Genomic DNA, 102,516 nt, shown 5'->3' with positions numbered 1-102,516 from the left:
TACCCCCATTCACTTCTCTCCTCCAAGGCTGGAGATGCAGGTTTGCTTGTTTTACTCATTCACTATTGTTGTTGCTTTTGAGTCTCATGGTGACTCCACGTGTGCACAGCAGAACTGCTTCATAGGGTTTTCAAGGCTGTGACCTCTCGAAAGCATCTTGCCAGGACTGTCTTCCAGGGCACCTCTGGGTGGGTTTGAACCACTAACCTTAAGGCTTAACCTTTTGTGCCATCCAGGGACTCCACCCATTCACAACGCCTCTCTAAACACAAATACATCATAACCTTTCCAAGCTAAGTCTCACTGCGTATCACCTCAAGGAAACAGGCAGGGAAACCCTCTGGACTCAGTAAGTCTTATTTGCTAAGTTCTCACCTTCTATGTCCTGGCCTATAATCTGTGATTCCCCAGAAGTCTCTGGGACTCTGCATGCTCTGTAAGCTCTGTGCTTAACTTGTATTTCTGAGCATGGAACTCACCCCTCCCGCTCTCCCTCAGAGTGGATGAATTCCTAGATGAGGGCCTCCCTCTTAGCCCTTAGGCCTGCGCTTCCAATCAGGGCTGAAGGATGGGGTCAGCTAGTATCCCTCTGGTGCCATTGTTCTGAAATAAAAAAATGTACCTTTCTGAGGGCCCTTAGACTGGAGGACCCTTCTTGCTAAGTGTTCCCTACTCCACAGAGAGATGATTCTCTCCAGGCTTTTCCTCACACACCGCACACAGAGCAAAGAGTCAGGCCACCTGATTTAGGAGATAATATTGGAACCATTATTCTCTGTCTTGGAATGTGACCCACCTGGAGCTGGATTCACAAGGACACATCAACTGGGCTCTGAGGTATAAAGACAATAGCTAGGACAATTTTGGAAAACATCTTTTAGGGAATCTTTCACATAAACAAATCATAAAACACAGCACTAGTGACCCTCATGCTTCCAACTTTTATCGTTTTTTACTAGCCTTTAATGAATAGTAAGATTTGTTGGACCAGTGAAGACCCTCCTGACTGTCTTTACTGAACCTGTACCAATGATTGTTAAGAATGACAATTCAAAATGTAGAATCAGAGATTTAGCAGTTTCTAGCCAATCTGTGAAAAGGTGAAGCTTTCAATGGTTTTGCCCATTAGCATGCTTGTCCATTTTCCCATTCTTGCCATTCTGTAACCCTTGGACTTGGGCAGACACGGCTCTGGCAGCATACTTAGCCATTTTCCCACTTTTGTCTATTCCCTAATATTCCTTGGACTCAGACAGATATATCTGTGGCAGCATGCTTGTCCGTTTTCCCATTCTTGCCTATTCTGTAATATTCTTTGGATTTGGGCAGACATTAGCTCTGGAAGCATGCTTGTCCATTTCAACTTTTGCCTATTTGAACAAACGCCGAATAAAGCTTTTGTTTTGCTTTGCTAAACTTTGTGATGTTTTCACCCTACAACATGCCCAGTTTCCAGTCCTTACTCAGCCACTTGCTTGCTACCTGGGTGATCTGGCCGCACATCACTGAACCTGCTTAAGCTTCATTTTCATCACCCATACGGTTGTGGAGAGGTTTCGAAGAGATAGTCCACTTAGCACAATTCCTGGTACACAACTAGAATTAACGCCAAGAATCTTGTCAATGTTGGGTTGTGACAATCCAGGACCTAATGAGTTAATGCTGGGCACAGTAGGGGGCCTCCTGGACTTTGCTCCCTCACTGCAGCTGGTTATACAGTGTGCTAGATGCAAAATCACACAGAGAGATGTGTACTAATGGGCCATCAAACAAGGGAGGGTGAGATGGGAATCAGGAGTAGAAGCAAGGAGGGGTGGGAGGGAGCAGGATGGAAGGGTGTCTTTTGTCTGCAACCTGGTGGGGCAAACAGGATCTTACTGGTGTATGGCACCTGAGAAAGGTAGGGAAAATTACTGCAGTAGTTTCCTGTGGCCACCATAACCAAATATCACAAACCAGATGGCTTAAAAACAACAGAAATTTGTGTTGGAGGCCAGAAGTTAGAAATCAAGATGTCAGCAGGGCTCCACTCCCTCTGAAGGCTCTAGGGGAGAAATTTTCCTTGCCCCTTCCAGCTTCTGGTGGCTCCTGGCATTCCTTGGCCTGTGACAGAATAACTCCAGGCTGCGCCTCAGGCTTCACGTGGCCTTCTGCCCTCTGTGGCTCTCTGGGTCTCAAATTTCCCTCTGTTGTTTTCTTATATGGACACCTGCCATTGGATTAGGGCCCCCCCTAAATCTAGGATAATCTCATATTGAGATCCTTAACTACATCTGCAAAGACCCTTTTCCAAATAAGGTGACATTCACAGGTACCAAAGGTTAAGACTTGGACATGTCTTTTTGGGAGCCACTATTCAATCCATTTTGGTGGCACAGTGGTTAAGTGATACAACTGAACAAATGGTTGGCAGTTCAAATCCATCAGATGCTCCTTGGAAATCCTAAGGGCAGTTCGACTCTGTCCTCTAGGATCGCAATGGATTGGAATCAACTCCAGGGCACACAGCAACAATGAAGTAGGTAGCGAGTCCCCAGGTGGCACAAATGGTTAAGTGCTTGACTACTAGCCATAAAGGTTGGCAGTTTGAACCCACTCAGAAGAAAGGCCTGGCAACCTGCTTCCAAAGGTCACAGCCTTCAAAACACTATGGAATGCACCTCTACTCTGACACACGCTGGGTAGCTGTGAGCTGGAATTGACCAGACGGCAACCGGTTTGGTTTTGGTTTTGGTTTTGGAGGTAGGAAGAGAGAGATGAAGTGTGGGGAGGGGGGGGAATCAGAGAACAAGGGGAGACAAGAGCAAGAACAGGCGAGCCACAAAGAGGTATCAGAGGGCGTTCCAGGCAATTCTGAGCAACTCCGAGCAAGATGAGAGACAGGAAGGTCTTGCCAGAAGCACAGACATGTTTAAAAAGCTTTCCAAACTTCAGAGAGAACTTGAAACTCTATTCACATCTTCACTGATTTACACATCCTTTAAATATGTGGATAATTATTATGAACTATTCCATGCACTCTCTTCAATTAACATTAATAAAACACTCCCAGGAACCAACATAGTCCACGTTCTTGGATTTTGAAAATATTTTTATGACATTTCTTCCTGTTGCCGTTGAGTCATTTACTTATTCTTGAATTGGTTCCAGGATCTTTTCTTCTGAGTAATGTTTTAGTAGTGTCGTGGAAACGTGCACCAGCACCAGGTACACTGCGCCTGTGGCCTGCTCATCATGGGCACCAGAATTTTGGTGGGCACCAAGATAGTCAGCAATGGGCTGATTCTCCAGTGTGTGGTCCTGCAAAACCAGCAGCTTCTCCAGCACCAAAATCTTTCAGTGTCAGCGACACACAGTGGCCAACAGCCTTCTTCCGCACCTCCCTCAGGTGGTTTTGTAGCAGAATGCCTTCAGTGAGACACCTCTCTGTGAACAGCTTTCCTCAGCATCCTAGGGGATGAATTTCTGGTCACTTCCAGAGGTGAGATTTCCAGCAAGTTCTGCCAGTGTGACACCATAGAGATTTCTCTGCCAATCAGTGCCTCTTCCACAAAGTCTAGATGTCAGCCCTGGGGTGGTGGGGTCTTCCTTAAGTGCCCTGTCTCTAAGCCCTAGGGGTAATGGCTGCTTCTTATCTGCATCTTTACGTTCTTTAGAGTTCTTTTTACTTCTTACCAGCAAATCCCTTGTGTTCTACTCCCCTATTATAGCTAATAATTCTTTAGATTAAACTTCCCTTGTTCAAATTATCCTAAATTCCCTTGGCAACACAAATGTTTGCACTGGAGTCTCTGGGGGGCACAAACGGTTAAGTGCTTGACTACTAGCTGAAAGCTTGGCAGTTCAAACCCATCCAGAGGTACCCCAGAAGAAAGGCCTGGCTTTCAAAGGTCACCGCCTTGAGAACCCTGTGGATCAGTTCTACTCTGCACACATGGGGTCACCATGAATTGGAATCAACTAGACAACAACTAACAATAACAACAACAGTGACCTAAAGGTTGGCGGTTTGAAGCCACCCAGCAGCACCATGGAAGAAAGCCCTGGCAATCTGCTTCCATAAAGGTCACAGCCAAGAAAACTCTGTGGAGCAGTTCTACTCCAGAACACAGGGGGTCGCTGTGAGTTGGAATCAACTCAATGACAGTGGGTTTGGTTTTTTTGGTTCAAATGATCATGTAGTTTCTCCCTCTCCTGTTGGGGCCCTAAACGGCACAGAAGGTGAGTGAGAGAGACCAGGCCCTGATGGCATTGGCTGAACCCAGGTTCAGCTGGGCCAAAGGCTTTTGCTCTTTTGTCTGGACTTTCAGTTCTATAAGCCAATACTTTTTTCTTTATTTGAATTGGGTTTCTGCCACTGGCAAAGAGAAGAGTCCCAATTACACAAGCCTCAAGAGGGGGATGAACAAGTACGGAATCAGGGAATGCTTACCCAGGAAAAGAGTCACCTTCTTAGGAAGCAGCATGAAAACTATGCACACATGCATCATGTGAAAGAAGACTTTGAATTTTATGTTCAGTTTGAATTATATGACCATGATATAATTTGTCATCTGATGGCCAATAGGTGGAAGTTACGCAGAAACAAAATCTCAGCTCATCATGACAGCATGAGAAAGAGTTTCCAAGAAATTCAGTGTTCAAATATGGCACGAGCTGCCTTGTCCTGTGAGCTCCTTGTCCCCAGTGGTGTTGTGGGTCAAGGGGTGATGGGCACTGTCAGGGATGCTGTGGAATTGATGATCGTATTGTGCGGGAATTGCAATTAAATGACCTTTCAAGTCCCTCCCAAATCTAAGATTCTGTGAGGTTTGTGGAAATTCCTTAGCCCAAATCCTACTAGAAGTTCTCAGTTAAGAGAAAACCAGACAAGGGCTACAGTGTGCATTATGTGAATCACTTGGGAACTTTGGGTACTGCCAGATGTTATCATCAGACGCAAAGAAAATGGACTAAGTCACCAGATAGCAGTGTGTTTAAATAAAGGCTTCCTTGTCCTGCTAAGAACACAATGCTTTGCATGAAAAGCAGGAAAGCAATTACTGTAAATAAAATCATTCTGAAAATAAGTATATTAAACAAACACTTGGTTTTAATTTGGCTCAAAGCGTACTTACCTGAGTTGGAATTAGATTGCATAAATGAAAAGTGCTTTGAGATCCGGTGTAACCCAAGGTAAGGAGCACTAAGCTGGGAAGCAGCCAACGCTGCTGATTCTATTCCTGCTTCTTCTAGTGACCTTGGGGGCAGGGAGAAGGGAAAGAAAAATAATTTGATTTTGCTGAGCTTTGCTTTGTCCAACTACAAGGCTATACAAAGCAACAGTCACACCTACATCAAAAAGTATGTGAAAGTTAACCAGGAAATGCCTCCAAAAATAGAAAACAATGTATTAGTTTATTGACTTAAGAGATATTTTGAGTCAGAACTTTTTAATACAGAGCTTTCTGCATATAAATGATACAGAAATTTCATTATTTAGCTAATATTTCCCAATACTCTCTGAATTAATATAACTTCTAAAGATGTTCCATCACAAATGAACTAGTTCTAGAATACAGGATAAATTGGTTTAACATATATCAAACAAACATAGAAAAGTAAAACAAAACCTACAGAAAAACCAGCAACTCAATGTATTCAAAGGCCTAATATATTCAGGAAGTCAGATCAACTTTGCGTCTGACATTATCTAGAGAAGTACTCTAGACCCAACGTTTCTGCAAATCAGGTCATTTCCTTTACGCCATCAATTTTTTTTTTAAAGGAAAAAAAAAAAAAAAAAACTCAGCCACAGCTCCGTCACAGGTTTTGTGAAGCAGAACTTGCTTTCAAGTTTAATTACTTATTTTGACCTTCTATTTACTATTGTTCTGTTTATTCTTTACACGCAGATCACATCCTGAGGAGGAAATCATTATAAAATCTAAGTCTTACGGATATTCATTTAGGAATGCTTTGTGATTCCCTATTTATTCCTTACACAGAGTGAGCTAACAGGAATTGATAGGAGGCAAGAAGGGTAGGGCGAGCCCCTGGACTGAGTCTTTTGCAAGCTGGCGTCCCTAATTGGTTAAAATCAATTTCTAGATCAGATAGACCCGTCCATATTCAACTCATTCCAAAGCCTCAGGTAGGATTTGGGGATCGTTATCTGCAGCCCAGACCAACACAAAAGAGCTAAACATGTTCCTCCTCAGAGGAAAAGGGCTTGGGAAAGCACATTTGCAGATGTTTTCCTAAAGCCTGACACAATGAAAAGGGCACGGGAGACAGCATTTAGAAGCCAAACTGCTATTAATGGAAAATTAATTATTTTATAGGCATTTGCAGATGCCCTATTATAGGAAATGCTTTAGAGATGAGGCAATAGAAGTGGGGTTATTAGGGGTGAGGAGAACTGAACTCCGGGGATGGGTGTGTGCCTCCAGCAAGGCTCAATGAGAAGGCTTGGGCTCCGTAACCCAGAGTGAAGAGATGGGAAAGGTGGAACATTCCAGGGGCTCAAGATGGTCTCCAGAGGCCATCACTACAGGAGCTTTCCTCTCTATTTAGGGCACGAAATAACTAGGAACCATATACAATCAATCTCTTGCATAAACCATAGCAGTTTGGGTCAGACAGTGGAAGTGAACAAGTACAAAAAATGTAAAGGCAGGCACAGATGGCAGCGGCCATTTTTGTTGGCTAGTTGGAAGCCCAGGAGAACTGGTGGTGGCTGGTAGCGGCCCATAACAAACTATATACAGAGAGCCAGTTTTCAGGGAAAACGGATCTCTTCAGATCAGCTTGGTATCCTCACAACCCTGGCAAATATGAAGAGAGGCCTCGACTGTACAAAATACTTTGGAGAATGGAAACTGCTGAAGTCTACCATTCCTGGGGATAAAAGATATCAGCACTGGCTTGCTTTAATATGTTTTTGGAACATAATTGATTAAACATAGATGTATTTCCTAAGATCTAAAAGTTTACCATGATGCATGGTCCTGGGAAAGCGCTTATTGGGAAATGAGGACCTAGCATGAAAAAGTTGTTCAGGACTCAGGGATTCTGCCCCTGCTTCACCATAGCTCTCAGTTTGGCTTTTCCCTTCCAGAGGGGCTCTCCAGTCCCAGGGAAGAGCGTGACCAGATCCCAGGAACCAACCCAGTCCAGTGCCTGCTACACAATGACTCCTGATGGGACAGAACTCACGTTAATACCTTAACAGAGGAACTGAGGGTTTGTGGGGAAAGTAGTAGAGCCAAAAAACCAGTCCTCTGCCTTGCTGCCCAGAGTCTCCAAATGAAAGAGATTTTTCTATTTCCCTGTTTTTACATCACAAGTGAAATGTCTTACTCTTGGGGTTTTGTTTTGTTTTTAGGTTAAAAGTAACTACCATCTAGATTTTTTTGTGTCTAGTTCAAATTCTGGCCAAACAAGGAATGGTAGCAGTGAGGCCTGTGTAAGATATTTACATATGAAAGATAGTTATTCATACAGGCTCATTCGTGTTTTATAATCCAATGTTTTTTCTGGGTAAACAATCGTAATAGGAACAAATATAGAACATTGGCACACATGTTTATCATGTTAAGATGGTTTCAGAAAGCTGACTCAGTTATTGATTATAGGTGGTTTCTTTATTTTATATTCTAATAATTGTAGCTTTTCTACCAAAAGAGAAAAAATAGAAGCCATGTGAAAGAATTTATCTTAGTTTGTCGAACAGGTTTCAACACCTGTTAATTTTATCAAGTCCCTTAGAATATTTTACAAAATATTCCTACTCACAAAACTTAATGCAGAAGTATGCATATGTACAATTTTCCTTATTGTGGTAGGTATATATACAACAAAACATTTTGCTAGTTCAACGTTTTTAACACGTACTATTTATTATTTATTGTTGTTGTTGTGTCCTGTCGAGTCAATTCCTATTCATAGCGACCCTATAGGAAAGGGTAGAACTGTCCCATAGGGTTTCCAAGGAACAGCTGGTAGATTTGAACTGCTGACCTGTTGGTTAGCAGCCTGAGCTCTTAACCACTTCACCACCAGGGCTCCTGTACAGTTTAGTGACATACAATTTTAAAAGAAAGAGAGAGAGAAAAAAAAAGAAACATCTGCTTAGGAGAATATATTGCAAAATGATGCTAGCAAGACTAATTACATGGGGGTAATATATTAATTGAAAAGAACAGGATACAAAACTCTACATATAATATAATGTCAGTTTTAGATACAAATTATGTGTTTGTATAAAAAAGACTAGAAGTAAATGCAACAAAATACCAGAAGCTGTTACTTCAGACTGGTGGGATTACAGACAGTTTATTTATTTTCTTTACACTGTTTTTGTATTCTCCAAATTTTCTAGAATAAACATTTTTAATCAAAAAATAATTCTAAACACCTCTCTTAAAATTCCAGTTTTCATTAATTCCTCAAATCATCTGTCTACTTTTCATTTTCCTCAAGATTTTTCACATACAGCTACTAAGGCTTTCTTCCTCCCGGAACACAGTAGCTATCTCTCTAGTTTCTCAATAAGATTTCACAGAATTAGGAAACCATATACCCCAATTAGGAAACCCTGATGGCATAATAGTTAAGGGCTACGGCTACTAACCTAAAGTTTGGTAGTTGGAATCCACCAGGCACTCCTTGGAAACTCTAAGGGGCACTTGTACTGTGTCCTATTGGGTCGCTGTGAGTCGGAGTCCACTCAACAGCAATGGCTTTGGTTTTGGTTTTTACACCCCAATGATGCCAAGACAGTGCAGTTTCACTCTCACACTTGTAAAATCAATACTTAATTCAGAAATTGTGGTCACTGTCTGTACCTATAAGGTTTTTCAGTTTCTCCACAGCCCATTGTCAAACTATGTTTTCTCTGCATTTCCTCCTATCTCTGCCTTAGATGGTATAAGAAGCTGCGGTAACAGGGAATGTAAGTGGTTTCACCCCTTTCACCATAGTTTCGGTCAGTTCTTCGTCCAACTGCCCAGTGTTCTATACACCTCTACCCAATTCTGAACATTCAAGATATAGCAGTAGACATGATTTTTTTTTTTAAACCTGTTAAGAAAATTCACCTTGGGGGAGCAGAAGAGACTCCAGATCAGAATACCACCACTAAGACACAAGTCACTCTCTAATGAAACCCCTTGCAAACAAGGAGCTATAGGAAACAGGGAATCTCTACCCAGCAAGCCCCTTTTAATGTTGCATTGCTCAGAACTAACCAGAAATCTAACCAGAACTTCAAGCACCTGTACATCACTCTCTACTCCAACTCAGCACTTGGCTTTAGAAAATCAAATGGACCTTGGTAATGGGTAATAGGCCAATAGATCCCTAACTAGCAACAGATAAATTACCATTTAAGAGGAATTCCCAACCTACTTTGGAGTCATTACTCCCTAGGCTCCCCAGTGCCCTCACACTCAGAAGTTATATCTTTCAGGAACACATCACTTCTAAATGTTTAATTTCAAAGGAAGGGTCAATAATATAGGCAGAAGATGGATTACTAATAACTCAAATCCAAACCTGTTGTCATTGAGTCTATTCCGACTCATGGCAACCCCATGAGTACACAGTAGAACTGTGCTCCATGGAGTTTTCTTGTCTGTGATCTTTATGAAAGCAGATCACCAGGCATTTCTTCCATGGTGCTGCTGGGTTTGAACTGCCAACCTTCAGGTTAGTAGTTGAGCACAAACTGTTTGCACCACCCAGGGACTTTGTCAAATAAATTAAAAAAAAAAAAAACAACCCAAACCTGTTGGAATCAGGTCAATTCTGACTCATAGCAACCCTGTAGGACAGGGTAGAACAGCCCCACAGGGTTTCCAAAGAGAGGCTGGTGAATTCGAACTGCCAACTTTTTGGTGAGCAGCCAAATGCTTAACCACTACTCCACCAGAACTCCTGTAAAATAAATAACAAATGAATAGCTGCTATTTATTGATCTTATACTGCACATCAGGTACTACACTAAGGGCTTCTGTGTATTAGCTCATTTAATCCTCACAATAGTAGCCTGTGAGCTGGGTGCCACTAACACCTTACTGATGGAGAAACTGCCTCAGAGAGGTCAACTCAGTTGGCAAAATTACACAGAAAATGACAGGGCTTATTTGCAGACGTGGTTTTGTATGTAGAAAACCCCAAATAATCTTCCAAAAAGAGTTGCCAGAGCACATAAGCGAGTTTAGCAAGGTCACAGGATACAAGCGTAATGTACAAAAATCAACTGTATTTCTATATATTAGCAATCTGATAAACTAGAGTGTCATCAAAAAGAGGAAGACTCCTGATGAGATGAATTGACACAGTGGCTGCAACAATGAGCTGAAATATAACAATTGTGAGGATGGCACAAGGCCAGACGGTGTTTCCTTGTACATAGGGTCACTGAGTCGGAACCAACTCGACAGCACCTAACAACGCCAATGAACAATTGGAAATTGCACTGTAAAACACTGTCATTTAAAATAGCACCAAAACCATGAAATTCTTAGGTGTATATCTAACAAAATATGCGCAAGATCTGTGTATCAAAGACTATAAAACATTGGTGAAAGAAATCAAAGACCTAAATAAATGACGATATATAGTACGTTCATGGATTGAAGTCTAAATATTGTTAAGATATCAATTCTATAGATTCAACACAATTCAAATCAAAACTCCAGCAGGAGTTTTTGTAGAAACAAACAAGTTAATTCTAATATTTATATGGAAAGGCAAACGGGCTAGAATAGCCAAGATAATTTTGAAAAAGAGGAATAAAGTTTGGAGTACTTGCTGTACCTGAGTTCAAGACTTCCTGTCAAGCTATATTAACCAAGACAGTGGTGAGTGGATAAACACAGACTAATGATACAGAATAGAGTCCAGAAATAGACCCACATAAAAAAATGGACAAATGATTTTCAACAAAGGTGGAAAGGCAATTCTATAGAAAGGATATGCTTTTCAACAAATAGTGCTGGGAAAATTGGACATCCATATGCAAAAAAAAAAAAAACCTTGACTCATAATTTACACCATATAAAAATTTTAATCAAAGTGTGTCATAAATTTAAAATCTAAATTTATAAAACTTCTAGAAGAAAACAGGAGAAAAATCTTTCTAACCTTGGGTTAAGCAAATATCTGTTCAACATGACGTAAAAGGCACAATCCATAGAAGAATAAATTCACAAACTGAAATTACAGTCTACTCATCAAAAGATACTGTTAAGAGAATTAAAAGACAAGCCACATTCTGAAAGAAAATATTTGGAAAGCACAGATCTGATAAAGGACTTATATCCTAAATGTTAAAGAACTCTCAAATTATAACAAAACAACCTAATTTTTTTAAATGAGCAAAATATTTGAACAATCACTTTTCTAAAAAAAAAAAGATAGATGATGGCAAATAAATGAAAAAGATGCTCAAGATTACTGTAATTAGCACTAGTCAGGAGGGAAATGCAAATTAAAGTAGCTATTAAAACGAACAAGCAACAACAACAACAAAAAAATTCCCTTGCTATAGAGTCAGTTCCGACCCATGGCAACCCCATGTGTTACAGAGTAGAATTGCTCTATAGCATTTTCTTGGCTGTAATTTTTACGGAAGCAGATTGCCAGGCCTTTCTTCCATGGTGCTGCTGGGTGAGTTGGAACCCCCAGCCTTTAGTAATCAAACACAAACCATTTGCACCACCCAGAGGGACTATGCAAATACTATTAGATACTACTCTATACCTATAGGAGCCCTGGTGGCACAGTGGTTAAGCACTCGGCTGCTAACCAAAAGGTCAGCAGTTCGAATCCACCAGCTGCTCCTTTGAAACCCTGTGGGGCCGCTCTACTCCATTCTATAATGTCGCTATGAGTTAGAATTGGCTAGCTGGTAATGGGTTTACAGGTTTACAAACCGAAAAGAATGGTGTCTTAGTTACCTAGTGCTGCTATAACAGAAATACCAAAAGTGGTCGGCTTTAACAAACAGAAATTTATTTCCTCACAGTTTAGAAGGCTAGAAGTCCAAATTCAGGGCACTCACTCTAGGCGAAGGCTCTCTCTCTCTCTCTCTCTTTCTCTCTCTCCCTCTGTAGGCTTTAGGGGAAGATCCTTGTCTCTTTTCATCTTCTGTTCCTAGGTTCCTTAGTGATCTTCACATAAAGTTGAAGATTGGTTTTTCCATTTCTCTGAAGAGAGCTGTTGGAATTTTGATTGGGATTGTTGAATCTATGATCACTTTGGGTAGTACTGACATCTTAAAAATATTAAGTCTTCCAGTCCATAAACATGGAACGTCTTTCCATTTATTTAAGTTTTCTTTAATCTCTTTCAGCATTGTTTTATAATTTCCATTGTATAAGTTCTTCACTTCCTGGTTAAATTTATTCCTAGATACTTTATTCTCTTGGATGCTATTGTAAATGGAACTGTTTCCCTAATTTCCCTTTCAGATTTCTCATGGCTGGTGTATAGAAACTCAATCGATTGCTCTTGACCTTGTACCCTGTAACTTTGCTAAATTCTTCTATTAGCTCTAGAAGTTTCTGTATATTTTTTTAATTTTATTAAAAAAAACTGTTGCTGTCAAGTCGATTCCAACTCATAGCAACTCTATAGGATAGAGTAGGACTGCCCCACAGGGTTTCCAAGGAGCGGATAATGGATTTGAACTGCCAAACTTGGTTAGCAGCCAAACTCTTACAAAAATCAGTCTTAGAAAAAATACAACCAGAATGTTCTTTAGAAGGGAGGATGGTGAGGCTTCATCTGGCTTACTTTGGACCTGCCATCAAGAAAAACCAACTGCTAGAGATGGACATCATGTTTGGTAAGGTAGAGGGCCAAGCAAAAAGAGGGAAACCCTGAAGGAGATGGACTGACCCAACAGCCACAGCAATGGACTCAGACATACCAACAATCATGGAGATGGTGCAAGACTCAGCAACGCTTTGCTCTGTTATACATGGGGTTTCCACAAGGCCAGGCCGACTTGACCACGACTGGTTAACTAACTAGCCAACTAACTAACTAAACTGCGAAATGAAGCTGACCCATTACCCGGCTTTTATGACCTTCCTTTCCACTCTTAGCACAGAGCCTCCGGGTCTGCACATGTCTTCAGTGTTACATATCACAACCTCCAGTCTTTCTGGCACGTTCGATTCAGGGCTGGCCTACAGGGAGAGGCACACGCACGATTACAACACAGCCCACTGTTTCACAAGGGACCCCAGCCGATTGTGGAACCTCAGGCTCCACCCACCCCACCGGGCTCTGTTTCCCAGGCATAGAGCAGGGCGATGCTCACAAACGCTCCTTGGCAGCACCAGGTAGCGAACCCTGCAGATGCCTCATTGGGCCTTATGCTTTGGTCAGCCACTCACCACCGCCAGTAGGTCGTCCACTACCAGCTGCCTGCGCTGTGGCACCACCGCAGCTGCCACCACGGCCGGAGCCCTGCCGTCTGCAGTGTCCTCTGCAGGCCTCACTGCTGCGACGACAGCAGAATCCGGGCGCCCATTTGTGTTGATATCATTCGCAGCTGTTGTTACCGCTTCTCCCACCTCTGCCGCAGCCACGCCTTAGAGCCTGGGCGGGACTGTGGAGAACAGGTATGCCCACTGATTGCGGATCCTAACGTGAGGTTGCCCCTTGCCCACTCTAAGTTCTTGCCACATTCGTCCAGAGAACTGAAAGGATCAAAGTAGTTGACTTCCCTCCTGGCTCTGCAAGAGTCAAGTGTTCTTCCATTGCCGGTTGCCTGCTCCCTTCCTCCCCTATCTCACTTCTTCCCACTCCCAAACACACCGACCCCACACCCTGTTTCCCACACTTTGTAAACCCACCAGTTTATGTCTACGGAGCAGTTCCTCTCTGCCAATTTTCTGTTATTTTCAGCGAAATTATGTTTCTCAAACACTCCTTTGAAATTCCCTTCTAGGATCACTCTACGAGGATCCCTGGTGGCGAAGTGGTTAAAGCGATTGGCTTCTAACCGAAAGCTTGGCGATTCCAGCCACCCACGGGAGAAAGATGTGGCAGTTGGCGTCCGTAAAGATTCACAGCCTTGGAACCCTACGAGGTGGTTCTACGCTGTCCTATAGGGTCACTATGAGTCGGAATTGACTTAACAGCAGCGGGCTTGGGGTTTTTTTTGGTATCAGTCCACAGGGGCAGTGAAGTTCAGTGACACACTTCCCATCTTCTATGTGGGAGATGCAGGTTTGATTCCAGGCCAATGCGCCTCATACACAACCACCACCTCCTGTTGCTATGATGCTGAACAGGTTTCAGGGGAGCTTCTAGACTAAGACAGACTAGAAAGAAAGACCTGGTGATCCCCTTCCAAAAATCAGCCAATGAAAACCCTATGGATCGCAATAGTCCAATCCTATTGGGCATGGGGTTGCCATGAGTTGGGGCAGACTTGACTTGTATATAGAAGAATAAAAGGAGGGAGGGGAATCTTGTCTTCAAATAATCTTTCTTTCTGCATTTCATAAATAGGATTTTCCCCTCCACAACTTGTATCTGCAGCCATCTTACACCTTACAGCTTCAGCGCACTATAGCAGATGGAAGCAGTAATTCTCCTCAGAAGTTACTGGTATGCCTCTGCCAGCCGCTCACTCCCTCAAACCTAGAGAAACCCTTCCTAAGGTGAACTAGGATGTCCACAATTGGTGATGGCACTCCTCTTCCAAGTGGGCCAAAATTCCTATCCTGGGGTGGGGTAAGGTTAGTAGTTTGCTGTGTGGTGATCATTTGTACTTGCTCAGTTCAGTGTGGGGTCAGTTGGGTGTAGATAAGCTTCTCTATCTTCTGTTCTTTCTGTGAACACTCAGACAAACTGAAAAATATTATTCTTAATTGCATCACAGTAACAGGGTTGATATTTTGTGTTTCAATATTGGACCCCACTTACCACATTATAGTGGGGTTTTACTGTACTTTCCTACTAGTTGAGTAACCCTCTGATGCCCTGAGGTTCCCTTCCAAGCCCCCCACCCCCCGCCCAGCCTTGCCCCTCCCCGTAAAACACCTTCCCTCACCTCTTGTGGCCTTGTTAAATATTTCTGATCATGCCTGGTTCTACCCAAGTAACCAGTTGTGGAGAGAGCCCTCCAGCCGCCTCTGTGCACAGGAAGTGGCTATTTCTGTATCACATACAAGTTTTCTTCTTCAGAGAATTCTGCATTTCTATGCCACTTAAGTAATGTGGACTGGCCTGCTACTTAAGTGTTATAATGTTAATAGTTATAAGATTGTGTTTACTTAATTCTTTAATTCATGCCCTGGACTCCCCTTCTCCTTCTGTTTTTGACTTCTCATATTCTGCCATTATTTACCATTATCTCAGAGTCCCTGAGTGGTGCAAACAGTTAACACACTTGGCTGCTAACCAAAAGATTAGAGGTTTGAGTCCACTCGCAGGCATTTCAGAAGAAAGGCCTGGTGACCTACTTCTGAAAACTCGGCCACTGAAAACCCTGTGGAGCACAGTTTTACTCTAACACGCATAGGATCGCCATGAGTTGGAATCAACTTGACGGCAACTGGTTACCCTTATCTCAAGCGCTATATCACAATATTATTTCCTTTCTTGGAGACTCAAGCTTCCTTCAATGAACCACTTGCTCTTACCCTACATCACCTTTCTCCTATCAATTCTCTATTAATTAAGTCCCGGAAACTCTGGTGGAGTAGTGGCTAAGAGCTGTGGCTGCTAACCAAAAGGTTGGCAGTTCAAATCCACCAGGCATTCCTTGGAAACCAAATGAGGCTGTTCTACTCTGTCCCATAGAGTCACTATAAGTCTGAATCAACTCGATGGCAATGGGTTTGGCTTTTTTCTTTGTTTGTTTGTTTTTAATTAAGTCCCATTTCCTTTGTCGATATATGTATTGGAGACACATGTATATTCGTCCCCCCTCCCTCTTTTCCTCCTTAAAAATAAAAAAAAAAAAAAAACCCATTGCCATTGGATCAATTCCAACTCATAGCAACCCTATAGGACAGAGTAGAGCTGCCCCATACTTGAAACATGTTGTTTCCTCTCAAAGAGCTATCTCCTCCCTGTTTGCTGCCGCACCTTTTGTTCTTCGCTTGACAATGCAAGGGTCGTCTGTTCCTTTCTTGAAACATCCCTCCACAAGCTGGAGGAATTTATATTCACCTTGAAGCTCTTTCTCAAAGCCTTCCCATTCTCTTACTGACCCCTTGCCCCCGCCAAAAAAAACCTTCCTTGCATTTATCTGAGCAGATGAAAATAACTTAGTTGCTTCTCTTCCCCTTTCTTTTTTATGCCCTTAAAACAATCCCGATTCTGTCTACCTCTTTTATTATGTCATGCTCTTGCACAGTTTGTCTAGCTGTATGTTAACTGTAAACATTAGACTTCATTACCTTCCCACATTTACACCTTCCTCATTTACATCTGGACCCACGTTCCCACCTTCCCCTTGCACTGAGTTCTAAATCACATCTGTGTGTCTTCCGCTGTCTCTAAATGAAATTATCTGGCATGTGGTTAACCCTAAATTCCCCTATGACATAATCCTGATTCCACACTAATCATTTCCAGGCCAAAGACCAAAGAGGTCAGCATCTTCTCCTAGGGCTATTTAATACCTCATGGAGCCTTTAAAAGCAAATAACAAAGTCTCGTACATCCATCCTTACATTGCAGAAGTGGGATCCAAAATAAATCTAATTTCTCTGTTGATCTGCAATTTCATGAGAGCATTTGCTCCTGGGAGTCTGCATTATAGAAAACATATGTCGAGTTCACTGAGTTTGTGCCAACTGAATTCATAGCCGTAGTGCCCACTGGATGCCTCTCACTGGATAGCTCTTCTAATCCCTGGGACAGCCCACTGGACAGGGTGGGGAGAGGGAGGGTGAAGAGCAGATGTATCCATGTAGCTTGGGTTCTAGAGTCAACCTTCATGAGTTTGCATTCTAGCCCCACCACCAGGTGCAGGACCTTATCTGTGCCTCAGTTTCCTCATAGCAAAACTGAGGTGATAGTAACATTCTTTTGAGATTGTTGGAAGGATTAATGACGTAATTTATGTAATGTCCTGAAAGCAGTTCTTAACACAGAGTAAGTGTTCAGAAAACATTAGCCAGTGTTATTATTGCCATGCATCTTCTCTTTGAAGGCTCCAACCATTGTTCTTCCCTCAGTTTCCAATGTTTGTTTGGAACCTGGGTGGCGTGAGCAGTTTGCCACTAGCTGCTAACCTAAAGGTTGGTGGTTCAAACCCACCCAGTGGCTCCACGGAAGACAGGCCTGACAATCCGCTTCCGTAAAGATTGTTGTTGTTGTTGTTAGGTGCCGTCGAGTCGGTTCTGACTCATAGAGACCCTATGCACAACAGAACTAAACACTGCCCGGTCCTAAGCCATCCTTACAATCGTTGTCATGATTGAGCTCATTGTTGCAGCCACTGTGTCAATCCACCTCATTGAGGGTCTTCCTCTTTTCCGCTGATGCTGTACTCTGCCAAGCATGATGGCAGGGACTGATCCCTCCTGACAACACGTCCAAAGTATGTAAGACGCAGTCTCGCCATCCTTGCCTCTAAGGAGCATTCTGGCGTACTTTTTCTAAGACAGATTTTTTCATTCTTTTGGCAGTCTATGGTATATTCAATATTCTTCACCAACACCACAATTCAAAGGCATCAATTCTTCTTTGGTTTTCCTTATTCATTGTCCAGCTTTCACATCATATGATGAGATTGAAAATACCATGGCTTGGGTCAGGCTCACCTTAGTCTTCAGGGTGACATCTTTGCTCTTCAACACTTTGAAGAGGTCCTTTGCAGCAGATTTACCCAATGCAATGCATCTTTTGATTTCTTGACTGCTGCTTCCATGGCTGTTGATTGTGGAGCCAAGTAAAACGAAATCCTTGACAACTTCAATCTTTTCTCTGTTTATCATGATGTTGCTCATTGGTCCAGTTGTGAGGACTTTTCTTTATGTTGAGGTGCAATCCATACTGAAGGCTATGGTCTTTGATCTTCATTAGTAAGGGTTAAAGTCCTTTTCACTTTCAGGAAGGAAGATTGTGTCATCTGCATAAAGCAGGTTGTTAATGAGTCTTCCTCCAATCCTGATGCCCCGTTCTTCATATAGTCCAGCTTCTCATATTATTTGCTCAGCATACAGATTGAATAGGTATGGTGAAAGAATACAACTCTGACACACACCTTCCCTGACTTTAAACCAATTAGTATCCCCTTGTTCTGTCCGAACAACTGCCTCTTGATCTATGTAAAGGTTCCTCATGAGCACAATTAAGTGTTCTGGAATTGCCATTCTTTGCAATGTTATCAATAATTTGTTATGATCCACACAGTCAAATGCCTTTGCATAGTCAATAAAACACAGGTAAACATCCTTCTGGTATTCTCTGCTTTCAGCCAGGATCCATCTGACGTCAGCAATGATATCCCTGGTTCCACGTCCTCTTCTGAAACCAGCCTGAATTTCTGGTAGTTCCTTGTCGATATACTGCTGCAGCCGTTTTTGAATGATCTTCAGCAAAATTTTGCTTGCGTGTGATATTAATGATATTGTTCTATAATTTCCACATTCAATTGGATCACTTTTCTTGGGAATAGGCATAAATGTGGATCTCTTCCAGTCAGTTGGCCAGGAAGCTGTCTTCCATATTTCTCAGCATAGATGAGTGAGCACCTCTAGCGCTGCATCTGTTTGTTGAAACATCTCAATTGATATTCCATCAATTCCTGGAGCCTCGTTTTTCGACAATGCCTTCAGAGCAGCTTGGACTTCTTCCTTCGGTACCATCAGTTCCTGATCATATGCCACCTCTTGAAATGGTTGAACATAGACTAATTCTAAAGATTACAGTGAAGAAAATCCAATTAGACAGAGTCAAGAGAGGGGAAAAAAGCAAGCTCTGCAGTCTGAGTTTACGCTTGGTTATAGAGAATTCTTTCCCTCTTGCACAAGGCATCTATGTGTAATTTGTACAATATGCCTCAGAAAATAAATGAGGAGAAAGTCAGATGGTTTGACAGATGTGGGGACTTAGGGTAGGGTTTATGGGAAGATTGTGACTTTTGCACGGCCAGAAAAGGAAGGCCATCAGGGTTCGGCGGGACATCCTAATGGGGAAAGGGTCACGTCATGATCCCCAGCCACTATCTGTGCCTGGTGGCCTCATTCTCTTCACAAAGCAGTAGTCTAAGAGGTGACTAACCCTTGAGCCCTGGGGCAGAATGCAGGCAAGTAGGGAATACAGGAAGATCAGTCCACCAAGGCTGTGTCCCAGGGTTGGCTGCTCCTTAAACCCTCCCACTCTCTCTTCCAAATCCATATCCACTGTTAGTTAAGGTAAGTGTTTTTGTGTGTGTGTATATCTGGAAAAGCTCACATGGCCTTTTGAATTTCTGTTTATCGTGGTGGTCCCTAGGTGGCGCAAATGTTTAAGCACTCGACTATGAGCCTAAAGGCCTAGAGGCTGGTAGTTTAAACGACAGGCCTGGCAGTCTGCTTCTGAAATGCCACAGCCTTGAAAGCCCTACAGACCTGTTCTACTGTGCACACATGGGGTCACCATGAGTTAGAATCAACTCAATGGCATCAACAACTGTTTATTATAATAAAAACTTCTAAAATCTAGTTCCCTTTAAGTTTTTAAGTTTAGCTTACAAATAATTTTATAAGTGGAGCATATTTTAGCAATTACTTTTAAAAGGCCTCTGATAGATACTTAGCCCGATTTACAAATAATTCAGTTGCTGATAATGGGTCAACTCATGATGCAACTGCTCCCCAATTTAGAAGGCTGTGAGAGCTTGGGAGTTGGGGGCAGTGGGCGTGGAAATTTGGGGGAGTCAGGGGGAGTGCAGGCTTAGCACACTCTTCAGGAGGGTGGAGAATGCTGGGAGAGGGCACCCAAGTCAGGGTCTAGAAGAAACTGCCCGACCTTGTAGGAAGCCAGGCAGAGAAGCTCTGTTTCTCAGCCATCATGAATCACCACCTTAAATGCCTGGGGCAGATCACTGACCAGACATTCCAGGACGGGCCTGAAACCACCTGTGAGTTTTATAAACAATCCAAGTGAACAAAATGAATGGGAAATAAAAGACGTCCCATAGGGTCACTATGAGTCAGAATCAACTTGGCGGCAATGGGTTTTTTTTTTTTTTTTGGTTGTTTTTAGTTAACAAACCAAGAAACGATAGTAGATGAGAGAATTAACATTATTGAGCATACCTTGCCCATTTAATTCTCCCTAAGGAGCCCTGGTTGCGCAGTGGTTAAAGCACTGCGCTGCTAAGCGAAAGGTTGGAGGTTCTAACCAACTGCTCGGCAGAACACATGGCAGTCTGCTTCTATAAAGATGAAACCAAAATCGAACCTGTTGCCATTAAGTGGATTCTAGCTCATAGTGACCCTGTAGGACAGAGTAGAATTGCCCCACAGGGTTTCCACAGCTGTAAATTTTTACCAAAGCAGACTGTCACATCTTTCTCACCTGAGGCATCTAGTAGGTTCGAACTCCCAAATACTTAACCACTGCACCTTCCATAAAGATTACAGCCTTGGAAACCCTATGGGGCAGTTCCTCTCTGTCCTATAGGATCGCTATGAGTCAGAATCCACTTGATGGCACACAACAGTGACACAGTGATGTTAGTATTATTCTCCCCCATTTTATACATGTGGAAACTGTTGCTCAAGGCTGAAGTAGTAGAAACTATTCATTTTGTAAATACCTTACTTGCACGTCTTGTTAAAAACTACTATAAACACCTTGCAAAAGTGTTGGGACTATCTAATTCAAGCTAGGTCATATTATGGCTTTTTCACCTTTATCGTCTCTCAGTCGCTCATCCACTCTGACTTTTTTCAAAACTACCGTATCAGGTTCATCTGTGTCCTTATGGGGCAAAAACAGGCGAGTCCAATTTTGAGAATTTCCTACAAGGAAAATGGCAGGAAGGAGGTGGTCCTGCTAGTGCTGTTATCGCAGCTGCAAACGAAGAAAGAGAGATATTACCCACTTTGAGGTGGAGGCTTCCAGTGGCTCAGCTCGTGTGCCTGGAACTCACCTGTAGCAATGCTGGTGGAATTCCATCTAATGCAGGCCTACACCAAAACCACACCTGCAGCCATTGAGTTGATTCCGATTCATAGCGTCATAGCGACCCTATAGGACAGAGTAGAACTGCCCCATAGGGTTTCCAAGGAGCGGCTGGTGGATTCTAACCTCTGACCTTTTGGTTAGCAGCCAAGTTTTCAATCACTGCACCACCAGGGCTTCAATGTAGGCCTGTTGTTGTTATTAGGTGCTGTCAAGTTGGCTCCGACTCACAGCAACCCTACGTACAACAGAACGAAACACTGCTAGGTCCTGCGCCACTCTCACGGTTGTTGTTATGCTTGAGCCCATTGTTGCAGCCACGGTGTCAATCCACCTCCTTGAGGGTCTTTCTCTTGTTAGCTGATCCTTCATTTTACCAAGCATGATGTCCGTCTCCAGCAATTGGTCCCTCCTGATAACATGTCCAAAGTATGTGAGATGAAGTCACGTCATCTTTGCTTCTTAGGGGCATTCTGGCGGTACTTCTTCCAAGACAGATTTGTTCGTTCTTTTGGCAGTCCATGGTATTTTCAATATTCATCTCCAACACCAGAACTCAAAGGGGTTGACTCTTCTTCAGACTTCCTTATGCAGGCCTAACTGGGAACTAAAGAAACATACAGGCAAGCAAGCTCTCTAGGCCCATGAACAACATCATTTATTCATTTTTGTCTCTAGCTTCGAACCCACCAGCCACTCCATGGGAGAAAGGTGTGGCAGTCTGCTTCTGTAAAAATTTACAGCCTTGGAAACCCTATGGGGCAGTTCTACTCTATCCTATAGGGTCACTATGAGTTGGAATTGACTTGATAAAGACTTGATGGCAGTGGGTTAATCTAGGCAAACAAAATAATAAATACTCATTTGGGGGTCTCAAAGAAATAGTTTTCTTTTCTAAGCATTTTGAAGCTTATTGGGAAGTTTATTGGGCCCTGGTTCCCTAACAGCCTGACTTTTCTTGGACAGTCCCAATTTCATTTAATTTTTTCTCAATACAGATAATTTTTAGGTATAACTAAATGTGATTTATTTTGGTACAATTTTGTACAACTCCAAATTAATGAATGAATGAACTCACAAATCTGAAATTTGTGTCCATTTGCCAAGCCTTGTGTCCTTGATTTAGAAAATTTGGTGTGTTGTTCTATTCTAGAGCACAATAGATTAGTAGGAATCTCTGGACCTTTCTTCTTTACCTCTATCATTTGAGCTCTTACATTTGTCTGTTAACCCAATTGAATGGGATTCTGGTGACCTTAGGTTCTGCTTATCGACTATCCAGGCTTAGGGTGTTGTTGACCTACCAACAATCAGTGAAGGGTATGTTTACTTAACAATTGTGAAATACTGTTTTCCATGTTAGACTCTGTTGAAATTGGAGATCTCTTTTCTAAACCCTGGTGGCGTAGTGGCTAAGTGCTACAGCTGCTAACCAAAGGGCCGGCAGTTCGAATCCGCCAGGAGCTCCTTGGAAGCTGTATGGGACAGTTCTACTCTGTCCTATAGGGTCACTATTACTTGGAATTGACTCCACGGCAGTGGGCTTTTTTTTTTTTAAGATTCATTATTCCAACTTTCTTTGAATAAAACTCATTTGAGATTGTAAAGGAAGGAATTTGGGCTTGCAAAGCCTAAATCAAGATCCCCCTGAGGCCTTTGATGTAATGGCTCGCTCAGCAACATTGACTGGGAGGTGGCAGCTGGAAGGACACTAAGGACAGAAAACTAGTGAGCAGATGCACACAGGAGAAAATCCATGCCTGAGATTAGCAATAATGGTGAGATCAGAGGAAGACTTGAGTCTGAGAAATGCTGAAAGAAGAATCCATTGAACTCGGTGTCTAAGTAGATGTACAGAGAGAGGAGGAAGGGGAAGTCAAAGATGGTGAAATGGTCTAGTCTGAGATGGAAGCAGAGGAAAGGCTCTGCCATTAGTAGAAATGTGAAGTTAGCAGTTAGAGCATAGAACTGTACAATTTTAGATACAGTGAGATTGAAGGAGATGGGAAACATCCATTAGTCCTTTGGAAACATTAGAGCTATTTTTAGTTAACATGAAGGAAGTACAGATGTAGAAGCTCTAGCCAAAGGTCAAACACATTCCCAGCTACAGATCAAAGACCAACCCAGTTAGAGGTCAGTGGGCACAAGAGGAGCCATACAAGTCACTCACATTTTTGTGATTCTCCCAGGTTATCTTAATATACTTGTCTGTGGCTCTGAAAATGTTGAGACTAGTCAACCAAAACATCTCTATTTTTTCTTTCTCCCTTTTTTAAAAAATTTTTGTTATGCAGAAATTTAAAAATATACAAAAGCAGAAAGAATAACATAACGAACAACCATGTTCCCATCATCGAGCTTCAACTATTGCCAAATCATGGCCAATCTTGCTTTATCCCAACCTTCACCCATTTCTCCTTACCTTATTATTTTGAAGCAAATCCCAAACAACACATCTTTCACCATAAATATTTAGAATGAATCTCTAAAGAAAAGGATGCATTTTTTTTTAAACATAAGCCTAAAACCATTGTTGTTGTTGTTGTTGTTAGCTCCCCTGGAGTCAGCCCCTGACTCATGAGACCTCACGCACAATGGAACAAAATGATGCCTGGTCCTTTGCCATCCCCATGGCTGGTTGGGAACAGATCAGTTGTGCTCCATAGGATTTTCATTGGCAGAGTTTTGGAAATAGATTGTCAGGCCTTTCTTCCTAGTCTGTCTTAGTCTTGAAGCTCTGCTGAAATCTGTTCAGCATCACAGCAACACACAAGCCACAAAACCATTGTTGTTGTTAGATGCCACTGAGTTGATTTTTGGCTTGTAGTGACCCCATATGACAGAGTAGAAAACGACAGGTTTTCTAGGCTGTAGTCGTTATGAAAGCAGATCACCAGTTCTTTCTCCCATGAATTGGGTGGGTTCAAACCACCAACCTTTTGGATAGCAGCTAAATGCTTAACCACTTCGCCAGGGATCCTTTTAGGTAATGTTGCGTTCTGCTTTGAAGCAGTCCTGGCATGAAAGTGGATGATGGCAGCTCCAAAGGGAAGAACCCTGTTGCTGTTGAGTTGATTCCAACTCAGGGCAGCCCTATAGTACAGAGTAGAACTGCCACATAGGGTTTCCTAGGCTGTAAGAGAACAGGCTGCTACATCTTTCCCCCACACAGTGGCTGGCAGGTTCCAACTGCTGACCTTTCAGTTAGCAGCTGAGCCCTTAACCCCTGTACCACCAAGGCTCCTATAAAACCATTAGAACATCTAAAAAAAATAACAATAATTTCCTATATTATCAAATATAGTATTCAGATTTTTATTTTTTAATAGTTTATTTGAAATGAAGAACACCAAAAACACAAGGTAAATATGAGCCCGAGAGACAGAAAGGGCCACATAAACCAGAGACATCAGCCTGAGACCAGAAGAACTAGATGGCGCCCAGCTACAACTGATAACTGCCCTGACAGGGAACACGACAGAGAATCCCTGATGGAGCAGGAGTACAATGGGATGCAGACCACAAGTTCTCGTAAAAAGACCCGACTTAATGGTCTGACTGAGGCTAGAGGAATCCCGGAGGTCATGGTCCCCAGATCTTCTGTTAGCCCAAGACTGGAACCATTCCCGAAGCCAACTCTTCAAACAGGGACTGGACTGGCCTGTAAGACAGAAAATGATACCTGTAAGAAGTAAGCTTCTTGGCTCAAGTAGACACATGAGACTATGTGGGCAGCTCCTGTCTGGAAGGAAGATGTGAAGGCAGAGGGGGACAGGAGCTGGTTGAATGGGACACGGGGAATACAGGGTGGAGAGGAGGACTGTATTGTCTTATTAGGGTGAGAGCGGCTAGAGTACATAGCAAGGTGTATATAAGTTTTTGTATGAAAGACTGACTTGATTTGTAAACTTTCACTTAAAGCACAATTAAAAAAAAAAAAAAGAAGTTAATTTGAATCAGGATTCAAATTAGGACCATAGATTGTGATTGACTGATTGGCTTTAAAACTTTTTTAATCTACAGGATTTACCCTTTCCCTCCTTCTTTCCCTCTATCCCTCCCATTAAATTTTTTTTTTAATTACAGTAATATATAAGAGGAGAGAGAAGTCAAATATATATATATATTTAACTTATATATGATATATATAAAAAACAGAAAACATTGGCCATTTGGACACTTGCTGTTTGAGTTGCATCCCATAGAGTTTCCCACACTCTGAATTTTTTAGTTGCTTTTTTTTACTTCCATAGTGTGCTTTAACATGTTCGTCTGTCCTCTGTGTATCCTATAAATTGGAAGCCCTTATCAGATCCCGATCCATTTTTATTTAAATATTAAATAATAAAGATTCTCAGTGGTCTCAGAAGAGACCACTGGCAATGGACTAGATCTGCAGGAAAGAGTATGTGAAGTGAGAAGGATCTGAGAACGGATCCCTGGTGAACCAGCGACATTTAAGGGGCAGGCAGAGAAAGACACCTGGGAAGGAGCGCAGGAGGCGCAGGCAGCGGCGAGGCTGAGCGAGATTCCGCGCGCTGCTCACCGGGCGAGCACACAGGACCCAGGCGTTTCCAGGAGAGAGAGCGGGCCTCCTGCACCCCTCTCAGGGGCGCTCGAGGCCAGGGGGAGGTGGCGCTGTTTCCGCGGCCTCATTTGCTGCAGAAAGCCACCTGGTGGCACCATCTTTCTTCTCCAGGGGCTTCTGCCAGCCCTGGGAAGAGAAAACAGGTGGAAACCCACCATCGACCTCCTGAAGGGCCAAAAGCCTGCACCAGGCCGTCGAGGACGGCCCCTCGCAGCGCTTCCAGGCGGAGAACCCAACATCCACAGCTCCTGGCATCGATCGGTCATCCCTCCGCCCAACGATAAGCAGTTCCGCCTGGCTCAAGAAAGCTTTGTCCTCACCAGGCTCCGCTGACGCCCTGCATTCTAAGGAAAGTCAGCCTTGTCTCCCCGTCTTTCTGCTGTGTCCAGAAGAGCATCGCCCTCCCCCAGGAGTTGAAAGTGGCTCGACCTTGTGTGCACCTCGATCTGGCGAGGCTAGGCTGTGTCCTCCTGGCCCTCAGCACGTCTATACCTAGCTACCATCCCCAAAGTTGCCCTTGCAATGATGCCCTTGCCCACTCGCCTGCTGTGGCTGGCCGGTCCCTGCAGAGTGCTCATGCTTCTCCAGCTGGTCCAACCTGGGCTTTCAGGTGCTGGAGATCTTCCTGGTTGGACTGCTTTTCTTCACCTTTCTGGACCCTTCTTTTCTCCAAAGCACCCACTATCCTTGCTGCCATGTACCACTTTCTTGCTGCCTGTGAAAGTATGTGTAGTCGCCCTTGTGCTGGGATGGCAATGACATACATAACTTTTGGACTCTCAGCCAGCCCTGCCCTGAAAAAAGCAGCGGGTTGCACCACCACGTGGACACACTTGGTCTCTCAGGTGGGTGGATGGGGCCACCTTGGCCCTCTGTCCCCGTCTGGCTGCTTTGCCCAGCCTTGCTGCAGAAGAGCAACACATCCTTCTCTGCCTTGGAGAGCTCTTGAAAGGTGTCCCTTCAGTAGGAAATATTAGTCAGGGCTTCTTAGCCCTAATAGGAAACTTGTGAGCTGAAAGGCACAACGAATTCTACTCCCCTTCTCTAACTGCCAAAAAATACCAAAACCAAACCTGCTGCCATAGAGTGGACTCCGACTCATAGCAACCCTATAGGAGAGAGTCGAACTTCCCCATAGGGTTTCTAAAGCTGTAAAATCTTTATGGAAGCCTACTGCCAGAAAGCTTGCCCCATCTTCCACAGAGCAGCTGGTGGGTTAGAACCGCTGACCTTTCAGTTAGCAGCCAACTGCTTTAGCCACTGCACCAGGAGGGCTCCTTGTCTAACTGCCAAGGCACCCATAAATCTCAGCATCACTGACTGTTTGGGTTTGGCATCTAGTTCTCTGTTAGAAGGAATACAAGTTTAGTACCAACAGATGCACCAATAGCACTTGATGACACCAAACCAAAAAACCAAACATGGTGCCGTTCAATCAGTCAGGGTGTTGGTATATAGGATGCCTTACCCTCAATCTTGAAAAGTAAGGTTTTTAGGGTATGAAACAAAGGGTAGTTAGGTTCAGGTGGGGAACAGAGGTGGGGGTTCTGGTATGGGGAGCAGCCCTGGGCAGGTCTAAGGGGGCTACAAAGTGGGGCACTCCGACATGAAGGCCCCAGGTCTCAGTAGGTGGCCAAGAGATGGGAAAGCAAGAGATACGGAAGGAAAGGAAACTAACATTTTATTAAGCACTGAGACAGGTGTTGTGCTGGTACTGAGATAAACGCAAAGATTAACTTCTGGGGTGGGGAGTTAAAAATCATTGAGGTAGAAAACCAGCACCTTTTGTTAGTCCCCTCCCCCTAAGATGAAATCAGTCTGTGTAGAGTGAAGGAAGGCTTGAAGGAAGTAGATGCAAGGGATAACAGTCCCCCCTTACCTCCCCCTACCCCCAGGCTGGCACCAAACCCTCTGCCAACACAGCCATCTCCCCACCCAAAACCTCCTAATAGGACCTCAGTCTCAAGGCATAGGTACTGATGTAGCAGTTCTGAGATGCCCTGGTGGCGCAGTGGTTAAAGTGCCTGGCTACTAACGGAAAGGTCCGATGTCCTAACCTACCAGCTGCTCAGTGGGAGAAAGATCTGGCAGTCTGCTTCCGTGAGGATTTACAGCCTTGGAAACCCTATGGAGCAGTTCTACTCCGTCCTATAGGGTTGTGATGGCAGTGGGTTTTTTGGTTTATGTTTCAAAACCACAAACCGGAGAGAAGGGGAAGTAAGGAGAGATGGCTTTTCTGGTTTTCATTGCAGTTGAATTGCACTGTAAAGTCCCACAGAAGTGAATTATGACACCAGAAATTCTCTGCCCAGTTTTGGTTGCTGATACATTTTAATCCTTATAAGTGTCATTACGGTTTTAGTGTTTATTAATTATCTGCCATCTGGTCTATTTAAGTATAGCTTCTGAATTAATGGATTTTTATGCGTTTTGTACACATACATATACATATACATATACATATACATATACATATACATATACATATACATATACATATACATATACATATACATATACATATACATATACATATACATATACATATACATATACATATACATATACATACATACATGTATATAGATATGGAGCCCTGGTGGCACAGTGGTTAAGAGTTTGGATGCTAACCAAAAGATTGACAGTTCAAATCCACCATCTGCTCCTTGGAAACCCTATGGGGCAGATCTACTCTGTCCTACATGATCGTTATGAGTCAGAATTGACTCAATGGCAATGGGTTTTTTGTATACATATATATGAGTATGTATATGTGTATGTGTGTGTATTCCAAAGCAGAGAGAAAACCAGAGCTAGCTTTTTTTATTTTTTCCTAGAAGCTCATTCTATGAACTACGAAAAGGGTAAAAATGTTTTTTCCTCTCTTAAAGTCATTTATCTAACCTGAAATCATTAAAGCATTCAAGATGTAAAAGTCCAAGATTCAAACTTCAACGTCAGTAAGATTCCAGCAGATAAAATCTAGTGACCTGATGTTCTCTGAAAGTGACAGAAGTATTAAATAAATAGAATGACATAGCAAACACATACATAGCAATTATAAAGTACCAGGCATGTTCTAGGCACTTTACAAGTATTAACTTCCATAATAAACAGGTAAACATCCTTCTGATACTCTCTGCTTTCAGCCAGGATCCATCTGACATCAGCAATGATACCCCTGGTTCCACGTCCTCTTCTGAAACCGGCCTGAATTTCTGGCAGTTCCCTGTAGATATACTGCTGTAGCCGTTTTTGAATGATCTTCAGCAAAATTTTGCTTGCGTGTGATATTAATGATATTGTTCCATAATTTCCACATTCGGTTGGATCACCTTTCTTGGGAATAGGCATAAATGTGGATCTCTTCCAGTCAGTTGGCCAGGAAGCTGTCTTCCATATTTCTTGGCATAGACGAGTGAGCACCTCCAGTGATGCATCTGTTTATTGAAACATCTCAATTGATATTCCATCAATTCCTGGAGCCTTGTTTTTTGCCAATACCTTCAGAGCAGCTTGTACTTCTTCCTTCGGTACCATTAGTTCCTGATCATATGCCACCTCTTGAAATGGTTGAACATTGACTAATTCTTTTCAGTATAATGACCCTGTGTATTCCTTCCATCTTCTTTTGATGCTTCCTGCGTCGTTTAATATTTTCCGCATAGAATCCTTCACTATTGCAACTCAAGGCTTGAATTTTTTCTTCAGTTCTTTCAGCTTGAGAAATGCTGAGCGTGTTCTTCCCTTTTGGTTTTCCATCTCCAGCTCTTTGCACATGTCATTACTTTGTCTTCTCAAGATGCCCTTTGAAATCTTCTATTCAGTTTTATTGACTATGCAAAGGCATTCAACTGTGTGGATCATAACAAATTATGGATAACATTGTGAAGAACGGGAATTCCAGAACACTTAATTGTGCTCATGAAGAACCTTTACATAGATCAAGAGTCAGCTGTTCGGACAGAACAAGGGGATACTGATGGGTTTAAAGTCAGGAAAGGTGTGCATCAGGGTTGTATTCTTTCACCATACCTATTCAATCTGTATGCTGAGCAAATAATATGAGAAGCTGGACTATATGAAGAACAACGGGGCATCAGGATTGGAGGAAGACTCATTAACAATCTGCTTTATGCAGATGACACAACCTTGCTTGCTGAAAGTGAAGAGGACTTGAAGCACTTACTAATGAAGATCAAAGACCACAGCCTTCAGTGTGGATTGCACCTCAACATAAAGAAAAGTCCTCACAACTGGACCAATGAGCAACATCATGATAAACAGAGAAAAGATTGAAGTTGTCAAGGATTTCGTTTTACTTGGCTCCACAATCAACAGCCATGGAAGCAGCAGTCAAGAAAACAAAAGATGCATTGCATTGGGTAAATCTGCTGCAAAGGACCTCTTCAAAGTGTTGAAGAGCAAAGATGTCACCTTGAAGACTAAGGTGAGCCTGACCCAAGCCATGGTATTTTCAATCACATCATATGCACGTGAAAGCTGGACAATGAATAAGGAAGACCGAAGAAGAATTGATGCCTTGGAATTGTGGTGTTGGTGAAGAATATTGAATATACCATGGATTGCCAAAAGAACAAACAAATCTTTCTTAGAAGTATAGCCAGAATGCTCTTTAAAGGCAAGGATGGCGAGACCGTGTCTTACATACTTTGGACGTTTTGTCAGGAGGGATCACGGCCTGGAGGACATCATGCTTGGCAGAGTACAGGGTCAGCGGAAAAGAGGAAGACCCTCAATGAGGTGGACTGACACAGTGGCTGCAACAATGAGCTCAAGCATAGCAACGATTGTAAGGATGGCTCAGGACCGGGCAGTGTTTCGTTCTGTTCTGCATAGGGTTGCTATGAGTTGGAACCGACTCCACGGCACCTAACAACAAAAACTTCCATAATCTTCACGACAATTCTAGGAAGTAGGTACTCTATTTTATGGATGAGAAAACTAAGGCACAGTGTGGTTAAATAACTTCCTAAGGGCCACAAAAGTGGAAGATATAACCCCAGAGCCATGTCCTTGACTTACATGCTTTGCTTCTCAGGAAAAAAAAAAAAAAGGAGGCCCTCCCCTTAGGACACAGAGTTCTCTCAGGGTGTCTACCTTGAGTTGAGTCCTTGTCTGAGTACAAAGTTCATGAGTCAGGGAGCTCATGGGGACATGAGGAATGAAGGTGTAAAGAGAGACATTAAGTAATTTGCCCCAGACTGTGCAGCTGGTATGTGGCTGGACATATTTCAAATTCATTATGTAATGTCAAGAACATTTTAAATTGCATCGAGGTATTTGTAAATAAAGTTCTTAGAAAAAATACATATTTTATATACTTTAATTCAACAGAAGTTTTAAATTATCAACTATGTGAAACCACTTCTTTAAAGCAAACCATCATACAAATGAATATAAGAGGGCAGTGGTAGTTTTAGGTAGATAACACATGTCTTCCCCTCAGTAATTTCAGAATCTAGTAAGAGAGCTGAGATTATACACACACAGTTTATAAGTTAATTTTGTTGGAAGCTAAATGGCCTCATAACTAACAGATTTTTTGTTGTTGTTTGTGTCTGCCTCTAGAATATAAACTCCATGAGAATAGCCACCTTGTTCACTGCCGTGGAGCAGTGTGTGGTAGACAGCAGGTGGTCAGTAAGTGAAAACTGAATGCATGTTTGAATGAGTGAGTGTATTCACCAGGCTTGCTGAGGCTGTGAGCTTCGGTGAGCTCTCTGAGAAGAAAATTGTGGACAATGAAGAGAAAGGAGGAATCTTGAGGAATTCCACCCATTGGAGGTTGGGAGGAGAAAGAGGAGACAGAGGGCAATCAGGGGTGGAAGGCAAATCAAGGAAGTGGAGGATCAGGAAAGTCAAGAGTACAGAGAAGTTCTGGACAACATCAGGAAATACCACAGAAACATTTTAAAGGATAAGAATTGGGAAAACACCACTGAATTTGGTCTTTTGGAACAACAACAAAAAAACAGCTAAAGAAGAGAAATTGGAGTGGAACCCCATTTGCACAGGAATTAAGGAGTAATTGGGACACAAGGCAAGAAGTTTGGCAGTGAATGGAAGGAAAAGAGGTGACAGCATCGGGCATTTGCTTGCAGAAAGCAAGGACAGTGTTAGTTCAGTTTAAAAAATGTTATGCTGTCGCATTGTCACTGTCTCAAATATAAGACTCCTCATCCTTTGTCCTAAGAGACTAAAACAAACAAACAACAAACTCATTGCCGTCGAGTCAATTCCTACTCATAGCAACCCTATAGGATGGAGTAGAACTACTGCCTTGTAGGATTTCCAAGGCTGTAAATCAAATCTTTACGGAAGCAGACTGCCACATCTTTCTCTTGAGGAGCGGCTAGTGGGTTTGAACTGCCGACCTTTAGGTTAGCAACTGAGTGCTTAATCACTGTACCACCAGGGCTCCTTAAAAGACCAAAATGGGCCTTGAATTTTGCTAGTGCCCCGGTGATGCTTCTGAGAGCTTGGGTTTTGGAGTCAGATTGCCCAAGTTTAAATCCAGTTCTTCCAATTTCCAGCTGTGTGACTTAGAGAAAATTACTTAATTCCCTAAGTTTTCTCATCTGTAAGGTGGAATTTAGCTATTCACTAAATATTATTAAGCTCCTACCATGTGCCAGACACTGTTCTGGCATGAGGATGTGGCATACTAGTGGTAAATAGATCCCTATACTATTCCAAAAACATGAATTATACATAACATTTTTAATATTTTATTTTTTGACTTACATGAAGATGTACTTTTCCCTATTTCTCCTGTTAAGTACAACTAAAACCTTGAATGACATATACAACACAAACATAAGAAGACTGAAAGGCAGGGAGAACAAGGCAGAACCACGAGGCGCCTAGGGTCCCAAGGAACAACCTGATGATGAGTTCCCTAGGGTTTTCTTTTCCCTCATATATCCCAGACTTCGTGCTGAAGAAGCTGCCTCTTGATCTACATACAGGTTCCTCATGAGCACAATTAAGTGTTCTGGAATTCCCATTCTTCACAGTGTTATCCATAATTTGTTATGATCCACGGAGTCAAATGCCTTTGCATTGTCAATAAAACACAGGTAAACATCTTTCTGGTATTCTCTGCTTTCAGCCAGGAACTATCTGACATCAGCAATGATATCTCTGGTTCCACGTCCTCCTTTGAATCCAGCTTGAATTTCTGGCAGTTCTTTGTTGATGTACTTCTGCAGCCGCTTTTGAATGATATTCAGCAAAATTTTACTTGTGTGTGATATTAACGATATTGTTTGATAATTTCCACATTTGGTTGGATCACCTTTCTTTGGAAGGGGTACAAATATGGATCTCTTCCAGTCAGTGGGCCAGATAGCTGTCTTTGAAATTTCTTGACATAGACAAGTGAGAACTTCCAGCACTGCATCCATTTGTTGCTACATCTCAGTTGGTATTCATTCTGTCAACTTCTGAAGCCTTATTTTTTGCTGATGCCTTCAGTGCAACTTGGACTTCATCCTTCAGTACTTTCGGTTCCTGATCATATGCTACCTCCTGAAATGGTTGAACGTTGACCAATTCTTTTCAGTATAGGGACTCTGTGTATTCCTTCCATCTTCTTTTGATGCTTCCTGTGTCCTTTAGTATTTCCCCCATAGAATCCTTCTGTATTGCAACTCGAGGCTTGAATTTTTTCTTCAGTTCTTTCAGCTTGAGAAATGCCGAGTGTGTTCTTCCCCTTAGGTTTTCTACGTCCAGGTCTTTGCACATGTCATTATAATACTTTGCTTTGTTTTCTCGAGCTGCCCTTTGAAATCTTATGTTCAGCCCTTTTACTTCATCATTCCTTTTGCTTTAGCTACTTGATATTCAAGAACAAGTTTCAGAGTCTCTTATGACATTCATTTTCTTTTTTTCTTTCTTTCCTGTGTTTTTAATGATCTCTTACGTCCTTCATGTATGATGTATGTCCTTGATGTCATTCCACAATTCGTCTGGTCTTCAGTCATTAGTGTTCGACGTGTCAAATCCATTCTTGAGATGGTCTCTAAATTCAGGAGGGATATGCTCAAGGTCGCACTTTGGCTCTCGTGGACTTGTTCTAATTTTCTTCAGTTTCAACTTGAACTTACATATGAGCAGTTGATGGCCTGTTCCTCAGTCAGCCCCTGGCCTTGTTCTGACTGATGATATTGAGCTTTTCCATCATCTCTTTACAAAGATGTAGTCGATTTGATTGCCATGTATTCCATCTGGCGAGGTTCAAGTGTATAGTTGCCATTTATGTTGATGAAAGAAGGCATTTGCAGTGTAGAAGCCATTGGTCTTGTAAAATCCTATCACGCAATCTCCAGCATCGTTCCTATCACCAAGGCCATATTTTGCAACTACCAATTCTTCTTTTTGGTTTCCAACTTTTGCATTCCAATCACCAGTAATTATCAATGCATCCTGATTGCATGTTCGATCAATTTCAGACTGCAGAAGTTGGTAAAAATCTTCAATTTCTTCATCTTTGGCCTTAGTGGTTGATGCATAAATTTGAATAATAGTTGTATTAACTGCTCTTCCTTGTAGGTGTATGGACATTATCCTATCACTGACAGCGTTGTACTTCAAAATAGATCTTGAAATGTTCTTTTTGACAGTAAATGTGACACCATTCCTCTTCAAGTTGTCATTCCCAGCATAGTAGACCATATGATTGCCCGATTCAGAATGAACAATACCAGTCCATTTCAGCTCACTAATGCCTAGGATATTGATATTTATGCATTCCATTTCATTTTTGACGATTTACAGTTTTTCTATATTCATACTTCGTACATTCTATGTTCCAATTATTAGTGGATATTTACGGCTGTTTCTTCTCATTTTGAGTTGTGCCACATCAGCAAATGAAGGTCCCAAAAGCTTGACTCCATCCATGTTATTAAGATCTACTCTACTCTAAGGAGGTAGCTCTTCCCCAGTCATCTTTTGAGTGCCTTGCAACCTGATGGGATCATCTTCTGGCACTTTATCAGACAATGTTCCGCTGCTATTCATAAGATTTTCACTGGCTAATTTTTTTCAGAAGTAGACCACCGGGCCCTTCTTCCTAGTCTGTCTTAGTCTGGAAGCTCTGCTGAAACTTGTCCGTCATGGGACACCCTGCTGGTGTTTGAATACCGGTGGCACAGCTTCCAGCGTCACAGCAACATGCAAGCCCCCACAGTATGACAAACTGACAGACACATGGGGGACAGAAGGGGGTATGTATATTTTACTCCTTCAAGTTCTCAGCTCCTCAATTGGTCAGACTTCCGTGGTTATGAGTGACAGAAATTCAACTCAAACTTGCTTAAGGGGGCGGGGCAGGGGTGGCCTTACTTGGAGGGCCCATAAAACCAAACTGTTGCCAAGACAAGGGGTGCCAGTGGAAATCAGAACAAAATGGAACCAGGATTCAGCACTCCTTCAGACTTTCTCATCCTCTTTCGTGTCCTTAGCTCTACACCTTCTAAATATGAATTTATTTTTCAGATCTTCATGTGGCTGGAAACATGGCCACGAGCAGCTCTTAAGACTCACCTTTCTTGCCATCTATGTCTCCTTCCCCAGCTCCAGGTTAGATGATTCCAGGAATAAAAGAGATGCTGGGCTCATGAGACAACAGATGGTAGATAATCACTACGGTCATGCTCCTCCATCCACCCTACATACCCCTTCAAAACTTCATCCACCTGGTGAACATCTACTTTGCTTTCGAGGTTCCATTTAAGCATCTCGTCCTCTAAGAATTGCTTCCAATATTCTCTCCCCAAATGTTGAATTGAATGCTGTCCTTTGGATCCCGACAGACCCTCTCTGTGCTTCTATCATGGATCTGATGATGCTTAATTATTTTGCTTCTTTGTTTACAGCTCTCTCGTTCTACTATTGCATCATAGATATCTTTGCATCTTCAGTCCCTTACACAGCAGCCGGTGAGAGCTCAATAAACATTTGCTGCTCAATTACTGCTAATGAATCAATTATTTTTATTTTTTTAAACAAAACTCATTGGATATTTCCTTACGGGTATAGGCAATGAGGATTTGGAACCCCCAATATGCAGAAGAAATTGCTGGTGTTTATCAATACTGGGTCACTAGGAATCAGAATCAATTTGATGGCACCTAACAACAACATCAAGGAAGAATCAAGAAGCCTGCTCCTAGGGTAGGGGCCACACTTAACACTTAACTGCATTCTCTACTCCCCAGTGTGGCTTCCTTGGTTCGAAGAAAATAAAACCACAAACAGAAAATGTCACTTCAACCCTAATAGTGACTTAGATCACTATTAAATATCTAATGAGCTTTATCCTAGAAATGAGATTGGGGGTGGGGAAGAGAGGTCCAAACTGGGGAATTTGCATGAAGGCTTAAAAATTTAAAAATAAATCTGTGAAACATTTCATAACATGGAGGAACCTGGAAGGCATTATGCTCAGTGAAATTAGTCAGTTGCAAAAGGACAAATATTGTATAAGACCACTATTCTAAGAACTTGAGAAACAGTTTAAACTAGAAGACAACATTCTTTTGTGGTCACGAGATGGGGGAGGGAGGGAGGCTGGGAGGGGGCATTCACTAATTAGATAGTAGATAAGAACTACTTTGGGTGAAGGGAAAGACAGCACACAATACAGGAGAGGTCAGCACAGTTGGACTAAACCAAAAGCAAAGAAGTTTCCTGAATAAACTGAATGCTTCGAAGACCAGTGTAGCAGGGGCAGGGGTCTGGGGACCATGGTTTCAGGAGACATCTAAGTCAACTGGCATAATAAAATCTATTAAGAAAACATTCTGCATCCCACTTTGAAGAGTGGCGTCTGGGGTCTTAAATGCTAGCAAGCAGCCATCTAAGATGCGTCAATTGGTCTCAACCCACCTGGATCAAAGGAGAATGAAGAACACGAAGGACACAAGGCAATCACGAGCCCAAGAGACAGAAAGGGCCACATGAACCAGAGTCTACATCATCCTAAGACCAGAAGAACTAGATGGTGCCTGTATACAACGGATGACTGCCCTGACAGGGAACGCAACAGAGAACCCCTGAGGGAGCAGGAGAGCAGTGGAATGCGGACCTCAAATTCTCATAAGACCAGACTTAATGGTCTGACTGAGACTAGAAGGACCTTGGTGGTCATGGCCCTCAGACCTTCTGTTGGCCCAGGACAGGAACCATTCCCAAACCATTCAGACATGGATTGGACTGGACAATGGGTTGGAGAGGGATGCTGGTGAGGAATGAGCTTCTTGGATCAGGTGGACACTTGAGATTATGTTGGCATCTCCTGCCTGGAGGGGAGATGAGAGGGTGGAGGGGGTTAGAAGCTGATGAAATGGACACAAAAAGAGAGAGTGAGTGGAGATTGAGGTTCATCTCATTAGGGGGAGAGTAATTGGGAGTATGTAGCAAGGTGTATATGGGTTTTTGTGTGGGAGACTGACTTGATTTGTAAACTTTCAATTAAAGCACAACTAAAATTATTTCTAAAAAATTTAAAAATTAAGAACAGGGAGGAAAAAAGATGAAGGAAGAAGATCGAATGACTTTTTTTTCTTTAATGGTATGAGAAATTTTACCAATGACAAGAAAATGCCCTTTGCCCCTGTTCACAAGGTTTCCAAGCCCTAGGCACTCTGGACAACTGCAGAACCAACTCAGGCCTCTCGATGGCCTGTAGACTGCTCTGTAGGTAGCACAGGAGAGTGGCCTTTTAGCAAAAACCATCAGCCCACACAGCCACTCCTACCCAATTTTCTTTTCCCTCCCCCACCCTCCTGTCTTTTCCAGGAATGTTCCATGAGCCTCAGGAGGGACCAGTACAACTGCACTGGGAAGTAGTTGCAAGAGTGATTCTTCCTCCAGTAGGAGCAAAATCTGCATCCACCTTTGACACCTGGTTTATCACCAGGACCCAGCTGAGTGGGTTCTTTCAGAACCTAAACACTCTGAGGCCCACACTGGCCTAAATTTGCCTCTGTAAACAACATAAGATTTTAGGGGCTCTGTTCATCTACTGCTCATCCACTCCTCTTTGTCTCTTGTTCTGTCTCTCTCATACACAGATACACATGAGAAACACACACATCAAGGAAAATGTTGGAGTGAATAAGAACTAGCTCCCCCAGATCTACTTTAAGATGCGGGCTGCACAGGACACCAGTTCATACAGGACACTAAAGATCATGGAATAAATCAGAAATAGTTTCCATTAACTCAGGTCACAAAAGCAACTCCTTACATAACTGAAAAAATATGAATTGGTCCACTTTCACAGAAGACACCAGCTGGAGTGGGGAAAATAGTTCTTAATAGCACCAGCTCCAACCACATTAATTGAATCTTGAAAAATTATTGAAAGAATATTAATTTGGAAGGTACTAAATTATTAGTCCATTGCACTCCTTAGTTGAGCCCTGGGCCCAGCATGCCACTTCCCTTGTTTATTATGGTTCACATCTGAGCTAACCTATTAGAAAACTAGCTGGGTCAGCAGACAGAAGATCCTTATGTTATCTTCTCTGCAAGTGAGTACCTGTCCAAAACCAAGAGGATAACAACAAAACAGATGATCAGAGATGATTTAGACCTATGTCATGTGTTAAATTTGCAGTGTGATTTATCCAGGCCTCTAGAATATCCTCTCTCTTCGGTGCCTTTTCACTGTTTGAGAGAGAAAAAAAAAAAAAAAAAATTGAGAGAGCCCAAAAGAGAAATGCCTTTTTTTCTTGTTAGTTTTAGCAAAAGACAGTGAAAGAGAAGGCTGAAGGGACTAAAATTTGATCAATGCCCTAGAATACTCCACTTTAGAACAGTAATTTAAGAAAAAGGAATTATGAAAAATGATCAGATGATTTATGAAAAATGAGAAGTGACTATCCACTTCTCAAAAAGTCTTTTATTTTTAGTAAAAGGGAGTTATGAGGACATTTCTTTAAATTGTGACCTCTTCTAATTTACTTAAAATACCCTTCAGACTCAAATAGATACGAAAATTTAGTATTACGCTCAAGGTGGCTTTTCAAAGCTGATGATATTGGTACAACTGGGCAACCATGTGTGGCTCTAAACCTCACAACTTGTTCCAAATTAATTCCATGTGGTCCTAAATATAAGAAATAAAAATATAAAAGTAATCAAAGAAATTGTGGGAGAAAAAAATTTTTTTTATAATCTTGAAGGGGCTAAAACAAAAAAAAAATTAAAAATTATTTTTATAAACAAATTGCTGTTAAATACATGAAAAGATGGGCAAATTCACCCATAAGATAAAGGCAAATGAAAACTATACTGAGAAGGAAGGGAAGTATGCGAATCTCATGTTCCATTCCACACCGGAAATCCTTATTTACATTGGCAAACGTCGTGCCCGCTTCTCATAGACCATTGCGTGGAATGGTGGCTTAAACAACTTCCTTTGGTTATTAAAGGAAAGGTTAGCCACCAAAGGCTGGAGGCCTTAGGTACCTTTGGATTATAACTGCAAAGTAAGATAGCATACTCCCATTATGTTAAAATAAACTTCTATGGAATAAAAACTATAAGCAGTATTTTTCCAGTATCTTTTCCACATTCTATTACTAATCTAAAAAGCAGAGTATAAAATAATATATGGAATATACATTTTTGTATATTATATGTATGCCATGGGAAAAAATTAGAAGGACATGGACCAAAATATTAATGGGGTCTATCTCTTACCTGGAGAGATTATGGGTGATTTAAAAAATACTTTTTCTTTACTCTTTTGTATTTATTTTTCTCCCCCAAGGTTTCTACAATGAATACATGATACTTGTGTAAGAAGAAAACAAACATACTAATTATTTCTTCAAAAAATGACCCCTGGGAAAGACTGTATTATATGCATCCCCAAACCAAGATTCAAACAGATCTATTTCTAAAAACCACAGGGAATAGCTTACAAGAAAGGGCTGGAAGTGGTGTCTTCCTGCTAATTAAAGGGGTAAATTTCTCAACTTACTAGTCAATTAAAAAAAAATTAGATAAAACAACTGCAACCATAAATATGGGATATAGTGAAATGGCCTCCCAAATTATTAATGTTGAGTTCCCAAAGAATCTTTGTATTGCCTATAAAAGAGATCTTGTAGTTTGAAAAAGCTTTTGAACTTGCTCTCTGAGAAATTCATTATGTAGGCCTGTGTTTAAATGCACAGGGTATTATTATATAACTAAGCAGCTGGTAAGATTAATCGTGATTAAAAATAAAAGGGAAAACACACAGTACACCAAGGCAGGGCTGTTTAATGAGAAAAGGGTGACTCAAAGGAAAACAGTATTTGTGCAGTGGAATAAAGTCAACCCACAGGCTTATCAAATAGCAATAAAGACCTTCTATTTCTTATCTGATTCAAAAGGCACTGCTTATCCAAAGATAGCATTACTCTAAAAATAATGCAAATAATATTCATGACCATATATACCAAATATGTGTTATAGACCATTTGGAGACAAGTAGTTATTTTCAAATCTCACATCATTTTTAATATCCAAACACTTCAATGTGGTATGCTATGACCTATTTATCTTTCCAGCCCTCTCTTCCTTCCTCACACCCTACTTTCTAATCCCACCAAACCACCTAATTTCTTGAATCCACTATGCTTTGCCCAGCTGCCAAGTTTTTAACACATACTTCCAATTCAGCTTTCAATTATCAGCCCAACACCAATTTACAGTTCCCACATTGTACTACAGCATGGTCGTTCAGACCAAAAATATTTATGGAGCAGGCTCAGGATCTACGTGGGGAGCAGTGGTGGTTCAGTGGTAGAATTCTTGCCTTCCATGCAGCAGACCCGGGTTCAGTTCCCTGCCAATGTACTCGTGTGCAGCCACTACCCATTGGTCAATGAAAGCTTGTGTATTGCTGATACTGAACAGGTTTCAGAGGAGCTTCCAGACTAAGACTGACAAGGAAGAAGGGCCTGATGATTTATTTCCAAAAATCACCCAGTGAAAACCCTATGGATCACAAAAGTCAGATCCCCAAGCAATCATGGTGATGGTGCAGGACTGGGCAGTGTCTCATTCTGTTGTGCATGGGGTTGCCTTGAGTCATGAGCCAACTCCACAGCAGCTGAAACGATCAGGATCTATTGCAGGTTCTGGGGATCAAAAGGCGAATAAAACTTTGTCTTGCACTCAAGAAACTTGGCTGAGTGAGGGAGAGACATTTAAACAATAGTTAAAATACAGTGGGCATTTTTAAAAAATTTTTTTATTGTACTTTAGATGAAGGTTTACAGAATAAAGTAGTTTCTCATCAGTTAATACATACATTGTTCTGTGACACTGGTTAACAACCCCACAACATGTCAACACTCTCCCCTCTCAACTCTGGGTTCCCTATTACCAGCTTTCCTGTTCCCTCCTGTCTTCTAGTCCCTACCCCAGGGCTGGTGCACCCCTTTAGTCTTGTTTTGTTCCATGGGCCTGTTCAATCTTTAGCTGAAGGGTGAATCTCAGGAGTGACCTCATTACTGAGCTGAAAGTGTGTCCAGGGCCATACTCTCAGGGTTTCTCCAGTCTCTGTCAGGCCAGCAAGTCTGGACTTGCTCTTTGAGCAAGAATTTTGTTCTACATTTTTCTTCAGCTTCGTCCAGGACCCTCTATTGTGATCCCTGTCAGAGCAGTCAGTGGTGGTAGCCGGGCACCATCTAGTTATACTGGACTCAGTCTGGTGGAGGCCATGGTAGGTGCGGTCCATTAGTCCTTTGGACTAATCTTTCCCTTGTATCTTTAGTTTTCTTCATTCTTCCTTGCTCCAGGAAGGGGTGAGACCAATGGAGTATCCTAGATGGCCACTCACAGGCTTTTAAGATCCCAGATACTACTTCCCAAAGTAGAATGTAGAACATTTTCTTTATAAACTATGTAATGCCAATTGAGCTAGATGTTCCCTGAGACCATGGTCTTGAAAGCCCTCAGCCCAGCAATTCAGTCATACAGGGGGCATTTGAGACAAAGCATGGCTATGTTTCAAGAAGCAGTCTCAAGTTGAAGATCACTTGTTATTAATCCCGTTCTCCTAAATCAATGATGCCTGCAGACCTAATTCCGTACAAGCTGTCAGTTTGTGATTTCTGAATAATATTAACAACATGTACTGTTTACTACACGTGGGTCACTTTTAGAAGCACTTTACATGTATTACGTTATTTATTCCTCACAACAACCCTTGAAGTTGATATTATGATTTTGCCCATTTTACAAGTGGAACAACTGAGACACACGAGAGTTCCAATAACTTGCTGAGGTTACACAGCTGTTAAAATGGTGGAGCTAGGATTTGAACCCAGGCAGTCAAGCTCCATACCCCACACTTGGAAAAGGAGTACATCACAGCACTACACTCTACTGCTCTGGATATTTCTCTATGCAGCTAACACTACAGAATAAGTCACATATTTAATCATTTAATCAGCCAAATACCAATTTTTTGTCAGTGAAAAACCTCTTTTAACTAGTGTATAGAGTTGATGAGAAAAAGTCATGTTCATCCATTTATGTCTTTCGTTGTTCCATAAATTTAATCACATTCCCTGTCTACCATGATCTTTCATCATTTGAAGGCAACTGATTTTGTGTGTGTGTGTGCTTTAGGTGAAAGTTTACAGCTCAATTTCTCAAAAATTTATACACATATCATTTTGTGACATTAGTTGCAATCCCCACAATGTGACAGCACACTCCCCTTTTCCACCCTGGGTTCCCTGTGTCCATTGGGCAAGTTCTTGTCCCTTCCTGCCTTCTCATGCTGCTTTTAGACAGGAACTGCCCACGTGGTCTCGTATATCTGATTGGACTAAGAAGCACATTCCCCCATTTGTATTATTTTTTTTGTTTTACGCTCCTGTCTAATCTTTGTCTGAAGAGTGGGCTTCGGAAATAATTTAAGTTCTGGGTTAACAGTGCATCCGGGGACCATAGTTTCAGGGGTTCCTCCAGTCTGTCAGACCATCGAGTCTGGTCTTTTACATGAATTTGAGTTCTGTTGTACATTTTTCTCCAGGTCTGTCTGGGACTTTCTGTTGTGTTCCCTGTCAGGGCAGTCATTGGTGGTAGCCAAGCACAATCTAGTCCTTTTCTCAGATTGCTGGAATCTCTACTTCATTTGGTCCTTTAGTCCTCTGGGCTAGTATTTTCCTTGTCTTTGGATTGCTTCATTCTCCTTTGATCGAATGGGATACGACCAGTCGATGTGTCTCAGATGATGGCTCACAAACTTTTAAGACCCCAGGTACCACTCACTAAGGTGGGATGTAGCACTTTTTCTTTGTAAACTATGTTATGCCAATTGACCTAGATGTCCCCTGAAACTATGGTCCCCCGACCCCAGCCCCAGCTACTCTGTCCCTCAAAATGTTTGTATGTGTCCAGTAAACTTCTTTGCTTTTTCTTTGGTCCAGTTGTGCTGACTTTCCCTGTATCGTGTATTGTGTTTCCTCAAGGGTGCTAATTTTTAACAGGCGCCCTAGTGGTGCAGTGGTTAAGAACTTGGCTGCTAACCAAAAGGTTGGCAGTTTGAATCCACCAGCCGTTTCTTGGAAACCCTATGGGGCAGTTCTATTCTGTCCTACGAGGTTGCTATGAGTCGGAATCCACTTGATGGCAATGGGTTTAATTTTTAATAAATAACTTCGCAGTTCCCCAGGAAATATTCATTTTGGAAAAAAGCAGGTAGTGTCCAAATTGTTTTCATATATTCTCACAGTCACTCTCCCTACTCCTCTCCCTCCTTCCGACCCATGTCCCATACACTTCCCAATTCTGGGTGTTATTGCTCAGTCTTCCTTACAGGTACAAACAATAGGATAATGTTTTGTTTTGCTTTCAGTAACCATCTGCAAAATGTTTACAACTTTGTGGATCGTTTTGGACAAGGTGACTAGGCCAGTGTCTTCAGAGAAGTCCTATTTATACGAGCTAAAGCAAATGCAAGGGCACCTAAGGATTTGCCGAGATGGACCAAAAATAAACTTGAAGTCTTCGATCTTAATTAAAACATTTCACTAGACCAGGGATGTGGCCACCTTTTGTTCACAAACGTCCTAAGAACTCTGGATATTACATTCTGTTCTTTTTACTGAATTAAAGCCAAAAATTAAGTCTTGACGTAGGCCAACCATCCTGTCTCCCAGCCTTTGCGTATGCTGCTTTGTCAGCCAGGACCTCTTCCCAACAATATCTCCATCCCCTGCCCAAGCCCTGGCTCCTACCCAGCCTTTCTGACATGGCCCACAGGAAGTCTCCTCTGGGAAATCTTCTTTGACCACCAAGGCTCTTAAGTACCCCTCCTATATATACCCAGTAACCAGCACTTAATATCCGCTTCAACTGCCCATTTACTGCTCTCTCTCACCTATTTGTAATTGGAATTTGTGTAATAATTAGTTTTTTACCTAATTTGTACCTGAAATACATGTAGTAATACTTATTCCTGAAAAAAAGTCATGCCCTTGAGCTTTTTAACTTGGCAGTTTATCTTACAGTCTCAAGAATGGTAAAAACATGGGCTTTGGCGTTGGACTAATGTGGATTTGGCATCAAGCTCTGGTGCTAATGGCTGTGTGATCTCGAACTTAACATCTGAGGCAGTTTTATCATTTGGAAAACGAAGACTACCTCACCGTGAAGATCAATGTATAGAAATGCACCACCCATCCAAGTTAATGCTCAATAAAATGTTAGCTGCTATTATATTTCTCGAGAGTAACTTAATTTTATTAAATACTAAAAGGAGAGAAAGAATATTGTTAATTGATTGGGAACTACCTCAAACTTATTTTCTAATGATATTTGTATGTATCATATATGATATACGTAACCTTAATCTGTAACTTATACTTGTTATCTATTGCTCTTACCTAATTCAATATAAAAATACATCTTAAATGGTTTGAAAATATATTCGACTCCTTAAAAATACTCTAACAAAAGAATGGACTTAGAAACTGAAAAAGAATGTTGGCACCCTCTAAGGAAGTATCTTTTATGCCAGTAGAGGAAATTAATACTGAAGGAAATGTCTCTGAAAAGACCCCATCTTAATCTCTAGGTTAGTAACTTTAGTTCACTCAAATCTCTAAGCATCAAATTTAAAATGGCCTCAAAAGTAGTCCAAAATTATTTACTTAATAGTGAACTGGCTTCTGAGCCCATAAAGAATCCAATAATCCAATTCTGTGTTTAAACCCTTCTTTTTAAGACCCTTACACATGAACCAAGACACTTCGGAGCTGACTGCTCCTAATTTTTACCTGGAAGACTGGCAAACAATTCTCACGGACAAATACCTCTCTCTAATAAACTCTTCAACCCTGGATGGTTCAGAATCCCAAGAGGAAATGTGTCCTATTTCCTTGTACTTGCATTTCAAGATAAGCTAAATTGATTTCTAAAGCCACACAATTAAACAAGAAGATATTTTTTCAGCATCAGTATCCACTAAGAGGGTGTACATACACAGCCTCATTGCACTCAGTCAATTGTACATTTATTACTCTACTTGCTCTAAATCAGAAGTCATTCTAGGTGCTGGGGGATGCCAAGATGAGGAACACAGTACATTCTTGCCCTCAAGCAGTTCTCAGATGAAATTTTATCTACAAAGATGTAATATTTTAAGCCATCACCAACTCAAAATTTAAGCAGGCATTAATTCATAGCTGAGACCGAAGACTTAGAGAAATCATCTACAGAGGACAAGTACACCAGAGGTGTTCGTGGGGTAGGAGATAAGATCACTGAAAAAGCAGGAAACTGTGGTGTAAACCTTGAGAGTCAGAAATTCATTCAGATTCCAGATTCACTAATTGCCTACAATGTAGACAATTTTGTTTTTGCAATGCGCATATATTTTATAATAAAAAATTTTAATCATCAGAAAAAGTATTTCATAGGGTTTTAAGAAGATCAAATGAGAGCACTCATGAAAGCACACAGCACAGTGCTTACCACTGAGCTCAGTGTATACTAGTTTTTAAAAATACAGCAACTCCTTAATGAATGTGAATACAATTTTATTACTTTTTTATATTTGCTTCATGATCATAATAATAGTGAGTGACAGACAGTGAAGCTGTGGGTTTAACAAAGAGTAAATGCTTTCAAACCAGCTAAGCCTAAAGCCAAATTAAGGCTCCAGCTCTTAGCAGCCAGCTGGGTTGCCTTAAACAAGTTGTTTAAGGGATAAAAGGGATATATAAAGCCCTTAACACAATGATAGATATTCCTCAAACGGTAACTCCACCCTTCTTACCCCTAACTAAATGCGTTTGTTCATCTGTAGTTGACACCTGATGTTTGGGTGCTCAGCATGTGCTGAGTACTCTCTGCCTCACCCCCAAGGGTGATGAAGGGAGAACATTACCTCTCCAGGTCCTCTGGCAGCTGCAGCATGGGAAGCACAGCTAAAACGATGCTCCTCCTGCTGCTCTGACTTCACAGGGATGGTACAGCAGACAGTTTCTGGACTGGTGGTGCCAATGGCCTGTGGCAGAACCTTGGCAGTATCTTGGCACCCTAGTCCCAAAGCACCCAAACCCAGACCCAGTGCCGTCGATTCCGACTCATAGCGACCCTATAGGACAGAGTAGAACTGCTCCATTGAGTTTCCAAGGAGAGCCTGGAGGATTTGAACTGCCGACCCTTTGGTCAGCAGCCATAGCACTTAACCACTGCGCCACGAGGGTTTCCATACTTCTCAATTCTGAGTCTCCCAGCGCCCACCCAATAAATTCCTTCTCTCTCTAATCAGAGTCGGTTCCTGCTGTATGTAAACAAGAACACTAACTACTACACTTGTAAAACTAACCATAAATTAAATTAATGCCAGTGCCATGAAATTATTTTAATATCTTTTTCTCCATGATCGAATATACAAAGATAAAGGAAGTAATGTATTCTTCTGCTGTAAAGCTGGGTGAAATATATCGAAATCCACTCGTTGAATTTTCTTTAAATAGTCTTCTAGAGCAACCTGAAAAAAGAAAAAAGGGATTGCTAGGATCATAAAATGATCAAGCCTTTACGAGAAACTAAAGAAAGATTACAAGTATCAGGTTATTCCAGTTTCCCTGATATGGGCTTCTATGTATATAAATTTTAAAAGGCAGACAGAAAATAAATATACCTATGGAGGGTTCTATTGGGCCAGTAAAAGAGTATCACAGAATTAGTACAAGAAATACCGAGCCTCTTTTCTCATAATTTATAATGTTCTGGTTAAGATTTAGATTAGAGAAATCAGTTTTCCTGGTCTTGTTACTAGATTTTGTGGAATACAAAGGAATGTTTCAACCAGGGAAAAAAGGGGGCGGGGGGGACAGAAATGCATTGTGCCATGAAAGGGATCTCAAGTTCTTTGTTTAAAAAATTATCTTATTTTGTGAAAAAGTTTAATGAATCTCTGTTCTTAAACGGTCCCTGGAAAGTGCAAATGGTTCAGCACACTGTTGCTAACTGAAAGGCTGGTGGTCCAAAGCTACCCAGAGAGAGGCACCTCATAAAAAGGCATGGTGACCTACCTCCAAAAGGTCACAGCCATGGAACCCCCATGGAGCAACACATGGGGTCGCCATGAGTTGGAAATCCACTCAACAGCAACTGATACATTCTTGTTAGAAAACACTATTTCTAACCAGGATAAACAGTCACAGGTCACTATAAATGCCACCCTTTCCTGCCCGCATCACATAAAACATGACCAAGTTTTCATCAGGATAAGAGCAGGAAGCAAAATGCCAACAACGGGCTGTGCTCTTAATTTTTTGGATTTCAGTTATTTTTATTAACTTATTTTAATAATTTTTCTAATAAACAGGGAAGCCACTCTTTGCATTGCACAATTCTAAAAGGCACCACTCCCACCTCGGTCCATGTGTACAGCACCCCCTAGAGCTCTGCAGTGCACAACCTGTATGACCCAACACAGGGGTTGTGCTTGTAGAATCATTAGAATATACAGGTAAGCAAAAAGAAAATAAACATTATTACATTTTCTTCCAGACTTTCTTCCTACACAATTATAAACATGAGTGTACAACAAATAAATTCAGTATCTACATTTTTTTCTAAATTTTATTTATTTTGTTGTTAACATACACAGTAGAACATGCACCAGCAGTTCAACAGTTTGTACAATTCAGTGACATCGATTACATTCTTGGAGTTGGGCAACCATCCTCACCCTTCTTTTCTGAGCTGTTCTCCCTCCACTAACATAAACTCACTGTGCCCCCAAAAGTTCCTATCTAATCTTTCCAGTTGCTGTTGTCAATTTGATCCCATATAAACAGTTCTTAAGACTATAATGCACAAGGCAGATCTTTTTACTACTTAAGCTAAAATACTGTTCAGTTTTAAGATGATTTCAGAGGTTTACGGTTTAAAGATTATCTCAGGGCAATAGTTTCAGTGGTCTATCCATCCTCCATGGCTCCAAAAAGTCTATAGTCCGTGAGATTTTAAAATTCTGTTCTGCATTTTTCTCCTTCTGATCAGGGTTCTTCTGTGGAATCTTGTTCAGTAATGGTAGCCAGGCACCATTCAGTTCTGGTCTCATGGCAAAGGAGGCATTTGTCCACGGATGCAATTAACCACACATTGCATACCCTCCTGCTACTCCTGACTGTTCATCTTCCTCTGCTGCTCCAGGCGAACAGAGACCAATTGTTGTGCCTTGGATGGCCACTTGCAAGCTTTTAAGACTGCAAACACTATACAACGAACTAGGAGATAGAACAGAAGCACTAAACACATTATTTGGCCAGTTAACTGGGATGTCTCATGAAACCATGATCCTAAGCCTCTAAACAAAGGAACCCAATTCAATGAGGTGTTTGGTTGTACATAAGCAGCCTCAGAAACTGCTTTTTTTTTTTTTGGTCATCGCAAATATGTCACACAACTTTCGCAAATTCAACTTTTTACAGGTATATAACTTATTGACAGCAATTACAATAATGGCTGTATAATGTTACCCTTAATTAATACTATTTTCCCATCACCGTTAACCCCCATCTTCCCTTTCCTCCCACCCTGTAACCACTAATAAACTTTTGTTTCTATATATTTGCCTTTTCTTATCTTTTTACATAAGTGAGGTCATACAATATTGTCCTTTTGTGATAGGCTTATTTCACTCAGCATAATGTCTTCACGCTCCATCCATACTGCAGCATGTATCAATACTTCATTTCTCCCACTGGCTGAGTAGTATTGCACTGTATGTATGTACTACATTTGGCTTATCCATTCGTCTGTTGATGGGCATTTAGGTTGTTTCCACCTTTTGGCTATTGTGAATAGTGTTGCAATGAACACTGGTGTACAAGTCTCTGCTTTCAAGTCTTTTGGGTGTACACCTAGGAGGGAAATTGCTGGGTCATATGGTATTTCTATTTTTAGTTTTTTGAGGAACCACCACAGTTTTTCACAATGGCTATACCATTTTGTACTCCCACCATCAATGGATAAGGGTTCCAATTTTCCCACATCCTTGCTAACATTTGTTATTTTTTTAATCTTAGCTATCCTAGTGGGAATGAAATGGTATCTCATTCTGATTTTGATTTGCATCTCTCTCATGGCTAATGACGCTGAGCATCTTTTCAAGTGTTTGGTGGCCACTTGAATGTCCTCTTTGGTGAAATGTCTATTCAAGTCCTTTGCCCATTTCATGATTGGGTTATTAGTCTTTTTGTTGTTGTCAAAGTCTTATATACATTTTGGTTATTAAATTCTTGTCAGGTATATGGTTTCTGAAGATACTCTCCAAGTCGGTAGCTTGCTTTTCACTTCTTTGGTAAAGTCTTTTAATGAACAAAAGTTTTTAAATTCTATGAGGTCCCATTTATTTATTTTGTCTTTTGCTATTTGTGCTTTTGTTATTATATTAGAAATCCACTGTTGAAAGCTAGGCCTGACAACGTTGCCCTGCTTGTTCTTCTAAGAATTTATGGTTTTATTTTGCACATTTAGGTCCTTAATCCAGTTTGAATTTTAGTATGGTGTAAAGCATGGCTCCCATTTCATTTTTCTGCATGTGAAAATTCTATTTTCCTAGCACCGTTTATTAAAGAGACTCTTATTTCCCCATCCAATGGACTCAGCACCTTTGTCAAAAATTAGTAGACCACAGGTATGTAGGTTTATTTATGGACTCTCAATTGTATTCCATTGGTCTCTATGTCTACTGTTATACCAGTACCAGGCTGTTTTGATTACTGTAGCTATACAGTATGTTTTAAAGTCAGAAAGTGTGAGTCCTCCTACTTTGTTCTTCTCTTTCAACATTGTTTAGCTATTTGAGGCCTCCTGTCATTCCACATAAAGTTGAGGATTGGTTTTTCTATTTCTATAAAAAAAAAAAAAAAAAAGCTGCTGGCACTGTTTACAACAGCAAAAAGATGGAAGCAACCAAGGTACCCAACAACAGATGAATGGATAAATAAATTATGGTATATTCGCACAACGGCATACTATGCACTGATAAAGAACAGTGAGGAATCTGTGAAACATTTCATAACATGGAGGAACCTGGAAGGCATTATGCTCAGTGAAATTCATCAGCTGCAAAAGGACAAATATTGTATAAGACCACTATTATAAGAACTTGAGAAACAGTTTAAACTAGAAGACAACATTCTTTTGTGGTTACAAGAGGAGGGAGGGTGGGAGGGTGGGAGAGGGGTATTTGCTAATTAGTTGGTAGATAAGAACTACTTTAGGTGAAGGGAAATACAACACACAATACAGGGGAGGTCAGCACAACTGGACTAAACCATAAGCAAAGAAGTTTCCTGAATAAACTGAATGCTTCGAAGGCCAGTATAGCAGGGGCAGGGGTTTGGGGACCATGATTTCAGGGGGCATCTAAGTCAATCGGCATAATAAAATCTATTAAGAAAACATTCTGCGTCCTACTTTTGAGAGTGGCTTCTGGGGTCTTAAACGCTAGCAAGCAGCCATCTAAGATGCATCAATTGGTCTCAACCCACCTGGAGCAAAGGAGAATGAAGAACACCAAAGACCCAAGGCGATTACGAGCCCAAGAGACAGAAAGGGCCACATGAACCAGAGTCTACATCATCCTGAGACCGGAACTAGATGGTGCCTGGCTACAACCCATAACTGCCCTGACAGGGAACACAAGAGAGAACCCCTGAGGGAGCAGGAGAGTAGTGGGATGCAGACCTCAAATTCTCATAAGAAGACCAGACTTAATGGTGTGACTGAGGCTGGAAGGACCCCAGTGGTCATGGCCCCCAGACCTTCTGTTGGGCCAGGGTAGGAACCATTCCCGAAGCCAACTCTTCAGACATGGATTGGACTGAACAATGGGTTGGGGAGGGATGCTGGTGAGGAGAGAGCTTCCTGGATCAGGTGCACACTTGAGACTATGTTGGGATCTCCTGCCTGGAGGGGAGATGAGAGGGTAGAGGGGGTTAGAAGCTGACGAAAAGGACACGAAAAGAGAGAGTGGAGGAAGAGAGTGGGGTGTCTCATTGGGGGAAAGTAATTGGGAATATGTAGCAAGGTGTATATGAGTTTTTGGGTGAGAGACTGACTTGATTTGTAAACTTTCACTTAAAGCCCAATAAAAATTACAAAAAAAAAAAAAAAAGCTGCTGGCATTTTTATCAGGAATGCATTGAGTCTATAGATCGCTTGGGGTAACACTGACATCTTAACAATATTAAGTCTTCCAATTCATGAACATGCAACGTCTTTCCATTTATTTAAGTCTTTAATCTCTTTCAGCAGTATTTTATAGTTTTCATTGTATAAGTCCTTCACTTCCTGGTTAGATTTATTTCTAAGTATTTTATTTTATTACATCCTATAGCATATGGAATTGTTTCCCTAATTTCCCTTTTGGATTTCTCATTGCCGGTGTATAGAAACCCAAGTGGTTTTTGTTTGTTGACCATGTACCCTGCAACTTTGCTAAATTCCTCTATCAGCTTTAGAACCCTTCTTGTGGATTCTTTGAGATTTCCTATATAGGGTATCATCCACGAATTGAGATAATTTTACATCTTCTTTTTCCAATCTGGGTACCTTTAATTTCTTTTTCTTGTCTTACTGCCCTGGATAGGACTTCTAATACAATATTGAATAGAAGTGGTGAGAGCGGGCACCCATGTCTTGTTCCCAAAGTATCTATTTTTTTTTTTAATTCTAAACTCATATTTATGTGCAAGAGGAGATATACTCAAGAATGTACACAGCTGCCCTGTTTTTTATAAGCAAAAAACTTGAAAACCACCGGAAGTTCTTTGATAAAAGTATAGATAAATAAATTGTGATCTGGTCACATAATGAAACATTATAGTACAGTGAAATGAATGTACTATAGCTAAACACAATAATATGGACAAATCCTACAAATATAACATTAAGTGTGTATATGTCACATAATCAGAATATAGCCCATGTTTATAAAGGTCAAAAACAAAACTAAGCAACATTTTTTTTTTTTTAATACAAAATGGAGAAAACTTTTTTAGGGGGGAAAAGAAACAAGGGAATAATAAACACAAAATTTAGGATGGCTGCCTGGTAAAGTAAAAGGTCCCTGGGGAGTGCAAATGGATGGTAGTTTTAAGTCACCCAGCTGTACTGTGAAAAAAAGGCCTGGCAAACTGTTTCCACAAAGATTATGGCCAACAAAACCTTATGTAGCAGTTCTACTCTGTAACATATGGGGTCACCATGAGTCAAAATCGACTCGATGGCAATAAGTTGGTTTGTTTTTGGTTATCTGGCAAAAGACGGCAGAGGCAGGAGGATGGGATAGGAAAACAGATAAGTAGATGCAATTTAATGGCAACATTCTATTTCTTGGGTTGAATGGTGAGTTCGTAGGTGTCTATTATGACATATATATGCATGTATACATATATGTGTGTGTATACACACACACACAGATACATATACACACACACACACACACACACACACACACAGGGAGCCCTGGTAGCACAACGGTTAAGTATTTGGCTGCTAACAAAAAGGTTGGTGGTTTGGACCCATCCAGTGGCTCTGTGGGAGAAAGACCTGGTGATCTGCTCCTGTAAAGGTTACAGCCTACAAAACCCCATTGGGCAGTTCCACTCTGTCACATGGCACCACTGTGAGCTGGAATTGACTCAACAACACCTAACAACAACACATATAAAGGTATTTTAGTGTACTTTCTTCCACATGTTCTCTACGCACATGTAAACACATACATGAGAGTATCCACGCACAAGAAATTTTTTGGCAAAAAAGGGAGCGTAGTATTTACAACATTCTGTAAACTACTTTTATCACTTAATACATTGTGATCAACCTTCCATCTCTAAGAATTCCACTCTGTTAATTTTAATAGTTCTATAATACTCGGTTATATGGATATACCAAATTCATCAATCCTTGTAAGTTATTTCCATTGTTATTTTGCTATATATAATGACAACAAATTTTTTCTACATATCCAGACTTATTTAGTTCCTTATGCTAAATTTCTAGACTTAGAATGGCTGAACCAAAAATCATCACCTGTTTCTTTAAAGCTTTGAGTAAAAAATTGTCCTTCAAGAAATGTACACTTCTACCAACAATAAAATAGTGTCCATTTCTCCACACTCTTACCGATACAGGGCATTACCAATTTAAAAAATCTGATGTGCCAGGTGCTTGTATATTATATGTCATTTAATCCTTGTGACACATATGTCATTTAATTCTTACGACCTCCTGGGAGAAGGGTTTTATTATAGACAAGAAACTGAGACCTAGAGTAGTTAAATAACATGCCTACCCAAGGTCACATAACCAGAAAAGGCACAGCTGGAATTTGAAACTAAGTGTTTTTTTAATCCAAATTGAGCACTCATTTATTTTACTACCCAGTGTAGCTTCAAATTACATAATTAAACAGTCTACAAATGAAAATTAACATTAAATATCCCATCAGGACAGCCAGCCAGAATGTAATTTAGCATACTAAGAGAAATTAAAATTTTTTATATAACTGGCTTTTAATTTCATTTTGGGAACTCTTATTACAAAAGAAATCATTTGAAAGGTGGACCAATATTTATACAAAATAATGCCCACCATAGCACTATTAGTAATCAAGAAACATGAGAATCAATCTAAATATCAAATAAAAAAATGGTTAAAAGAACAGGCACGTGACAGCATTATTATAAAACCATTAAATACAGTCACACGTCGCTTAACGTCCACTGTCCCCTATACGTTCTGTGAAATAGGAAGTCAGGTGATTCGGACATTGTGTGAACGTGCCTAAATCGCAAGCAATAGTACTCATTGACTTTCCACCTTCCTGTTGCTTAATAACCTTTTGTTTCACTTCCAGATCGATACTTCTCCTTTGCCTCTTGCTGCTGCTATCATCAGCACTGGCTTGCTGAGTTTGGGAGCCATGATGCACTTCACGGTAATGTTTTTGAAAGAAAATTAAACTGAACGGTAACACCACAACACACAAAAGAAACGCGATACATGAGATTGGATGCTGCTGCCTGCGAGTTGAACCATACACTATTATACTGTAAACTTTTTATTTGTAAGTAGGGGAAGTTTACATTAAAATAACAATAGAAAAATAAAATAACGATAGTAAATACATAAGCTAGTAACAGGTGTTTATTATGACTATCGAGACATGTTATAGGTTACATATGTACTGTACCATTATACACCTGGCAGCGCAACTGCTTTATAGCCAAGTGACATGAGATACATGTGTTGCGTGTGGGAAGCTGCAGCATTCGCTACATCCAGTTACATCAGCTATGTCCGTCCCATTCTCCAACTGGGATTTCTGAACGCTATTATAACCTATGGGACCATGGACATACATGCAATCGAACATTGCCCAAACAGATGTTATATGGTGCATGGCTGTATTCTATTTACAATTTTTTTAATATGGTAAAATGTTTGATGAGCAGGACACTGACATATAAAGTATAATTTAAACTATATAAAAAATTTCATTAAAAAAAAAGACCAGAATGAACAGTGGTTATATCTGGATGCTGAAATTACAGCTGATTGTTATTTTCTTCTCGTAGTCTTTTTTTATATTCTTCAAATTTAAGAATGTATTGCTTATACAATTAGAAAAAATTCTATTAAAATACAGATGAAACATGACTTCAATATTGGAGCTCAAATGTACATTCACAAGTTAGAATTTGGCTCAAAAGAAAGTTTGGCCAATGGTAATATAAACTGTAAAATTCTTTGTGAACTTCTCAAAGACATTACAATTTCTGAATATGGGTTCTTAAAACCTCTTCTATGGAAAGGAATATATTATAGTCATAGACTAGTCATTTTCAAAGTTTTTAAACAGCAAAACCTTTTCTTTGAACAAAATAACAGACACCCGAAATATTAAACAAAAAAAGGCCCTGCCCAGCTGATTAATTTCCTAATGAGAGTAGACCGAGGATACCGCTTACAGCAGAAGCAGTCCCTGAAAAATTGCCACATAGTCCTCCAGCTTCTTCTGACACAGGATGGAAACAGAGCTGGGCCGCAACCCTAGAGTTTCTGATTTGGTAGGTCTGCATGGGCCGGAGATGTGCATGTCTGACAAATTCCCATTCTGCTGGTGGCCAAGGACCACACCTGGAGAACCTCTGCTCTAAGACAGTAGTTCTCAGGCCTAGCTGTACTTTACAGTTACTGGAGGAGCTCTTAGAAAGTATCAAGGCTTGGGTCCAGCCTCTTAAGAGATTTTGATTTAATTGGTCTGGGGAGGGGCCCAGGCATTGTCTTGTTGTTGTTTCTCTTTTAAAGCACTCCCCAAGTGATTCTGATGGGTAGAGCAGTCAGGGCTAAGAACAGCCTTTTTTCACAAAGGTGAACAAAATTCACCTGCTGGGTCTTAGACAGTAAGTTTAACAGGTGACAGTATATATAAATGGAATATAAATAACCACTAAAAAGGCTGATACAGAACAATATATGTTGACATGGAACGAGGTGCTTGATATCCCATTTATACAAAATATACATACATGATTATATACATTCATAAAGCCCAGAAAGATGAACAGACATTATTTCTGTAAAGGGTAGAATTGTGAGAGGTTCATATTTCCTTCTTTTGTATCCTCTTATATCATATAGGAGCCCTGGTGGTACAGTGGCTAAGAGCTCAGCTGCTAACCAAAGGTTGACAGTTCGAATCTACCACCTATGCGGCAGTTCTGCTCTGTCCTTTAGAGTCACTGTGAGTCGGAGTTGACTCAACGGCAACAGGTTTGGTTTGGGTTTCAGGTTTATATTACATGAACGTTTAATTACGGTATTTTCACGCAAATAATATGTGCCTTCTATGTTTGTTTGCCATCCACACCCTCCACCCAACAGATATTTTCATAGGCACCACTATGCCATTTTTTTTTTTTTTTTACATGTTGCCGTAAAAAAATTAGCACAGCACAGTTACGAAAATACCTCATGGGGGAGGGTGTGGTCAGCAAACAAAGTAGAAGGCACGTGTTATTTGTGTAAAAATATGGTAATGTATTACTTTTATAAGAAGCAAACCCAATAAACAAAATGATCTCAAACATTTAGGCTTGAGAGCTAGGATAAAAGATGTGAAGGTATAGAAATAAACTTTTAAATATATTTGAGGTTCTAGGGAAGAAAGAAGTTAGAAGATATGTTTGATACTGTGAAAAACACATGTGCTTTCAATCTTCAAAGGTCACAAAATAGTTGAATCTTGGTTTCTATCTGCGAAATGAAGTAAAACATATCTAGGAAGAATAGGAATAATATATAAAATGACCTAGCCCAAAGCCTGTCTCATAAAAAAAAAAAAACCCATTGTTGTTGAGTTGATTCCGACTCATAGCTACCCTACAGGACAGAGTAGAACTGTCCCATAGGGTTTCCAAGGAGCAGCAGCTCGTGGATTTGATCTGCCAACATTTTGGTTAGCAGCCATAGCTCTTAACCACTGCTCCACCAGGGCTCCTCTCTCATAACAAAAAAACAAAACCAACCCAGTGCTGTCCAGTCAATTTTGACTCACCTGTCTCATTATAGGTGCTAAATAAATGGTATCTATTATCGTTTGTTTATATATTTTAGAACATGGCTCCCAAACCTAGCTACACATCAGAATCACTTGGGAAACTTGTTAAAACCACAGATTCCCCTAGGAATCCATATTTTTAAAAAGTTTTCCAGGTTATTCTGATGCAGCCAGCTCAGCACTGGTCTATGGACCACCGTTCAGGAACGAGCGCTACAATATGGACACTATGGAGGAAAAATTAATAGAATAAGTAGCACTTAACCCACCAGCCACTCCGTGGGAGAAAGATGTGGTGGTCTGCTTCCACAGAGATTATAGCCTAGGAAATGCTGTGGGGCAGTTCTACTCTGTCCTAGAGGGTCGCTATGAGTTGGAATCAACTCGACAGCAATGGGTTTTTGGTATATGAAAGTAAGTAGCCTAAGAACCTTTGAGGCAGGTTCTCTCATTATCCCAATTTTACATATGAGGAACACAGTGGTTGAGGAACTTCAGGTCCTATGGTAAGTAGGTGGCAAAATGGGACTCACACTCATGTAGCCTGGCTGCAAAGGCAGCGCTCCCAACAACTCTGCTTGCCTGCCTCTAGGAATACAGGAACGACCACCACCAAAACCATAACATAACTAACAGCACCCACCACAATGGAGCGAAACAAAACCAAAGGCTGCAAACTAAAGAACTGCACTGACAACTTCATAAAATATAAAGAGACCAGACACATCTGTTGCACTAATCACAGAGCCTTCTCTGTTAATCTCCTTACCGTCTGAAGAAAAGCAGGAAACGCTCTCAAAGGAACACTTTTGTGGAAGGATCTAGCCTAAAAAAAAGAGAAAAGGAAATTAGTTTGATACATAAATGCTTCTGGAAATATATACTCTCCCTTTAAAAGTGAACACAAAATAACAACAGCAATTTACCACCACCAGTTAGGAGCCCTCTCAAAAGCAGGAAAACAAATCTCACCTGCTGCTGATTAAGATTAATTTCCTAGGCCTGAGGGACTCAGGATAACGTAGCCACTATTTTAAGAGTCCCATTCTTTTTTACAGATTGGCTCTGGTATTTTCTGACTGCCCTGTAACATGTTCTAATAACTTTGACCCCCCAGCTCTATAAAAAAAAACAAACCTGTTGTCGTCTAGTCGACTCTGACTCTTAAGATCCTATATGACAGAGCAGAACTGCCCAACAGTGCTTCCTAGGCTACAATTCTTATGGGAGCAGATCAACATGTTTTTTCCTCCCTTGGAGTGGCCGGTGGGCTCGAACTGCCAACCTTTTGGTTAGCAGCCGAGTGCTTAACCAGGGCTCCTTCTCCCTACCTAGATTCTCATTATCTCCTGTTTAGATGAACATAAGATCCTCCTAACTGCTCTTCCTGTCTTTGTGTTTCCCACCGCTAACCAAATTCATTTTCTACAGCTAGCCAAGTTCGTATCCTTAAGTCATAGTTTCATTTTTAGCTTAACTTAACTTCCTGGTAGATCAAGTCTCAATTATTCATTCTGGACTTCTAACATCATCTCTCCAGCCTAACTCCCTACTGCTCTGGGGCATGACTCCCTGATCCACTCAGGCTGACGACCACGATCTTGCACTCACCAAACCCACTCTCACCTCTCGTCTTTGTGTATGGTGTCCTTCATGCCACCAATAGCAGACACTCACTGCCTCTACTCCCAGGCTCACTTCTTAACCCACTGCAGTCTGCTTTTACCCCAACAGTCTCCTAAAATTGTTCCTTTATGATCATCTACACTATACTAGGAGCCCTGGTGGTGCAGTGGTTAAGAGTATGGCTGCTTACCAAAAAGCTGGCAGTTCAAATCCACCAGCAGCTCCTCAGAAACCCTACAGGGGCAGTTCTACTTCATTCTATAAGGTCGCTATGAGTCGGAATCAACTCGATGGCAATGGGTTTTGGCTTTTTTTTTTTATGCTATACTAATCACCATAACCATCTCTTTGTTCAATCTCTCCGCAGCATGCAATACTTAGATATTTCCTTCTTGGAATTTTCTCCTCCCTTGGTTTCCAATATACTGACTCTCAGTTCTCCTTTAATTATTCCTTCCTTTTCCCTCTTTCTAATAAATGGCCCTTTCTCCTGCTATGTGATTAACAGAGGTGGGTCTCAAGGTTCTGTCTTTGGTCCTCTTCTTTAGATGTACATTCTCCTTGGGCAGCATCATCCAAATTTATAGGTTTAACCATAAGCTTTTTATGTGAATGACTCACAAATATGCCTTCAGTTCGGAAATGCCTTCAAAGTCACAATCCTACATTCTTCAGTTAGCTTATCTTCCTAAATGTCCTCTGATCATCTCAAATTCATTTATGTCCAGCAGGTAGTCTAAAGTCTACTGATCAGTACCCAGTATACCATTGCTTTTTTTACTGTAGCCTTTGAATGACACCATCATCACCTATACTTGAACTCTTTTCCCAGCCTTTGACTTTCCCTTTTCCTGATCCTGCCACAATCAGTTGTCAAGTCTACTTGATTCTATTATATGTATTTGTATATCAGATACTTTTTTTCTCTCTCCTAAATAAATTTCCTAACTGATCTCCCAATTTCAATCTCCCTTATCTCTTCTAAAAACTACTAGCACAGTTTTCTAGAGAGCAACTACTTTACTTGATGATGATGCAAACTAGCACTTACTATGTACCAGGCAGTACTATAAGCTCATTATATGTTAATTCATTTATCCAAATAACAACCATTTGAGTTAGGTATTAACATGATCCTCTTTTACAGATGAGAAAACCAAGGAAGAGAGGCTAAGATCACATGATTAGTAAGTGGCAGAGCCTGGATTATAGTCAGGCATCTGGTTCCAGGGCTTGCACTGTCTCCACCACACTCCATTGCCTCATAAAAGCCTCCAAAGCGTCACACCAAAAAACCCAAACCTGTTGTTGAGTCGATTTCGACTGACAGTGACCCTATAGGACAGAGTGAACTGCCTGGCAGGGTTTCCAGGGCTGTCATCTTTACAGGAGCAGACTGCCATATGTTTTTCCTGAGGAACAGCTGGTAGATTTGAACCACCGATCTTCTGATTAACAGCTGAGCTCTTTAACCACTGTACCACCAAGGTCCTTTAAAGCTCCGTAAGCTATCTTCAATCCACCCTTCCAAACCTATCTTTCAGAGCCACATTTCATATACTCTGTAAACAAGTGGGCAGTTCTACTCTGTCCTATAGGGTCGCTATGAGTTGGAATTGACTTGATGACAATGGGTTTGATTTTTTTTTTTTTTTAAATAAATGAGTAGTTTTTCAAATCTAGCGTCTAGCTGCTTATAAAAATCAAGCTTTTATAAATACAGATTCCTGGCCCCTTCCCAAGTTTATTGTATCGATCTTCAAGGAGTGAGGCCTAGGAATTAGGATTTCTCAGGTACTTATATGTCCCTCAACTGGGACTACTCAAGTTCCCACAAAGGTACAGGGCTTTGCTGCCTCTGTGATTCTGTAGTGTTCTCAGATGTTACCCCAAACCCTACCAGTTTTAAGTAACTTCTCATGTGAACTTCCGTGTACTTTATTTACAACTACTGTGGCACAGAACTATGCTTAAGTTTTCAGGAAATTCAAAAGAACATTAAGATAGTCTTTGTTACTGGGGAAACCAGTACAACTTGACCACGGCAAAGTCATAGAAGCTTCATAGACACATCCGAACTCCCTGAGAGACCAAATTACTGGGCTGGGGGCTGGGCTGGGAATCATGGTCCTGGGGGACATCTAGCTCAATTCGCATAACACAGCTAATAAGGAAAATGTCCTACATCATATTTTGGTGAGTAGTATTCAGAATCTTTAAAGCTTGTGAGCATCCATCTAAGACACGTCTACTGATCCAAACCCTTCTGCAGCAAGGGAGAATGAAGAAAACCAAAGACACGAGGGAAAGATTAGTCCAAAGGACTAATGGAACATGACTACCATAGCATCCACCAGACTGAAGCCAGCACAACTAGATGGTGCCCTGCTACCACCACCGACCGCTTTGACAGGGATCACAATAGAGGGTCCCGGATAGAGCTGGAGAAAAATGCAGAACTAAATTCTAACTCACAAAAAAAGATCTGACTTACTGGTCTGAGGGAGACCGGGGAAACCCTGAGAGTATGGCCCCCAGACAACCTTTTAACTCAATATTGAAGTCACTCCTAAGGTTCACCCTTCACCCAAAGATTAGACAGCCCGATAAAACAAACAATAATACACGTAGCTCAACCATGTATACAAAACTAAATGGGCACACCAGTCCAGAGGCGAGGATGAGAAGGCAGGAGGGGACAGGAAAGCCAGACGGATGGAAATGGGGACCCCAAGGTTGAGAAGGGGAGAGTGTTGACACGTTGTGACACCAGTGTCACAAAACAATATGGGCATTGTTTAATGAGAAACTAATATGCTCTATAAACCTTCACCTAAAGCACAATAAAACATAATTAAAAAAAAAAAGAGAGACTTTGTCCTCAAGGAACTTACAATCTGATTACTTATTTAATACTCTAAATATCTGTTGAGTGCAGAAAATGTACCAGACACTCTAGATGCTGAGGAACACAGCACAGAACCAAGTAAAGTTCACTTACGTTCTGTTGGGAGTTGGAAGGCAAACAAGCCATAAACAATTACCAAATTTTTAATATGTCAGGTACTGAAAAGTGCTAAGCAGGATAAAGGGACACGGTGAAGGGAAGGGAGGATGTTACTTTAGATAAAGTGGCCAGGAAAGGTTTTTCTGATAAAGTGACATATCAGCAGTAACTACAGGGGGTAGAGGGAGCCTTACAGGCATAAAAGTAGCAAGCACAGCAGGGAAAGAAATAGAAATTTTCCACCAAGTCTTCAGAAGCCACTGAAAACAACAAGGAATGGTACAAGGAGAACCAGGAAGGAATAGCACCACAGAAATGAACAAAGAAAGTTTCAAGGAAGAAGGGAAAAGTCAACAGTGTTAATCCCCAAACTGAAAACAAGTTAAGGTTTGAGAAGAGGTGAAGAACTAACTCCTGAGGAACACCTAAAGTGAGATGCAGGAGAAATCAGGAACCAATTCAAGAGGTAAAGTCCAAGAATCAAAAGAAGAAAACATTAGAATGTTTCAAGGAGAAAAAGTGATCAATGGTGTAAAAAAACAAAAAATCTATGAGAACAGGAGTCTTAAATGTTCATTAAATTGGCAACACAGAGATTATTTATTAGTGATTACTGCCAGAGTGACCAGGAAAGCAGCCAAAGTGCAGCACAGTGAGCAGTGGCCAGGTAGTGAGGGCCTTGAGGTAATAATGAATGCGACAATCTATTCAAAAAGTCTAATTAGAAAACACAAAGAAAAAAACAGAAGAGTCCACGGGCTGCTGTAATGTCAGAAGGCAACAAATCAGTAGACAAAAGTGGAAAGTTACAGAGAGACAAACTAAAAACACCAGCTGGGGACTGCTGAGGAAGCAAAACCCTGGAAGAGGAAGGAGAGGCATCACCCTTAGTAAGGCAGAAAGACACTGTCCTCTGGGAGGCAGAGGAATGACCAGTGGATGGAACAGAGAGGGGTCTAAGTGAGAAAGCTCATGCTTGACTTACTCAGTAAAGGGCACAAACATCTGCTAAGAGGGAGGGAATGGTGATAAGTCAGAGAACTTGGGGAAAAAAAAAAGAACAGAAATTCTGTAATAGTCCCTGAGATAAATCTACCGGCAATTCAGTGAGGGATGAGTGAAGACTGTCAAGTAAGGAATACCACAGCCATGCTCCAGAAGTGATCATTTCCTAAATGATTTGGAGAAAAGAGACTACTCACATGCTTTAGATGCAGGTGTGCTTGGCTGGCAATGTCATATATGACATCCCTCACATTTTTATCTTGGTTCTTCCGTAGAAAATCCTCTTGTGAAACACCATGCTATGTAGGAAAATGTACGTTATATTAGGAATCTAAAAGTACACTTAAAACTAACTTCACTCAGAAAAGCAGGTGATGGTGCATACAGTACAATGCCAATTTTGTGTTTTAAAAAAGTGCGTGCATGCGTGTGTGTGCACACGTTTGTGTGTGTGTGTGTGGAGAGACAGACACACTTGGAATAATATGCAACAAGGCACTAACAATGGCTGCAGGTAGAACAAAAATACAAGAAAAAAAACAAGAAGTTAACAGATAATAATGATCTCACTCTGAGCACACACAGAAAACATCTGAGTTCTCAAACAAAATGGAATTGTTTTTAATGGATTACCCCCTCCTTAGGAAAATACGAAACAGGCTAACATGAACACTGGGAATAATTTCTACAATTGCTTCGAAAGGAGTAAGGCACATGAAGCCACTCCAAACGAGGTTCCCTGGACCTCCTTTCTCAAAGCTCCACCACAGACCTAAAGGGACTGAAAGATAAAATTCTGACTCGATAACTCGGGAGCGAAAAAAGGAAGACCATTTGCTATATGCAATTAGCATTAGCGTCAAAGCAGAAGCTAGATGAACGACCAATGAGGAGCCATGAGATAATTTCCCTCACTGTACTCCCGAGGTGAATGATTAGAAGGTACAAATGACAGCCTTACCAGCATACAAATATCCATGGGAAGGAACACCTTTCTTCTGCTACCATGATAGGGAGCTGCTCTCAAGCAGGTGACGATGCCTTGTGCTTTTCCAATGTGACTCGCGGCATGATCTGCATGGAGATCCTTTACACCTATGATTTGGGAAATTAAATAAATAACTGGATTGCTCTACTCTTTCTAAGTGTGTAACAAACCAACGGAAACAGCATTGAGAAATCACCTTAACACGTAAAAGGAGGTGTCCCTTCTATGCTTTATATCCTAAAAACAGGATTTATGAGAGAAAAACTGGGCACAAGGACAGGTTGGCCATTTACCACTAACAAGTTTTGGAACCTCAACATTTAAATAAAAGAGTTTTTCCTCAGACTACACCACATCAAGAACACGTTTGGAATTTTAATCAAGTATTACGGAAAAAACATTACGAGTCTTCTATTTCTTCTCCTCAGTGCAATTTCCATATGACCTCATTTTATGTATATGCTTAACAAATAAACATTCTGCTCTCTGCTCACTCCTTTCATTGTGATGGCAAACATGCCACCGGGTGAGCAGGCAGAACAGGCCCCGGAAACCCAATGGGGACTCGTACCATTTTTTTTTTTTTTTTTAATATTTTATTGTGTTTTTTGTACGATTCTTTTAGGATGACAAGAAGATACATAACCTTCCAATAAGAAAGTACTGTCCTTGGCCCAGATAATTTCATTACAATAAGACTTCACTCAGAACAAAGTCAGATGAGGAAAAGTGCCATCTAAAGAAAAAAGGAAAAAATCTTACAAAAACCTTTAGAAATGCAATTTTATTTCTTCTTTATTTATTAATTTTTTCTCACATGAGGAAAATTATCGACTGATAGGAAAGGAGGAGTCAGGTTACTGGCCTTCCAAATTTTAGATGTTGTAGTTAAAAAAGTAAGATCACTTACAATTACCAATTTTTTAATCACAGCATTCCCATGAGGTAGTACTTTTATAAGTGCCTGAGTATTCTGATTAGTCTTTACTCCACAGAACAATATCTTTTCTCCTTCTCTGCAATATTTGATTGTACAAGAAAAAAACAAAACAAAGCTGTTTCTTCACAGATGGTGCAAAGAAAAATTTCAGTGCTAAACTGGTTAGATTATCAAACCATGAAAAAGTGAAATCTCAAAGGTGTTTTCTTTGGAAAGAAAAGTATAAAATAAGAAGAACACTTACCCAATATTTCTAGTGTTAAATAAAGAAGAGAGCCCTGCGTATTTTCGGCGTAAGTTTCCAGTTCCTGGATATTACGATACGCTTTGTCATCTAAATTTTTTTCCTACAGTCAAAAAAAAAAAAAAAGCAAATAAAGTCTACTGAATTATCAATATTTTTTAAAGAAATGTTTTTGCCCTAAAGAACTGATAAATGATGAATAAAAATATTACTCAATATATACTGTTTAATACAGAGTAGGGTTAAAATAAAATTAAAATGTTAAGTTCCACACATCCTTGTGGGTGTGAAGTAATAGATCATTATGGTTTCATTTGGCATTTCCCTGATGACTAATGACGATGGACAGCTTTTCGTGTGCATACTGACCATGTGTGTATCTTCTCTGGAGAAATGTCTATTCAGATCCTTCACCCATTTTTTAATTGGGTTAGTTGTCTTTTTATAATTAAGCTGCAAGTTGTCTGTTTTTTTTATTCTAGATACAAGTCCCTTACCAGATACATGATTTGCAAATATTTTCTCCCATTCTCTGGGCTGTCTTTTCACTTTCTTGATAATGTTCTTTGAAGCACAGAAGTTTTTAATTTTGAAAGACCAATTAATCTATTTTTTCGTTTGCTGTTTATGCTTTTAATGCCACGTCTAAGAAAGCATTGCCAAAGCCAAGATCATGAAGACTTACCCCTAAGTTTTCTTCTAAGCGTGTTATATTTTAAGCTGTTATATTTAGGTCTTTGATCCATTTTGAGTTTTTTGAGTTAACTTTTTGTGTATGGTGTGAAGTAGGAGTCCAACATCTTTCTTTTGCATGTAGATACCTAGTTGTCCCAGAACCATTTGTTGAAAAGACTATTCTTTCCCCATTGTTTTGGCACCTTGTCAAAAATCAACTGACCATAAATATAAGGTTTATTTCTGGATTCTTCGATTGTATTCCACTTATTTCTGTGTTTACATGCTAGTACCACACTGTCTTGATTACTGTTGCTTTGTAGTAAGCTTTGAAACCAGGGAAGTGTGAGTTTTTCAGCTTTGTTCTTCTTTTTCAAGATTGTTTTGGCTATTTTAAGTTCCTTGAATTTCCACATGAATTTTAGGACCAGTTTATCAATTTCTATAAAGAAGCCAGTTGGGATTCTGATATGGATTGCATTGAATTTGTGTATCAATTTGGGGATTATTGCTATTTAACAACAGTAAGTCTTTCAAAAATGAACATGGAATGGCTTTCAATATATTTAGGCCTTCTTTAATTTCTTTTCACAGTGCTTTATACTTTTTAGGAATGTAAGTTTTATACTTTTTGGTTAAAATTATTCCAGGTATTTTGGTCTTTTTTGTGTTATTTTTTAAATGGAGTTGTTTACTTAACTTCATTTTCTGATTGTTCACTGAAAGTGTACAAAAATACAACTTATTTTTATAAATTGGGTATTTGAGGATATTAAGAAATCATCGTTAATTTTTTTTAAAGTAACACAATCATATCGTGGTGATGTTTTTAAAAAAGTTCTTATCTGTTCAAGATACACACATATTTACAGATCAGACATGTTTGGGATTTACTTTGAAAAATCTAGTGGCAGTTGGAGGGAAGAGAGTACAGATGAAACGAGATCAGACGTGTTGGTAACTACAAATGCTGAACAGATACATCAAAGTATATCATTCTCTCTACTTTGGTATATGTCTGAGATTTCACACTAAAACAAAACAAAGCACAGAGTGTGTATGTGCACATGCAGGCCTCTGCCTGGTGCCTATCTCTGCATGACAGTGCATGGGGGGTGGGGGAGGCTGCGGCCAATGGCATGCAGGGATGGAGTATGGATAAAATGGCATAGTTTCTTAAGTTTCCTCCCTCCAAAATATTACTACACCTATGAAAACATTTCCTTCCTAAAGAACCAGCTTAAGGATTAAAAAGGAAGAAAAAAAATTAGGATGAGTAACTTCAACTTACTCTTTCATCGACGATTTTCATAAGCCACCTTTTAGTCAGATTATGCCTTTTGACAGCCTTAAAAAAAAAAAAAAAAACAGTGTTATAAGTCTTTATAAAAGTACTAGAAGTAACTTCTACAAACCTGAATAAAATAAACGAACCAAGTACAAAACCAGGTATGAGAACATTTGTATAACTCTCACAAATAGGCAGCCGTGTTAAACACCAGGGAAAAAGGAAATGTTCCTAGAAAACATTTCCAAATAAAAATCTCTCTAGTACTTTACCCATTCATCTGTCACTTTTTTTCCCTGTACTTTTAGTAGTTTAACAATTCCACTTCCAAAACAAAAACAAAAGTATTACAAACCCAACTTTTGTATGTGATGCAGCCTAGCTTCTACGATCTCACAACATACAAACTTCCTTCCCTAAGATAGAGTTCTTTTTAGACAATAAAATTGCTTCTCTCAAAATGAAAAGAATAACTAAAACCCAAAGGAAAACAATCTGTAGGGCAAATTTTTATCTAGACAAGAAACCCCAGTAATAAAGAGCACACCTAATGCCAGATCTTGGTCTCTAATACCATTCCCCACTAAAGAAACAGGGCTCCTTAGGAAAATGGGCAATTCCAGAGCTGGGCAGGGTAGGTACAAGATAATTGGTACATGTCTTGTCGTGTCAGAAAACACAAGTACTTAAAATAATGATGCTGGGCACGTTATAGGGACATAGGAGCTAATTTACAGGGACTCCTGCTGTCCAAAACTGGGATTATTTGAACACCAAAATAATTAAGTACAGTAGTGAATTCTAAACTATTGCAAAAAATGTAATTCATGAGTCCATACTGATAATAAATTAATACTGAATCAGACAAGAATCGTTAATGAATTTCCAATCTAGGGGGAATTTCTGATGAGGAGGAGGGTATCTGGCCTTAAAAGTGTCTCCCACAGATGGCTGATTGGTTGTAGAAGAGAATAGATAGTGATTATACAGCAGAAAAAACAGACAACATCCTGCCTGGGTGATCAAAATCAACAATGCCAATAAAGGACAGATGGACCAAGTGTGCCTCCAGATGTGATACCCTGAGAAGGGAAGATATAAAACAAAAGTACTTAATATCAATGGTAGGCACTTATGCAACATTTCAGCCAAGAACCCATAACCTGAATCTAATCATGAGAAAACATCAGACAAACCCCAAATGAAGAAAGTTCTATTTAAAAAAAAAAAAAAAAGTCAAAGGGAATGGGGTTATATTCTTCAAAAATATCAATGTCATAAAAGCTAAAGGGTATAGAAATTTTCCAGATTAAAGAATGCTAAAGACACATGACAGCTAAATGCAATACCTGACCCTAGACTGGATCCTGTACTAAAGGGAAAAATGCTATAAAGGGCACTGTTGGTCAATTAACAAAATTGGAATATGAACAGAAAATTAGGTAAAGGTATTATACCAAAATTAAATTTATTGCACTTACTAACTCTTCTGGCATTTAGGGATAAAGGGCCGTGATATACGTAACTTACATTCAAGTGATTTAGGAAAAAAAAAATGATGAGTGTACATGTACATACATAAAGAAGTGTTGGTGGTATGATGGTTAAACGCTTGGTTACTAACTAAAAAGGCTGGCAGTTCAAACCCATAGCTGCTCTGCAGAAGAAAGATGTGGCAGTCAACTTCCATAAAGATTACAGCCTTGGAAACCCCTTGGGTCAGTTCTACTCTGTCCTATAGGATCACTATGAGTCGGAATCGACTCGACAGCAATGGGAACGGGTTAGCGTGTATTATGTGTGACAAGGTAAAATGTTAAGAATAGGTTAATCTGGATAAAGGGTACACAGGTGTTTTGCACTATTTTTACTGTTGCAACCTTTCTGAAAGTTTGGAATTATTTCCAAACATGTTAAAAATTTTTTTTTTGCCAAGTCAATACTAAGTACATATATTTTCTCAATAAGTGAACATGGTAGTGAAACAAAGTCTTATGGATGTTCTATACTTCAGTTGAGACTACAAGATGTCATTGATACCAAAATTTAAAAGCTAACATATTTATTAATATATATTTATGTGATAAATATAAGGAACTGAGCCCAATTTGCCTGGCAGGAACCTAACAGAAGCTAACAAGGAGTCAGTTCTGAAGTGTTCCCAGCAGTACTCTTCCATAGCAGGAATCCCCATAACCCTCTCTCCCAAAGGCTGAAAGCACCATACTTAGTTTAGTTTACATCAGTCTGGGACCCCTCGGTCACTGGAGAGTCCTGCTCTTGTTTTGGGGGGTGTGTGTGGCAGGTGAGGGGCTGGAGAGATGAGGAGATGAGGTTTGATCTTTGTAATTGTATCACCAAGCAAAATTTCTTATACATGGAAGTATTTAATATCTCTGACCAATCAATAGTCAGATTCCTGGTTACTTTTACTCAAGGATGAAGCTATAACAGATACAGGTCCCTGACCACAAAATATAGCTCTTCTTTCTGATTCTAAAGGAAATCAGAGATGAAAGTAAAATAAATAAATACGTATATATATACACACATACATTTAAAGCTGAAAATCTGAATAAAAAAAAACAAGTATCAACAAATGAGGCCAAATAGAAAACCCTGGTTATAAAAAATAAATTCAAGCTATAATTTATATTCATACACAGAGAAATGGAGAACCCTACATGTAACCTATAAGAAATTACAGATATTCAACTATTCTGTACCCTACAGGTACCAATGAAAGTGAAGCAGAAAACTACTCTCCAGACAACACACTGTTCCCCCATTTAATCTTAAACAACTGATATTCTTCAAAGAATTAATGAAAAGCGTCACTGGAGTTGCAGTAAGCATATGCTCCAGTAGAATGGGGAGGGAGACAGAAAACACACGGAGAGGACAACTGCTCTCAACACTACCTGCTTCTTTTAAATATTCACTCATATTAACCTTCAGCTAGCCAACACTAATGATAAAATTTAAGCAGCTATGCTCTCAACATTACCTGCTCCTTTTAAATATTCATTCATTATTAACCTTCAGCTAGCCAACAGTAATGATAAAATTTAAGCAGCTATTAAAATTAGACAAAATGACAACCCGAAGTTGGCACACATGGAAACATTCTAGACTTCAAACATGTCTTCTGTTTGTTTAAGAGACGCTAAGAAAAGTTAAATTTGTGCGAAAGGGGTCTCTGACATTCCACTGTATTTCCTGACAAAGGCAAGACCCTCCAGTGCAAGTCTTAGCATAAACGCCCACTGTCACCACAGGGTTGTATATAAAATGATAAATAGAAAGGGCTTCTGGAGTTTAGAGAAGCTTTTCTCTATACTGAATCACCTAGATTGAGCTTCTTGAAGTGGGATGAATAGAGGTAAACAACTAATCTCATACTCACAGCCTGCCATCCATTTTCTCTTCTCAGTCCCTGGTGTGGGGGGACTGGCTCTCCATCCTTACTGGGGCTCTGGAAGTCAAACTGGGGCCCAGACACCAAGCCTGCCTCTGCTGGTGCCCAGGCCTGAGAAGAGGTGACCCGCTGTCGCGTCTGTCATGGCTCCTGCTACAGAATGGTCTTGTGGCGCTTCACCATATTACAATGGGGACAAGATTGGCGACGAAAGACATCAAATTCCCTTCCTCCAATCACAGCTTAGCACATTTCTAAACCATGCATGGCTGTTTACGAATGAAGGGCCCATATAGCTGTTTTAACATAAAACCACTTCCTACACATGTCCAGCTATACAAATAAGGCTCTGGCCCATTGGTTTCCATTCTCTAATATCTAAAATTCATCAACAAGTTGGCAACTTTATCAAACTAGACATGGTGGTTTTGGATTTGTGTTTGGACAACAGTGACAGCAAGTCTCCTTCACAAAAGATGACTACTCTGTCCTACAGCCCAGAGTCTGGATCACACACTGGTAGGACGAGCTGCTGGGCAGACAGAACAGAAAATTTACTTGCTGCTATGGACTGAGTTGTGTCCCCAAAAAATATATGTCAACTTGACTAGGTTATGATTCCCAGTATTACATGGTTGCCCTCCATTTTGTGATTTGATGTGATTTTCCTGTGTGTTATAAATCCTAATCCTTGCCTGTGGTTAATGAGGCAAGATTGGGTTACGTTAAAGAGGATTAGGGTGGGACGCAATACCCTTACTCAGCTCAGAGCCCTGGTCTGATATAAAGGGAGTTTCTTTGGGGTATGGCCTGCATCACCTTTTATCTTACCCAAAAAAACCCATTGCCTTTAAGTCAATTCCAACTCAGAGTGACTCTATGGGGCAGAATTGCCCCACAGGGTTTTCAAAGAATGGCTGGCGGATTCAAACCGCTGACCTTTTGGTTAGCAGCTGAGCTCTTAACCACTGTGAGGGGCCCTAGTGAGGGCCCCACCTTTTATCTTACAAGGGATAAAAGGAGAGAGAAGCAAACACAGAGGAGGGGGACCTCATGCCACCAAGAAAGATGCGCCTGGAGCTGAGTGCATCCTTTGGATTTGGGGTCCCTGCACTGAGAAGCTCCTAGACAAGAAGACTGATGACAAGGACCTTCTGCCAAAAACGACAGAGAGCGAGAGAAAGCCTCCCCCTAGAGCTGACGCACTGAATTCAAACTTCTAGCCTTCTGAACCAAGAGAGAATAAACTTCTGCTGTTAAAGCCATCCATTTGTGGTATTTGTTATAGCAGCGCTAGGTAACTAAGACAGTTGCCACTGCATCAAAACTTCAGGGTTTAAATTCTGCAATCAAATGTGTGGAAAACAAACAAGTTTGTAACGTAAAGAGACCAGGTTCCCCTCTTTTTTCCTTTAGTAAAGAAACACTCCAAAGATCTGTGCAAATTATCAGTTCTGAACATAAGTCTAAGAATAATTTCAGGATAGATTCCCCATCGACACTATCCTAATAACACTCATCTAAAAGTATGCGTAAGTAATGTCCCTACAAACTAAAAGTAGCAACTTTCTACCTTCCACAGCTCAATGGCCACAGGCTGCTGTGGTGGATTATCGCAGTATATGTCTTCCACAGTGTTCTTCCAAAACTGCATCCGCATCAGCCCAGTTGTTTTCTCAGACACTGAGTCCTTCACCTGTGAACAGAGTTTAGAAACTATAACAAACGCACTGCTCAGTCTCCTCCTGTGACTCTGCACAATCATATAATTCTAGCCAAAAACTAATTCTATATATTTCCTTTAATTTTTTATTTAAGTTACAGCAGTCAAATTGTTGCCAGTAAAAGCTGCAAATTACTTGGAGCTAAGTTAAAAATATTTCCAAAGTTTACATTCAAAAGTTGGAGGAATTCCATAAAACAAAACAAGACTATAGGGGCACACAAGCCCAAGGGCAAGGGCTTGAAGGCAGGATGGGACAGGAAAGCTGGTAATAGGGAACACAAGGTTGAGAAGGAAGAGTGTTGACATGTCATGGAGTTGTTAACCAATGTCATAAAACAATATGTGCACTAACTGTTTAATGAGAAACTAGCTTGTTCTGTAAACCTTCATCTAAAGTACAATAAAAAAATTTTTTTAAGTAGAAAGGATTCTAGAAATAAGCTGCAAGAAAAAGCAAAGAGAGGGAGGGGAAACATCTGGATTAAGAAAGACTTAAGAGATATACCAACCAGTTGCAACATGTGAACTTTATTTGGATCCTGATTTGAACAAACTTAAAAAAAGAAAGACAGGGAGTAAGATGTATGTAAACCTACATGTGACAGACTGATTGGAATGGTAAATGTTCACTTGAAGCTTAATAAAAATTAATTAAAAAAAAAGAAAGACAGAGATAGACACCTGGGAAATCTGAATACCAGATGTTTAATAATATTAAGAAATTACTGTTAAATTTTTAACACATGATAATGGTATTGTGGTTATGTTTTTAAAAAGTGAGTTTTTTCAAACCTTTGCAGAATCTAAAACATCGAAATATTACAAAGCATCTTTTCAGACCACAAGGCAAAAAAACTAGAAATCAATAACAGAAAAACCAGGGAAAAGAAATCAAATACTTGGAAACTGAACAATACCCTCCTGAAAAAAGACTGGGTTATAGAAGACATTAAGGAGGGAATAAGGAAATTCATAGAATGCAATGAGAATGAAAATACTTCCTATCAAAACCTCTGGGACACAGCAAAAGCAGTGCTCAGAGGCCAATTTATATCGATAAATGCACACATACAAAAAGAAGAAAGAGCCAAAATCAGAGAACTATCCCTACAACTTGAACAAATAGAAAGTGGGCAACAAAAGAATCCATCAGGCACCAGAAGAAAACAAATAATAAAAATTAGAGCTGAACTAAATGAATTAAAAAAAAAAAATTAGAGAACAGAAAAACAATTGAAAGAATTAACAAAGCCAAAAGTTGGTTCTTTGAAAAAATTAACAAAATCGATAAACCATTGGCTAGACTGCCTAAAGAAACACAGGAAAGGAAACAAATAACCCGAATAAGAAACGAGAAGGGCCACATCACAACAGACCCAACTGAAATTAAAAGAATCATATCAGATTATTATGAAAAATTGTACTCTAACAAATTTGCAAACCTAGAAGAAATGGGTGAATTCCTGGAAAAACACTACCTACCTAAACTAACACAATCAGAAGTAGAACAAGTAAATAGACCCATAACAAAAAAAGAGATTGAAACGGTAATCAAAAAACTCCCAACAAAAAAAAAGCCCTGGCCCGGATGGCTATACTGCAGAGTTCTACCAAACTTTCAGAGAAGAGATAACACCACTACTACTAAAGGTATTTCAAAGCATAGAAAATGACAGAATACTACCCAACTCATTCTATGAAGCCACCATCTCCCTGATACCAAAAGCAGGTAAAGACATCACAAAAAAAGAAAATTACAGACCTATATCCCTCATGAACATAGATGCAAAAATCCTCAATAAAATTCTAGCCAATAGAATTCAACAACATATCAAAAAAATAATTCACCACGACCAAGTGGGATTTATACCAGGTATGCAAGGCTGGTTTAATATTACAAAAACCATTAATGTAATCCACCATATAAATAAAACGAAAGACAAAAACCACATGATCTTATCAATGCTGCAGAAAAGGCATTTGACAAAGTCCAACACCCATTTATGATAAAAACTCTCACCAAAATAGGAACTGAAGGAAAATTCAACATATTTTTTTTTATTCAAAGCCGACAACCAGCATCTAAATGGAGAGAGCCTGGAAGCATTTCCCTTGAGAACGGAACCAGACAAGGATGCCCTTTATCACCACTCTTATTCAACATTGTGCTAGAAGTCCTAGCCAGAGCAATTAGGCTAGAAAAAGAAATAAAGGGCATCTGGATTGGCAAAGAGGAAGTAAAATTATCTCTATTTGCAGATGACATGATCTTATACACAGAAAACCCCAAGGAACCCTCCAGAAAACTACTGAAACTAATAGAAGAGTTTGGCAGAGTCTCAGGTTATAAGATAAACATACAAAAATCACTTGGATTCCTCTACATCAACAAAAAGAACATCAAAGAGGAAATAACCAAATCAATACCATTCACAGTAGCCCCCAAGAAGATAAAATACTTAGGAATAAATCTTACCAAGGATGTAAAAGACCTATACAAAGAAAACTACAAAGCTCTACTACGAGAAATTAAAAAGGACATACTTAAGTGGAAAAACATACCTTGCTCATGGATAGGAAGACTTAACATAGTAAAAATGTCTATTCTACCAAAAGCCATCTATACATACAATGCACTTCCGATCCAAATTCCAATGTCATTTTTTAAGGTGATAGAGAAACAAATCACCAACTTCATATGGAAGGGAAAGAAGCCTCGGATAAGCAAAGCATTACTGAAAAAGAAGAAGAAAGTGGGAGGCCTCACTCTACCTGATTTCAGAACCTATTATACAGCCACAGTAGTCAAAACAACCTGGTACTGGTACAACAACAGACACATAGACCAGTGGAACAGAATTGAGAACCCAGATATAAATCTATCCACATATGAGCAGCTGATATTTGACAAAGGCCCAGTGTCAGTTAATTGGGGAAAAGATGGTCTTTTTAACAAATGGTGCTGGCATAACTGGATATCCATTTGCAAAAAAATGAAACAGGACCCATACCTCACACCATGCACAAAAACTAACTCCAAGTGGATCAAAGACCTGAACATAAAGACTAGGACGATAAAGATCATGGAAGAAAAAATAGGGACAACCTTAGAAGCCCTAATACAAGGCATAAACAGAATACAAAACATTACCAAAAACGACGAAGAGAAACCAGATAACTGGGAGCTCCTAAAAATCAAACACCTATGCTCATCTAAAGACTTCACCAAAAGAGTAAAAAGACCACCTACAGACTGGGAAAGAATTTTCAGCTATGACATCTCCGACCAGCGCCTGATCTCTAAAATCTATATGATTCTGTCAAAACTCAACCACAAAAAGACAAACAACCCAATCAAGAAGTGGGCAAAGGATATGAACACACACTTCACCAAAGAAGATATTCAAGCAGCTAACAGATACATGAGAAAATGCTCTCGATCATTAGCCATTAGAGAAATGCAAATTAAAACTACGATGAGATTCCATCTCACCCCAACAAGGCTGGCATTAATCCAAAAAACACAAAATAATAAATGTTGGAGAGGCTGCGGAGAGATTGGAACTCTTATGCACTGCTGGTGGGAATGTAAACTGGTACAACCACTTTGGAAATCTATCTGGCGTTATCTTAAACAGTTAGAAATAGAACTACCATACATCCCAGAAATCCCACTCCTCGGAATATACCCTAGAGAAACAAGAGCCTTCACACAAACAGATACACGCACACCCATGTTTATTGCAGCTCTGTTTACAATAGCAAAAAGCTGGAAGCAACCAAGGTGTCCATCAACGGATGAATGGTTAAATAAATTGTGGTATATTCACACAATGGAATGCTACGCATCGATAAAGAACAGTGATGAATCTGTGAAACATTTCATAACATGGAGGAAACTGGAAGGCATTATGCTGAGCGAAATTAGTCAGAGGCAAAAGGACAAATATTGTATAAGACCACTATTACAAGATCTTGAGAAATAGTATAAACTGAGAACATATGCTTTTGTGGTTATGAGGGGGGGAGGGAGGGAGGGTGGGAGAGGGTTTTTTATTGATTAATTAGTAGATAAGAACTGCTTTAGGTGAAGGGAAGGACAATACTCAATACATGGAAGGTCAGCTCAACTGGACTGGACCAAAAGCAAAGAAGTTTCTGGGATAAACTGAATGCTTCAAAGGTCAGCGGAGCAAGGGCGGGGGTTTGGGGACCATGGTTTAAGGGGACTTCTAAATCAATTGGCAAAATAATTCTATTATGAAAACATTCTGCATCCCACTTTGAAATGTGGCATCTGGGGTCTTAAATGCTAACAAGCGGCCATCTAAGATGCATCAATTGGTCTCAACCCACCTGGAGCAAAGGAGAATGAAGAACACCAAGGTCACACGATAACTAAGAGCCCAAGAGACAGAAAGGGCCACATGAACCAGAGTCTACATCATCCTGAGACCAGAAGAACTAGTTGGTGCCCGGCCACAACCGATGACTGCCCTGACAGGGAGCACAACAGAGAACCTCTGAGGAAGCAGGAGATCAGTGGGATGCAGACCCCAAATTCTCATAAAAAGACCAGAGTTAGTGGTCTGACTGAGACTAGAGGAATCCCGGTGGTCATGGTCCCCAAACTTTCTGTTGACACAGGACAGGAACCATTCCCGAAGACAACTCATCAGACATGAAAGGGACTGGACAGTGGGTAGGAGAGAGATGTTGATGAAGTGAGCTAATTATATCAGGTGGACACTTGAGACTGTTGGCATCTCTTGTCTGGAGGGAGGATGGGAGGATAGAGAGAGTTGGAAGCTGGCATAATTGTCACGAAAGGAGAGACTGGAAGGGCTGACTCATTAGGGGGAGAGCAAGTGGGAGTAGGAGTAAGGTGTATATAAACTTATATGTGACAGTCTGACTTGATGAGTAAACGTTCACTTGAACCTCAATAAAAGTTAATTAAAAAAAAAATAGCTATTCATTAAGTGAGACAGAACTTTCAAAATTAAAAATTAAAAGATATGCTATTAAAGCTAGTAGCCTACATGAACCCTGACGTCACCAACCCAGAGCCCAGCTACCACTACCCACTGTTCTGATCAGGACCAAAGTAGATGGACTCTGATAGAATAGGGAAAAAATGTGGAACAGAATCTCAAATTCCTAAACAAACAACGGCCTTGCTGGACTGGTTGGTGAACCGGAGAGCTCCCCAAGACTCCTGCCCTGAGATACTTTAACCCTTGAACTGAAACTTGCCCCTGAGACCTTTTAGCTAAATCACAGACTGGCTCACAAAATAAAGAATATCACCCGTGAGTACTGTGCTCCTTTAAAAAATCATCTATATGAGACCAAAGAGTCAACACTTACTTTAAAACAAAGATAAGAATGTCAGGGGGCAGGGAAACTAGATTAATGGAAATAGAACAACCAGAAAAGAAATATTGACAAGATTCATGAATTGTGAAGAATGTAACCAATTTTACTGAACTATTGTGTAGAAATTGTTGAATGGAAATCTAAACTGCTATATAAATCTTCACCAAAAACACAATAAAATGTTGTTAAAAGAAAAAAAAAAAGTGAGTTTTTTTTAGCATAAAACTCATTGCCATCAAGTCCATTCTGACTCATAGCGACCCTACAGGACAGAGCAGAACTGCCCTGTAGAGTTTCACAAGGAGCACCTGGTGGATTCAAACTACTGATCTTTCGGTTAGCAGCCATAGCAGTTAACCACTACGCCACCAGGGCTTCCATCTTTTAGAATACACACTGAAATATTTATAAAAGGAAAAATGTATCTGACATTTACTTCAAAATAACCTGGAAATGGGAGTGGCTTGGGTAGGGAGAGAGACAAAAGAAGACTGGCTGTAGAATTATTAACAGTTGAAGCTGACTGATGGGTACATGGGTTCATTACGTTACCCTCTCTACTTCTGTACATGTTTGAAATTTTCCATAATAAAGAGACTTTAAAAAAAAATAAATGGAAGAGAAGAAAAATAGTCCTTGACAGGTTACTGATGGTAAAAGTATGTTCAAATCTGCAGATAAAACAGCAAACAGAACCAGAGGTTCTTTAAAGGAAGGAAGGAACCAGCATTTATCAACTTAGTTGATAACCGTACTGTGGTTAGGAAAGAGAATATCCTTATTCTATGAAACACACACAAAAGTTTTTAGGGATAAGGGCTATGCTGTAAGCAAATTACACGATACGTTTCATTTAAAAAAAAAAAAGTGTGTGTGTATACATATATATAGACAGAATGGTAAAGCAACAGGGCAAAATATTAACAGAGGAATCAGGGTATTCTTTGTACTATTCTTACATTTCTCTGTGTGAAATTATTCCCAATTAAAAAGTTGGGAAAAATACTGTCTTGGTGCTGGGTGAGTCTCTTAGAAACATTTGGTGTTCAGATCCTAACAGTGTACATTCTATTCTCAATAAAGTGGCAAGAGTAACACTTTTCAAACACAACCAAGAAATACTGTCCTTCTCTGTTCAAAACCCTCCAACAGTTTCCCATTTTGCTCAGAGTAAAAGCCCAAGTGATTGCAAAGGTCTCCAAGACCTTACCTATCTGACCCACTGCTACCTCTGACTTCCCACTATCTCCCTCTGCTGCAGCCATACTGGCTTTTTTGCTGTTCCTTGAACACACCAAACCAAAACCAAACCCAGTTCCGTCGAGTCGATTCGGGCTCATGGCTACCCTACAGGGCAGAGTAGAACTGCCCCCTAAAATTTCCAAGGAGCGCTTGGCAGATTTGAACTGCCGGCCCTTTGGTTAGCAGCCGTAGCACTTAACCACTACGCCACCAGGGTTTCCTTGAACACACCAGGCACACTCAAACCTTGAGCCTTTACACTTGCTGTTCCTTCTGCCTAGAAAACTCTTTGCCCACATTATCTACATGGCTCACCCCCTCACTTCCTTCAAATCTTTGCTCAAATTCCACCTTCTGAGTGTTTCAGGATGCCCCTCTTTAAAATAGGAACCCCACTAACCCCCTGCCCTCCTCTCTCTCTTTTATCCCATTTTATTTTTCTCCACAGCACTTTATCTGATACAGTATACAAGTACGTGTTTATTTGCTCCTCAAGTACAGGGACTTTATATGTTTTATTCAATGCTACATCCTCAGGACCTAAGAGTACCCAATGCATTTTAGACGCTCCATGAACGCTTGTGGAATGAATTAAAAGAACAGGACTGTGTGAGCAAAGAAGTGGCAAGATGCTCCTACAAAGTGGCTGACAAGTCTGGGGGAAACTTGAGGCTCAAGTTATTAAAAACAGAATTTTAATCATTTTAAGGTTAGAAGGGAAGACAGCTGTGGTGACTTTTTTTTTTTCCCCCATACATACATATTTTTTTAATTGAACTTTATATGAAGGTTTACAGAACAAAGTAGTTTCCCATCAAACAGTTAGTATACACATCATTGTATGGCATTGGTTAACAACACCACGACATGTTAAGACTCTCCCTTCTGAACCCTGGGTTCCCTATTATCAGCTTTCTTTTTCCCTCATGTCTTCCAGTCCCTGCCCCAGGGCTGGTGCACCCCTTTAGTTTTGTTTTGTTCCATGGGCCTGTTCAATCTTTGGCTGAAGGGTGAACCTCAGGAGTGACCTCATTACTGAGCTGCAAGGGTGTCCAGAGCCATACCCTCAGGGTTTCTCTAGTCTCTGTCAGGCCAGCAAGTCTGGTCTTTTGTTTTGAGTTAGAATTGTGTTCTATGTTTTTCTCCAGCTCTGTTCAGGACCTTCTATTGTGATCCCTGTCAGAGCAGTCAGTGATGGTAGCTGGGCACCATCTAGTTGTACTGAACTCAGTCTGGTGAAGGCCGTGGTAGATGTGGTCCATTAGTCCTTTGGACTAATCTTTCCCTTGTATCTTCAGTTTTCTTCATTATTCCTTGCTCCTGAAGGGGTGAGACCAGTGGAGTATCCTAGATGGCTGCTCACAGGTTTTTAAGACCCTAGATGCTACTCACCAAAGTAGAATGTAGAACATATTCTTTATAAATTATGTCATGCCAATTGAGCGAGATGTTCCCTGACACCATGGTTCCTACAGCCCTCGGCCCAGCAATTTGGTCCCTCAGGGAGTTTGGATGTGTCTATGCAGCTACCATCACCTTGCCTTGTACAGGTTCTGGCTTCCCCAGTATTGTGTACTGTCTTACACGGTGACTCTTTATAGCTAAAATGTGATTGGTTTAATATGCTAATATATAGTTTATACCTGAAAAAGGATAAGATGAAAAAACATGGGCCCACGACTTCCATGAATACACCAGAGAAAAAACAACCAGAATCTATTACTCACTATAGATTTACAGTATCTAATTTCAGATTCAGTGCTATACTCATGGCCTTTTTATTCATTCCTTGTTCACTTCCTATTATATTCACCAGAGAAGCTGTGCCAAAACTTTCTATTTTCTTCAAGACTCCAAACTTTCCCCAGCTCCCTCACTCCCAATAAGCAACCTCTCCATTTACTTTACAGAGAAAACCAAGCCATTCTAGTTAAACTCCCTCACTTTATTTGTGTCTGCACACTTTCCTCCCGCTCTAGGAAAAAGTGTCTCTCCTCCTTTTGAAATTCTTAGACAAGAGTGAGTTAGCATTAAGAGAATGGAAAGATGAAAAGAGAAGCCACAGCCTGGGAGAAAATAGCTGCAAAACACACATCTGATTAAAGGACCTATATCCAAATATTTGAAGCACTCTTAGAACTCAACAGTAAAAAAACAAACAACCCAATTAAAAAGTGGGCAACAACCAGAAGAACTAGATGGTGCCCGGCTATAACCGATGACTGCCCTGACAAGGAACACAACAGAGAACCCCTGAGCAAGCAGGACAGCAGTAGGATGCGGACCTCAAATTCTCATAAAAAGACCAGACTTAGTGGTCTAAGACTAGGAGGACCCCGAGGGTCATGGTCCCCAGACCTTCTGTTAGCCCAAGACAGGAAACATTCCCAAAGCCAACTCTTGACATGGATTGGACTAGACTATGGGATAGAATATGATACTAGTGAAGAGTGAGCTTCTTGGATCAAGTAGACACATGAGACTATGTGGGCAGCGCCTGTCTGTAGGGGAGATGAGAGGGCAGAAGGGGTCAGAAGCTGACCAAAAGGACATGAAAAAAGTGTGCTGTCTCATTAGGGGGAAAGCGACTAGGAGTATATAAACCCAAAGAACCCAGTGCCCTCGAGTCAATTCCGACTCATACCGACCCTATAGGATGGAGTAGAACTGCCCCATAGAGTTTCCAAGGAGCTCTTGGCAGATTCGAACTGCCGACCCTTTGGTTAGCAGCCGTAGCACTTAACCAGTACGCCACCAGGGTTTCCTAGGAGTATATAGCAATGTGTATATAAATTTTTGTATGAGAGACTGACTTAATTTGTAAACTTTCATTTAAAGCACAAGAAAAATTAAGAAAATAAATAAAAAAGGCAAAGGGCTTATATGGAAACAAATGAACAAAAAAAAGTAGGCAAAAGATCTGAACAGACACCTCACCAAAGAAGATAAACAGATGGCAAGTAAGCTTATGAAAAGATGCTCAATATCATGTGTCATGGGGGAACTGCAAAATAAAACAACAATGAGATACCACCACACATTTGTCCAAAATACAGACAACACCAAATGCTGGAAAGGAACTTTTATTCACTGCTGGTGGACATGCAAATGGTACACTTACTTTGGAAGACAGTTTGGTAGTTTCTTACACAGATATACATGGTCTTATCACGCAACCTAGCAAAGGTACTCCTACGTATTTACTCAAATGAGTTGAACACATGTCCGCACAACAGCAACTCAATTAGTAATTGCCAACACTTGAAAGCAACCAAGATGTTGTTCTTTAATAGGTCAATGGATAAACTGTGGTATATCCATACAATGGAGTATTACACAGTGATAGAAAGAAATGAGCTATCAAGTCGTGAAAAGACACAAAGGAATCTTAAATGTACACTCCAAGTGAAAGAAGCCAATCTGAAAATGCTACATATAGTATGATTCCAACTACATGACATTCTAGAAAAGGCAAAACAACAGAGACAGTAAAAACATCAATGGTTGCCAAGGTTTTGGGGGAAGATAAGGTGGGGAGAAGGGTGAATAGGTGGAATACAGGGGGTTTTTAGGACAGTGAAACTATGCTGTATGATATTGTTATGGTGGATACACAACATTATGTATGTGACACAAATCATACAATACAAAGAGTGAACCCTAAACTATGGACTTTAGTTAATAATAACCAACATTGGTCCATCGACTGTAACAAATACAACACATTAAAACAAGATGTTGGCCAAATGGACACAAAAATAGTGCAGGGAAGGGGTGTGCTGTCTCATTGGGGGAGAGCAACTAGGAGTATATAGTAAGGTGTACATAAATTTTTGTATGAGAGACTGACTTGATTTGTAAACTTTTACTTAAAGCAAAATAAAAATTAAAAAAAAAAAAAGATGTTAATAATAGGTGAAATTGTAGGCAGAGAGAGAAAGAGTATTTGGGAACAGCACTTTCTGCTTACTTTTCTGTAAACCTAAAACTGCACTAAAAAATAGTCTTGACATTTTTAAAAAGTGAGTTAACATGATCTAAGGCCTGAGTCTGCTATAATTGCTTCCATTCCCCACTTCACGTTAAAACTAAAACCTCAATTTAAAAAGGGTCTTGAAAAACTTGCTATATAAACAGGAATTGTGCAATTGTTTGAGAGGATACGCAGTAATATTCTGATTAACCTATTCAATTAACACACAAAAGTGCAATGTTACTAGCAGTTGCACAGTTTTAATCCTTAGAAGAAATAAAAATTTCCAGAAACATCGAGTTCATCAGCTAGCTTTATTTTTAGAGTTTAATCATTAAACCTATATAGTTAGCAGGAGAAATAAATCACCATCAGAGATCTTAAAAATATCTAACATATAAATTAAAACTATATTTCTTTAATGTTCAGCATTAAACCCATAATATACCATTTTGCAAATAACAGGTAAAGTATTTTAATACCAGCCTGAGCCAGTTCCACATTGAAGGCCCTCAATGCAAACACTGCACTTCGGGATTCTGCAGGTTGCAGCAGGGAGCACAAATAACCTTCATAATCTCGTTTCCTGTAAAAAACAGGCCAAAAAAAAGAGTTACTCTTCACTTTCCAAACTGCACACAAAAATACTGACCAAAATTAACTGAAAATGAGGGTTCTACTCAGAATAGGATCGAAATTTCTTGTATTTTATACGTTTCCCTACAATTATGAAAAATCTATCGGCTCAAATCCCTGACCAGTTAAAAAAACGACATACTCAATCTCAATTTATTTCAACTTATGTCATTCTTGTAATTTTAATTGTTTCAGAATCATTTTGGTTTTAGTAAGAATTCAAATGAGCTATATAAGAAGACAAACTAGAAAGACCTGGTGATCTACTTCTGAAAATGAGCCAATAAAAACAATAGTCTGACCTGCAACCAATCATGGGGATGGCACAGGACCAGGCAGCATTTTGTTCTGTTGTGCACGGGGTAGCCATGAGTCAGGGGTGACTCAGTGGCAGCTAACAATAACAGGAGCAGAAATCAAACTAAGAAAATAATTTAAGCAGGTATATTGGTGTTAACTCATTGCGGTGTGATAGACTGCTTTTATGGGGCCGTGGTCTTCTAACTCCCACCCAAGTGATTGGGGAGGTCTGTGGGATAAAGCAATGTGCCCCAGAAAAAGGATTCGTCAGTTTTGCCATCCCGCTGGGCTTGAAATGAGCAAGCCCAGAAGTGGGAAAGAGAGAAGCCCACCACCACCAAGGAAGCACAGCCAGGAGTGGAGAGCTGGACCTGGGATCCCTGTGCTGAGAACCTCCTGGAACCAGGAGAGGAAGGAGCAAGCAAGCTGTAAACCTGAAGACAGTGAGAAGTGGTGTCAGAGATGTGGTAGCAGCAAAGACTACTCAGTGGGGTTCCCCACCCATAGAGTGAGAAAGCTGAGTGCCTTTGGGCAGAGGCAGAGGGCCAGGGTGAGGTGTGCCTTCGAGTACAGCTGCGGAGACGCTGTCCTGACAGAAAAATTGTATCCTGAGTGTTTCTGAAGGTGAATTGTAACCTGTTACCTCCCTAATAAACCCCATAATGATGAATATTGTCTGTGAATTCTGTGTGGTCACTGCAATAAATTATTGAACCCAGCAGGGAAGTAGAGAGTGCCATGGGACGGTTGTCTGGTGTCAGAATTGGTAAAGATGGCAGAGAGAGGAGGTATGTCTGACTTCCGCCTCACAGCAATCAGTCCTGGGCTGCTGATCTTGATTCTCCTTCCTCCATGTAAAGAGAGGAGATCAGACACCACCTCCATTTTTACACTCAGGAATAATGAGAGAAGTCTGAAAGGGATCTGTGAATTATATGGAAATATTGGATCAGTTTTCATTTCCTGATTTTGATGGTTGCCCTATGGTTTTATGGGGGAGAATCCTTGTACTTAGGAAATACACACATGAAGTATTAAGGGGTAATGGGACATCATGTCTGCAACTTATTCTCAAATGAATCAGAAATGTTAACAACGAAGGGATGGGGTGAAGAGTCTACGGGAGCCCTGTGTACTATTTCTACAACTTTTATGTAAGTTTGAAATTATTTCAAAATAAAAAGTTAAAAAAGTGTAGACTTTACTATAGTCATTCTAGGAAGGATGACATAAGTATAAAGTACTTACCAGACTGCCTATCTACAAGGCTGCTTTAACTGTAATTCACTGAAACCTTATTATAACATTATTTCCTATAAAACAGTATTCAACATAAAATGGGTCCCATCTGAAACTCATTCCATGGAATTTAAACCCGTTGCCATCGAGTCGAGCCCGACTCATAGCGACCCTATAGGGCAGAGTATAACTGCCCCACAGGGTTTCCAAGAAGTGGCAGGTGGATTCAAACTGCCAACCTTTTGGTTAGCAGCAGAGCTAACCACTGAAACTGAGACTATTCTCATTTTACAACTGACTCATATTTTGTCATTTGCCTAACAGAGAACTTATACCCCTTTTATCCACTCCCTTGACAATTCTCACAACAAACAACTATAGTGAATAGTAACCCTGCTGTCTCAAAACAGCTCTACTAAAAAGATCTCACCAGAAGCAGTTTCACAAGGTTCTTCAAAAAGGTTTGTTTCTAAAGGCACTGACAGCAAAGCAAGTCTATACTTTATACTTTTAAATATACATAGATATAGATGCAGTACTTAAAATTTTTATTTTACTATAAAAACTGAGCTTCAAAAGTGTTTAAAGAAGGATTTGAAAGGTAATATGAAACTGTAAGGAAATACTGAATGGAAATCAAAACTACAGTCTGAACCTTCATTACTTAACTAGTTACTGATGGAAATGACACCAATTACTCATGTCTGTTTTCTAATTTCCAAGATGAGGCTTGATAATCTCCCTGTTCCACATCTCCTCAAAATAGCCAATATGTGAAGTACTTCAAGCTTCTTACTGGAAAATGAAAAATGAATGAAAGACATAATAGTAAGACTTTTAGCAAGCTTTGTTGCTGCAAATGAAATAATCTACACGTGGTTTCTCTATTAACAACTTGTAAAAATGTTAGTTGAAAATTTTTCTAAACAATATTACTAGCTTCTCTACCTTCAACAGGATATAATAATTATTTAACCACTTCTTTATCACTCAGGATCACTGTTACTGGATAGCGGGTACACGGGGATGTTCGAAGTGACTGACTGAGGTCCAGTTACATGAGAGCTGTTCCAGAGAGTGAAAAATGCCATGATATGGATATATAAAACTTATGGCTTTATACAGCAACGGGGCCTATCGCCTTTGATTTATTCATTCATCCAAACATATATTCAGTGCCTGCTATGTGCCATGCAACATACTAGACCTCGAAGACAGGTGTAAGCTTCAGTCTAGTTAAGGAGAGACAGACATGTAAGAAACAAGCTCATCAGACGTTAGGATTACTGTGCCATCGGACACAAAGGAAAAGTGGGCCCCTGGGGAGGCTGGAGGAGGATGGGGAACACTGGCTGCACTCCCATACATTGTCACCTCCTTACCTCCTTACTACAGCCTTAATCCCAAGGGCCTGAGGTGGCTCTCCTAGCTTACCCAAACTCCAAGAAGCCTATGTAAGATAAGGTTTGAGATTTTCCCCAGGAACCAAACCTCACTAGTTTCCTAGAAGAGCTCAAGCTGGCTAACCAGAAGCTCTGGCTTGGAATTTTTCCTGACACTGGAGGCCTTGAATAAGATGCATGTCCAGAACAACCCTGCATAAACATTTCAGAAGCCAAATTTTGCAAAGATTATTGATGGACAATTAGAAGCTTGAAGCGCTAATCTTCCTTTCAAGTTTCATTTTGTTTTGATTTTTAAAACTGCTTATCAAGCATTTGTTCTGTGCTAAGGACTCTGCTAAGCACTTTTATATACATCATTACACTTAATCCTCACAACCCCGTTATAAAGTAGGAACAGAAATGTACAAACGGGGAAAAAACTGAATCTTAAAGTAATTTTCCCAAGTGACAGAGTTAGGATTAAGAAACTCAGATCAGGTCTGTATGCAAAATCCAGGCTTTTTTAAATCACTAGAGTCAATGGCCCCCAATCCAAACAAATATCAACATGGACAGGTTAAATACCTGGCCATTCGTAAATTATGTATTTTAGAAAAACTACTAGTTAAGAAAAATAAAGAATTATGTATTGTATGTTTGTAAATACACACACTTATCACTAGAAGGCTACATAAGAAATTACTAAGAGTCATTACCTCTACAAAGGAGAGCTATGACACAAGTAGGATGTTATACACTGGTTACATAGAATTTTGTATGATTAAAAAATAGTAACTCTGAAATACATAAAAAATGAATACAATCTTTTGACAGTTTTGACTTTTAACAATGCTTAATGCCCTGATTTCCACTGGAGCCCTGGTGACACAGTGGTTAGGCGGCTGGCTCTTAACCAAAAGGTCAGCAGTTCCAACCCTCCTCGGAAACCCTACAGGTCAGTTCTTTTGTCCTGCAGGGTTGCTATGAGTAGGAATTGACTCATAGCAATGGGTTTGGTTTTGGTTTTTATGATTCAAGGGTAGCAGAAGGGCACAGGGCCTACGAACTGGTCTTTGCAGTCTGACCTAGATTCCAAGACAGGCCCCTGCCCCAGAGCCAAGTGACCCGACTAGTCCATCTTAACTCCACAACCGATTAGAGCGACTCTCACGTTGTCAGGTGTTCCGATGCTGCTAAAGCACAGCAAGCCCCTAACTAAACGAAGTTTCTAGTGAGTCTCAGGCAAATTCCCTAATCCCTCCAAATATCAATTTCCTAGTCTATTAAATGAGATAATAATTTAAGCTGTACTCACTGTGACCATGCTACATGTCAGGCTTTGTTCCAAAGGCTTTAATTTTCACAATCCTAAGAAGCAAATCTACATTTGTTTTTCAGAATTCGTAATGAGAACTGAATAAATCACTCGTAAACTACTTTGCCACACAGAAGAACTCAGTTACCGCTGTCATTAAAATTAATTACTGGCCGATATGCAAAAAATCTATGCGTGCAAAAACGTTCATATTAAGTTAAAATTAAGGTTCCGGCAAGCTGACAAGCGTAGGCAAACAAAGAAACGTTGCCACAATCTGACCCGAACGAACGTTCTTGCTGCTTCACCCCCTCCACACACCGCACCGGCGCCAACCAGTCTGAGCATCCAGAGGAGCGCGAGGACCGCGCTGGTCTGCTCGCCTTGAGGGTCTCGGGTCCGAGCCGCGCCCACCCGGCGGCCGCGAGGAGGACGGCCTTGCTCACCGCAGCAACTCCATGCAGTAGAGGTCAGTACCCGGCGCTCCCCGCCCGCTAGTCGCAGCTAGGCTCCGTCCAGACACTGCGAGCTCTGGCAGCCGCCGCGAGCGCGCGCACAGATCCTGGGGCGGCCGGCGGCGGCACAGACCCGGGACGTAGGGCCGCAGCGGACCCCACGCCGCGCCCAGTGTGGAGGCCGCCATGCCGCCTGCGCCGCGTGCCCTTCGACCCCGCGCCGTCGGCGCCTGGCCACGCCCCAGGCCACACCCCCAGGCCACGCCCCAGGGCGATCCGCCCACCCACCTCTCAGCCGCAGGAAGCAGGCCTCTGGACGCGGCTCGGAGAAGAGCTAGGTGTCGCTGTAGTCCCTTTCGTCTGGGCTTCCGCCGCGCTCTTCGGCCTTTTTGGTAGCAGAAAAGCCCTGCCTAGTGTGGCCCATCCTGCTTGGCCTTGCTTCTTCTTACATCCATTCCAGGTCGACCCCGGAACGACTACGAGAAGTACGAGTGCCCGCTCCTGAAAGAAGTAACTGCCAAAATTACGTCCCGCCACCCCTGCGCCCCAAATCCTCCAGTGAAAGCGGAACACTTTGCAGCGTTTCTCAACAGGGGCGCTCTTGGCATTTGGGCGCAACTGAGCTATGGGGTCGTTAGGAGTCGGAATTGGCTTGACTGCAAAGGGTTTGGTTTTTCTCTTTTTGGAGCTGCTCTGGAAGGCGCTGCCCCACACGATGACGATGACGGAAGTTTGCTGTACCTGGATGTTCAGGCATGGTAACCACCGAACGCCCACCCCCATTCCCAAACGCCTCTGGTAGTGTCGCCCTGGTCAAGAACTACTGGCTTCCTTGCACGTCCGAGATAAAACACAGACACTTGAGAGGAACCAAGCCGGTATCAACCAGTACCTGCGGCTCACTTGTTGATTGATTCTCCCACTACACCTCAAGTTCCATGAGGGCATAGGGGATATTTTGTTCCCTGCATTATCCCCTTCTGGCACACTGCAGAAGCTGAATAAATGTCTGATCCTTACAGATAGCATTTGTTACCCTACTATGTGCCAAGCGTTTACATTATTTCTATTCCCTATTAACAACCCTTTAAAGTAGACGTTCTTACTTTGACTTCCAAATAAAGTAACTGAGGATTGACAGGTGACTTGTCTGTAGTCACGGAAATGGTTACGTGGCAGGGTAAGAGTCAAACTGGTCTGTGTTACTCTGAAGCTCTGTTTTGGGTGGGAAAGGAAGGAGGCCAGGCCACAGGCTAGAACCTCCTCTTCTGAGCCTCCATGGTCCATCATGAAACTCTAAGGAGTGGAAAATTCTAAATTTAAACCTGATGTTCTAGGTCCTTAAGAAGATGTATTTATCAAGGTAGGATAGTGGATATTTTGCCAGTTTGCTAGCTTGATGTAGAACTTTTAAATATGTATTCACCTATCATGGACCTCCTTTGGTACTCTTACCATTAGGCCCCTCAGATATCAAAGTTGGGTCTGATTGCCACTGTCCGATCCAAGTCAGCAACTGCATACACCTGCATCCCAGTGACACTCACCTGCCTCTAGACTTGCCCAAACTTCATGCTGTAGCCAGACTGATTCTTTCTAAAATGTACAAATGACCATGACCCTTTCCTGCTTGGTAACCTTTACTGCACAGAGGGTAAAGTTGTTTTATGATGCAGCCTCTATTTACCTTTCAGCCTCAACTTTGGCCATTTGCATTCATGACTCTGGCTTAATATTTCTGCTTAACTCCCAAGAGCATATTGTGTTGTCTGCACCTAACAACTTTGCTTTGGTTTTACTCCCTGAAGCAGCCCCTCTTCAGCCTATGAAGTAGCAGAAGCCCAGTCCTGCCGGCATAATGGACTCTTCCCTCTGGGCTTCTGTCCATTAGCTCTGACAAATACACACTGGTGTTTCCCATACCACAGATTAAACTACACCATAAAAAAAGTCACTCATCCATATCTCCGATTCTCATTTCCTGCTCAGCTGGACTTTTCCATCTGGACACCTTGCCATTACTTCAAAGTTCATTGTCTAAAAACCAAATCAAATCAATGCCTGTTGTTAATCTCTTTATTTATCTGAACAGTGTACCCCTTTTGCATTTGACCAGTGGAAACACTGTGACATCATCTTGACCATTTCTTTCTTCTATATTTAACATAAGGAGCCCTGGTGGCACAGTGGCTAAAGTGCTAACTAGACAATCGTGCGAAAAAGATTGTGGTAGTCTGCTTCCATAAAGATTTACAGCCTTCACAGTCTCAGGGAACATTTAGCTCAATTGGCATAACATAGTTTATAATGAAAATGTTCTATTCTTACTTTGGTAAGCAGCATCTGGAGTCTTAAAACATTGTAAGCAGCCATTTAAGATACTCCACTAACCCCATACCATCTGGAGCAAGGGAGAATGAAGAAAACCAAGGGCCCAAGGGAAAGATTAGTCCAAAGGACTAACGGACCATAACTCCCACAGCCTACACCAGACTGAGTCCAGCACAGCTAGATAGTACCCAGCTACCACCACCTTCTGCTCTGACAGTGATCACAATAGAGGGTCCTGGACAGAGCTGAAGAAAAATGTAGAACAAAATTCTAACTCACAAGAAAAAAGGACCAGACTTAACCAGTCTGACAATGGAAAAATCCTGAGAGTATGGCCCCCAGACACCCTTTTAGCTCAGTAATGAAGTAACTCCTGAGGTTCACCTTTTAGCCAAAGATTAAAAAAAAAAAAAAAACAAGACTAAAGGGGCACACCAACTCAGGCACAAGGACTAGAAGGCAGGAGGGAACAGGAAAGCTGGTAATAGGGAACCCAAGGTCAAGAAGGGAGAGTGTTGACATGTCATGGGGTTGGTAACCAATGTCACAAAACAGTACGTGTACTAATTGTTTAATGAGAAGCTAGTTCTTCAAACCTTCATCTAAAGTACAATTAAAAAAAAAATAACTCGTGACCAGCCATTTATGATACTCTACTAATCCCATACCATCTGGAGCAAGGGAGAATGAAGAAAACCAAAGGCACAAGGGAAAGATTAGTCCAAAGGACTAATGGACCACAACTACCACAGACTCCACCAGACCAAGCCCAGCACAGCTAAATGGTGCCTGGCTACCACCACCGGCTGCTCTGATAGCAATCACAATAGAGGGTCCCAGACAGAGCTGGAGAAAAATGTAGAACAATATCCTGACTCATAGAAAAGGACCAGACTTACTGGCCTGACAGAGACTGGAGAAACCCTGAGAGTATGGCCCCCAGACACTCTTTTAACTCAGTACTAAGTCACTCCTGAGGTTTGCCCTTCAGCCAAAGACAGGCCCTTAAAAAAAAACGAGACTAAATGGGCACACCAGCTCAGGGTCAAGGACAAGAAGGCAGGAGGGGACAGGAAAGTTGGCAATAGGGAACCCAAGGTTGAGAAGAGGAGAGTGTTAATATGTCGTGGAGTTGGCAACCAATGTCACAAAACAATATGTGTATTGTTTAATAAGAAGCTAATTTGTTCTGTAAACCTTCATCTAAAGCACAATGGAAAAAAAAAAAGATAAAATTTAACTTCTGAGAGGTTGATTTTCAGGACTATTAAAAAAAAAAAAAATTACAGCTTTGGAAACCCTATGGGGCAGTTCTACCCTGTCCTGTAGGGTCACTTTGAGTTGGAATCAATTGGATGGCAGTGGGTTTGAGGTCCCCCCGCCCCCCAACATATATCTAACTGCTTGGATTCTATCAATTCTTTTTCACTGAAATATTTACACCCATGGCAGCATTAAAAAAAAAAAAAAGTCTTGCTGCCTTTGAGGCAATTCCGACTCATAGTGACACTATAGGACAGAGTAGGGATGCCCCACAGCAGGTCCAGAACTATCTGGATTCAGTTTCTGGCTCCACCTCCTAGCATCTTTTTGACCTTCGGTAAGTTATTTACCTTTCTTGTGCCTCAGTTTCCTCACTTCTAAAGTGGAGATAGTAACAGAACCTACCATATACAGTTGTTAGAATTAAGTGACTTAATACATCTAAAGTACCTAGGATAGTGCCTGGCCCATAATAAGCACTGAACAAATTCAAATATGTAGAGAAAACAGTATGAAAGACTTTTGAAATGGATCAAAAAGGTTGCTGGGTGTCTTCAATGATAAGCTAGACATTGTCCAAGTTACCTGATTCTGTGGGATCTCTGTGCTTTTCATTGTCTTTGAGCTATTTTGCAACTCTGCAAGTTGTAGAATATTGACAGTAATGCAATGATCTTGTCCCTAAATATGCAAATTGCATCCACTGTTGATTCAGTGGATCATTCTCCTATGTATATTGAACAGTTCTGCCAGTTTCTAATCTACATACATGTGGTATTTTGCATACCCCCTTGAAGTGGCTGTATCATCTTACTTGTTCTGTCATTAATTAATGGAGTTAAATAGAAGTTTTGATGTGTATTCATGTTATACTTGTATGAGTCACAATTATACACTTTTTTAAAAAACTATCTTTTAACAGCTATCATAGGCCATTATTAACTTCTCTTCCATTTTATTTTCATTACCATTACCCGGCTTCACATCTTTATGATGAAATTGTTTATTTTGCTTCCTCATTAGTCTCCAAGCCTCACTACTCCAATCAACATAGTATTTTTCTATATTGAAAAATACCGCCATTTCTAGTTATCACAAATATAAATTGAAGGTGTTAGTCCAAAGAAAGGTGATCCAACCAAATGCGGAAACTATCGAACAATATCACTAATATCACATGCAAGTAAAATTTTGCTGAAGATTATTCAAAAGCAGCTTTGCAGTACATTGACAGGGAACTGCCAGAAATTCAGGCCAGATTCAGATGAGGACGTGGAACTAGAGATATCATTGCTGGTGTCAGATGGATCCTGGTTGAAGCAGAGAATACCAGAAAGATGTTTACCTGTGTTTTATTGATTATGCAAAGGCATTCAACTGTGTGGATTATAACAAATTATGGATAAGATTTCAAAGACTGAGAATTCCAGAACACTTAACTGTGCTCATAAAGAACCTGTATGAAGATCAAGAGGCAGTCCTCCGAACAGAACAGGGGGATGCTGATGGTTTAAAGTCTGGGAAGATCTGTGTCAGTGTTGTGTCCTTTCACTATACCTATTCAATGCGCATGCTAAGCAAATAATCCGAGAAACTGGACTATATGAAGAAGAAAGGGGAATCAGGATTGGAGGAAGACTTTAACAACCTACATTATGCAAATGACACAACCTTGCTTGCTGAAAGTAAAGAGGACTTGAATCACTTACTGATGAAAATTAAAGACTACAGCCTTCAATATGGATTACACCTCAACATAAAGAAAACAAAAATTCTCACAACTGGACCAATAAGCAACATCATAATAAATGGAAAAAATATTGAAGTCAAAGATTTCATTTTACTTGGGTCCAAAATCAACACCCATGCAAGCAGCAGTCAAGAAATCAAACAACGCATTGCCTTGGGCAAATCAGCTGCAAAAGACCTCTTTAAAGTGTTGAAAAGCAAAGATGTCACCTTGAAGACTAAAGTATTTCTGACTCAAGCCATGGTGTTTTCAATCGCCTCATATGCATGCGAAAGCTGGATAACGAATAAGGAAGATTGAAGAAGAATTGATGTCTTTGAATTATGGTATTGGTGAAGAATATTGAATATACCACGGACTGCCAAAAGAATGAACAAATCTGTCTTGGAAGAAGTACAACCAGAATGCTTCTTAGAAGCAAGGATGACGAGACTACGTCTCACATATATTGGACATGTTATCAGGAGGGACCAGTCCCTGGAGAAGGACATAATGCCTGGTAAAGTAGAGGGTTAGCGAAAAAGAGGAAGACCCTCAACTAGATGGATTGACACAGTGGCTGCAACAATGGGCTCAAGCATAACAACAATTGTGAGGATGACGCAGGACCAGGCAGTGTTTCGTTCTGTTGCACATAGGGTTGCTATGAGTCCGAATCAACTCTATAGCACCTAACAACAACAACAGCAGCAGTGAATCTAATAACTGCCATAATTTCAAAGTGATAATGAATGCAAACAATATATTAGATATTACAGAATGATTACGTGATATGAAAATGTCTGTGATTTCTTTTCATAACAAGGTCGTAGTTACTGCTAGTACTTCTGTGATTTTTTTCCTATATCCATAATAGAACAAAATGCTGTATTTCAGCGAACGATCAGTGAAAATAAAAATGTAATTTTTCCCATTCAGGTTCACAAGCCCTCTAGTTCTATGGACAGGCGCCTTGGGTTAAGATTCTCCAGCTTTAAGTGCACAATACAGAATTTGCACATATCACATCTGCTCACATCCCATTGGCCAGGACTTCGTCTTCTACGAGAGAGGTTGAGAAGCAATCTTTATCCCAGGGAGTCATGTACCCAACTAAAAATCAGGGGTCCATGCAAAATGGTACAGCCACTTTGGAAGACAGCCTGGCAGTTTCCTACAAATCTCAACAGGCTTGCCAAACCATCCAGCAATCATGCTCCTAGGTAGACACACAAATGTTTATAGCAGCTTTATTCATAATTACCAAAAATTGGAAGCAACCAAGATGTTCTTTAGTAGAGAAATGGATAAACTGTGGTATGTCCGAACAATGGAGTATTATGCAGCAATAAGGAAGGCTAGCCTAAGACTCAAGCTGAAAGGCCGACATGGCAGGTGGGAAAGACTGTGAAAACTCTGAATTCCTGATGACATGAACAAGTAGATGCATTTTCAGCCACTGGAGCTGCCCTTCCTCAAAACTTTTTGTTATGTGAAATAGTCCATATTTTTTACTATTTAAGCCATTTTGAGTTGGGCTGTTAATATTTAACGAAAACAGTGGTCAGGGAGGCAGCGGGAAAGCCAGGAGACAATGTCATAATTAAGTTCATATGCAATTAAGCACTCCTCTTGTTTAAACATTATGTCATAAAATTTTCCATACTGTTAAGATTGATTTATAAATATCTTATTTAATATTTTTGAATAGGTTATATATTCCTGTGGTAGATTAAATATGGCCACCATTTTTTCTTTTCTTTCTTTGTTTTGCAACTACTCCCACCAAAAGGAGCCCTGGTGGTGCAATGGTTAAGCACCTGGCTGCTAACTACCAAGGTCTGTGGTTCGAATCCATCAGCCGCTCTAAGGAAGAAAGGTGTAGCAGTCCGCTTCCATAAAGATTATAGCTTTGGAAATCCTATGAGGCAGTTCTACTCTGTACTGTAGCGTTGCTATGAGTTGAAATCAACTTGACTGCAATAGTTTACTCCCATCAAGAGGTGAAATCTCTTCCACCTACCCTTAAATCGGAGCTGTCTTTGAGACTTGCTTTGACCCATAGGAGATAAGGGAGATGACATTGTGCAAGTTCTGGAGCCTAGGCCTCAACAAGCCTTGCATCTTCTGCTTTCTCACTCTTGAACACTGTCCTGAGACTGCCATATAAGGAAGTTAGTCTAACCTACTGAAGGGTGAGAGGTCAAGTGAAGAACCGAGACACCCCACCAACAACCAGCACCTACTGCCAGGTGTGTGAGTCCAACCTGGAACTTGAACCTCTTCAGACTTCCAGCTGAATGCAACCACATGACTGGGCCCAGGTAAACCAGCAGAGGAACCAGCCAGCCAACCCACAGAATTAAGAGAAATAATAAATAATTTTTCACATACAAAATCCATGTATGTATTTTGTGTCTATACTTTTCCATTAGTTTGTCTATTGTGTATGTGTGTGTGCATGTGATTTAGGTGAAAGTTTATGGAGCAAATTAGTTTCTCATTCAAAAATTTATACACAATTTGTTTCATGGCATTGGCTGCAATCCTGCATTGTGTCAGCACTCTCCCCCTTTCCATTTCTACCCTGGTTTCACTGTGTCCATTCGTCCAGTTTTCCTGTCCCCTCCCACCTTTTTGTCTTTGTTCCTGGGCAAGTGATGCACATTTGATCTTGTACACTTGATTGATCTAAGATGCGCGTTCCTCACGTGTGTTATTGTTTGTCTTACAGGCCTACCTAATTTTTGGCTGAAAGATGAACTTCAGGAATGGTTTCAAGTCTGAGTTAGAAGGGTGTCCAGGGAGCCATAGTCTTGGGGGTTCCTCTAGTGTCTGTCAGACCAGTAAGTCTGGTCTTTTCTGTGAATTTAATCATTTTTCTCCTGCTCTGTCCAGCACCCTGTATTGTAATTCCAGTCAGAGTGGTCAGTAGTGGTAGCTGGGTACAATCTAGTTCTTCTGGTCTCAGGGTCGTGTGGATAACGGTTCTTGTGGTCCATTAGTCCTTTGGACTAATTGCTCCCTTGGGTGTTTAGTTTTTTTCCATCTTCTTTGCTCCCGGCTAGGAGGAACCAATAGTTGTATCTTAGATGACTGCTTGCAAGCTTTTAAGACCCCAGACACTACTCACCAAAGTAGAATGGAGAACACTGTCTTTAAGAACTATATTGTGCCAATTGATGTAGATGTCCCCTGAGCCTATGGTCCTTTGCCTTCAAGCCTGGGAACTTCATCCCGTGAGGTATTTGTTTTGTCTAAGAGGTTTCTCTGACCGTGCCACTTGTGCGCTCTATTGTCTATATAATACATGAGGAGAACCTACAGTCATGTATTTAGAAATTTCCACCTTCGAACCTGTATCTGCTGGTCAGTGTGTTGCCTTACCCCTTCCCTCACCTCTTTACGTATCTATCAATGTATCAATTCATAGATTATTGTTTGTTGATTCTATTGTTGCAGGATTATCTATGCTATAAAACCAAAAAACCAAACCCACTGCCGTCAAGCTGATTCCGACTCATATCGGCCCTATAGGACAGAGTAGAACTGCCCCGTAGAGTTTCCAAGAAATGCCTGGCAGATTCAAACTGCTGACCTCTTGGTTAACAGCCTTAGCACTTAACCACTACGCCACCAGGGTTTCCAGTAGTTACTATAGTTGGTTTTTATTCCTGAATTTCTCTCTTGCCTTCGTCAGGTTGTGCTGACTTCCCCCATATTATGTATTGCTTTTCACTTCACCAACATTAACTCTTGTCTTCTATCTCTTTGGTAATTTTCCCTCCCTCCTCGTCCCGTCCCTGGTAACCATCAAAGAGTTTTTTTTTTTCCTGTATGTAAACCTTTTGTTGTTACTTTGTAAAAGCTTTCTCATACAATATTTGTCTTTTTGTGGTTGACTTATTTCACTCAGCATTACACTATCCAGATTCATCCGTGTTGTGAAATGTTTCACAGATTCATCATTATTCTTTACTGTCGCACACATTCCATTGTGTGTATGTACCACAGTTTGTTAATCTCTTCATCTGTTGATGGGCACTTAGGTTGCTTCTACCTTTTTGCTATTGTGGATAATGCTGCAATGAACATGGACGTGTATATGTCTATTTGTGTCACAGCTCTTATTTCTCTAGGGTATATACCTAAAAGTGGGATTGCTGGATCATATGGTATTTCTATTTCTAGCTTTTTGAGGAAATCCCATACCATCTTCCATAGTGATTGTACCATTTTACATTTCCCCCAGCAGTGTATAAGAGTTCCATTCTCCCCATACCCTCGCCAACATTTGTTATTTTCTGTTTTTTTTAATCAGTGCCAGTAATGTTGAGGTGACATGGTATCTCATTGTAGTTTTGATTTGCATCTCTCTAATTGCTAATGATCATGAGCATTTCTTCATATGGTTGTTAGCAGCCTGAAATTCTGTTAATGCTCTAGGTTATTGTGGCTTGGACTGGGATGGTGGCAGTGAAGAGAAAAGGAGGTGGACTGAATCAATATATTAATTGGAGGTTGTATTGCTGATAGAAAGATGAGAGTGTATTGAAGAAAAGTGGAAATAGAAGATTCCTAGATTTTTGGTATGAGTAACGGGGTACAGGGGTATCTTTTCCTGAGCTTAGGGGGTGATTATGGATATTTTGGTGTATGTTTTCTGGATGATATTCTTTTGCACGTGATCCCTTTAGCAGGATCCTTAAATACAAGCTGACAGGTCCCTCAACTCTCTGCTGTTGCCCCTTGGTCTTTATTTTTAGGCCTCTTGCATTACAATGTACCTTTCTATTTTGTAGCAATGTTCTTTCTGGGTTTACAAAGTGTTCCTGAGTTTGCCCTGTGTTCTCTTTGATGTCTCCTTCCAGGGTACAAATGTGGGTCTGGGTTTCTTACTACCTCATCCAGGAGCTTCAGAAGGAGTGTCGTGTTGTGTCCGGGCACTTGAAAATCGCAAACACAGGCGGGGTACTCCTCAGGGCAATCTGTGGTTATCAGATTGTTGCAATAAGGGCCCTCAGGCAGTTGCTGAGGGCTGGTGCTGCATAACTCACCACCATCTTTTATTTCAACATAAGGGTCATCACAGGAGAACCTGGCCTAGGAGTGTGTGGCCTGGAAGAGCTAGTTTGGAACTAATCAATAAAAACATAGTCCATGGGTTTTTGTTGTTGTTGTCATTTCTGTGCAGAACAGTGCCCAGTGAAGCCTCCAGTCCTCCTTGAACTCCACAAATAGAATCAGAGGACACAGTCATCTAAACACATCAATGCAACGTCAGAGGGCCTACTACAGGGAAAGAAATAAATAAAGACTATTTCCTCTGATCCCCAGGCCCCCACGCACAGATTGACGCCTTGCATATGACTGTCCTAATGACCCAGAAAAGAAGCCTCTGACTTTCTGCCAAAAGAACACACAAAGTTGTTTCTCTGAGAGTGACAATGTCCTATGTGGAGCTGTGCACACTCCCTCCTGATTCTTCTGGCAAGTAACACAAGCCAACAAGAGAGGAGCTTCCTAGAGTTACAGACATAGTCTGTGGTTTTGAAACAGATTTTCTGGGCAAAACTAACTGATCCTTTTAGGGAAATCAGCAGTCTAGGCCTTGTAAAAGTTGCACTCCAGCCGATCCACAATTCTGTTGGGTAACCAAAGGTCACACCTGCAGCTAAATAAAATATTTGTCACTAAGTATATTTCCACTTGGCAAACAAAATACTGTGGGATTACGCTGCTCCCTCTTCCTGGAATGTCCTTGTGTGCTATATCTTCAAGGAGGCCATTTGGCCAAGATCCCAAATCCCCGGCCTTTGACCAGCCACCTACTGCCTCCCCAGACTCCCCAGAGAGTTACACGGAAGGGCAGTCCTGGCAAAAGAACACTGTTTTCCCAAACCTCTATGTAAAACCCCGGCACTTCTGGGCTTGTCTAGATCCCTTCGAAGGCAAAAAAAAAAAAAAAAAAAAGGCATAGAAAGGCAAATCCTAGAAAAATGGTGAGACCTTGATCAAATTGACTAAGCTACAACCCTAAGGCTTTCCGGAGGTTGGGGGTACAAGGGGAGCCCCAAGCTTGTTCTTGCTACCAAAAGTCCTAACGCCCTTTTCCCAACTCATGAATTTCTACTCATTCCATGGTCCCCAGTTCAAATGTCTCTTCCTTTCTAAATTTTCCTTAAGTACAGAAAAATAAGTTACTCCTTCATTTGTGCTCTTCAGCACTTTGCGTGTGTTTCTCTTTGATCACTTTTCTAGGCCTTATTGTGGTCATCTGCTTACATGTCCCTCTTCCCAACTTGCCAAAGGTAGACTCTGTCTTATTCCTCTTTTTATCTCTAGTGCCTGGTGGAGTGCTGTCTTGGTTATCTAGTGCTGCTGTAACAGAAATTCTACAAGTGAATAGCTTCAACAAACAGAAGTTTATTCTCTCATAGTCTAGGAAGCCAGAAGCCGGAATTCACAGGGTGCCAGCTCCAGGGGAAGCCTTTCTCTCTCTGTCGGCTCTGGGGGAAGGTCCTTGTTATCAATCTTCCCCTGGTCTAGGAGCTTCTCAGTGCAAGGACCCCAGGTCCAAAGGATGCACCCTTCTCCTGGCTCTTCATTCTTGGTGGTATGAGGTCCCTCCCCTCTCTGATTCTCTCTTACATACCTCTCTTAAACAAACAAACAAAAAAACCAAACCCCTTTACCATTGAATCGATTTTGACTCACAGCAACCCTATAGGACAGAGTAGAACTGCTCCGTAGAGTTTCCAAGGAGTGCCTGGTGGATTCGAACTGCTGACATTTTGGTTAGCCGTAACAATCAACCAATACGCCACCAGGGTTTCCATACCTTTCTTAGGTATTTCTTATTGACTCAAGAAACAACCTAATCCTGTAAATTGAGTCCTGCCTCATTAACATAACTGCTTCTAATTCAGCCTCATTAACATCATACCCATATGACACCCATTGCCATCGAGTTGATTCCAACTCATAAGGACCCTATAGGACAGAGTAGAACTGCCCCAAAGGGTTTCCAAAGAGCAGCTGGTGAATTCAAATTGCTGACCTTTTGGTTAACAGCCAAGATCTTTACCACTGCTCCACCAGGGCTCCATTATTAACATCACTGAGGTCAGGATTTACAACACTTAGGATAATCACATCAGATCACAAAAATGGTAGACAATCATACAATACTGGGAATCATGGCCTAAGCAAGTTAACACACATTTTTGGGGGGACACAATTCAATCTGTAACAAGTGCCCAGCATTTAGAGGTGTTCAGTGTATTGTTCTAAAAGCCACAGGTTTTGGCACTGGAGACAAGGCATTTACGTAGGGTTGTACGATTTATGCTCCATACATGTGTGCCTGGCCAAAGGGGCCAGGCAAGCTGATGTGGCTGGTATGGGGCTGGCTCTGCCTGCAGAAGGGGGTCCTTTCTCTTTGCACAGAGGCACATGCCTGCAGGGCTGCATTAGGCCAGGTGCCATAGAGGCTTACAGTTTTCCTGACTGGAAGAGCACAATCAGATCCAGCTACTTTAAGAATGGCAAAATAGGAAGAAATAAAAGTCAAAAAGAATATTTCCTTTCGTGAAAAGTTTCCACTACTCACCTAATAGTCAAGCCTTGGAATTGTCTGATTTTAGGAAACTAATCGTCAGTTATGAGTAAGAGGAACTTGAATGCATTGTGCCATTGTTGGTGCTGTTAGCTGCTGCGGAGTCGGCCCCGGAGTCACGACGACCCCACACGTGTCAGAGGGGAACTGTGCTCCGTAGGGTTTCCAATGGCTATGATTTTTTTGGAAGCAGATCTCCAAGCCTTTCCTCTGAGGCATCTCTGAGTAGACTCAAACCACCAACCTTCTGGTGAGTAGCCAAGTGCTTAACTGTTTGCACCACCCAGGGACTTCTATACTATATAATATATAATTTTTAAATATAATAAAATGATACAATTTTAGACCTGAGAAAATGTTAGTCATTTATTGATTTCAAGAAATATTTTTTGAGTGTTTCATACTGGTTATATGCCTGGTATAGACTAGCCACTAGAAAGGATAATAAAATTGTCCAAGGCCAAATACCTATTTAGTAGCAGGTTTAAAAGGGCACCCACCATACTATTCTTTCAGAAACAGGAAGAAGTAAAGTGATCAAATACAATTGCAGGTTCACCCCTTTCTCTTTTTTCCACTGTGATCTTCTTTCGTCAAATATTTTCTTTTTTTTAAATTTATTTTATTGTTGTTTTTAAGAATATATACAGCAGAACGTACACAGATTCAATAGTTTCTACATGTACAATTCAGTGGCATCAATTACACACTTCAAGCTGTGCAACCATCCTCACCCTCCTTTTCCGAATTGTTCCTCCCCCACTAATACAAATGCACTGCCCACTAAATCTCCTATCTAATCTTTCAAGTTGCTGTTGTCAATTTGATTCCATATAAAAAACCAAACCGATTGCCATTCTGACTCCTAGGGACCCTGCAGGACAGAGGAGAACTGCCCCCTAGGGTTTCCCAGGCTGAAATCTTTATGGAAGCAGATTGCCACATCTTTCTCCCACGATCCTGGCTGGTGGGTTCAAGCTGCGGTCTTTTCAGTTAGCAGCCGACTGCTTCAACCACCAGGGCGCCCTCTGATTCCATGTAGGTAGTTCTTAAAGGAGCACAATGCTCAAGGCTGACTTTCTTTACTAATTAAGCTAAACCATTGTTTGGTTTAAAGACTTCAGGGGATATTTTTGGTTTAAGGTTTAAAAATTATCTCAGGGCAATAGTTTCGGGTTGTATTGCCAATTTTTTAATGGAGAAGCTGTCATTTCTTTAGTCTTTTTTTCTCTGTCTGTTCCTACCATCTACTCGCAAGGTTTACCAAAAACCTTGATGCCATTCTGGGAACATCTCTGCTAAATGTTCCCTACGTTTGATACACAAAATCATACATATGAAGGAGGTCAATGGTAACCTGTACACAAGACTGAGATGTGGCCTGTCATAGTTGTCATATGGTTATGGTAGGTTGCGTCAGCACAAATTATGCTTCTAATCAGAATTAAAGAACTCATATATATATATCAGAGACGATTCAAGGATATCCCTATCACAGTGTCATTCCAATGCGAAAGAAAACAAATGAAGTTACAGCTCTGTGCCAGAAGCTGAAACACTTGATTTATTTCACATCCTATAATTCAAGTGCCCATGGGAGTATGTCATACCTGTGAACATCACCCCATCACCCATTCTGTATGTTGTAGGAGGAAGTAGTTAGGAGCCCAAAGGCTTCCCAATGACGTAATTTCTTCTTCTCTTTCTTCACCGCATCCTGTTCTTCCTCTTCCTCTTTGGCACCTGCCCTGGGTTGCTCTCCACCAGGGCTTTGATACAGTGTATTCTGGTTCAAACCCCTGCAGAGTTTGCATTTCTACCCAGATATACTGAACCAGAATTCACATTTTAACAAGATCCC

General features: G+C 40.8%; 1 protein-coding gene across 14 annotated transcripts; it reads right to left on the bottom strand.

Annotated features, from left to right (window-relative positions):
• Window positions 1-38,191: 38,191 nt before the first annotated feature.
• On the bottom strand, window positions 38,192-88,046 carry NDUFAF6 (NADH:ubiquinone oxidoreductase complex assembly factor 6). Of its 14 annotated transcripts, none has more exons than XM_023545880.2 (10): window positions 87,706-87,795; window positions 85,229-85,354; window positions 82,867-82,970; window positions 71,638-71,760; window positions 66,650-66,706; window positions 64,684-64,786; window positions 63,473-63,606; window positions 62,709-62,810; window positions 57,643-57,699; window positions 38,192-46,772 (listed from the first exon to the last, which is right to left on the bottom strand). In XM_023545880.2, exons 3-10 carry the CDS (start codon window positions 82,885-82,887, stop codon window positions 46,644-46,646), a joined length of 726 nt encoding a protein of 241 aa, XP_023401648.1. In that variant the 5' UTR covers window positions 82,888-82,970; window positions 85,229-85,354; window positions 87,706-87,795; the 3' UTR covers window positions 38,192-46,643. The 14 variants fall into 14 exon arrangements, with proteins under 14 accessions (XP_023401648.1, XP_023401647.1, XP_023401657.1 ...); XM_023545879.2 differs by lacking the exon at window positions 87,706-87,795 and adding an exon at window positions 87,260-87,655; XM_023545889.2 differs by lacking the exons at window positions 85,229-85,354; window positions 87,706-87,795 and adding an exon at window positions 88,003-88,046 and having other exon boundaries at window positions 82,871-82,970.
• Window positions 88,047-102,516: the final 14,470 nt, after the last annotated feature.

Source organism: Loxodonta africana, chromosome 14 (assembly GCF_030014295.1).
Source record: "Loxodonta africana isolate mLoxAfr1 chromosome 14, mLoxAfr1.hap2, whole genome shotgun sequence".
In the NCBI taxonomy this organism is placed as follows: domain Eukaryota; kingdom Metazoa; phylum Chordata; class Mammalia; order Proboscidea; family Elephantidae; genus Loxodonta; species Loxodonta africana.
The sequence above is the reverse complement of the archived record's forward strand: the minus strand, read 5'-3'. Positions and strand labels throughout refer to the sequence as shown.

What these genes read in the sequence shown, in the direction of transcription:
- NDUFAF6 (XM_003408252.4), bottom strand. Translation starts at nt 87,902, where the DNA reads ATGGCGGCCTCCACACTGGGCGCGGCGTGGGGTCCGCTGCGGCCCTAC. An exon ending in TGAAAATCGTCGATGAAAGA is followed by an intron (nt 64,787 to 66,649) that starts GTAAGTTGAAGT and finishes TTTTGACTGTAG; the next exon opens with GAAAAAAATTTAGATGACAA. An exon ending in CACACCTGCATCTAAAGCAT is followed by an intron (nt 57,700 to 62,708) that starts GTGAGTAGTCTC and finishes TCTTTTTTTTAG; the next exon opens with GCTAGATCCTTCCACAAAAG.